Here is a 144,179-nt window from a genome sequence, read left to right as displayed (position 1 = left end):
GGGCCTATACTGCAAGTCCAGGGACAGAGGTGGACCCCTGGGTAGCTTGCTGGGGTTATGGCTCCTAGGTGGAGGGCAAGGGGGCACCCTTGGGCCCACACTGCAAGTCCAGGGAGAGAGGTGGACCGCTGGGTAGCTTGCTGGGGTCAGAGGCCACTAGGTGGAGGGCAAGGGGGCACCATGTGGCCTAAACTGCAACTCCAGGGACAGAGGTGGACCCCTGGGTAGCTTGCTGGGGTCAGAGGCCCCTAAGTGGAGGGCAAGGGGGCACCCTGGTTCCTATACTGCAAGTCCAGGGAGGGAGGTGTACCCCTGGGTAGCTTGCTGGGGTCAGAGGCCCCTAGGAGGAGGGCAAGGGGGCATCCTGGGGCCTATACTGCGAGTCCAGGGAGAGAAGTGGACCCCTGGGTAGCTTGATGGGGTCAAAGGCCCTTAGGTGGAGGGCACGGGGGCACCCTTGGGTCTACACTGCAAGTCCAGGGAGAGAGGTGGACCCCTGGTTAGATGGCTGGGGTCAGAGACCCCTATGTGAAGTGAAAGGGGGCACCCTGGGGCCTGTACTGCAAGTCCAGGGAGAGAGGAGGACCCCTGGTTAGCTTGCTGGTGTAAGAGGCCCCTAGGTGGAGGGCCATGGGGCACCCTGGGGCCTATACTGCAAGTCCAGGGAGAGAGGTAGACCCCTGGGTTGCTTGCCAGGGTCACAGGCCCCTAGGTGGAGGGCAAGGGGGCACACTGGGGCCTATACTGCAAGTCCAGGGAGGGAGGTGTACCCTTGGGTAGCTTGCTGGGGTCAGAGGCCCCTAGGAGGAGGGCAAGGGGGCACCCTGGGGCCTATACTGCGAGTCCAGGGAGAGAAGTGGACCCCTGGGTAGCTTGATGGGGTCAAAGGCCCTTAGGTGGAGGGCACGGGGGCACCCTTGGGTCTACACTGCAAGTCCAGGGAGAGAGGTGGACCCCTGGTTAGCTTGCTGGGGTCAGAGACCCCTATGTGAAGTGCAAGGGGGCACCCTGGGGCCTGTACTGCAAGTCCAGGGAGAGAGGTGGACCCCTGGTTAGCTTGCTGGTGTAAGAGGCCCCTAGGTGGAGGGCCAGGGGGCACCCTGGGGTCTATACTGCAAGTCCAGCGAGAGAGGTAGACCCCTGGGTTGCTTGCCAGGGTCACAGGCCCCTAGGTGGAGGGCAAGGGGGCACACTGGGGCCTATACTGCAAGTCCAGGGACAGAGGTGGAGCACTGGGTAGCTTGCTGGAAAGAGAGGCCCCTAGGTGGAGGGCAAGAGGGCACCCTGGGGCATATACTGCAAGTCCTTGGAGAGAGGTGGACCCCTGGGTAGCTTGTCGGGGTCAGAGACCTCTAGGTGGAGGGCAAAGGGGCACCTAGGGGCCTATACTGCAAGTCCAAGGAGAGAGGTGGACCAATGGGTAGCTTGCTGGTGTTAGAGGCCACTAGGTGGAGGGCGAAGGGGCACCCTGGGGCCTATACTGGAAGTCCAGCGACAGAGGGGGACCCATGGGTATCTTGCTGGGGTCAGAGAACCCTATGTGGAGTGCAAGGGGGCACCCTGGGGCCTATACTGCTAGTCCAGGGAGGAAGGTGGACTCTGGGCAGCTTGCTGGGGTCAGAGGCCCCTAGGTGGAGGGCAAGGGGGCACCCTGGGGCCTATACTGCAAGTCCAGGGAGAGAAGTGGACCCCGGGGTAGCTTGATGGGGACAAAGGCCCTTAGGTGGAGGGCACGGGGGCACCCTGGGGCCTATACTGCAAGTCCAGGGAGAGAAGTGGACCCCGGGGTAGCTTGATGGGGTCAAAGGCCCTTAGGTGGAGGGCACGGGGGCACCCTTGGGCCCACACTGCATGTCCAGGGAGAGAGGTGGACCCCTGGGTAGCTTGCTGGGGTCAGAGTCCCCTACGTGAAGGGCAAGGGGGCACCCTGGGACCTATACTGCAAGTCCAGGGACAGAGGTGGACCCCTGGGTATCTTGCTGGGGTCAGAGAACCCTATGTGGAGTGCAAGGGGGCACCCTGGGGCCTATACTGCTAGTCCAGGGAGGAAGGTGGACTCTGGGCAGCTTGCTGGGGTCAGAGGCCCCTAGGTGGAGGGCAAGGGGGCACCCTGGGGCCTATACTGCAAGTCCAGGGAGAGAAGTGGACCCCGGGGTAGCTTGATGGGGTCAAAGGCACTTAGGTGGAGGGCACGGGGGCACCCTGGGGCCTATACTGCAAGTCCAGGGAGACAAGTGGACCCCGGGGTAGCTTGATGGGGTCAAAGGCCCCTAGGTGGAGGGCACAGGGGCACCCTTGGGTCTACACTGCAAGTCCAGGGAGAGAGGTGGACCCCTGGGTAGCTTGCTTGGGTCAGAGACCCCTATGTGGAGTGCAAGGGGGCACCCTGGGGCCTATACTGCAAGTCCAAGGAGAGAGGTGGACCCCTGGGTAGCTTGCTGGGGTAAGAGGCCCCTAGGTGTAGGGCAATGAGGCACCCTGGGGCCTATACTGGAAGTCCAGGGACAGAGGTGGACCCCTGGGTAGCTTGCTGGGGTCAGAGGCCCCAAGGTTGAGGGCAAGGGGGCACCCTTGGGCCCACACTGCAAGTCCAGGGTGAGAGGAGGACCCCTGGGTAGCTTGCTGAGGTCAGAGACCTCTAGGTGGAGGGCAAGGAGGCACCCTGGGGCCTATACTGCAAGTCCAGGGAGAGAGGTAGACCCCTGGGTTGCTTGCCTGGGTCACAGGCCCCTAGGTGGAGGGCCAGGGGGCACCCTGGGGCCTATACAGCAAGTCCAGGGAGTGAGGTGGACCCCTGGGTAGGTTCCTGGGGACAGAGACCCCTATGTGGAGTGCAAGGGGGCTTCCTGGGGCCTACACTGCAAGTCCAGGGAGAGAGGTGGACCCCAGGGTGGCTTGCTGGGATCAGAGGCCCCTAGGTGGAGGGGAAGGGGGCACCCTGGGGCCTATACTTCAAGTCCAGGGACAGAGGTGAACCCCTGGGTAGCTTGCTTGGGTCAAAGGCCCCTAGGTGGAGGGAAAGGTGGCACCCTTGGGCCTACACTGCAAGTCCAGGGACAGAGGTGGACCCCTGGGTAGCTTGCTGGGGTCAGAAGCCCCTAGGTGGAGGGCAAGGGGGCACCCTGGGGCCTATACTGCAAGTCCAGGGACAGAGGTGGACCCCTGGGTATCTTGCTGGGGTCAGAGGCCCCTATGTGTAGTGCAAGGGGGCACCCTGGGGCCTATACTGCTAGTCCAGGGAGGAAGGTGGACTCTGGGCAGCTTGCTGGGGTCAGAGGCCCCTAGGTGGAGGGCAAGGGGGCACCCTGGGGCCTATACTGCAAGTCCAGGGAGAGAAGTGGACCCCGGGGTAGCTTGATGGGGACAAAGGCCCTTAGGTGGAGGGCACGGGGGCACCCTGGGGCCTATACTGCAAGTCCAGGGAGAGAAGTGGACCCCGGGGTAGCTTGATGGGGTCAAAGGCCCTTAGGTGGAGGGCACGGGGGCACCCTTGGGCCCACACTGCATGTCCAGGGAGAGAGGTGGACCCCTGGGTAGCTTGCTGGGGTCAGAGTCCCCTACGTGAAGGGCAAGGGGGCACCCTGGGACCTATACTGCAAGTCCAGGGACAGAGGTGGACCCCTGGGTATCTTGCTGGGGTCAGAGAACCCTATGTGGAGTGCAAGGGGGCACCCTGGGGCCTATACTGCTAGTCCAGGGAGGAAGGTGGACTCTGGGCAGCTTGCTGGGGTCAGAGGCCCCTAGGTGGAGGGCAAGGGGGCACCCTGGGGCCTATACTGCAAGTCCAGGGAGAGAAGTGGACCCCGGGGTAGCTTGATGGGGTCAAAGGCAATTAGGTGGAGGGCACGGGGGCACCCTGGGGCCTATACTGCAAGTCCAGGGAGACAAGTGGACCACGGGGTAGCTTGATGGGGTCAAAGGCCCCTAGGTGGAGGGCACAGGGGCACCCTTGGGTCTACACTGCAAGTCCAGGGAGAGAGGTGGATCCTTGGTTAGCTTGCTGGGGTCAGAGGCCCCTAGGTGGAGGGCAAGGGGGCACCCTGGGGCCTATACTTCAAGACTAGGGAGAGATGTGGACCCCTGGGTAGCTTGCTTGGGTCAGAGACCCCTATGTGGAGTGCAAGGGGGCACCCTGGGGCCTATACTGCAAGTCCAAGGAGAGAGGTGGACCCCTGGGTAGCTTGCTGGGGTAAGAGGCCCCTAGGTGTAGGGCAATGAGGCACCCTGGGGCCTATACTGGAAGTCCAGGGACAGAGGTGGACCCCTGGGTAGCTTGCTGGGGTCAGAGGCCCCAAGGTTGAGGGCAAGGGGGCACCCTTGGGCCCACACTGCAAGTCCAGGGTGAGAGGAGGACCCCTGGGTAGCTTGCTGAGGTCAGACACCTCTAGGTGGAGGGCAAGGAGGCACCCTGGGGCCTATACTGCAAGTCCAGGGAGAGAGGTAGACCCCTGGGTTGCTTGCCTGGGTCACAGGCCCCTAGGTGGAGGGCCAGGGGGCACCCTGGGGCCTATACAGCAAGTCCAGGGAGTGAGGTGGACCCCTGGGTAGGTTCCTGGGGACAGAGACCCCTATGTGGAGTGCAAGGGGGCTTCCTGGGGCCTACACTGCAAGTCCAGGGAGAGAGGTGGACCCCAGGGTGGCTTGCTGGGATCAGAGGCCCCTAGGTGGAGGGGAAGGGGGCACCCTGGGGCCTATACTTCAAGTCCAGGGACAGAGGTGAACCCCTGGGTAGCTTGCTTGGGTCAAAGGCCCCTAGGTGGAGGGCAAGGTGGCACCCTTGGGCCTACACTGCAAGTCCAGGGACAGAGGTGGACCCCTGGGTAGCTTGCTGGGGTCAGAAGCCCCTAGGTGGAGGGCAAGGGGGCACCCTGGGGCCTATACTGCAAGTCCAGGGACAGAGGTGGACCCCTGGGTAGCTTGCTGGGGTCAGAGGCCCCTATGTGTAGTGCAAGGGGGCACCCTGGGGCCTATACTGCAAGTCCAGGGAGAGAGGTTGACCACTGGGTAACTTGCCGGGGTCAGAGGCCCCTAGGTTAAAGGCACGGGGGCACCCTTGGGCCCACACTGCATGTCCACGGAGAGAGGTGGACCCCTGGGTAGCTTGCTGGGGTCAGAGGACCCTAGGTGGAGGGCAAGGGAGCACCCTGGGGCCTATACTGCAAGTCCAGGGATAGAGGTGGACCCCTGGGTAGGTTGCTGGGCTCAGAGACCCCTATGTGGAGTGCAAGAGGGCTTCCTGGGGCCTATACTGCAAGACCAGGGACAGAGGTGGACCCCTGGGTAGCTTGCTGGGGTAAGAGGGCCCTAGGTGGAGGGCAATGAGGGACCCTGGGGCCTATACTGGAAGTCCAGGGACAGAAGTGGACCCCTGGGTAGCTTGCTGGGGTCATGGCCCCTAAGTGGAGGGCAAGGGGGCACCCTTGGGCCCACACTGCACGTCCAGGGAGAGAGGTGGACCGCTGGGTAGTTTGCTAGGGTCAGAGGCCCCAATGTGGAGGGCAAGGGGGCACCCTGTGGCCTAAACTGCAACTCCAGGGACAGAGGTGGACCCCTGGGTAGTTTGCTGGGGTCAGAGGCCCCAAGGTTGAGGGCAAGGGGGTACCCTTGGGCCCACACTGCAAGTCCAGGGAGAGAGGAGGACCCCTGGGTAGCTTGCTGGGGTCAGAGGCCTTTATGTGGAGGGCAAGGGGGCAGCCTGTGGCCTAAACTGCAAGTCCAGGGACAGAGGTGGACCCCATGGGTAGCTTGCTGGGGTCAGAGGCCCCTAGGTGGAGGGCCAGGGGGCACCCTGGGGCCTATACTGCAAGTCCAGGGAGAGAGGTAGACCCCTGGGTTGCTTGCCTGGGTCACAGGCCCCTAGGTGGAGGGCAAGGGGGCACCCTGGGGCCTATACAGCAAGTCCAGGGAGTGAGGTGGACCCCTGGGTAGGTTCCTGGGGAGAGAGACCCCTATGTGGAGTGCAAGGGGGCTTCCTGGGGCCTATACTGCAAGTCCAGAGAGAGAGGTGGACCCCTGGGTAGCTTGCTGGGGTCAGAGACCTCTAGGTGGAGGGCAAGGAGGCACCCTGGGGCCTTTACTGCAAGTCCAGGGACAGAGGTGGAGCACTGGGTAGCTTGCTGGGAAGAGAGGCCCCTAGGTGGAGGGCAAGAGGGCACCCTGGGGCCTATACTGCAAGTCCTGGGAGAGAGGTGGACCCCTGGGTAGCTTGTCGGGGTCAGAGACCTCTAGGTGGAGGGCAAAGGGGCACCATGGGGCCTACACTGCAAGTCCAGGGAGTGAGGTGGACTCCTGGGTAGGTTATTGGGGTCAGAGACCCCTATGTGGAGTGCAAGGGGGCTTCCTGGGGCCTATACTGCAAGTCCAGGGAGATAGGTGGACCCCTGGGTAGCTTGCTGGGGTCAGAGGCCCCTAAGTGGAGGGCAAGGGGGTACCCTGGGGCCTATACTTCTAGTCCAGGGAGAGAGGTGGACCCCTGGGTAGCTTGCCCGGGTCAGAAGCCCCTAATTGGAGGGCAAAGGGGCACCGTGCGGCCTATACTGAAAGTCCAAGTAGAGAGGTGGACCCTTGGGTAGCGTGCTGGGGTCAAAGACCCTGTGTGGAGTGCAAGGTAGCACCCTGGGGCCTATAGTGCAATTCAAGGGAGATAGGTGGACCCCTGGGTAGCTTGCTGGGGTCAAAGGCCCCTAAATGGAGGGTAAGGGGGCACCCTGGGGCCTATACTGAAAGTCCAATTATAGAGGTGGACCCCTGGGTAGCTTGCTGGGGTCAGAGACCCCTACGTGAAGGGCAAGGGGGCACCTTGGAGCCTATACTGCAAGCCCAGGGAGAGAGGTGGACCCCAAGGTAGCTTGCTGGGGTCAGAGGCCCCTAGGTGGAGGGCAAGGGGGCACCCTTGGGCCTACACTGCAAGTCCATAGAGAGAGCTGGACACCTGGGTAGCTTGCTGAGTCAAGGGCCCCTAGGTGGAGGGCAAGGGGGCACCCTGGGGCCTATACTGCAAGTCCAGGGACAGAGGTGGACCCCAGGGTGGCTTGCTGGGATCAGAGGCCCCTAGGTGGAGGGCAAGGGGGCACCCTGGGGCCTATACTTCAAGTCCAGGGACAGAGGTGAACCCCTGGGTAGCTTACTGGGGTCACAGGCCCCTAGGTGGAGGGCAAGGGGGCACCCTTGGGCCTACACTGCAAGTCCAGGGAGAGAGGTGGACACCTGAGTAGCTTGCTGAGTCAAAGGCCCCTAGGTGGAGGGCAAGGGGGCACCCTGGGGCCTATACTGCAAGTCCAGGGAGAGAGGTTGACAACTGGGTAACTTGCCGGGGTCAGAGGCCCCTAGATGGAGGGCAAGGGGGCACCCTGGGGCCTGAACTGCAAGTCCGGGGAGAGAGGTGGACCCCTGAGTAGCTTGCTGGGGTCAGAGACCCCTAGGTGGAGGGCAAGAAGGCACCCTGGGGCCTATACTGCAAGTCCAGAGACAGAGGTGGACTCCAGGGTAGCTTACTGGGGTCAGAGGCCCCTAAGTGGAGGGCAAGGGGGCACCCTGGGGCCTATACTGCAGGTCCTTGGAGAGAGGTGGACCCCTGGGTAGCTTCTTGGGGTCAGAGACCCCTAGGTGGAGGACAAGTGGGCACCCTGGGGCCTATATTGCAAGTCCAGGGAGAGAGGTGGACCCCTGGGTATCTTGTTGGGGTCAGAGACCCTTAGGTGGATGGCAAGGGGGCACCCTGGGGCCTATACTGCAAGTCCGGGGAGTGAGGTGGACCCCTGGGTAGGTTGCTGGGGACAGAGACCCCTATGTGGAGTGCAAGGGGGCTTCCTGGGGCCTATACTGCAAGTCCAGGGAGAGAGGTGGACCCCTGGGTAGCTTGCTGGAGTCAGAGACCTCTAGGTGGAGGGCAAGGAGGCACCCTGGGGCCTTTACTGCAAGTCCAGGAGCAGAGGTGGAGCACTGGGTAGCTTGTTGGGAAGAGAGGCCCCTAGGTGGAGGGCAAGAGGGCACCCTGGGGCCTATACTGCAAGTCCTGGGAGAGAGATGGACCCCTGGGTAGCTTGTCGGGGTCAGAGACCTCTAGGTGGAGGGCAAAGGGGCACCATGGGGCCTACACTGCAAGTCCAAGGAGAGAGGTGGACCAATGGGTAACTTGCTGGGGTCAGAGGCCCTTAGCTTGAGGGCACGGGGGCACCCTTGGGACCACACTGCATGTCCAGGGAGAGAGGTGGACCCCTGGGTAGCTTGCTTGGGTCAGAGACCCCTACGTGAAGGGCAAGGGGGCACCCTGGGACCTATACTGCAAGTCCAAGTAGAGAGTTGGACCCCTGGGTATCTTGCTGGGGTCAAAGACCCCTATGTGGAGTGCAAGGGGGCAGCCTGGGGCCTTTACTGCTAGTCCAGGGAGGAAGGTGGACTCTGGGCAGCTTGCTGGGGTCAGAGGCCCCTAGGTGGAGGGCAAGGGGGCACCCTGGGGGCTATAGTGCAAGTCCAGGGAGAGAAGTGGACCCCTGGGTAGCTTGATGGGGTCAAAGGCCCTTAGGTAGAGGGCACGGGGGCACCCTTGGGTCTACACTGCAAGTCCAGGGAGAGAGGTGGACCCCTGGTTAGCTTGCTGGGGTCAGAGACCCCTATGTGAAGTGCAAGGGGGCACCCTGGGGCCTAAACTGCAAGTCCAGGGAGAGAGGTGGACCCCTGGTTAGCTTGCTGGTGTAAGAGGCCCCTAGGTGGAGGGCCAGGGGGCACCCTGGGGCCTATACTGCAAGTCCAGGGAGAGAGGTAGACCCCTGGGTTGCTTGCCTGGGTTCCAGGCCCCTAGGTGGAGGGCAAGGGGGCACCCTGGGGCCTATACTGCAAGTCCAGGGACAGAGGTGGAGCACTGGGTAGCTTGCTGGGAAGAGAGGCCCCTAGGTGGAGGGCAAGAGGGCAACCTGTGGCCTATACTGCAAGTCCAGGGACAGAGGTGGACCCCTGGGTCGCTTGCTGGGGTCAGAGGCCTCTAGGTGGAGAGCCAAGGGGCACCCTGGGGCCTATACTGCAAGTCCAGGGAGAGAGGTGGACCCCTGGGTAAATTGCTGGGGTCAAAGAACCCTAAGTGGAGGGCAAGGAGGCACCCTTTGGCCTACACTGCAATTCCAGGGAGAGAGGTGGACCCCTGGGTAGCTTGCTGGGGTCAGAGGCCCCTAGGTGGAGGGCAAGGCGGCACCCTGGGGCCTATACTGCAAGTCCAGGGACATAGGTGGAGGGCAAGGGGGCACCCTGGGGCCTATACTGCAAGTCCTGGGAGAGAGGTGGACCCCTGGGTAGCTTGCTGGGGTCAGAGCCCTGTAGCCGGAGGGCCAGGGGGCATACTGGGTCGTATACTGCAAGTCCAGAGAGAGAGGTGGACCCCTGGGTAGCTTGCTGGGGTCAGAGGCCCCTAGGTGGAGGGCAAGGGGGCACCCTGGGGCCTATACTACAAGTCCTGGGAGAGAGGTGGACCCCTGTGTAGCTTCATGGGGTTAGAGACCCCTAGGTGGAGGGCAAGGGGGCACCCTGGAGCCTATACTGCAAGTCCAGGAAGAGAGGTGGACCCCTGGGTAGCATGTTGGGGTCAGAGACCCATAGGTGGATGGCAAGGGGGCACCCTGGGGCCTATACTGCAAGTCCAAGGAGAGAGGTGGACCAATGGGTAGCTTGCTGGTGTTAAAGACCCCTACGTGACGGGCAAGGGGGCACCCTGGGGCCTATACTGCAAGTCCAGGGAGAGAGGTGGACCCCTGGGTAAATTGCTGGGGTCAGAGGCCCCTAAGTGGAGGGCAAGGAGGCACCCTGGGGCCTATACTGCAAGTCCAGGGACAGAGGTGGACCACTGGTTAGCTTGCTGGGGTCAGAGGCCCATAGGTGGAGGGCAAGGGGGCAAGCTGGGGCCTATACTGCAAGTACTGGGAGAGAGGTGGAACCCTGGGTAGCTTGCCGGGGTCAGAGGCCCCTAGGAGGAGGGCAAGGGTGCACCCTGGGGCCTATACTGTAAGTCCAGGGAGAGAGGTGGACCCCTGGTTAGCTTGCTGGGGTCAGAGACCCAAATGTGAAGTGCAAGGGGGAACCCAGGGGCCTATACTGCAAGTCCAGGGAGAGAGGTGGACTCCTGGGTAGCTTGCTGGGGTCAGAGACCCAAATGTGAAGTGCAAGGGGGAACCCTGGGGCCTATACTGCAAGTTCAGGGAGAGAGGTGGACTCCTGGGTAGCTTGCTGGGGTCAGAGACCCCAATATGGAGTGCAAGGGCGCACCATGGGGCCTATACTGCAAGTCCAGTGAGAGAGGTGGACCCCTGGGTTGCTTGCTGGGGTCAGAGACCCCAATGTGGAGTGCAAGGGGGCACCTTGGGGCCTATACTGCAAGTCCAGGGTGAGAGGTGGGCTCCTGGGTAGTTTGCTGGGTTCAGAGACCCCTATGTGGAGTGCAAGGGCGCACCATGGGGCCTATACTGCAAGTCCAGGAAAAGAGGTGGACCCCGGGATAGCTTGCTGGGGTCAGAGGCCCCTAGGTCGAGGGCAAGGAGGCACCCTGGGGCCTATACTGCAAGTCAGGGACAGAGGTGGACCACCGGGTAGCTTGCTGGGGTGAGAGGCCCCTAGGTGAAGAGCAAGGGGGCACCCTGGGGCCTATACTGCAAGTCCAGGGAGAGATGTGGACCCCTGGGTAGCTTGCTGGTGTCAGAGACCCCAATGTGGAGTGCAAGGGGGCACCCTGGAGCCTATACTGGAAGTCCAGGGACAGACATGGACCCCCAGGTAGCTTACTGGGGTCAGAGACCCCGAGGTGGAGGGCAAAGGGGCACCTTGGGGCCTAAACTGCAAGTCCAGGGACAGAGGTGGACCCATGGATAACTTGCTGTGATCAGAGGCCCCTAGGTGGAGGGCAAGGGGGCACCCTGGGGCCTAAACTGCAAGTCCAGGGACAGAGGTGGACCCCTGTGTAACTTGCTGTGGTCAGAGGCCCCTAGGTGGAGGGCCAGGGGCCACCCTGGGGCCTATACTGCAAGTCCAGGGAGAGAGGTGGATCCCTGGGTAGCTTGCTAGGGTCAGGAACCCCTATGTGGAGTCCAAGGGGCCACCCTGGGGCCTATACTGCAAGTCCAAGGAGAGAGGTGGTCCCCTGGGTAGCTTGATTGGGTCAGAGACCTCTAGGTGGAGGGTGAAGGGGAACCCTGGGTCCTATACTGCAAGTCCAAGGAGAGAGGTGGAACAATGGGTAGCTTGCTGGTGTTAGAGGCCCCTAGGTGGAGGGCAAAGGGGCACCCTGGGGCCTATACTGCAAGTCCAGGGAGAGAGGTGGACCCCTGGGTAGCTTGCTGGGGTCAGAGGCCCCTAGGTGGAGGGTAAAGGGGCACACTGGGGCCTATACTGCAAGTCCAGGGAGAGAGGTGGACCCCTGGGTAGCTTGCTGGGGTCAGAGGCCCTTAAATGGAAGACAAGGGGGCACCCTAGGGCCTATACTGCAAGTCCAAATAGAGAGGTGTACCCCTGGGAAGCTTGCTGGGGTCAGAGACCCCAATGTGGAGTGCAAGGGGGCACCCTGGGGCCTATACTGCAAGTCCAGGGAGAGAAGTGGACCCCTGGGTAGGTTGCTGGGGTCAGAGATCCCTAGGTGGAGGGCAAAGTGGCACCCTGGGGCCTATACTGCAAGTCCAGGGAGATAGGTGGACAATTGGGTAGCTAGCTAGTGTTAAAGGTCCCTAGGTGGAGTGAAAAGGGGCACCCAGGGCCTATACTGCAAGTCCAGGGAGAGAGGTGGACCCCTGGGTAGCTTGCCGGGGTAAGAGTTCCCTAGGTGGAGGGCAAGGAGGCAGCCTGGGGCCTATACTGTAAGTCCAGGGACAGAGGTGGACCCCTGGGTAGCTTGCTGGTGTCAGAGGCCCCTGGGTGGAGTGCCAGGGGGCACCCTGGGGCCCATACTGCAAGTCCAGGGACAGAGGTAAAACCCTGGGTAGCTTACTTGGGTCAGAGACCCCAATATGGAGTGCAATGGGGCACCCTGGGGCCTATACTGCAAGTCCAGGGAGAGAGGTGGACCCCTGGGTAGGTTGCTGAGGTCAGAGACCCCAATGTCTAGTGCAAGGGGGCTTCCTGTGGTCTATACTGCAAGTCCAGGGAGAGAGGTGGACCCCTGGGTAGCTTGCTGGGGTTAGAGGCCCCTTGGTGGAGGGCAAGGAGGCACCCTGGGGCCTATACTGCATGTCCAGGGACAGAGGTGGACCACTGGTTAGCTTGCTGGGGTGAGAGGCCCCTAGGTGGAGGGCAAGGGGGCACGCTATGGCCTATATTGCAAGTACTGGGAGAGAGGTGGAACCCTGGGTAGCTTGCCGGGGTCAGAGACCCAAATGTGAAGTGCAAGGGGGCACCCTGGGGCCTATACTGCAAGTCCAGGGAGAGACGTGGACCCCTGGGTAGCTTGCTGGGGTCAGAGGCCCCTAGGTGGAGGGCAAGGGGGCACCCTGGGGCCTATACTGCAAGTCCAGGGAGAGAGGTGGACTCCTGGGTAGCTTGCTGGGGTAAGAGACCCCAATATGGAGTGCAAGGGCGCACCTTGGGGCCTATACTGCAAGTCCAGGGAGAGAGGTGGACCCCTGGGTAGCTTGCTGGGGTCAGAGACCCCAATGTGGAGTGCAAGGGGGCACCCTGGGGCCTATACTGCAAGTCCAGGGAGAGAAGTGGACCCCTGGGTAGCTTGCTGGTTCAGAGGCCCATAGGTGGAGGGCAAAGGGGCACCCTGGGGCCTATACTGCAAGTCCAGGGAGAGAGGTGGAGTCCTGGGTAGGTTGCTTGATTCAGAGACCCCTATGTGGAGTGCAAGGGAGCTTCCTGGGGCCTATACTGCAAGTCCAGGGAGAGAGGTGGACTCCGGGGTAGCTTGCTGGGGTCAGAGGCCCCTAGGTCGAGGGCAAGGAGGCACCCTGGGGCCTATACTGCAAGTCCAGGGACAGAGGTGGACCACTGGGTAGCTTGCTGGGGTGAGAGGCCCCTAGGTGGAGGGCAAGGGGGCACCCTGGGGCCTATACTGCAAGTCCAGGGAGAGATGTGGACCCCTGGGTAGCTTGCTGGGGTCAGAGACCCCTAGGTGGAGGGCAAAGTGGCACCCTGGGGACTTAACTGCAAGTCCAGGGAGATAGGTGGACAATTAGGTAGCTAGCTAGTGTTAAAGGTCCCTAAGTGGAGTGAAAAGGGGCACCCAGGGCCTATACTGCAAGTACAGGGAGAGAGGTGGATCCCTGGGTAGCTTGCTAGGGTGTGGAACCCCTATGTGGAGTGTAAGGGGCCACCCTGGGGCCTATACTTCAAGTCCAAGGAGAGAGGTGGTCCTCTGGGTAGCTTGATTGGGTCAGAGACCTCTAAGTGAAGGGCAAAGGGGTACCCTGGGTCCTATACTGCAAGTCCAAGGAGAGAGGTGGACCCCTGGGTAGCTTGCTGGGGTCAGAGGCCCCTAGATGGAGGGATAGGGGGCACCCTGGGGCATATACTGCAAGTCCAGGGAGAGAGGTGGACCCCTGGGCAGCTTGCCGGGGTCACAGGCCCCTGGGTGGAGGGCAAGGGGGAACCCTGGGGCCTATACTGCAAGGGCAGGGAGAGAGGTGGACCCCTGGGAAGCTTGCTGGGGTAAGAGACCACAATGTGGAGTGCAAGGGGGCACCCTGCGGCCTATACTGCAAGTCCAGGGAGAGAGGTGGACCCCTGGGTAGCTTGCTGGGGTCAGAGACCCCAATTTGGAGTGAAAGGGGACACCCTGGGGCCTATACTGCAAGTCTAGGGAGGGAGGTGGACCCCTGGGTAAATTGCTGGGGTCAGAGGCCCCTAGGTGGAGGGCAAGGAGGCACCCTGAGGCCTATACATTAAGTCCAGGGAGAGAGGTAGACCCCTGGGTTGCTTGCCGGGGTCACAGGCCCCTAGGTGGAGAGCCAAGGTGCAACCTGGGGCCTATACTGCAAGTCCAGGGAGAGAGGTGGACCCCAGGGTAGCTTGCTGGGGTCAGAGGTCCCTTGGTGGAGGGCAAGGGGGCACCCTGGGGCCTACACTGCAAATCCAGGGAGAGAGGAGGACCCCTGGGTAGCTTGCCAGGGTCAGAGGCCCCTAGGTGGAGGACAAAGGGGCACCCTGGGGCCTATACTGCAAGTCCAGGGAGAGAGGTGGACGTCTGGGTAGCTTGCCGGGGTCAGAGACAAGTAGGTGGAGTACGAGGGGGCACCCTGGGGAATATACTGCATGTCCTGGGAGAGAGGTGGACCCCTGGGTAGCTTGCTGGGGTCAGAAGCCCCTAATTGGAGGGCAAGGGGGCACCCTGGGGCCTTTACTGCAAGTCCAAGTAGAGAGGTGGACCCCTGGGTAGCTTGCTGAGGTCAGAGACCTTATGTGGAGTGCAAGGGGGCACCCTGGGGCCTATACTGCAATTCAAGCGAGATAGGTGGACCCCTGGGTAGCTTGCTGGGGTCAAAGGCCCCTAGATGGAGGGCAAGGGGGCACCCTGGGGCCTATACTGCAAGTCCAAATAGAGAGGTGGACCCCTTTGTAGCTTGCTGGGGTCAGAGGCCCCTATGTGGAGGGTGAGGGGGCACCTTGAGGATTATATTGCAAGTCCAGGGAGAGAGGTGGACCCCTGAGTAGCTTGCTGGGGTCAGAGGCCCCTAGGTGGAGGGCAAGGGGGAAACCTGGGGCCTATACTGCAAGTCCAGGGAGGAAGGTGGACTCTGGGTAGCTTGCTGGGGTCAGAGGCCCAAAGTTGGAGGGCAAGGGGGCACCCTGGGGCCTATACTACATGACCAGGGAGAGAGCTGGACCTCTGGGTAGCTTGCTGGGGTCAAAGGCCCTTAGGTGGAGGGCATGGGGGCACCCTTGGGTCTACACTGCAAGTCCAGGGAGAGAGGTGAAAATCTGGTTAGCTTGCTGGGGTCAGAGGCCCCGAGGTGGAGGGCAAGGTGGCACCCTGGGGCCTATACTGCAAGTCCAGGGACAGAGGTAGACTCCTGGGTAGCTTGCTGGGGTCAGAGGCCCCTAGGTGGAGGGCCAGGGGGCACGCTGGGTCGTAAACTGCAAGTCCAGGGAGAAAGGTGGACCCCTGGGTAGCTTGCTGGGGTCAGAGGCCCCTAGGTGGAGGGCAAGGAGGCACCCTGGGGCCTATACTGGAAGTCCAGGGACAGAGGTGGACCCCTGGGCAGCTTGCTGGTGTCAGAGGCCCCTAGGTTGAGGGCACTGGGGCTCCCTGGGGCCTATACTGCAAGGCCAGGGAGGGAGGTAGACCCCTGGGTAGCTTGCTGGGGTCAGAGGCTCCTAGGTGGACAGCAAGGGTGCACCCTTGGGCCTACACTACAAGTCCAGGGAGAGAGGTGGACCCCCGGGTAGCTTAATGGGGTCAGAGGCCCATAGATGGAGGGCAAGGGGGCACCCTGGGGCCTATACTGCAAGTCCAGGGAGAGAGGTGGACCCCTGGGTAGCTTGCTGGGGTCAAAGGACCCAAGGTGGAGGGCAAGGGGGCACCCTGGGGCCTATACTGCAATTCAAGAGAGATAGGTGGACCCCTGGGTAGCTTGCTGGGGTCAAAGGCCCCTAGGTGGAGTAAAAGGAGGCACCCTGGGGCCTATACTGCAAGTCCATGGAGGAAGGTGGACTCTGGGCAGCTTGCTGGGGTCAAAGGCCCTTAGGTGGAGGGCATGGGGGCACCCTTGGGTCTACACTGCAAGTCCAGGGAGAGAGGTGGACCCCTGGTTAGCTTGCTGGGGTCAGAGGCTCCTAGGTGGAGTGCAAGGTGGCACCCTGGGGCCTATACTGCAAGTCCAGGGACAGAGGTAGACTCCTGGGTAGCTTGCTGGGGTCAGAGGCCCCTAGGTGGAGGGCCAGGGGGCACGCTGGGTCGTATACTGCAAGTCCAGGGAGAGAGATGGACCCCTTGGTAGCTTGCTGGCGTCAGAGGCCCCTAGGTGGATGGCAAGGAGGCACCCTGGGGCCTATACTGGAAGTCCAGGGACAGAGGTGGACCCCTGGGCAGCTTGCTGGGGTCAGAGGCCCCTAGGTTGAGGGCATGGGGGCACCCTTGGGCCCACACTGCATGTCCAGGGAGAGAGGTGGATCCCAGGGTAACTTGCTGGGGTCAGAAAACCCTAGGTGGAGGGCAAGGGGGCACCCTGGGGCCTATACTGCAAGTCCAGGGAGAGAGGTGGACCCCTGGATAGGTTGCTGGGGTCAGAGACCACTATAGGGAGTGCAAGGGGGCTTCCTGGGGCCTATACTGCAAGTCCAGGGAGAAAGGTGGACCCCTGGGTAGCTTGCTGGGGTCAGAGGACCCTATGTTGGGTGCAAGGAGGCACCCTGGGGTCTATACTGCAAGTCTAGGGCCAGAGGTCGACCACTGGGTAGCTTGCTGGGGTAAGAGGCCCCTAGGTGGAGGGCAAGGAGGCACCCTGGGGCCTATACTGGAAGTCCAGGGACAGAGGTGGACCCCTGGGTAGCATGCTGGGGTCAGAGGCCCCTAGATGGAGTGCCAGGGTGCACGCTTGGGTCGTATACTGCAAGTCCAGGGAGAGAGGTGGACCCCTGGGTAGCTTGCTGGGGTCAGAGGCCCCTAGGTGGAGGGCAAGGGGGCACCCTGGGGAATATACTGCAAGTCCAGGGACAGAGGTGGAGACCTGGGTAGCTTGCTGGGGTCAGAGGCCCCTAGGTGGAGGGCAAGGGGGCACCCTGGGGCCTATACTGCAAGTCCAGGGAGAGAGGTTGACCCCAGGGTAGCTTGCTGGGGTCAGAGACCCCTATATGGAGTGCAAGGGGGCACCCTGGGGCCTATACTGCAAGTCCACGGAGAGAGGTGGACGCCTGGGTAGCTTGCCGGGGTCAGAGACAAGTAGGTGGAGTACAAGGGGGCACCCTGGGGAATATACTGCAAGTCCTGGGAGAGAGGTGGACCCCTGGGTAGCTTGCTGGGGTCAGAAGCCCCTAATTGGAGGGCAAGGGGGCACCCTGGGGCCTTTACTGCAAGTCCAAGTAGAGAGGTGGACCCCTGGGTAGCTTGCTGGGGTCAGAGGCCCCTATGTGGAGGGTAAGGGGGCACCTTGAGGATTATACTGCAAGTCCAGGGAGAGAGGTGGACCCCTGAGTAGCTTGCTGGGGTCAGAGGCCCCTAGGTGGAGGGCAAGGGGGAAACCAGGGGCCTATACTGCAAGTCCAGGGAGGAAGGTGGACTCTGGGTAGCTTGCTGGGGTCAGAGGCCCAAAGTTGGAGGGCAAGGGGGCACCCTGGTGCCTATACTGCAAGACCAGGGAGAGAGCTGGACCTCTGGGTAGCTTGCTGGGGTCAAAGGCCCTTAGGTGGAGGGCATGGGGGCACCCTTGGGTCTACACTGCAAGTCCAGGGAGAGAGGTGGAAATCTGGTTAGCTTGCTGGGGTCAGAGGCCCCGAGGTGGAGGGCAAGATGGCACCATGGGGCCTATACTGCAAGTCCAGGGACAGAGGTAGACTCCTGGGTAGCTTGCTGGGGTCAGAGGCCCCTTGGTGGAGGGCCAGGGGGCACGCTGGGTCGTAAACTGCAAGTCCAGGGAGAGAGGTGGACCCCTGGGTAGCTTGCTGGGGTCAGAGGCCCCTAGGTGGAGGGCAAGGAGGCACCCTTGGGCCTATACGGGAAGTCCAGGGACAGAGGTGGACCCCTGGGCAGCTTGCTGGTGTCAGAGGCCCCTAGGTTGAGGGCACGGGGGCACCCTGGGGCCTATACTGCAAGGCCAGGGAGGGAGGTAGACCCCTGGGTAGCATGCTGGGGTCAGAGGCTCCTATGTGGACAGCAAGGGTGCACCCTTGGGCCTACACTACAAGTCCAGGGAGAGAGGTGGACCCCCGGGTAGCTTAATGGGGTCAGAGGCCCATGGATGGAGGGCAAGGGGGCACCCTGGGGCCTATACTGCAAGTCCAGGGAGAGAGGTGGACCCCTGGGTAGCTTGCTGGGGTCAAAGACCCCTAGGTTGAGGGCAAGGGGGCACCCTGGGGCCTATACTGCAATTCAAGAGAGATAGGTGGACCCCTGGGTAGCTTGCTGGTTTTAAAGGCCCCTAGGTGGAGTAAAAGGGGGCACCCTGGGGCCTATACTGCAAGTCCAGGGAGGAAGGTGGACTCTGGGCAGCTTGCTGGGGTCAAAGGCCCTTAGGTGGAGTGCATGGGGGCACCCTTGGGTCTACACTGCAAGTCCATGGAGAGAGGTGGACCCCTGGTTAGCTTGCTGGGGTCAGAGGCTCCTAGGTGGAGTGCAAGGTGGCACCCTGGGGCCTATACTGCAAGTCCAGGGACAGAGGTAGACTCCTGGGTAGATTGCTGGGGTCAGAGGCCCCTAGGTGGAGGGCCAGGGGGCACGCTGGGTCGTATACTGCAAGTCCAGGGAGAGAGATGGACCCCTTGGTAGCTTGCTGGCGTCAGAGGCCCCTAGGTGGATGGCAAGGAGGCACCCTGGGGCCTATACTGCAAGTCCAGGGAGAAAAGTGGACCCCTGGGTAGCTTGCTGGGGTCAGAGGACCCTATGTTGGGTGCAAGGAGGCACCCTGGGGTCTATACTGCAAGTCTAGGGACAGAGGTGGACCACTGGGTAGCTTGCTGGGGTAAGAGGCCCCTAGGTGGAGGGCAAGCAGGCACCCTGGGGCCTATACTGGAAGTCCAGGGACAGAGGTGGACTCCAGGGTAGCTTGCTGGGGTCAGAGGCCCCTAGGTGGAGGGCTAGGGGGCACCCTTGGGCCCACACTGCAAGTCCAGGGAGAGAGGTGGACCCCTGGGTAGCTTGCTGGGTCAGAGGCCCCTAGGTGGAGGGCAAGGCGGCACCCTGGGGCCTATACTGCAAGTCCAGGGAGAGAGGTGGACCCCTGGGTAGGTTGCTGGGGTCAGAGACCACTATGTGGAGTGCAAGGGGGCTTCCTGGGGCCTATACTGCAAGTCCAGGTAGAAAGGTGGACCCCTGAGTAGCTTGCTGGGGTCAGAGGACCCTATGTGGAGGGCAAGGAGGCACCCTGGGGCCTATACTGCAAGTCCAGGGACAGAGGTGGACCACTGGGTAGTTTACTGGGGTGAGAGGCCCCAAGGTGGAGGGCAAGGGGGCACCCTAGGGAATATACTGCAAGTCCAGGGACAGAGGTGGACACCTGGGTAGCTTGCTGGGGTCAGAGACCCCTAGGTGGAGGGCAACGGGGCACCCTGGGGCCTATACTGCAAGTCCAGGGAGAGAGTTGGACCCCTGGGTAGCTTGCTGGGGTAAGAGGCCCCTAGGTGGAGGGCAAAGAGGCAGCCTGGGGCCTATATTGGAAGTCCAGGGACAGAGGTGGACCCCTGGGTAGCTTGCTGGAGTCAGAGGCCCCTAGATGGAAGGCCGAGGGGCACCCTGGGGCCTATACTGCAAGTCCAGGTAGAAAGGTGGACCCCTGGGTAGCTTGCTGGGGTCAGAGGACCCTATGTGGAGGGCAAGGAGGCACCCTGGGGCCTATACTGCAAGTCCAGGGACAGAGGTGGACCACTGGGTAGTTTACTGGGGTGAGAGGCCCCAAGGTGGAGGGCAAGGGGGCACCCTGGGGTCTATACTGAAAGTCCAGGGAGAGATGTGGACCCCAGGGTAGCTTGCTGGGGAAAGAGGCCCCTAGGTGGAGGGCAAAGAGGCAGCCTGGGGCCTATATTGGAAGTCCAGGGACAGAGGTGGACCCCTGGGTAGCTTGCTGGGGTCAGAGGCCCCTAGGTGGAGGGCTAGGGGGCACCCTTGGGCCCACACTGCAAGTCCAGGGAGAGAGGTGGACCCCTGGGTAGCTTGCTGGGGTCAGAGGCCCCTAGGTGGAGGGCAAGGGGGCACCCTGGGGCCTAAACTGCAAGTCCAGGGACAGAGGTGGACCCCTGGGTAGCTTGCTGGAGTCAGAGGCCCCTAGGTGGAAGGCTGGGGGGCACCCTGGGGCCTATACTGCAAGTCCAGGGAGAGAGGTAGACCACTGGGTTGCTTGCTGGGGTCACAGGCCCCTAGGTGGAGGGCAAGGGGGCACCCTGGGGCCTATACTGCAAGTCCAGGGAGAGAGGTGGACCCCTGGGTTGCTTGCTGGGGTCAGAGACCTTATGTGGAGTACAAGGGGGCACCTTGGGGATTATACTGCAAGTCCAGGGAGAGAGGTGGACCCCTGGGTAGCTTGCTGGGGTCAGAGGCCCCTAGGTGGAGGGCAAGGGGGCACCCTGGGGCCTATACTGCAAGTCCAGGGAGGAAGGTGGACTGTGGGTAGCTTGCTGGGGTCAGAGGCCCCTAGGTGGAGGGCAAGGGGGCACCCTGGGGCCTATACTGCAAGTCCAGGGAGAGAGCTGGACCTCTGGGTAGCTTGCTGGGGTCAAAGGCCCTTAGGTGGAGGTCATGGGGGCACCCTTGGGTCTACACTGCAAGTCCAGGGAGAGAGGTGGACCCCTGGTTAGCTTGCTGGGGTCAGAGGCCCCTAGGTGGAGGGCAAGGCGGCACACTGGGGCCTATACTGCAAGTCCAGGGCGAGAGGTAGACCACTAGGTTGCTTGCTGGGGTCACAGGCCCCTAGGTGCAGGGCAAGGGGGCACCCTGGGGCCTATACTGCAAGTCCAGGGAGAGAGGTGGACCCCTGGGTAGGTTGCTGGGGACAGAGACCCCTATGTGGAGTGCAAGGGGGCTTCCAGGGGCCTATACTGCAAGTCCAGGGAGAGAGGTGGACCCCTGGGTAGCTTGCTGGGGTCAGAGACCTTATGTGGAGTGCAAGGGGGCACCTTGGGGATTATACTGCAAGTCCAGGGAGAGAGGTGGACCCCTGGGTAGCTTGCTGGGGTCAGAGGCCCCTAGGTGGAGGGCAAGGGGGCACCCTGGGGCCTATACTGCAAGTCCAGGGAGGAAGGTGGACTCTGGGTAGCTTGCTGGGGTCAGAGGCCCCTAGGTGGAGGGCAAGGGGGCACCCTGGGGCCTATACTGCAAGTCCAGGGAGAGAGCTGGACCTCTGGGTAGCTTGCTGGAGTCAAAGGCCCTTAGGTGGAGGGCATGGGGGCACCAATGGGTCTACACTGCAAGTACAGGGAGAGAGGTGGACCCCTGGTTAGCTTGCTGGGGTCAGAGGCCCCTAGGTGGAGAGCAAGGGGGCACCCTGGGGCCTATACTGCAAGTCCAGGGACAGAGGTGGACACCTGGTTAGCTTGCTGGGGTCAGAGGCCCCTAGGTGGAGGGCCAGGGGGCAACCTGGGGCCTATACTGCAAGTCCAGGTACAGAGGTGGACACCTGGGTAGCTTGCTGGGGTCAGAGGCCCCTAGGTGAAGGGCCAGGGGGCAACCTGGGGCCTATACTGCAAGTCCAGGGAGAGAGGTGGACCCTTGGGTAGCTTGCTGGGGTAAGAGACCCCTTATATGGAGTGCAAGGGGGCACCCTGGGGCCTATACTGCAAGTCCAAGGAGAGAGGTGGACCACTGGGTAGCTTGCTGGGGTCTGAAGCCCCTAAGTGGAGGGCCAGGGGGCAGCCTGGGGCCTATACTGCCAGTCCAGGGAGAGAGGTGGACCCCTGGGTAGCTTGCCGGGGTCAGAGGGCCCTAGGTTGAGGGCAAGGGGGCACCCTGGGGCCTTTACTGCAAGCCCAGGGAGAGAAGTGGGCCCCTGGGTAGCTTGCCGGGATCAGAGACCCCTAGGTGGAGGGCAAGAAGGCACCCTTGGGCCTACACTGCAAACCCAGGGAGAGAGGATGACCCCTGGGTAGCTTGCCGGGGTCAGAGGCCCCTAGGTGGAGGACAAGGGGGCACCCTGGGGCATATACTGCAAGTCCAGGGAGAGAGGTGGACTGTGGGTAGCTTGCTGGGGTCAGAGGCCCCTAGGTGGAGGGCAAGGGGGCACCCTGGAGCCTATACTGCAAGTCCAGGGAGAGAGCTGGACCTCTGGGTAGCTTGCTGGGGTCAAAGGCCCTTAGGTGGAGGGCATGGGGGCACCCTTGGGTCTACACTGCAAGTCCAGGGAGAGAGGTGGACCCCGGGTTAGCTTGCTGGGGTCAGAGGCCCCTAGGTGGAGGGCAAGGGGGCACCCTGGGGCCTATACTGCAAGTCCAGGGAGAGAGGTGGACCCCTGGGTAGGTTGCTGGGGACAGAGACCCATATGTGGAGTGCAAGGGGGCTTCCTGGGGCCTATACTGCAAGTCCAGGGAGAGAGGTGGACCCCTGGGTAGCTTGCTGGGGTCAGAGACCTTATGTGGAGTGCAAGGGGGCACCTTGGGGATTATACTGCAAGTCCAGGGAGAGAGGTGGACCCCTGGGTAGCTTGCTGGGGTCAGAGGCCCCTAGGTGGAGGGCAAGGGGGCACCCTGGGGCCTATACTGCAAGTCCAGGGAGAGAGCTGGACCTCTGGGTAGCTTGCTGGGGTCAAAGGCCCTTAGGTGGAGGGCATGGGGGCACCCTGGGGCCTAGACTGCAAGTCCAGGGACAGAGGTGGACACCTGGTTAGCTTGCTGGGGTCAGAGGCCCCTAGGTGGAGGGCCAGGGGGCAACCTGGGGCCTATACTGCAAGTCCAGGTACAGAGGTGGACACCTGGGTAGCTTGCTGGGGTCAGAGGCCACTAGGTGAAGGGCCAGGGGGCAACCTGGGGCCTATACTGCAAGTCCAGGGAGAGAGGTGGACCCCTGGGTAGCTTGCTGGGATTAGAGACCCCTATATGGAGTGCAAGGGGGCACCCTGGGGCCTACACTGCAAGTCCACAGAGAGAGGTGGACCCCTGGGTAGCTTGCTGGGGTCAGAGGTCACTTGGTGGAGGGCAAGGGGGCACCCTGGGGCCTATACTGCAAGTCCAAGGAGAGAGGTGGACCACTGGGTAGCTTGCTGGGGTCTGAAGCCCCTAAGTGGAGGGCCAGGGGGCACCCTGGGGCCTTTACTGCAAGCCCAGGGAGAGAAGTGGGCCCCTGGGTAGCTTGCCGGGATCAGAGACCCCTAGGTGGAGGGCAAGGAGGCACCCTTGGGCCTACACTGCAAACCCAGGGAGAGAGGTGGACCCCTGGGTAGCTTGCCGGGGTCAGAGGCCCCTAGGTGGAGGACAAGGGGGCACCCTGGGGCATATACTGCAAGTCCAGGGAGAGAGGTGGACGCCTGGGTAGCTTGCCGGGGTCAGAGACAAGTAGGTGGAGTACAAGGGGGCACCCTGGGGAATGCACTGCAAGTACAGGGAGAGAGGTGGACCCCCGGGTAGCTTAATGGTGTCAGAGGCCCCTAGATGGAGGGCAAGGGGGCACCCTCGGACCTATACTGAAAGTACAGGGAGAGAGGTGGACCCCTGGGTAGCTTGCCGGGGTCAGAGACAAGTAGGTGGAGTACAAGGGGGCACCCTGGGGAATGCACTGCAAGTACAGGGAGAGAGGTGGACCCCCGGGTAGCTTAATGGTGTCAGAGGCCCCTAGATGGAGGGCAAGGGGGCACCCTCGGACCTATACTGCAAGTACAGGGAGAGAGGTGGACCCCTGGGTAGCTTGCCGGGGTCAGAAGCCCCTAATTGGAGGGCAAGGGGGCACCCTGCGGCCTTTACTGCAAGTCCAAGTAGAGAGGTAGAACCTTGGGTAGCTTGCCGGGCTCAGAGACAAGTAGGTGGAGTAAAAGGGGGCACCCTGGGGCCTATACTGCAATTCAAGGGAGACAGGTGGACCCCTGCGTAGCTTGCTGAGGTCAAAGGCCCTTAGGTGGAGGGCATGGGGGCACCCTTGGGTCTACACTGCAAGTCCAGGGAAAGAGGTGGACCCCTGGTTAGCTTGCTGGGGTCAGAGGCCCCTAGGTGGAGGGCAACGCGGCACCCTGGGGCCTATACTACAAGTCCAGGGACAGAGGTAGACTCCTGGGTAGCTTGCTGGGGTCAGAGGCCCAAAGGTGGAGGGCCAGGGGGCACGGTGGGTCGTATACTGCAAGTCCAGGGAGAGAGGTGGACCACTGGGTAGCTTGCTGGGGTGAGATGCCCCAAGGTGGAGGGCAAGGGGGCACCCTGGGGCCTATACTGCAAGTCCAGGGACAGAGGTAGACCTCTGGGTAGCTTACTGGGTGAGAGGCCCAAAGGTGGAGGGCAAGGGGGCACCCTGGGGCCTATGCTGCAAGTCCAGGGAGAGATGTGGACCCCTGGGTAGCTTGCTGGGGTCAGAGACCCCTATGTGGAGTGCAAGGGGGCACCCTGGGGCCTATACTGCAAGTCCAGGGAGAGAAGTGGACCCCTGGGTAGCTTGCTGGGGTAAGAGGCCCCTAGGTGGAGGGCAAGGAGGCACCCTGGGGCCTATACTGCAAGTCCACGGAGAGAGGTGGACACCTGGGTAGCTCGCTGGGGTCAGAGGTCCCTTGGTGGAGGGCAAGGGGGCACCCTGGGGCCTATACTGCAAGTCCAAGGAGAGAGGTGGACCACTGGGTAGCTTCCTGGGGTCAGAGGGCCCTAGGTGGAGGGCAAGGGGGCACCCTGGGGCCTTTACTGCAAATCCAGGGAGAGAGGTGGGCCCCTGGGTAGCTTGCCGGAATCAGAGACCCCTAGGTGGAGGACAAGGGGGCACCCTGGGGCCTATACTGCAAGTCCAGGGAGAGAGGTGTACGCCTGGGTAGCTTGCCGATGTCAGAGACAAGTAGGTGGAGTACAAAAGGGCACCCTGGGGAATATACTGCAAGTCCTGGGAGAGAGGTGGACCCCTGGGTAGCTTGCTGGGGTCAGAAGCCCCTAATTGGAGGGCAAGGGGGCACCCTGGGGCCTTTACTGCAAGTCCAGGTAGAGAGGTGGACCCCTGGGTAGTTTGCTGGGGTCAGAGACCTTATGTGGAGTGCAAGGGGGCACCCTGGGGCCTATACTGCAATTCAAGGGAGATAGGTGGACCCCTGGGTAGCTTGCTGGGGTCAGAGGCCCCTAGGTGGAGGGCAAGGGGGCACCCTAGCGCCTATACTGCAAGTACAGGGAGGAAGGTGGACTCTGGGTAGCTTGCTGGGGTCAGAGGCCCAAAGGTGGAGGGCAAGGGGGCACCCTGGGGCCTATACTGCAAGACCAGGGAGAGAGCTGGACCTCTGGGTAGCTTGCTGGGGTCAAAGGCCCTTAGGTGGAGGGCATGGGGGCACCCTTGGGTCTACACTGCAAGTCCAGGGAGAGAGGTGGACATCTGGTTAGCTTGCTGGGGTCAGAGGCCCCGAGGTGGAGGGCAAGGTGGCACCCTGGGGCCTATACTGCAAGTCCAGGGACAGAGGTAGACTCCTGGGTAGCTTGCTGGGGTCAGAGGCCCTTAGGTGGAGGGCCAGGGGGCACACTGGGTCGTAAACTGCAAGTCCAGGGAGAGATGTGGACCCCTGGGTAGCTTGCTGGGGTCAGAGGCCCCTAGGTGGACGGTTAGGGTGCACCCTTGGGCATACACTGCAAGTCCAGTAAGAGAGGTGGACCCCTGGGTAGCCTAATGGGGTCAGAGACCCATAGAAGGAGGGCAAGGGGGCACCCTGGGGCCTATACTGCAAGTCCAGGGAGAGAGGTGGACCCCTGGGTAGCTTGCTGGGGTCAAAGGCCCCTAGGTGGAGGGCAAGGGGGCACCCTGGGGCCTATACTGCAATTCAAGAGAGATAGGTGGACCCCTGGGTAGCTTGCTGGGGTCAAAGGCCCCTAGGTGGAGGGCAAGGGGGCACCCTGGGGCCTATACTGCAAGTCCAGGGAGGAAGGTGGACTCTGGGCAGCTTGCTGGGGTCAAAGGCCCTTAGGTGGAGGGCATGGGGGCACCCTTGGGTCTACACTGCAAGTCCAGGGAGAGAGGTGGACCCCTGGTTAGCTTGCTGGGGTCATAGGCTCCTAGGTGGAGGGCAAGGCGGCACCCTGGGGCCTATACTGCAAGTCCAGGGACAGAGGTACACTCCTGGGTAGCTTGCTGGGGTCAGAGGCCCCTAGGTGGAGGGCCAGGGGGCACGCTGGGTCGTATACTGCAAGTCCAGGTAGAGAGATGGACCCCTTGGTAGCTTGCTGGGGTCAGAGGCCCCTGGGTGGAGGGCAAGGAGGCACCCTGGGGCCTATACTGGAAGTCCAGGGACAGAGGTGGACCTCTGGGCAGCTTGCTGGGGTCAGAGGCCCCTATGTTGAGGGCATGGGGGCACCCTTGGGCCCACACTGCATGTCCAGGGAGAGAGGTGGACCCCAGGGTAGCTTGCTGGGGTCAGAGGCCCCTAGGTGGAGGGCAATGGGGCACCCTGGGGCCCATACTGCAAGTCCAGGGAGAGAGGTGGACCCCTGGGTAGGTTGCTGGGGTCAGATACCACTATAGGGAGTGCAAGGGGGCTTCCTGGGGCCTATACTGCAAGTCCAGGGAGAAAGGTGGACCCCTGGGTAGCTTGCTGGGGTCAGAGGACCCTATGTGGGGTGCAAGGAGGCACCCTGGGGTCTATACTTCAAGTCCAAGGAGAGAGGTGGACCACTGGGTAGCTTCCTGGGGTCTGAGGCCCCTAGGTCGAGGGCCAGGGGGCAGCCTGGGGCCTATACTGCCAGTCCAGGGAGAGAGGTGGACCCCTGGATAGCTTGCCGGGGTCAGAGGGCCCTAGGTGGAGGGCAAGGGGGCACCCTGGGGCCTTTACTGCAAATCCAGGGAGAGAGGTACACTCCTGGGTAGCTTGCTGGGGTCAGAGGCCCCTAGGTGGAGGGCAAGGGGGCACCCTGGGGCCTATACTGCAAGTCCAGGGAGGAAGGTGTACTCTGGGCAGCTTGCTGGGGTCAAAGGTCCTTAGGTGGAGGGCATGGGGGCACCCTTGGGTCTACACTGCAAGTCCAGGGAGAGAGGTGGACCCCTGGTTAGCTTGCTGGGGTCATAGGCTCCTAGGTGGAGGGCAAGGCGGCACCCTGGGGCCTATACTGCAAGTCCAGGGACAGAGGTACACTCCTGGGTAGCTTGCTGGGGTCAGAGGCCCAAAGGTGGAGGGCAAGGGGGCACCCTGGGGCCTATACTGCAAGACCAGGGAGAGAGCTGGACCTCTGGGTAGCTTGCTGGGGTCAAAGGCCCTTAGGTGGAGGGCATGGGGGCACCCTTGGGTCTACACTGCAAGTCCAGGGAGAGAGGTGGACATCTGGTTAGCTTGCTGGGGTCAGAGGCCCCGAGGTGGAGGGCAAGGTGGCACCCTGGGGCCTATACTGCAAGTCCAGGGACAGAGGTAGACTCCTGGGTAGCTTGCTGGGGTCAGAGGCCCCTAGGTGGAGGGCCAGGGGGCACACTGGGTCGTAAACTGAAAGTCCAGGGAGAGATGTGGACCCCTGGGTAGCTTGCTGGGGTCAGAGGCCCCTAGGTGGACGGTTAGGGTGCACCCTTGGGCATACACTGCAAGTCCAGTAAGAGAGGTGGACCCCTGGGTAGCTTGCTGGGGTCAGAGACCCCTATGTGGAGTGCAAGGGGGCACCCTGGGGCCTATACTGCAAGTCCAGGGAGAGAGTTGGACCCCTGGGTAGCTTGCTGGGGTCAGAGGCCCCTAGGTGGAGGGCAAGGGGGCACCCTCTGGCCTAAACTGCAAGTCCAGGGACAGAGGTGGACCCCTGGGTAGCTTGCTGGGGTCAGAGGCCCCTAGGTGGAAGGCCAGGGGGCACCCCGGGGCCTATACTGCAAGTCCAGAGAGAGAGGTAGACCACTGGGTTGCTTGCTGGGATAACAGGCCCGTAGATGGAGGGCAAGTGGGCACCCTGGGGCCTATACTGCAAGTCCAGGGAGAGAGGTGGACCCCTGGGTAGGTTGCTGGGGACAGAGACCCCTATGTGGAGTGCAAGGGGGCTTCCTGGGGCCTATACTGCAAGTCCAGAAGAGAGGTGGACCCCTGGGTAGCTTGCTGGGGTCAGAGACCTTATGTGGAGTGCAAAGGGGCACCTTGGGGATTACACTGCAAGTCCAGGGAGAGAGGTGGACCCCTGGGTAGCTTGCTGGGGTCAGAGGCCCCTAGGTGGATGGCAAGGGGGCACCCTGGGGCCTATACTGCAAGTCCAGGGAGAGCTGGACCTCTGGGTAGCTTGCTGGGGTAAAAGGCCCTTAGGTGGAGGGCATGGGGGCACCCTTGGGTCTACACTTCAAGTCCAGGGAGAGAGGTGGACCCCTGGTTAGCTTGTTGGGTCAGAGGCCCCTAGGTGGAGGGCAAGGCGGCACCCTGGGGCCTATACTGCAAGTCCAGGGACAGAGGAGGACACCTGGTTAGCTTGCTGGGGTCTGAGGCCCCTAGGTGGAGGGCCAGGGGGCACCCTGGGGCCTATACTGCAAGTCCAAGGACAGAGGTGGACACCTGGGTAGCTTGCTGGGGTCAGAGGCCCCTCGGTGAAGGGCCAGGGGGCAACCTGGGGCCTATACTGCAAGTCCAGGGAGAGAGGTGGACCCACTGGGTAGCTAGCTGGGGTTAAACACCCCTATATGGAGTGCAAGGGGGCACCCTGGGGCCTGTACTGCAAGTCCAGGGAGAGAGGTGGACCCCTGGGTAGCATGCTGGGGTCAGAGGCCCCTAGGTGGAGCGCCAGGGGGCACGCTTGGGTCGTATACTGCAAGTCCAAGGAGAGAGGTGGGCCCCTGGGTAGCTTGCCGGGATCAGAGACCCCTAGGTAGAGGGCAAGGAGGCACCCTTGGGCCTACACTGCAAACCCAGGGAGAGAGGTGGACCCCTGAGTAGCTTGCCGGGGACAGAGGCCCCTAGGTGGAGGACAAGGGGGCACCCTGGGGCATATACTGCAAGTCCAGGGAGAGAGGTGGACGCCTGGGTAGCTTGCAGGGGTCAGAGACAAGTAGGTGGAGTACAAGGGGGTACCCTGGGGCCTATACTGCAAGTCCAGGGACAGAGGTAGACTCCTGGGTAGCTTGCTGGGGTCAGACGCCCCAAGGTGGAGGGCCAGGGGGCACACTGGGTCGTATACTGCAAGTCCAGGGAGAGAGGTGGACCTCTTGGTAGCTTGCTGGGGTCAGAGGCCCCTAGGTGGAGGGCAAGGAGGCACCCTGGGGCCTATACTGGAAGTCCAGGGACAGAGGTGGACCCCTGGGCAGCTTGCTGGGGTCAGACGCCCCTAGGTTTAGGGAACGGGGGCACCCTTGGGCTCACACTGCATGTCCAGGGAGAGAGGTGGACCCCAGGGTAGCTTGCTGGGGTCAGAGGCCCCTAGGTGGAGGGCAAGGGGGCACCCTGGGGCCTATGCTGCAAGTCCAGGGAGAGAGGTGGACTCCTGGGTAGCTTGCTGGGGTTAGAGACCACTATGTGGAGTGCAAGGGGGCTTCCTGGGGCCTATACTGCAAGTCCAGGGAGAAAGGTGGACCCCTGGGTAGCTTGCTGGGGTCAGAGGCCCCTAGGTGGAGGGCAAGGAGGCACCCTGGGGCCTACACTAGAAGTCCAGGGACAGAGGTGGACCCCTGGGCAGCTTGCTGGGGTCAGAGGGCCCTAGGTTGAGGGCACGGGGGCACCCTTGGGCTCACACTGCATGTCCAGGGAGAGAGGTGGACCCCTGGTTAGCTTGCTGGGGTCAGAGGCCCCTAGGTGGAGGGCAAGGCGGCACCCTGGGGCCTATACTGCAAGTCCAGGGACAGAGGTAGACTCCTGGGTAGCTTGCTGGGGTCAGAGGCCCCAAGGTGGAGGGCCAGGGGGCACGCTGGGTCGTATACTGCAAGTCCAGGGAGAGAGGTGGACCTCTTGGTAGCTTGCTGGGGTCAGAGGCCCCTAGGTGGAGGGCAAGGAGGCACCCTGGGGCCTATACTGGAAGTCCAGGGACAGAGGTGGACCCTTGGGCAGCTTGCTGGGGTCAGAGGCCCCTAGGTTGAGGGCACGGGGGCACCCTTGGGCTCACACTGCATGGCAAGGGAGAGAGGTGGACCACTGGGTAGCTTGCTGGGGTCAGAGGCCCCTAGGTGGAGGGCAAGGGGGCACCCTGGGGCCTATACTGCAAGTCCAGGGACAGAGGTAGACTCCTGGGTAGCTTGCTGGGGTCAGAGGCCCCAAGGTGGAGGGCAAAGGGGCACCCTGGGGCCTATACTGCAAGTCCATGGATAGAGGTGGACCAATGGGTAGCTTGCTGGTGTTAGAGGCCCCTAGGTGGAGGGCAAAAGGGCACCCTGGGGCCTGTACTGCAAGTCCAGGGAGAGAGGTGGACCCCTGGGTAGCATGCTGGGGTCAGAGGCCCCTAGGTGGAGCGCCAGGGGGCACGCTTGGGTCGTATACTGCAAATCCAGGGAGAGAGGTGGACCCCTGGGCAGCTTGCTGGGGTCAGAGCCCCTAGGTTGAGGGCACGGGGGCACCCTTGGGCTCACACTGCATGTCCAGGGAGAGAGGTGGACCCCAGGGTAGCTTGCTGGGGTCAGAGGCCCCTAGGTGGAGGGCAAGGGGGCACCCTGGGGCCTATACTGCAAGTCCAGGGAGAGAGGTGGACCCCTGGGTAGGTTGCTGGGGTTGGGACCACTATGTGGAGTGCAAGGGGGCTTCCTGGGGCCTATACTGTAAGTCCAGGGAGAAAGGTGGACCCCTGGGTAGCTTGCTGGGGTCAGAGAACCCTATGTGGAGGGCAAGGAGGCACCCTGGGGCCTATACTGCGAGACCAGGGAGAGAGGTGGACCCCTGGGTAGCTTGCTGGGGTCAGAGGCCCCTAGGTGGAGGGAAAAAAAGGCATCCTGGGTCCTAAACTGCAAGTTCAGGGAGAGAGGTAGACCCCTGGGTAGCTTGCTGGGGTCAGAGACAACTAGGTGGAGGGCAATGGGGCACCTTGGGGCCTATACTGCAAGTTCAGGGAGAGAGGTGGACGCATGGGTAGCTTGCTGGGGTCAGAGGCCCCTAGGTGGAGAGCAAGGGGGCACCCTGGGGCCTTTACTGCAAGTCCAGTGAGAGAGGTGGACACCTCGGTAACTTGCTGGGGTCAGAGGCCCCTAGGTAGAGGGCAAGGGGGCACCCTTGGGCCTACACTGCAAGTCCATGGAGAAAGGTGAAACCCTGGGTAGCTTGCACGGGTCAAAGAACCCTAGGTGGAGGGCAAGGGGGCACCCTGGGGCCTTTATTGCAAGTTCAGGGAGAGAGGTGGACCCAAGGGTAGCTTGCTGGGATCCGTAACCGAAAGGTGGATGGCAAGGGGGCACCCTGGTGCCTTTACTACAAGTCCAAGAAGAGAGGTGGACCCCTGGGTAGCTTGCTGGGGTCAGAGGCCCCTAGGTGGAGGGCAAAAAGGCACCCTGGGTCCTTTACTGCAAGTTCAGGGAGAGAGGTAGACCCATGGGTAGCTTGCTGGGGTCAGAGGCCCCTAGGTGGAGGGCAAGGGGGCATCTTGGGGCCTATACTGCAAGTCCAGGGAGAGATGTGGACCCCTTGGTAGCTTGCTGGGGTCAGAGAAACCTAGGTGGAGGGCAAGGGGGCACCCTGGCGCCTATACTGCAAGTTCAGGGAGAGAGGTGGACACCTCGGTAGCTTGCTGGGGTCAGAGGCCCCTAGGTGGAGGGCAAGGGGGCACCCTTGGGCCTACACTGCAAGTCCAGGGAGAGAGGTGGACCCCTGGGTAGCTTGCTGGGGTTAGAGGCCCCTAGGTGGAGGGCAAAAGGGCACCCTGGGGCCTATACTGCAAGTAGAGGGAGAGAGGTTGAACCCTGGGTAGCTTGCTGGGACAGATATCCCTAGGTGGAGGGCAAGGGGGCACCCTGAGGCCTTTGCTGCAAGTTCAGAGAGAGAGGTGAACCCATGGGTAGCTTGCTGGGGTCAGTAACCAAAAAGTGGAGGGCAAGGGGGCACCCTGGTGCCTTTACTACAAGTCCAGGAAGAGAAGTGGACCCCTGGGTAGCTTGTTGGGGTCAGAGGCCCCTAGGTGGAGGGCAAAAAGGCACCCTGGGGCCTTTACTGAAAGTTCAGGGAGAGAGGTAGACCCATGGGTAGCTTGCTGGGGTCAGAGGCCCCTAGGTGGAGGGCAAAAAGGCACCCTGGGGCCTATACTGCAAGTTCAGGGAGAGAGGTGGACACCTGGGTAGCTTGCTGGGGTCAGAGGCCATTAGGTTGAGGGCAAGGGGGCACCCTGAAGCCTACACTGCAAGTCCATGGAGAGAGGTGAAACCCTGGGTAGCTTGCACGGGTCAAAGAACCCTAGGTGGAGGGCAAGGGGGCACCCTGGGGCCTATACTGCAAGTCCAGGGAGAGACGTGGACCCCTTGGTAGCTTGCTTGGGTCAGTGGCCCCTAGGTGGAATGCAAAGGGGCACCCTGGGGCCTTTACTATAAGTCCAGGGAAAGAGGTGGACCTCTGGGTAGCTTGCCGGGGTCAGAGGCCCCTAGGTGGAGGGCAAGGGGGCATCCTGGGGCCTATACTGCAAGTCCAGGGAAAGAGGTCGACCCCTGAGTAGCTTGCTGGGGTCAGAGGCCCCTAGGTGGAGGGCAAGGGGGCACCCTGGGGCCTGTACTGCAAGACCAAGTAAAGAGGTGGACCCCTGGGTAGCTTGCTGGGGTCAGAGGCCCCTAGGTGGAGGGAAAAAGGGCACCCTGGGGCCTATACTGCAAAACCAAGTAAAGAGGTGGACCCCTGGATAGCTTGCTGGGGTCAGAGGCCCCTAGGTGGAGGGCAAAAGGGCACCCTGGCGCCTATACTGCAAGTTCAGGGAGAGAGGTGGACACCTCGGTAGCTTGCTGGGGTCAGAGGCCCCTAGTTGGAGGGCAAGGGGGCACCCTTGGGCCTAACCTGCAAGTCCAGGGAGAGAGGTGGACCCCTGAGTAGCTTGCTGGGGTCATAGGCCCCTAGGTGGAGGGCTAGGGGGCACCATGGGTTCTTTATTACAAGTCCAGGGACAGAGGTGGACCCCTGGGTAGCTTGCTGGGGTCAGAGGCCCCTTGGTGGAGGGCAAGGAGGCACCCTTGGGCCTACACTGCAAGTCCAGGGAGAGAGGTGGATCCCTGGGTAGCTTGCTGGGGTCAGAGGCCCCTAGGTGGAGGGCAGGGGGGCACCCTGGTGCCTATACTACAAGTCCAGGGAGAGATGAGGACCCCTGGGTAGCTTGCTGGGATCAGAGGCCCCTAGGTGGAGGGCAAGGGGGCACCCTGAGGCCTATACTGCAAGTTCAGGGAGAGAGGTGGACCCATGGGTAGCTTACTGGGGTCAGAGGCCCCTAGGTGGAGGGCAAAGGGGCACCCTGTGGCCTTTACTGCAAGTCCAGGGAGAGAGGTGGACACCTGGGTAACTTGCTGGGGTCAGAGGCCCCTAGTTAGAGGGCAAAGGGGCACCCTGAAGCCTACACTGCAAGTCCATGGAGAGAGGTGAAACCCTGGGTAGCTTGCACGGGTCAAAGAACCCTAGGTGGAGGGCAAGCGGGCACCCTGGGGCCTATACTGCAAGTCCAGGGAGAGAGGTGGACCCCTGGGTAGCTTGCTGGGGTCAGTGGCCCCCAGGTGGAATGCAAGGGTGCACCCTGGGGCCTTTACTGTAAGTCCAGGGAAAGAGGTGGACACTAGGGTAGGTTGCTGGGGTCAGAGACCCCTATGTGGAGTGCAAGGGGGCTTCCTGGGGCCTATACTGCAAGTACAGGGAGAGAGGTGGACCAATGTATAGCTTGCTGTTGTTAGAGGCCCCTAGGTGGAGGGCAAAAGGGCACCCTGGGGCCTATACTGCAAGTTCAGGGAGAGAGGTGGACGCATGGGTAGCTTGCTGGGGTCAGAGGCCCCTAGATGGAGAGCAAGGGGGCACCCTGGGGCCTTTACTGCAAGTCCAGTGAGAGAGGTGGTGTCACGGGTTATTCTTTATTTAGCCTTTCTTCATTATTATTATTATTATTATTATTATTCTCTTCGTGATTGTGTTGTGGTGAAGATTGTTTTATTAATTGCAATTTCTTTTCTTTGAGGCTGGCTCCGCCTTGCACCTGCCGCTAATTCAACTTGTCGCCTTTATAAGCGGAAGCTGAGTGTGTGTCGGGGTGGCTCTTGATTTCCAGCGCGTCTGACCGATCCTCGCGATCTTGTCTCTCTTTGGAGGGTATGACCCGTACTTGCTGAGAATCTCTCCGTATCTTGCCCTGATGAAGAAGGTCCGAACTTCTGTGCGCGTCTTGTGCAGCCGCTGCTGAGGAGCCATGCTGGTGTTGTGCCGTTTCTTTGATCTATGATTTTCTTGTTTTTTATCAATATTTTCTTAATAATATATGTTTTGTTTGTAAGTCAAAGCAATTGCTTTGATTTGGTTATTGTTTGATTAATGATTTATATTTCTGTTGCCACCTTAATTAAATAGGATACGTATTTTCTGGTCTCTAAATAAATAGAGAATTGTAATTCTGGTTTCTGTGTCCTTTTATGTTGCTAACCCCTTCCCTAGACGAGCCTTAAAAAACTGGGGTTCGTAACATAAATGGGAGCTTGTCCTGGATTAAGTAAAATTCTTAAAATTTGTGTTTTTCAGTGACTAGCTTATGTGGTGAATAAATCATTTACCGACTCCTGCCTGGGTGAGTTAGAGTAAGCCAATAGGCTGTGCTTTGCGCCAGTCTGGCTACGGCTGACTGTTTATTGTTTTGCTTTCTTATTTTAGTTTATTATTTTTGGAGGTATTCCGGGGGAGAGAAAAAACTCTTAATCGGTACCCTCTGAAGACTAGCTGAGTTTAGTTAGTTTTCTGGTTAGGTAGGTGTAGGACTGGGCTGTGTGTTTGGTATTTTTTATTTTTTTTTGCTCACAACATGTTTTGAAGGATGGCAACTTTAGATTTAAATAATTTCATAGATCAACCTAGTGTTGAGGAATTGGAAGTGTGCTGTAAAAACGATTTATTTTTGATCGCTCAACATTTTGAAATTCCTGTTGTTAAACTCAGCGTAAAGCAGAGATAAAGGCGTGTATAAGTGATTTTCTGATTGACAAATGTATCTTTCCTGTAACAGAGACAGTGGTTACCCAAGCTGCTGAATCATTAGTGGATGCAGAAGGTTCTTCACAAGTGCGGGTTGGTGATTTGACTACACCAGGGGATGTGGTTAATGGGGAGGTATGTCCACCTTTTTCCCTGCCTAAGTTTGAACCAGCTTCTCTTTCTGAGGCATCACCTGAATTTCGTTCAGATTGGCGTTTAAAACTTCGTTTAGCGCGATTACAACTTGAAACACAAGATCGAGCTCAAGCGAGACAAGATGATTTAAAACATCAGATTGAAATGTATCGAATTGATGCAGATATGAAAGTGCGTATGCGAGAGTTAGAATTACAGGCTGCTCAGACTTTATCTATAACACCCGTGAGATTTATTAACGTAAATGGTGGCGTAGACGTGGCTACTGCCCCAGCTGATGCCAGTATCGTTGTGAATTCTGTTCCATCTGATGAGAAACCTGAGGCGTTAATTCCGTCAAGGTATTTCGATGTAGCAAAGAATATTGCACTAGTTCCATGTTTCCGTGAAAAAGAAGTTGAAGCGTATTTTCAAGCTTTTGAACGAATTGCGACTGCTTTGAAGTGGCCAAACGAGGTATGGGCTTTGATGCTTCAATGCAAATTAACAGGTAAGGCGCAGGAGGTCTGTGCATCACTTTCTGTGGAGGATAGCATTCAGTATGAGGCTATGAAAGCTGCGATTTTGCGGGCATATGAGTTAGTTCCTGAGCATTATAGACAGCGTTTCCGTACTACGAAAAAATCTGCATCTCAAACTTATGTTGAGTTTTCGCGTGAGAAAGGAATACTGTTTGATCGCTGGGTAAAAGCATGTAAAGTTACAGACTTAAATTCTTTGCGAGAGCTTATGTTAATAGAGGAGTTTAAAAATTGCGTTCCTGAACGTACTGCTTTATACTTAAACGAACAGAAGGTCAGCACTGTACAACAAGCAGCTGTATTAGCGGATGAATATGCGTTAATGCACAAAACTGTGTTTAAGCGTACAGGTGAGAATGTGTTGTCCGGACACGAGAATGAGAAAATTCCTGAAAATAAAGTGTGGGCTTCTTCTAGCTTAAAATCTCGAAAAGAATGCAGGTATTGCCATAATTTGGGACACATAATGTCTGAATGCCGTACTTTACAACGAAAACAGGAGCGACAGGAATCAATGCAGCCCCGAGGTTCGGTTTTAGTCAAAACTCTGCCTTTTTCTTCCATTCCCGAACCAGATCCATGTTTCAAACCTTTTGTCTTCGACGGTTTTGTATCACTGAATGAGGGGGACGGTGGTAGGAAATCCGTACGAATTCTTCGTGATACTGGAGGATCTCAATCTTTCATTTTAGCAGACGCTTTAGATTTTTACGACTCCACTGCGTGTGAGACCAGCACGATTATTCAAGGCATTGAAATGGGGTATGTAACCGTACCATTGCATTGTGTGTGGGTAACATCGGAGTTGGCATCTGGATGTTTTGAAGTGGCAGTGCATGCATCGTTACCAGTAAAGGGAATTGACTTTATTATGGGCAATGATATTGCTGGTGGTAAAGTTATGCCGGTTGTGCAGGTGACTAATCTTCCTTCTTATGAAAAGCAACTTGATTTATGCGCTGAAACTTTTCCCGAAGTTTTTCCTAGTGTCGTTACTACTCGAGCACAATTAAAATGTGATCGTTCAGAAAATAAGTGCCTTAACGACTCTATTTTTCCCAGATTCTGGGAGATGATGTGCTTCCAGAATCTGTGGTTAAAGATCAAACGGCGACGTCGTCTGTTCGTTTTGATCTTGGTATGGATTTGCCTGTTTCTCGAGAAGCTTTGATTGATGCGCAGAAGGGTGATCCAACATTACAAAAATGTCGCACAAATGCTGAGGTTAGTTCGCCGTACCGGCGAAACTGTCATTATGTTTGGAAAGACTCCTTGCTGATGCGAAAGTGGGTTAGTACTTTGAGTGAGCCAGAGAATGAGTACGATTGGGTATATCAAATTGTGGTTCCATCTAAATTTAGACAGTCTGTGTTGAGTTTGGCTCATGACCATCTTTGGTCCGGTCATCTCGGAATTAATAAGACCTACCATCGAGTGCTTAGGCATTTCTTTTGGCCGGGATTAAAATCGGACGTTGCCAACTACTGTAAGTCCTGTCACGTCTGTCAAGTGAGTGGAAAGCCGAATCAGTCTGTGCCACTTGCTCCTCTCTGTCCTATACCTGCTGTAGGTGAGCCATTTGAACGAGTTTTGGTGGACTGTGTCGGTCCTCTTCCTCGTGCAAAATCTGGTTGCCAATATCTAGTAACTTTTATGTGCGCCGCTACTCGATTCCCAGAAGCGATTCCTTTAAGGAATATAACTGCTAAATCTGTCACTAAAGCGTTAACAAAATTCTTCACAACTTTTGGATTGCCAAAAATTGTTCAAACAGACCAGGGTTCAAACTTTCTTTCTCGCGTGTTTAAAAACTCACTAAAAGCATTAGGGTCACTAAAAGCATGTTGTGTCCAGTGCGTATCACCCAGAGTCGCAAGGAGCTTTAGAGCGTTGGCATCAAACGATAAAATCTGCTCTCCGTAAATTCTGCGTTGAAACTGGAAACGAATGGGACGAAGCTGTTCCTTTTGTTTTATTCGCAATGCGTGAAGCGCGACAAGATTCCCTAGGATTTAGCCCATCTGAGTTGGTGTTCGGTTTTGAAATTCGAGGGCCAATGAAGATGCTAAAGGAGGAATTCCTTGGTATCAGTTCTCGTAAGACTAACGTGATCGACTTTGTTTCTCGTACGCGGGAGCGCTTACGAAAAGCTTGTGATCTTGCTAGGGAAGCTCTTTCACTCTCTCAACAGAAAATGAAGCGTTTCTATGACCAAAAAACAGTGGTGCGTAATTTTTCGCCAGGTGAGAAAGTGTTGATTTTAATTCCTACCCCTGGGTCTGCTCTGACTGCGCGGTTTTCTGGTCCTTACCTTGTGAAAAGTAAGGTTGGCGAAACGGGCTATATAATCCATACTCCTGATCGGAGGAGAAAGACTCGTTTTTGCCATGTCAATATGATTAAGTCCTATGTCGACCGTGCTGATACTGAGACCGTTAGTGTTTCTGCAGGTGAGTGGAAACCAGCGACTGACATAAAGGAGGGTGTGTCTTTGCTGACTTGCACGTTACCCGAGGATGTGGATGATGGCTTTAGTATGCCGATTGAAGTGTTAAACGGTGGATTAATGAAAAACTCAGAATTGTTGCTAACTTTGCCTTCTCAGCTTACTTATCTGTCCCATGATCAGGTGCAGGATATACAAAAGCTTTTGGAGAGTTTTCCAGATTTGTTCAGTGATGTGCCCCGTGGTACCACTGTCCTGACGCATGACATCGATGTCGGAGATGCATTACCGATTAAGCAACATGCTTATCGCTGTCCAATAAATAAGAGAGAGGTAATGAAAGCCGAAGTTGATTATCTTTTGCGAAATGGTTTTGCTGTGCCAAGTAGTAGTTCGTGGAGCTCTCCATGCGTATTAGTGCCGAAAGCTGATGGATCTTTCCGTTTTTGTACGGATTTTCGAAAAATTAATGCTGTTACTGTGCCTGATGCGTTCCCACTTCCCCGTATTGATGACTGCATCGATAACCTTGGTGCTGCGAAATACATCACGAAATTAGATCTCTTAAAAGGTTATTGGCAGATATCACTATCGGAGCGCGCATCTAATATCTCTGCGTTTGTGACTCCGGACGCATTTCTACAGTATACGCGGATGGCATTCGGTTTGCGAAACGCACCGGCAACTTTTCAGCGTTTAATGTCTATCGTGTTGGGTGATGTTCCAAACTGTAACATCTACTTAGACGATGTAGTAATTCACTCTCTGACTTGGTCTGAACATCTTTCATCTCTCTCTGACGTTTTTCACCGTTTATCTGCTGCTTCCCTCACCTTGAATCTCAAAAAGTGTGAGTTTGCTAAAGCTTCTGTTACCTATCTAGGTAAGCAAGTGGGAAATGGGTTTGCGAAGCCTGTAGATGTAAAAATCTTTGCGGTCTTAGAGTATCCTGTACCTGCTACGAGACGAGAGTTGCGTCGATTTCTGGGTATGGTGGGATTTTACCGCTGTTTTTGTAAAAACTTTTCAAGCGTGGTAGCTCCGTTAACGCGATTGTGCAGTCCAAAGGTTGAGTTTTGTTGGACTGATGATTGCCAACAGGCATTTTTGTCTGCAAAATCCCTTCTTTGCAGTGCTCCTGTTCTCTCCGCTCCTGACGTGTCTCGTGCGTTCCAGCTGGAGGTGGATGCTAGTGCCGTGGGAGCGGGAGCTGTTCTTCTCCAGGAGGGTGCTGACGGAGTGGTGCATCCTGTATCCTATTTTTCTGCTAAGTTTAATCGACATCAGTTAAACTATTCCACCATAGAAAAAGAAACCCTGGCATTACTCTTAGCGTTGAGACATTTTGATGTCTATGTTTCAGGTAGTTCATATCCAGTTATTGTCCATACTGACCATAATCCTCTTGTTTTTCTGAGCAGAATGTACAACCATAATCAGCGCTTGATGCGTTGGGCATTAATGGTACAGCCATACAATCTTGAAATTCGTCATAAAAGAGGAACTGAAAATGTGGTGGCGGATGCACTGTCCCGATTGTATCCTTAATCACCTTGTTGAAACAGTTTATTTTTCCTTGTTTTTCCAATGGGAAAACAAGGACGGGAGGAGTAAAAACTGTTTCTTGCTTCAGGGGGGGAGGTGTCACGGATTATTCTTTATTTAGCCTTTCTTCATTATTATTATTATTATTATTATTATTATTATTCTCTTCGTGATTGTGTTGTGGTGAATATTGTTTTATTAATTGCAATTTCTTTTCTTTGAGGCTGGCTCCGCCTTGCACCTGCCGCTAATTCAACTTGTCGCCTTTATAAGCGGAAGCTGAGTGTGTGTCGGGGTGGCTCTTGATTTCCAGCGCGTCTGACCGATCCTCGCGATCTTGTCTCTCTTTGGAGGGTATGACCCGTACTTGCTGAGAATCTCTCCGTATCTTGCCCTGATGAAGAAGGTCCGAACTTCTGTGCGCGTCTTGTGCAGCCGCTGCTGAGGAGCCATGCTGGTGTTGTGCCGTTTCTTTGATCTATGATTTTCTTGTTTTTTATCAAAATTTTCTTTATAATATATGTTTTGTTTGTTAGTCAAAGCAATTGCTTTGACTTGGTTATTGTTTGATTAATGATTTATATTTCTGTTGCCACCTTAATTAAATAGGATACGTATTTTCTGGTCTCTAAATAAATAGAGAATTGTAATTCTGGTTTCTGTGTTCTTTTATGTTGCTAACCCCTTCCCTAGACGAGCCTTAAAAAACTGGGGTTCGTAACAGGTGGACACCTGGGTAACTTGCTGGGGTCAGAGGCCCCTAGGTAGAGGGCAAGGGGGCACCCTTGGGCCTACACTGCAAGTCCATGGAGAAAGGTGAAACCCTGGGTAGCTTGCACGGGTCAAAGAACCCTAGGTGGAGGGCAAGGGGGCACCCTGGGGCCTTTATTGCAAGTTCAGGGAGAGAGTTGGACCCAAGGGTAGCTTGCTGGGATCAGAGGCCCCTAGGTGGAGGGCAAAAAGGCACCCTGGGTCCTTTACTGCAAGTTCAGGGAGAGAGGTAGACCCATGGGTAGCTTGCTGGGGTCAGAGGCCCCTAGGTGGAGGGCAAGGGGGCATCTTGAGGCCTATACTGCAAGTCCAGGGAGAGATGTGGACCCCTTGGTAGCTTGCTGGGGTCAGAGAAACCTAGGTGGAGGGCAAGGGGGCACCCTGGCGCCTATACTGCAAGTTCAGGGAGAGAGGTGGACACCTCGGTAGCTTGCTGGGGTCAGAGGCCCCTAGGTGGAGGGCAAGGGGGCACCCTTGGGCCTACACTGCAAGTCCAGGGAGAGAGGTGGACCCCTGGGTAGCTTGCTGGGGTCAGAGGCCCCTAGGTGGAGGGCAAAAGGGCACCCTGGGGCCTATACTGCAAGTAGAGGGAGAGAGGTTGAACCCTGGGTAGCTTGCTGGGACAGATATCCCCAGGTGGAGGGCAAGGGGGCACCCTGGGGCCTTTGCTGCAAGTTCAGAGAGAGAGGTGAACCCATGGGTAGCTTGCTGGGGTCAGTAACAAAAAAGTGGAGGGCAAGGGGGCACCCTGGTGCCTTTACTACAAGTCCAGGAAGAGAAGTGGACCCCTGGGTAGCTTGCTGGGGTCAGAGGCCCCTAGGTGGAGGGCAAAAAGGCACCCTGGGGCCTTTACTGAAAGTTCAGGGAGAGAGGTAGACCCATGGGTAGCTTGCTGGGGTCAGAGGCCCCTAGGTGGAGGGCAAAAGGGCACCCTGGGGCCTATACTGCAAGTTCAGGGAGAGAGGTGGACACCTGGGTAGCTTGCTGGGGTCAGAGGCCATTAGGTAGAGGGCAAGGGGGCACCCTGAAGCCTACACTGCAAGTCTATGGAGAGAGGTGAAACCCTGGGTAGCTTGCACGGGTCAAAGAACCCTAGGTGGAGGGCAAGGGGGCACCCTGGGGCCTATACTGCAAGTCCAGGGAGAGACGTGGACCCCTTGGTAGCTTGCTGGGGTCAGTGGCCCCTAGGTGGAATGCAAAGGGGCACCCTGGGGCCTTTACTATAAGTCCAGGGAAAGAGGTGGACCTCTGGGTAGCTTGCCGGGGTCAGAGGCCCCTAGGTGGAGGGCAAGGGGGCATCCTGGGGCCTATACTGCAAGTCCAGGGAAAGAGGTCAACCCCTGAGAAGCTTGCTGGGGTCAGAGGCCATTAGGTAGAGGGCAAGGGGGCACCCTGAAGCCTACACTGCAAGTCCATGGAGAGAGGTGAAACCCTGGGTAGCTTGCACGGGTCAAAGAACCCTAGGTGGAGGGCAAGGGGGCATACTGGGGCCTATACTGCAAGTCCAGGGAAAGAGGTCGACCCCTGAGTAGCTTGCTGGGGTCAGAGGCCCCTAGGTGGAGGGCAAGGGGGCACCCTGGGGCCTGTACTGCAAGACCAAGTAAAGAGGTGGACCCCTGGGTAGCTTGCTGGGGTCAGAGGCCCCTAGGTGGAGGGAAAAAGGGCACCCTGGGGCCTATACTGCAAGTTCAGGGAGAGAGGTGGACACCTCGGTAGCTTGCTGGGGTCAGAGACCCCTAGTTGGAGGGCAAGGGGGCACCCTTGGGCCTAAACTGCAAGTCCAGGGAGAGAGGTGGACCCCTGAGTAGCTTGCTGGGGTCATAGGCCCCTAGGTGGAGGGCTAGGGGGCACCATGGGTTCTATATTACAAGTCCGAGGACAGAGGTGGACCCCTGGGTAGCTTGCTGGGGTCAGAGGCCCCGAGGTGGAGGGCAAGGGGGCACCCTGGCGCCTATACTGCAAGTTCAGGGAGAGAGGAGGACACCTCGGTAGCTTGCTGGGGTCAGAGGCCCCTAGGTGGAAGGCAAGGGGGCACCCTTGGGCCTACACTGTAAGTCCAGGGAGAGAGGTGGATCCCTGGGTAGCTTGCTGGGGTCAGAGGCCCCTAGGTGGAGGGCAGGGGGGCACCCTGGGTTCTATATTGCAAGTCCAGGGACAGAGGTGGACCCCTGGGTAGCTTGCTAGGTTCAGAGGCCCCTTGGTGGAGGGCAAAACGGCACCCTGGGGCCTTTACTGCCAGTTCAGGGAGAGAGGAGGACCCATGGGTAGCTTGCTGGGGTCAGTAACCGAAAGGTGGAGGGCAAGGGGGCACCCTGGTGCCTATACTACAAGTCCAGGGAGAGATGAGGACCCCTGGGTAGCTTGCTGGGATCAGAGGCCCCTAGGTGGAGGGCAAGGGGGCACCCTGAGGCCTATACTGCAAGTTCAGGGAGAGAGGTGGACCCATGGGTAGCTTGCTGGGGTCAGAGGCCCCTAGGTGGAGGGCAAAGGGGCACCCTGTGGCCTTTACTGCAAGTCCAGGGAGAGAGGTGGACACCTGGGTAACTTGCTGGGGTCAAAGGCCCCTAGGTAGAGGGCAAGGGGGCACCCTAAAGCCTACACTGCAAGTCCATGGAGAGAGGTGAAACCCTGGGTAGCTTGCACGGGTCAAAGAACCCTAGGTGGAGGGCAAGCGGGCACCCTGGGGCCTATACTGCAAGTCCAGGGAGAGAGGTGGACCCCTGGGTAGCTTGCTGGGGTCAGTGGCCCCCAGGTGGAATGCAAGGGTGCACCCTGGGGCCTTTACTGTAAGTCCAGGGAAAGAGGTGGACCCCTGGGTAGCTTGCTGGGGTCAGAGACCCCTAGGTGGAGGACAAGGGGGCATCCTGGGGCCTATACTGCAAGTCCAGGGAAAGAGGTGGACCCCTGGGTAGCTTGCTGGGGTCAGAGGCCCCTAGGTGGAAGGCAAGGGGGCACCCTGGGGCCTATACTTCAAGTACAGGGAGAGAGGTGGACCCCAGGGTAACTTGCTGGGGTCAGAGGCCCCTAGGTGGAGGGAAAAAGGGCACCCTGGGGCCTATACTGCAAGACTAAGTAAAGAGGTGGACCCCTGGGTGACTTGCTGGGGTCAGAGGCCCCTAGGTGGAGGGCAAGGGGGCACCCTGGCGCCTATACTGCAAGTCCAGGGAGAGAGGTGGACCCCTGGGTAGCTTGCTGGGGTCAGAGAAACCTAGGTGGAGGGCAAAAGGGCACCCTGGGGCCTATACTGCAAGTACAGGGAGAGAGGTTGAACCCATGGTAGCTTGCTGGGGACAGATATCCCTAGGTGGAGGGCAAGGGGGCACCCTGGGGCCTTTACTGCAAGTTCAGGGAGAGAGGTGGACCCATGGGTAGCTTGCTGGGGTCAGTAACCGAAAGGGGGAGGGCAAGGGGGCACCCTGGTGCCTTTACTACAAGTCCAGGAAGTGAAGTGGACCCCTGGGTAGCTTGCTGGGGTCAGAGGCCCCTAGGTGGAGGGCAAGGGGGCAACTTGGGGCCTATACTGCAAGTCCTGGGAGAGAGGTGGACCCCTGGGTAGCTTGCTAGGGTCAGAGAAACCTAGGTGGAGGGCAAGGGGGCACCCTGGGGCCTATACTGCAAAACCAAGTAAAGAGGTGGACCCCTGGGTACCTTGCTGGGATCAGAGGCCCCTAGGTGGAGGGAAAAAGGGCACCCTGGGGCCTATACTGCAAGACTCAGTAAAGAGGTGGACCCCTGGGTAGCTTGCTGGGGTCAGAGGCCCCTAGGTGGAGGGCAAAAAGGCACCCTGGGGCCTTTACTGCAAGTTCAGGGAGGGAGGTGGACACCTCGGTAGCTTGCTGGGGTCAGAGGCCCCAAGGTGGAGGGCAGGGGGGCACCATGGGGCCTATACTGCAAGTACATGGAGAGAGGTGGACCCCTGAGTAGCTCGCTGGGGTCAGAGGCCCCTAGGTGGAGAGCAAGGGGGCACCCTGGGGCCTATACTGCAAGTCCAGGGAGAGAGGTGGACCCCTGGGTAGCTTGCTGGGGTCACACTCCCCAATGTGGAGGAAATTGGGGGGTCAGAGGCCCCAGGTGGAGTGCAAAGGGGCACCCTGGGGCCAATACTGCAAGTCCAGGGAGAGAGGTTGACCCCTGGGTAGCTTGCTGCGGTAAGAGGCTCTATGTGGAGTGCAAGGGGGCACCCTGGGGGCTATACTGCAAGTCCAGGGAGACAGGTGAACCCCAGGGTATTTTGCTGGGGTCAGAGCCCCCTATGTGGAAGGCAAGGGGGCATCGTTGGGCCTATAGTGCAAGTCCAGGGAGAGAGGTCGACCCCTGGGTAGCTTGCTAGGGTCAGAGGCCCCTAAGTGGAGTGCAAAGGGGCACCCTGGGGGCTATACTGCAAGTCCAGGGAGAGAGGTGGACCCCTGGGTATTTTGCTGGGGTCAGAGCCCCATAAGTGAAAGGCAAGGGGGCATTGTGGGGCCTATACTGAAAGTCCAGGGAAAGAGGTGGACCCCTGGGTAGCTTGCTGGGGTCAGAGGCCCCTAGGTGGAGGGCAAGGGGGTGCCCTGGGGCCTATACTGCAAGTCCAGGGAGAGAGATGGACCCCTTGGTAGCTTGCTAGGGTCAGAGAAACCTAGGTGGAGGGCAAGGGGGCACCCTGGGACGTATACTGCAAGACCAAGTAAAGAGGTGGACCCCTGGGTACCTTGCTGGGATCAGAGGCCCCTAGGTGGAGGGAAAAAGGGCACCCTGGGGCCTATACTGCAAGACTAAGTAAAGAGGTGGACCCCTGGGTAGCTTGCTGGGGTCAGAGGCCCCTAGGTGGAGGGCAAAAAGGCACCCTGGGGCCTTTACTGCAAGTTCAGGGAGAGAGGTGGACACCTCGGTAGCTTGCTGGGGTCAGAGGCCCCTAGGTGGAGGGCAGGGGGGCACCATGGGGCCTATACTGCACGTACATGGAGAGAGGTGGACCCCTGAGTAGCTTGCTGGGGTCAGAGGCCCCTAGGTGGAGAGCAAGGGGGCACCCTGGGGCCTATACTGCAAGTCCAGGGAGAGAGGTGGACCCCTGGGTAGCTTGCTGGGGTCACACTCCGCAATGTGGAGGAAATTGGGGGGTCAGAGGCCCCAGGTGGAGTGCAAAGGGGCACCCTGGGGCCAATACTGCAAGTCCAGGGAGAGAGGTTGACCCCTGGGTAGCTTGCTGAGGTAAGAGGCTCTATGTGGAGTGCAAGGGGGCACCCTGGGGGCTATACTGCAAGTCCAGGGAGACAGGTGAACCCCAGGGTATTTTGCTGGGGTCAGAGCCCCCTATGTGGAAGGCAAGGGGGCATCGTTGGGCCTATACTGCAAGTCCAGGGAGAGAGGTGGACCCCTGGGTAGCTTGCTGGGGTCAGAGGCCCCTAAGTGGAGTGCAAAGGGGCACCCTGGGGGCTATACTGCAATTCCAGGGAGAGAGGTGGACCCCTGGGTATTTTGCTGGGGTCAGAGCCCCATAAGTGAAAGGCAAGGGGGCATTGTGGGGCCTATACTGAAAGTCCAGGGAAAGAGGTGGACCCCTGGGTAGCTTGCTGGGGTCAGAGGCCCCTAGGTGGAGGTCAAGGGGGTGCCCTGGGGCCTATACTGCAAGTCCAGGGAGAGAGATGGACCCCTGGGTAGCTTGCTGGGGTCAGAGGCCCCTAGGTGGAGGGAAGCGGTGCACCCTGGGGCCTATACTGCAATTACCGGGAGAGAGGTTGAACCCTGGGTTGCTTGCTGGGGTCAGAGACACCTAGGCGGAGGGCAAGACGGCACCCTGGGGCCTATACTGCGAGCCCAGGGAGAGAGGTGGACCCCTGGGTAGCTTGCTGGGGTCAGAGGCCCCTAGGTGGAGGGAAATAAGGCACCCTGGGGCCTAAACTGCAAGTTCAGGGAGAGAGGTGGACCCCTGGGTAGGTTGCTGGGGTTAGAGGCCCCTATGTGTGGGGTAAGTGGGGCACCCTGGGGCCTATACTGCAAGTCCAGGGAGAGAGGTGGACCCCTGGGTAGCTTGCTGGGGTCACACTCCCCAATGTGGAGGAAATTTGGGGGTCAGAGGCCCCAGGTGGAGTGCAAGGGGGCACGCTGGGGCCAATACTGCAAGTACAGGGAGAGAGGTGGACCCCTGGGTAGCTTGCTGGGGTCAGACTCCCCAAGGTGGAGGGCATTGGGGGGTCAGAGGCCCCAAGGTAGAGGGCAAGGGGGCACCCTGGGGCCTATACTGCAAGTCCAGAGAGAGAGGTGGACCCCTGGGTAGCTTGCTGGGGTCAGAGACAACTAGGTGGAGGGCAATGGGTCACCCTGGGGCCTATACTGTAAGTCCAGGGAAAGAGGTGGAACCCTCGGTAGCTTGCTGAGGTCAGAGGCCCCTAGGTGGAGGGCAAGGGGGCACCCTGGGGCCTAACTGCAAGTCCAGGAAGAGAAGTGGACCCCTGGGTAGCTTGCTGGGGTCAGAGGCCCCTAGGTGGAGGGCAAAAGGGCACCCTGGGGGCCTATTCTGCAAGTCCAGGGAGAGAGGTGGACCCCTGGGTAGCTTGCTGGGGTCAGAGGCCCCAAGGTGGAGGGCAAGGGGGCACCAACGGGCCTATACTGCAAGAACAGGGAAAGAGATGGACCCCTGGGTAGCTTGCTGGGGTCAGAGGCCACCAGGTGGAGAGCAAGGGGGCACCCTGGGGCTTATACTGCAAGTCCAGGGAGAGAAGTGGACCCCTGGGTAGCTTGCTGGGGTCAGAGGCCCCTAGACGGAGGGCAAGGGGGCACCCTGGGGCCTAGAGGTGAGAGGTGGACTCCAGGGTAGCTTGCTGGTGTCAGAGACCCCTTGCTGGAGGGCAAGGGGGCACCCTGAAGCCTACACTCTAAGTCCAGCGAGAGAGGTGGACCCCTGGGTAGCTTGCTGGGGTCAGAGGCCCCTAAGTGGAGGGCAAGGGGGCATACTGGGGCTTATACTGCAAGTCCAGGGAGAGAGGTGGACCACTGGTTAGCTTGCTGGGGTCAGAGAAACCTAGGTGGAGGATAGTGTGGCACCCTAGGGCCTATACTGCAAGTCAAGGGAGAGTGGTGGACCCCTGGGTAGCTTGCTGGGGTCAGACTCCCCAAGGTGGAGGGCATTGGGGGGTCAGAGGCCCCTATGTGGAGGGCAAGGGGGCACCCTGGGGCCAAGAGGTGAGAGGTGGACCCCTGGGTAGCTTGCTGGGGTCAGAGGCCCCTAGGTGGGGGGCAAAAGGGCACCCTGGGGCCTATTCTGAAAGTCCAGGGAGAGAGGTGGACCCCTGGGTAGCTTGCTGGGGTCAGAGGCACCTAGATGGAAGGCAAGGGGGCACCATGGGGCCTATACTGCAAGTACACGGAGAGAGGTGGACCCCAGGGTAGCTTGCTGTGGTCAGAGACAACTAGGTGGAGGGCAAGGGGGCACCATGGAGCCTATACTGCAAGAACAAGGAGAGAGGTGGACCCCTGGGTAGCTTGCTGGGGTCAGAGGCCCCTAGGTGGAGAGCAAGGGGGCACCCTGGGGCCTATACTGCAAGTCCAGGGAGAGAGGTGGACCCCTGGTTAGCTTGCTGTGGTCAGAGACAACTAGATGGAGGGCAAGGGGGCACCCTGGGGCCTACACTGCAAGTCCAGGGAGAGAAGTGGACCGCTGGGTAGCTTGCTGGGGTCAGAGAAACCTAGGTGGAGGGCAAGGGGGCACCCTAGGGCCTATACTGCAAGTCCAGGGAGAGAGGTGGACCCCTGGGTAGTTTGCTGGGGTCACAGACCCCTAGGTGGAGGGCAAGGGGGCACCAAGGGGCCTATACTGCAAGTCCAGGGAGAGATGTGGACCCCTTGGTAGCTTGCTGGGGTCAGAGAAACCTAGGTGGAGGGCAAGGGGGCACCCTAGGGCCTATACTGCAAGTCCAGGGAGAGAGGTGGACCCCTGGGTAGCTTGCTGGGGTCACAGACCCCTACGTGGAGGGCAAGGGGGCACCATAGGGCCTATACTGCAAGTCCAGGGAGAGAGGTGGACCCCTGGGTAGCTTGCTGGGGTCACAGACCCCTAGGTGGAGGGCAAGGGGGCACCCTAGGGCCTATACTGCAAGTTCAGGGAGAGAGGTGGACCCCTGGATAGCTTGCTGGGGTCAGAGGCCCCTAGGTGGAGAGCAAGGGGTTAATCTGGGGCCTATACTGCAAGTCCAGGGAAAGAGGTGGACCCCTGGGTAGCTTGCTGGAGTCAGAGGGCCCTAGGTGGAGGGCAAGGGGGCACCCAGGGGCTTGGACTGCAAGTCCAGGGGGAGAGGTGAACCCCTGGGTAGCTTGCTCGTGTCAGAGGCCCCTAGGTGGAAGGCACGCCAACACGGGAAGAACATGCAAACTCCACACAGAAATTCCAACTGACCCAGCTGAAACTCGAACCAGCGACCTTCTTGCTGTGAGACGATTGTGCTACCCTGCTTTCTCAATTTTTTTCACAAATAATTGTACTTTTGGATGAATTACTAATGTAGATGCTAAGAAAATAAGACACACAACATACAAATAAGTCATTCAGTGGCGATTCCTACAAAACTTCATTGGCTGTTTCAAATTCCAGTAGCTGATCTGCAGTTGGTCTTTATAATTAATGAAGAGGAAAGATGGTAAAGGTTCGGGTCGGTACGTGTCACCTTTTTCAGGCTTGCGTTTCCACTACCAAGGGTACCCTTTTGGTGGGCGTGGTGTATGACAAAGTTTCAGTTGATGTCATTTTCGCTCGAGAAAATGCCTACAATAAAGCTGCACAGGTCGCTCACATATCATATGAAAAGCACTTCTCACAAAACTGATGCTTCACACACATAAATACTTGTGTATAAATGTTTATTACTAACTTTTCTATAACTTTTCTATAAACAGGAGTTGATAATAACTGCAGATCAATGACGGTGCGAAATAGCCTACTGTAACGTCTATACTTATATTAAATAAATAAATAAATGAACATATATGAACACATACAGTCTCCGATAAGTTACCAACTACAGAAGAACTACACAAAGCAGGCATTTTGTCGTTAATTAGGTTCAAAACAACACAAAGTAGCCTACAGTCAGTGAAAACCTCTCATCTGTGTCTGTAATCTTCAGCAGCACATGAAGCCTCTGTTAGAGAGTCATTTCATCATTCCCAGTTCTTATTACTCCAAAAGGTGATAATAAAGATTAAAACAAGGCAGTTTGTTCACGTTTGCTGAAGAAATAACGTGCCTTTTGGCTTCGCCTTTTTTTCCGCGCTCGACTCTCGCGTTTGTCCTTTTCTTTCTGAATGAGTCACTCGCGTTTGTCAGCTTCTCACAGGATCTGGTTTCCAAAGCGTGTCAATAATCAAGTGAATGTTATTATTATCAGATCAAGAAGTTTGTTATTTCAGATAGAGACGCGCGGCGAGCGCAAGAAAGAAAGCGAAACCACTCGGGCTTCAGACTGGCTCGTTAAAAACTACGCGGCACAGGGTGAATCTGCTCTTCTCCATGGCTTTGTGGCTGTTTATCATGAAGACGACAGGGTTTGTTTGCAGGATCGACCATGGCTGCATATGTATTTATAATTCGGCTGTAATCTCTCACTGTGTATTTCAAACATGTCGGGTCCTTTGTTTACATTCTGGCTAGTTGATTCTACGAATGACATATCTCTGTAAACCAATAGCGTTCAGCTGCGCGTGTAGCTCCACCTTTTGGGACCCTTTCGAAAGGGTCCCGAAAAAGTGGTAAGGTACGGTTTGGTTCGGTACGCCTTTTGACAATGGAAACGGCCATAAAAGCGTACTAAACCAAACCGTACCGTACCACTCAGTGGAAACGGGCCATTAGTAGTTTTCAAAAATCATGTTTTTACATTAGGTATGAAAGATTTAAATTGCAAAAAAAAAATAATTATTTATTGAAAAAAACTAATTTGAACTAAAAAAAAAATTAAATGAGGGTGGTATGGTGGCTAAGTGGTTAGCACAGTCATCTCACAGCAAGATGGTCATTAGTTTAATTCCCGCTTGGGTCAGTTGGCATTTCTGTGTGTAGTTTGCATGTTCTTCCCGTGTTGGTGTGGGTTACCTCCGAGTGCTCTGGTTTCCCTGACAGTCCAAAGAAATGCGCTATAGATGATTTGATGAAACAAAATTGGCCATAGTGTATAAGCAAGTGTGTGAATAAATGTGTATGGGTGTTTCCCAGTACTGGGTTGTGACTAGAAGGACATCCGCTGTGTAAGAATTTATTTACATTTAAGCCGTACTCACACTAGGTACAGTTGCCTCGAACCGGGCCAGAGCACGCTTGTCCCCCCTCCCGTCTCCCCCGACGGCCCGCACTCACACCATATCGGGCCTCGGCACGCTTACGTCATCGCTGCTACTCTGTTCAGTGAGAAGCGCTCTCTATGGCAAGCCTTTTTAGCATTTAAATATTTGTTCTGACTCCATAAATATATTTAGAGATATCTCTAATTATATTTTGACTAGTCATAATTATAATTCCACTACTCAGAATGACAATTAGAGATATCTGCAATTACAATTGTACTAGTACGAAATTAGATTGGAGATATCTGCAAATATATTATGACTAGTCATATTCCTCCATTGAGTTCCATTGAAAAATATTTGCAGATATCTCTAAATGAGTTTTGATTAGTCACAATTGTAATTAGAGATATCTCCAAATGAATTTTGACTAGTACCAATTGTAATTAGAGATATCTCTAACTGAGTTTTTACTAGTCATAATACATTTGGAGATATCTTTAGTTCGTCATACTTAGAGATATTTACAAATATATTTGAAGATATCTCTAATTAATTTACTAATAGTCGAATTACAGTTGTAGATATATTGAATTGGATTTTTGACAAGTCAAAATTCATTTGGAGATATCTCTAATTACAATTGTGACTAGTCAAAACTCATTTAGAGATATCTGCAAATATTTTTCAATGGAAGTCGGTGGAGAAATATGACTAGTCAGTCATAATATATTTGCAGATATCTCCAATCTGACTAGTCGAATTATAATTATGACTAGTCAAAATATAATTAGAGATATCTCTAAATAAATTTATGGATAGTCAGAACAAGGTTTAAGTGCTAAAACGGCTTGCTATACGCTCTCACCCAGTAGCACAGTGGAGATTTCTCTAGTTTATCCTTTCAGTCGTTTGTTATGCATTGACATGCAGTCAAATATTTCGCCAAACAGTCCTTAGGGATGCAGCGACACGCAGTCAGATATTTCACCGGACAGATCCGCCACTTTTGGCGCTCATAAACAATCATAAAGCTCTCGTGCTGCAGGAATGAGGAGGTCTGCTGAAGGCGCGCAGCTGACGTGCAGTGAGGGGTTTGCGTCTTTAATAAACTACGGCAGTTTGCGATCACTGAACAGTAAGAATGATTAATAAATCCATATGAAACAACCCCTTAAAAGTCACGTATCGCTTTCAGTTTCGGGCTTTGGCGCGTTTTGCACTTACACACAAGCGTACCGCACCAAAGCCCAAGTGATCCGCGCTCAGGCACACCTCTTCCAATCGGGCCAGAGCCGGCCAAGTGAACCGTGCTTGAGCCCGATTCAGCGCACTCACACTTCTTAAACGATCCGGGAAACGGGCCTGGGCATGGTACGAATGGCATAGTGTGAGTAGGCCCTTACATTTAGTCATTCAGCTGACGCTTTTATCCAAAGCGACTTACAAATGAGGACAAGGAAGCAATTTACACAACTATAAGTGCAACAATGAATAAGTGCTATAGGCAAGTTTCAGGTCTGTAGAGTCTAAGAAGGAAAGTATTAGTAATATTTTAGCAATTTTTTTTTTAGGAATTTTATTAGGAATTGAAGTGGAGACTAAATAGTTGAGTTTTTAGACGTTTCTTGAAAACAGCGAGTGACTCTGCCGTTCTGATGCAGTTAGGGAGTTCATTCCACCAACTGGGCAGATTGAACGTGAGTGTTAGCGAAAGTGATTTCTTCCCTCTTTGGGATGGAACCACGAGGCGACGTTCATTCACAGAACACAAGTTTCTGGAGGGCACATAGATGTGCAGAATTGAGAGCAGATAGGGAGCAAAGCCAGAAGTCGCTTTGTAGGCAAACATCAGAGCTTTGAATTTGATGCGAGCAGCAACTGGCAGCCAGTGCAAACGGATGAGCAGCGGAGTGACATGTGCTCTTTTAGGTTCTGTAGTTATCCTGGAATAGGTAATTCTAAGCCAAAAAAATAAATGAAAATTAAAATTACCTCTTCATATATCCCCCTACTAAAATTTGTGGCAATTTTACTGGCCACGCAATGGATAAAAACCCAATGAAGAGATATAGAACAAAGTGCCAATTCATAATTTGCATTAGATGGTTTTTACATAGATTTTTTTTTTATTTATTAATTTTTTTACAGTTCATCCAGAAAACATCTATCATTTTGCGTGAGCAGAATCATGGGATTGATGTATTGAAGTAAAATGGAGGAACACTTTAACCTGTAAATTTCTTCCAAGTAAGTTCTGTTTTTAACTTTATTGCATTTTTTATAGATGTGGTAAATGTTTTTTTTACGGCCATGGATGTTACAAGTGCTATTATGTATGTAGTTGTTTATTTCCACGTCATGTAGAATGGCATGTCATGTTTTGTAATGTTATGCTAATAATAGGGATGATAACAATCATGATTTGCTTTACTGAATTGGCATATTGCAGCAATATACCATCAAAGCTATTTATGTAACACGATGTGTTCTACCTGTATTACTTACAAGCACACACTGTTGCATGCAATTTTTCAAGTGCGTTTTACAATCTCCACTGCTGCCATACTCTTCCTAATCAAATTTTTTGGTATGTGACCCTCTGATTTTTGAGCAAAATTAATTTCATAATAAGTTTAATCAATTATGTGCTGCATGCTTATGACCTTTTGATTTTTGCTTTGATCTTCCTGGTGAAAAAAACAGCATAGGCTGGTGATGCAGGTAGTTTGGTGGTCCTGACTCCTGAACATTGAGACCAGCATTTAAACATGCCTTACCAAGTGTGCTGCAAGCCTGCTTTTGAATGAAGGTCTCGGCCGTTAGATCGCCCCCTGGGGGCTGCCTGCAGCACAAGTCATAAAGCCCGCCTCCTCCGTGTTAATGAATGAGACTTGTAGTGGCAATTTCCTTTAAGGAGGCGCTCTCGGTGGTCAAGAAACAAAGTCTTACCCGGGATGTCTTTTCAAAGCTTTTATTCTTTGCAAAGAAGGTCACAGTCATACAGCAACAACAGTTTCTGCAGAGTGAGACAATGAAGCAAAGTGTGCTCATCCTTTTATCTGGGTTGTGCTGCTTACGAGGTCAATTCTTGTTCAACCTAAACCACACATACTACGACAGGTGTGAAAACCATCCTGCTGCTTTTCAGTCATATATCACACAGCCCATGCCCCTTACCCCTAACAGATGTTCATCGTAAAGCCTAATTGGGAAGATAAGGACCAGGTGGTCACATACGGGAATGTAAGGCTGTATAAACAAAAGTACACTGTGAACACAAGTGACTTTTCACACATCTAAAGATGTGGAGTAAGCAAGTTTTCACTACACATGTTCATCTAAAAATTAATTTCCATTACAGACTTAATAAAATAAATAAATAAACCAAATAAAAAAAATTATTACACTTGCAATAAAATGTCCCGAAAGATGGTTCTGCTCAATTAAGGCATTGGTTATCATGTTGAAATGGGTGCAGATCTTCATTTTTGTAAAACAGTTTGTTTTAGCAGTAATTTAATGCTGGGCGTGTCATCGTGATTGACAGCTGTGATTGACAGTTTCTCAAAGCAGACTGTCTGAGTTTCGGCAGGAGACTAAAGTGTTATTATTCGATTTCTGTGTTATTTTACCATGATATAATAAGTTTAGCAGCAAACTATATGTATTGACATACAGGATCTGGTGGAACACAGTTTATTCGGTAAGGTAAGGGCTTTTTTCAGGCTTTATTAGTTTGCTGATACACGCCACCCAGATAACCCAGATACACGACAAACGACAAGCGACCGACCGGAAGTCATTAATTTCCAATGGAGAGCAGTCCGGGAGCTGCGTTGAGTTCCGATCATCTCCGCATGTGGAAAATTTGGATCCGAATTGAGCTGCGGATCTGTTGAAATATTTGAACTCCTGCAACTAGACCGTATGCGACCTGCTGACCTGATATGATGTATTCCAGTGTTGTCCAAGCAGATCGTGCCCGCAAGATGAGAAACAGAAGTTTATTTGGTTATTTTTTTGAATTATAAAAAGTCTATATTAAAAAAACTTTTCTGTTCATAAATGTAAGTAAAAAAGTAATAAAAATATTTATTTTTAATGTTGCCTCCACATTCCCTCCAGTATTTTAGCGGTGTATGAGTTTCTAGTATTCATTCATTCATGTAAACGCACAGAGAATGAAGGCTCTTGCTTTTGCCCTTCTTTATTTCGGACACCGTGAGAATCAGCTTCTCCCCCGTGGTGCACGACAACACTGAAAATACTGTGCAGTGCCACAAGGGGGCATATTCCGACAGTCATGTCCAAATGTCGTGTGCAGTGGAAAGGCGGCTTTACCCCTCGGCCCAGCGCTGTCTGCTGGACCTACTTGGGCCGGATTCCTATGGACACAATGCCCGATTTTGCTCCGAGTCAATCGGGCCAAATGCGGCAGCCGTTAACCCAAGCTGCCGCCGTATCCGAGCTGGAGTCGGCCTGCGAGTGTGTGCTCTGCGGCCAGGGTGCTGGTGCGATTGAATCTTCATTATATAAAACCTCACCTTTGTTAACGTTATCTCAACCATTTGTGTTGATATAACAGCAAATGCAGACTACTATGTAAACGCAAAGTGGAAGCACTGAATTTACCCTTTGAATAAAACGCAAACATAAATAAAAAATAATAAACAATACAAGCGATGTTGCAGTAGCTGACATCAGTTATGCATTGGTAAATGAGACCCCACATGGTCTATGGTGTGTATATATTTTGGGTCCTGTTGATTACTAATTAAAAATAAAAACCTTTCTAAAAATGCATGTGTTGTTTATATGTTATTGTTCATATTTTACAAGTGTTATTTCATCCCCCATGAAGATAACAAATACCAACAACCCTGTTATAAGAGAATATATTATTTGTGCTCATATAAATCTAATTCAGGCTAAAGTGTATAAAAGGTTGTTTATTTCTGCAGTCCAGCATGTATTGCTTTTATTAAATTATAACAACTTACATCACACCGTTTTTAAACCGTATATTATTCTGTGTTTTTAAATGCAAGTGCTTATATTTAGTAATTGATGTTGATGTTTAATTGTTTTTCAGAAAATGTTTGTACTTTAATAACTATTGACCCTGATATTTAATTTATTTTTTTAGGTTCATGCTTATCTGCACATCCTGTCCTCAAGACTAAAGTGTTTGTCTTTCAGTGTTTCCTTGGGCAGTTTTGGAGGAAAAGAGACCATAAAACATGGATATATGGTACAAAAAATAATTAATATAAATATAATATAATTTAAATCATTTTGTATTTACAAATCTTTTTTAAATAACTAGATCTTTCTTCACAGGTGCAATTTAGGATTTACTACCAGTGTGCAGGTTCAGTCAATGGTTCTAAGTTGCTTTCAACATTCCAGAGCATAAAGTCTTTCTACCTAATTCCCCAAAAAGTACAGCAAAGCATTGTGGACTCCTGTTCTATTGGTGGTATGTATTATATGCTATATCTTCAAGATTTTGTAGTGTATGTTGGTTCTGCATCTTGGTTTTTAATCAGGCCTAAGACAGTTAGCAGCTTCATTCTTGCTTTATTTATTGTCAGATGTGAACATGACATGTATGCAGTACATTAGTTTTCTTTTTTTAATTATTGATGTAAAATAAATGTAGTTTTTATACTTTGCATAGTTGGCTAGTGTGTGTGCACATGATTCTTAATTGTTGTCCTTTTACTGTAGTACTGTACAATGACTCTTCCTTTCTAACAGCAATTTTACAAAGACATGAGCTTGTATGTTAAAAAAAATTCAGAGGGGCTGGACATAGTTTAATTTATGTCACGCTACAAAATACTGGGTCAAGGTGTGGTTTTTCTGCTAATGGTTAGTTCCCAAATATTTGATGATACCATACAGAATTAAACTTATTTTATTGTTTTACCTTAGAGCAGCACGGTGGCACAGTGGGTACCACAATCGCCTTACAGCAAGGTTTCCTCCAGGTGCTCCGGTTTCCCCCACAGTCCAAAGACACTGGCTCTAGAGGAATTGAATAAACTAAATTCAACCAAGTTTAACTAAATTGGCTGTAGTGTATGCGAGTGTGTGCAAGAGTTTGTATGGATGTTTCCCATTGTTGGGTTGCGGCTGGAAGGGCATCCGATACGTAAAACATGTGCTGGATAAGTTAAAGGTTCATTCCATTTTGGCGACCCCAGATTATTGAAGAGACCAAGCCGAAAAATAATGAATAAATGTTTTACTTTAAAACTTTATCCAAGGTGTGTAGCTGTTTTGGCTTATTTCAGATGAAATGGACAGTTCATCCAACAATGAAAATTTATTTATTCATCCTCAGGCCACAAGCTGTAGGTTACCTTGTACTCCAGTGGGACAGTAAAAATATTTTACCCATGGTTCTTGGGGATAAATATGATACAAATTGATGGTCAATATCTCTTGGGAAAGTCAAAGTCATAAAAAATAAAAATCACCTACACATTGGATGATCTGAGAGGGAGTATATTAACTAATTAACTGGGTAAACTGCATTTTTAAAAGTCGTTTTCGCATAAACAAAATCTCACTTGTCTCTATACTTCAGGTTTCCTATAGACATTTCTAGGGTTAGTCCAATTTTAATGGTACTCTACAATGCAAATCCAGACATCTTGTAACGAAGAGTCTGACACAGAGGTATCCATTTGCAGTATATTTATTAAACAGAGTTTAATAAAGATTATACAGATGTTACTGGTGTGCAAACTCACATCAAACACAGTTGTATTCAGTCGATGGGCTAGCAGCAGGCAAACACAAAGTGATAAAGCAGGCATGGGTCAGAGGCAGGCAGCTAGGATCAGAGTCGATATTCAGGCTGGGTTCAAGACAGGCGGCAGGCAAGACAAGGTCGATATACAGTCCAGGTTAGCAACAGGGAGAGCCGGCAAGGAGTGGAACTGCTCAGTATTGTTTGAAGGGGCAAAACAAGACTTCGCACTGAGTTGTGTGTTTGTGCTGTTTATATGTGTGTGTGGTGATCAGGGAGATGTGCTGCAGGTGTGTGTGTCAATCAGTCTTTGGGAATGAAGCAATGTCAAAAGTCCGGTGATGATGACCTCTGCTGGCCAGCGAGGGAACTGACTGGGACCGAGTCGGTGACACATCTCTTTAGAACATGTTATCAGATAATATACAGGTGCATCTCAATAAATTAGAATGACTTCGAAAAGATAATTACTTTCAGTAATTCAATTAAAAAAGTGAAACTCCTTTATTATATAGATTCATTGCACACAGACTGATTTATTTCAAGTGTTTTTCTTTTCATTTTGACCATTTTAGCTTACAGTTAATGAAAACTCAAATCAGTATCTCAGAAAATTGTAATATTACTTAGACTAATAAAAAGGATTTGTAACACAAATGTTGGACTACTGAAAGATATAAACATGTACAGCAATCAGTTCTTGTTGTTTTTGTGATTTAATTCAGTAATGTGACATGACATGGAGGAAGTCGGTTTATGGCACTGCTAAGGTGTTATGAATCCTAGGTTGATCTGACAGAAGCCTTCAGCTCTTCTGTGATGTTGGGTCTGGTGTCTCATATAATCTATAGTGAACAGAAAAATGAGTCTTAGGTCAGGTGAGTTTGCTGGCCAATCAAATACAGGGATAGCATGGTCCTAAACCAGATATTAGTACTTTTTGCAGTGTGGACAGGTGTCTAAGTCCTGCTGGAAAATGTAAAATTTATGGAGATGCTAATTAGATTTTTCAGCAGGACTTGGCAACTGTCCACAATGCAAAAAGGATGTTTTAAGGCCCATGGTATCCCTGTATGTGATTGGCCAGCAAGCTCTCCCGACCAAAAGCTCTTATAAAAGAAACTGTTGTGCATTGCGAAAAGGAAGATATGAGACACCAAATTCAACAACACGGAAGAGCTGAAGGCTGCTATTAGCGAAACCTGGGCTTCATCACGGAGGAGGCGGGCAGTGCCACCAACCGTCACATTGCTGGATCAATTCATGCAAAATAGCCCTGAACAAGTATTAAGTGCTGTGCATATTCATAATCTAATCTTACTATGGTAAATGCTTCTTTTTTTATTGGGCTAAAGTAATATTACCGTTTTCAGAGATTTCATTAGATGTAATCCACAATCATCAAAATAAAAAGAAGTAAACAGAAATATATCAGTGTATGTGTAACAAATCTATGATTTCACTTTAATTGAATTACTGAAATTACAACTACAATTATTACAACTTTTTTTGATAACATTGTAATTCATTGAGATGCTCCTGTAAATTGATGAGAACTTTATTATATACTTTATATTACACAACTTGATATTATATTTGTACTGTTTTCTTGTTAATGTTCCACTTATGTGGTTGTATAATCTAGCTGGCAGCTAGCTCTCTGCGACTCTCACATGGTTGCCCACTGAAGCTAAGAAGAGCTGAGCCCGGTCAGTACTTGGATGGGAGACCACATGGGAAAGCTAGGTTGCTGTCGGAAGTGGTGTTAGTGAGGCTAGAAGGGACCGCCCAACCTGTGGTCTGTGTGGGTCCTAATGCCCCTGTATAGTGACTCTATACTGCTCAGTGAGCGCTGTCTTTCGGATGAGACGTTAAACCGAGGTCCCTACTCTCTGTGGTTGTTAAAAATCCCAGGATGTCCTTCAATTCTGCCCACTGGCCTTTGTCCATCATTGCCTCCTAACCCTCCCCACATCATAATTGGCTTTATCACTCTGTCTCCTCTCCACCAATCAGCTGATGTGTGTTGTGCAAAATGGTTGCTGTCGTGTCATCCAGATGGATGCTGTGCACTGGTGGTGGATGAGGAGATGGCCATTTATGTCTAAACCGCTTTGAGTGCCCAGAAAAGCGCTAAATAAATGTAAGGAACTATTATTATTATCTATTGTAGTACTAGTGTACAAACATTTTTCAACTTGTCACATCATAAGGCAAGCCTTCATCTTGTCACCAAAGATCACTGTTGCTTGTGCTGGAAATTCCTAGCTCTCCACTGAAGCAGGAGCAGGAACATGTTACAATGTTGTTGGTAGATTGAATGCAACTTTATTATGTAGAGACAACTAATTAACAAATCCTCACCTTAGAACTAAATATTGAGCTTCAAAGATTTTGCATTCTATATAGCAAACAACAAGTGTGTAACAGATCTTTTTCAAACATTAACATGACAGAGACCCTAAGGGTTCTCTAAATGTAAATTATCAAAGTTCTCTTACATTTGCAAGTTGGAGTAAATAAACCACGGTAAACCTTCTCATTCTGAAAAGTCATTTTACGCTTGGAATTATAAGGTTCTATCTGGCAGATCATTCATTGAAGCATTACTTATCAAGAAATACAATTAAAAAAATTATATATATATATATATATATATATATATATATATATATATATATATATATATATATATATATATATAGTTTTGTAACAACTTGTTGATGCTTGAGAAAGTTACAATTTTGCTTTCTGTAACATTTATTTCATGTTTTAGGATGAATATTTTTTCTTTTAAAAAATAAGCATACAAGGCTGTACTATTTTTTTTCCAGTGCAGCTGTTAATTTTATTTAATTAATATGTTCATATTTATAAAATTTTATGCTTTAAATAAATTGTATTATATTTATTGAATTATATGCCGCATAAAATAAAGTATTTGCCCTTCAAGGCTTAATATTAAACTTATAGTCTTTAAAAGAAACAGACTATGAGCAAATGAGTTTAATAAACACTGAAAAGTGTTTCACTGACTATATATACGCAAATAAAACATATTTCACATTTAATATACAAATTTTTAAATATTCATTTCTTTTTCAACAATATACAATTTAGCATTTCATCTCAATGTTTGCTTCGCGGTGGCGCAGTGGGTAGCACAATTACCTCACATCAAGAAGGTTACTGGTTCGAGCCTTGGCTGGGTCAGTTGGCGTTTTTGCGTGGGTTTCCGCTGGGTGCTCTGGTTTCCCCCACAAGTCCAAAGACATGCGGTACAGGTGAATTGGGTAAGCTAAAATTGGCCATAGTGTATGTGTGTGATTGAGAGTGTATAGGTGTTTCCCAGTGTTGGGTTGCAGCTGGAAAGGCATTCGCTGTGTAAAACATATACTGGATAAGTTGGCAGTTCATTCCGCTGTGGCGACCCAAGATTAACGAAGGGACTAAGTCGAAAATAAAATGAATGAATGAATCTCAGTGTCAAGAAATGCTTCTAAATCATTACATTTACACACATTTCAATTTTGTGTGGTGCGGCATTATTTAGTCGACTCTGATATTGTGTGATTTTGTCTTTCTGGTGTTTCCCGCTGTCAATGGAGCAGTCCGGTGAAATGACAAAGAAAGCTAATACTGATTGGTCCTTGTGCATGCATTAAAAATGCTGATTGGCTCACAGATAGAACCTTATAGAGCCAAGCGAGAGTTTAACTTTGTAGATACACCTTTTTTGTTTTTTAAATAAAAAGCCTTAAAATGTACACACCGTATAAAAACACATCCCATAATGTAAATAAGTTGCCATTTAAAAAGAATATGTGAATAACTCAATTTTGACAAAAATGTCAGATAGAACCTTATAATTCTAAGATCCGTTGTTTTTTCCAGAATGCAGAGCGCTTGCTGCAGAAGAAAATAAATTAATTCACCCCGCAGAAAGACACAGATGTGTTAAAATACATTAAATACAAACTTACTGGAAGATTGGAAAGTGCATAAAGGTGTTTTTTTTTTTGATTGTTTTCCAGAATGCAGAGGCCTTGCAGCAGATAATGATGCTTTTCATGGCAAGAATGACAAAAAATAAATAAATTGTGTTTATTTTAAAATGTCATGTCTGTTTCTATATAGATTTAATTTATAATGTTTCTATACATTTAGAACAAATCATATAATCCTTACATTGTTATATTTATAGATGTCTTCTCTAGTATTAAAAATTATACTAACGTAATTGATACTGCACTTTTTTCACTGATTAGTAGATTTTGTGTTTGTTAAATAGCTGTAGTGCAACATTTGGGTGTACTTTCTTTCACTTCTTAGAGTAAATATATCCCTTTTATTAATACAGTAGAAATCTCTTATATGTACCTTCTGATAACATTTTGTTTAAATGGCATATACTGCTAATACTTAGTGTAAATAGCATCTACTATCTATTAACACTTAAGTGTACTGTAAACAACATTTACTGTTTATTAATTTGTAGTGTAAATAACATATTTTAGCTAAATAGCATAAAGCAAATAATACAATTTAGTTTATCAAGTCCTATAGTGCAAACAGTGTATGATTCATTTTTAGTGTAAAATAGCATCATACTTTTAGTAACATTGCAATAGCATCTACCTTCTATAAACACTGTAAAAAGTGAAAATGGCATATACTTTCTATAAGCACTGAGTGCAAATAGCATCTACCATACTTTTTTGTTGCTATAAGAGCACATGTCACTCCTCTTCTCATCCGTTTGCACTGGCTGCCAGTTGCTGCTCGCATCAAACTCTTATCAAGCTCTGATGTTTGCCTACAAAGCGATTTCTGGCTGCGCTCCTTCTTATCTGCTCCCACTTCTGCAGATTTATGTGCCCTCCAGAAACTTGCATTCTGTAAATGTCACGTCGTGGTTCCATCCATAATTTTTCCGAACTCTCGTGTTCAATCTGCCCAGTTAGTGGAATTAACTCCCTAACTGCATCAGAACGACAAAGTCACTTGCTGTCTTCAAGAAACGACTAAAAACTCAACTACAGTATTTACACTGTTAGACCTTACCGGGCTTTTTTACAGTAGAATACTAGCAACACTGTTGCCAGCTACTCACTGTAAAAGTTTGGTTACACTGTAAAAAATTTCCAGGTTTTCACAACAAGTTACTGTAATTTTTCACAGTAAATTACATTAGTATCCCTTCACAGTATTTAACTGAAAAATTCACAGTAATATGTTGTATTCATAATTTTATTGTGAAATTACGGCATGTAGCATGATTACAGCAAATTACTGTGAAAAGGGCTATATCTTTTGCACGCTAGTTATAGAAATTCAAACCTTTTTTAATTCAACTTAGAAATTAATACAAATGAACTTTTAACAGATAATAACAGAATGTTATAGCCCCCAAAACGATTTGGTTACCAACATCTTTTTGGTTGTACTGCACCTTTATTTAATTTTATACAGTTAACATAGAATAGGAAATAATATTTAATGAACATAACTGTGTGCTTAGCCAAAACATAATAAACTGGAATAAAAAGTAATTAATTAATGAAACCAAAGACTGTTAAACAGCCAACAATTATTTCAATGTCAGGGTAAATGTCTGCTTTAGACGGTTTCATGAGTATTGGGCACCTGTCATCGCCTGGAGGTCACTAATCTTTAATTTAGAATTATATATATATATATATATATATATATATATATATATATATATATATATATATATATATATATATATATATATAAAATTTATCTATATAAATAAACCACAGATTAGAGTTTTAACCAACTACATTATAGCATGAAAAACAGTTAAAACTTCATTTTCGGACGCATATAGAGCCATCGAAGACGGGGCAATTGTCCCAATGTCTAGCCTGAAGACAGGCGCCTCTCGGCGGATACATGAGTAATGAGCGCCGTTACCGCCTGGAGGTCATAGATCTCCGCTACCGGCAAAACACACTTAAAATTACACACAATCTTTACTAACAATCCACAGATTTGAGTTTTGAAGAACTACATTCTCGCATGAAAAAGTGTTAAAACTTTATTTCATTACATATTACAAGCAATATTTATAATATTATGTGCCTTCTCATCCACCATTACAGCTTGATGCAGCTTGGTGCAAAATGAATCCTGGGAGGAAAAAAATAATAATTCTCAATACACTCCAAACGAACTTTATTCTTATTGTTAAAATCAGAGATATGTAATATTTTGAATGGCGAAGAAAATAATTAACTTTATATTTCAATCAATATATTACTTTTGCACTGCTTCGGTTCAGGACTCGTGTGATATTGAATCAGATTCAGATATTTTATCAGACGTGTTCATGAGCTCATAGTCATCAACAAGCAATTCGTGTACAAGCAGTACACGAACCAAGCAATATGATGAAATATTAATGAATTATATGTTTGCGTCTTACAATATTATACAAAACGGAATCGTTTTCAGGCGAATTCGACTCTTTGCTGTTCACTTAAAGAAGCCGAATTCAACTCTTTACTGTTCACTTAAAGGAGCCGATTCATTTAACAGAACTGACTCGACTCGACCGCAAACAAGCGCCATCACCACAGACAACGCCTGCGTCGTCTCTTCACCCAACGGATTCATCCTCGGTAAGTGTTAAAATATGACTTTTGTCCGTTAAATGAGTGTTGTATGTGTATTTCTGTATAGTGCATGTCATTTAACAGGAATTTACCGAGTACTTCAGTTGTACTCGCACGTACAGGGTTTAAGCGCGCCTTTTTTTTAAAACAAGAAATTAACAACGCCAGATGGTGATTGTAGTGTTTTCTGAGGTATTAGCATAACGTTAACGTTAGTTCCTGAAAAAAGAAAGGGAATTTTCTTTAATTAACTTGTTAACTGCATTTTCTGTTTCAGTACAAGACTGAAGTAAGTTAAAGGTGAAATGACTAAAGTTAAGGTAAGCTCTGACCTTCACTTAAGTTAACGTTACGGTTAGTCACCCTCATGTACGTTAATTTTGTTCACTGTAACGTTAACGTTAAGTTAGTTAAATAAACTAAACTCATTATGAAACAAGTCTTAACTGTTTTATTAAATGAGGCTTATAATACAATTCAGTTGTATTCTTTTAAACTAACACTAACACAGTACATATTGTATATTTCTCACTGGTGTTAATGCAGTGCTAACATTTACTAATGAGAACTAATTGTATAGTGTCACTAACTGTAGATTTTATTTTTTGGTGTTCAGGTGTACCTGATAATAGCTGAAGTGTGAGGTGAGTGTAACTTCTGAGCACACAAATATAACCTAAATTCATTATCACAATCTAAACATATATATATATATATATATATATATATATATATATATATATATATATATATATATATATGTGTGTGTGCGTGTGTTAGGTTGAGTCTTATTCTACTCTTATTATATTCATATTTTTTTGCAGCCAAAGCCATTGATGTTGAAACACTGATGCTACCATTCAACCCTCGCTTGATTATTAAAGGTAATGTTGATGCCTTCCTCATTTTTATTAGATTTTTAAATGTCAGGTTTTTCACAGATTTGTTGTGAGCAGTTTCTTGTACAAACTCTTTTTCTTCTTCCAGAAGTTCCACCAGTACCTCCAGTAGTAGTAAATATTAGACAAAGATTTTTTTAAACTATAGTTTTTATTTTTATTAGCAATTTTACTGGGCATGTGTGTTTGTTTGCTTGGTTTTTAATAGGCAAAGCATGGAATGTCAACTTTGTTTCTAGAAAAAAAATTTATTATTCACAAACACCTCTAATTTAGTCCTTCTTTCCCCCTTTTAGTCTTATTCCTTGGACTCGGAGGGTCGAGTGGTCATGGGACCTCACCTGGATTTCACAACTGACTTTGGATCTGGTCTGAAACTGAAGTATGCTGAAGATGCCTTTTGCATTCTGGAATTTAAGGTAATGTCAACAATAAATATTGTAACTGAGGGCTTGTTTTGGGGGGGTTAAACAAGGAATGTATAGGAGCACAAGTCATGACTCCCCTTGTCCCCTTGTTATAAAGGGCCGTGTTGCAGACACAATTTGTTTGTCTGTGCTGGAGACCAGAGGGGAAGCTGTCTTTAAAAGGATGGGGCTCTTATACCATATGTGAAGTTACCTATTCAGGTGAGTGGATTACATGCAAGTCATTACAAATGCTTAAATAGTGGGAAATTTTTACTGGGCAGCACAAATTAAGTGAAACTCAAAAAACGTTGAAAAATATTTGGAATATTTGCAAAAAACTTGATTGAAATGAATACAACACAAGTGCTGTATCACTTCAATCAAGTTTTTTTTGCAAAATCTTCCTAATATTTAAATCATGAAAAATTAGCTTGATGCAAGAAACATACTGCTAGTATTCAAGAGCAAGTACTGTGATGCATGTGTTAACTTTGCAATAAGTGTGAACCCAGCATTAGATTATAGTCTGTAAACAGAAGGTGTAAATCAAATCAATTGTTTTACAATGCTCTGCCTAGGTCATTAAAACCACTATTTGTTGTTGGACTGTTCTTGATTGTGTGTTTGTGATGGAAATGTTTTTCAGATGTTTTTGTTTAAATAATTGCAGTTTGACTGAGCTACAGTATTGTCAGCATGTTCAAACAGAGCTAACAGTAATTTTGCTCTGTAGTGCAGCAGTAGTGTCCCAGTAGTGTTGTATGAAGCTAACTGTTTGTCTGCCCTTTGCTTATAGGTGCTTTTTGGGCACCAGTTTGGAGATGGAAGACAGACGAAGTCAAAGAAGCAGAGAAGACACATCAACCAGCAAGTGTGTAAAATTATCAGGAAAATGATTGACCTTGAATAGACGACTGCCTAATTTAGCAAGAAGTTTTGTCTCTCTCTCTCTCATGTGTGTGTGTGTATATATATATATATATATATATATATATATATATATATATATATATATATATATATATATATATATATATATATATATGGCTGATTCCAGCGTTATGGATGTGACATTTGCAGTAAAAATTCAAAACATAAATTCGCAGAGAAAGTATACGTTAACATTATATTGAATAATCTGTTTATGTTTTCCAAAACAACTAACCACAGAGTTATGGGATCAAAAAAATTCAATCTGTGAACATTTTTATACTTTAAATGAGGAAAATAAACAAGCGTTATGGATGTGACAAAAAAAGTCTGCAAGTTTACAGTATACAACATTTTTCTTAGAAATTCTGTGAATTAAACTGCACAACCCAAAATAAATAATGCTCAACAAAAGGATAAGAGTTGGCTCTTTATAGAACAAAACTGATTGATTTAATTTTATTTTGACATTTTTGCATTTTTGAGGGAAAAGCTTTGTTATGGATGTGACACTTTTTCGTTATGGATGTGACGGATGTGAAATTGCCATTTGTTTGACTTTGGTAAATCAAATATAATAGTTTGAAAACATTGACAGAGACATTTTTAAGTATTTTTAAAGTACTGTAAAACACTTGCCTGCGCAAAAAATGTAGAAACGGTTTCGCTATTTTGGTGAAAACATTTTTCTTTTCATGGCAAGGTTGACATTTTCATGGAATTGCTCAAATAATGAGAGAGAGAGAGCGCACTCTGAAGCACCGCTTTTTATATGTATGCTACATATGATGTCAGATTTTTTTATTAATATGTTCTTATAGTATTTTTTGAGGCTTCACCTTCACCTTTTGAAAGTTTTCTGAAATGTTTACACAGATGTCATTAAGCTGTTAAATAAATCTGTAAAATGTATGTGTGTTTGTTTTTATTTTGATTTTAGAGTCTTCAGATCACCCAAAAATGAAGATTCTGTCGTCATTTACGCATCCTCAGGTTGTTTGGACACAAAGGGGAATATTTGATATTTTTATCCCTGTGTTTAACAAAAAAAATCATTTTTAACAGAGCTGGAACAACCTGAAGGTGAGTAAATCAAGATAGAATTTTCATTTTTGTGTGACCTAAAATTGCTTTGAAATTTTACAGCACCAAACTGTTAAATTACAGTAATCCGGGATATAACTTTAACTTTACAGTTAAATCAGGTATTTAAACTGCAACCTACTGCTAAATCACAGTAATTGTTTTGCAAATTCACAGTAAAATATAGTTAATTCTACAAGATAATACTGTGAAATTACAGTAATGGACTTTATTATCTACTGTAAAGTTACAATATATGGTTGTAATTTCAAAATAATTTAATGTGACAAAACCACAGTAAATTACTGTGAACTACCTCACAATAATTTACTGTGAATTTACATACAGTAATTTACTGTGAAAGTAATGCAATTATTAGCCAGTAATTTACTGTGAATTTAAGGTCAATTTTTTTACAGTGTACAGTAAGTAGCTGGCAACAGTATTGCCAGTTAGTTAATGTAACTGAACCATTACAGTGAGTAGCTGGCAACAGTGTTGCCAGTTAATTACTGTAACTGAACCATTGCAGCAAGTAGCTGGCAACAGTGTTGCCAGTTAATTACTGTAACTAAACCATTACAGTGAGTAGCTGGCAAAAGTGTTGCCAGTTAATTACTGTAATAGAGCAGTAGTGGTAACAAACTGGAAACTGCTTACAGTTAATTACTGTACTGTAGTGTTACAACTCACAGTATTATATTGCATGTCATATATAGTTATTGTATTGTTACTAAAATTAATCTGTATTCTTAACTATTATTAAAAATAGAAAGCAAATTTTTTTTGGACAAATGTATTTTATTGTTTTGGCAGCAAACAAATATACAACAGAAAAGGTATTCAGAAAAAGAACAAAATAAAATTAAGAAATCAGCAGATATTAATACATTTTCTATTTACAATGAAACACAAAGGCAAGGCAAGGCAAGTTTATTTATATAGCACATTTCATATACAGTGGCGATTCAAATTGCTTTACATAAACAGGAATAAAAAAGACAAGTATAGGAACATAAAATGCAGACAATAAAAATGATTAAAAACAGATAAAACAAATTAAAATGAGTTAAAATAGGTTATAAAAGAATGAAAAAGAAAACGAAAAACATAATAGTGCGATCTGTCAGACGTAGCACAGTGCTCATACAGTAAAGGCACAGCTAAACAGATGTGTTTTCAGTCTTGATTTGAATAAGCCTAATGTCGGAGCACATCTGATCATTTCTGGAAGCTGATTCCAGCAGCGAGGAGCATAGTGGCTGAAGGCAGATTCACCCTGCTTTGACTGAACCCTTGAAATTTCTAGTTTATATGATCCTAAAGATCTGAGTAATCTGTTAGGTTTGTAAGCCTAATGTCGGAGCACATCTGATCATTTCTGGAAGCTGATTCCAGCAGCGAGGAGCATAGTGGCTGAAGGCAGATTCACCCTGCTTTGACTGAACCCTTGAAATTTCTAGTTTATATGATCCTAAAGATCTGAGTAATCTGTTAGGTTTGTATTCAGTAAGCATATCTGTAATGTATTGAGGTCCTAGGCCATTTAGTGATTTATAGACCAGTAATAATACTTTAAAATCTATTCTGAATGTAACTGGGAGCCAGTGTAGAGACCTGGGGACAGGTGTGATGTGCTCTGATTTCCTGCTTCTGGTCAGAATTCTGGCCGCAGCGTTCTGGATGAGCTGTAACTGTCTGACTGTCTTTTTGGGAAGTCCAGTGAGGAGGCCGTTACAGTAATCCACCCTGCTGCTGATAAAAGCATGAACAAGTTTCTCTAAGTCTTCACTGGAAACAAAGCATCTGACTCTTGCAATATTTTTGAGATGATAGTATGCTGATTTACTGACTGCTTTAACATGACTGCTGAAACTCAGATCTGACTCCAGAGTCACACCAAGATTTTTGACCTTATTTTTTTGTCGTTTGACCTTTAGAGCCAAGGTACGCATTTAACTTGAGAACCTCATCTCTGTTCCCATACGCAATGACTTTTCAATGAGTTTTCTTTTTTTCAATGAGTTTTCTTTTTGTTTAACTGAAGAAAATTTTGACACATACAATTGTTAATTTTATCAATGCACTGGTAGAGGGTGTCAATAGGGCTGTAGTCATTAGGCAGTAAGGCTAGGTAGATCTGAGTGTCATCAGCATAGCTGTGGTAGGAGATTTGGTTCTTTCTCATTATTTGGCTCAGAGGGAGCATGTAAAGGTTGAACAGGAGAGGTGCCAGAATCGAGCCTTGTGGGACTCCACAGGTCATGGGTGTCCACCTCGACCTATGATCACCTATACTGACATAGTAACCTCTCCCTTCAAGGTAAGATTAATCAAAGGTTAAATTAATAAACAGTACCTGCAGTGGATATAGCACAGATGTCAAACATTTAAATATTGTCTTATATATTACTGAGAGCCACAGGTCTGCACAGTAAGGCTGCGGTCACACTAACATTTGAGCATGAAAAATTCTGTCGTACGGAACTGCGAAAAGGAGTGGGATTAAACAAAATGATTATAGCTTGAAAAAGCGAGCGACTGGTCCATAGTTTAAATTTCTGTCCAGAGAGGTCATGTTTTGATCTTTGATTGGTCTCAAGCAATCACATGATGTGATTTTGCAGGTCAGAGTTCCTCAAGCTTGAACTCTCCAATGCTGCGAACTGTAAAACTTGTCGCATGAGCTTGCATTCCAGGTCTGCAGCATTCACATGCATATGAATGGAAGTCTATAGGGAAAATAGTGCAGTGTCACCGGGACTTTAAGCTAGAGGTCTGCATTAAATTTCTGAATAAATCACGGGAGCGGTCGGTAACGGGTTTAATTTGGGACAGGAGCGGGCTGTCTAGCAATATCGCGGATATTGCTATGCGAATGAGAGAGAGAGACAGAGAGAGAGAGAGCGAGCTTTGCCTGTGTGTGTGCTTGTGTGTGTGTATTCACGCGCGAATGAGAGAGAGAGAGAGAGCTTTCCCAGATAGCAAAATACACTGGGGCCAGTTCCGGCTAGATTCCGGCTAGACTTACCAATCAGCCCGGCTCCGGCTGCCGGACTCCGGATGCTTGTAGACTCACTGCCCGATTCCCGAGAGTAATGTGCGCTGCGACCCGGAGCTGGCGCGACTCAGTATTTATATACCTTTATATAAAAACTTTTGGTATTACATTGGTACTTGATACATGGTATTACAAGCCTTTGAGTTGATATAACAGCAAACGCCTGTGTGTCTGCTTGGTGCTTGTGTGTGTGTGTTTATACAGACAGCTTGGCTGCCTGGACTGTATAACTGGGGGATTTTCGGTTTTGTTCTCCCCCGCTCTTTAGCGGGATCGGGCGCGGCGGCAAGAAAACGGGGTGGGTCGGGCAGCGGGACAATAAATTCTTAATATAAGCGGGAGCGGTCGGGTTCGGGCTAAAACCTGGCGGGTGTGGGCGGGAGCGGGATTCAAAATGACGCCCCGCGCAGATCTCTACTTTAAGCTGTAACTCTAATTAAACACACCTGATTAAACTAAGTAAGGCTTGTAAGAAATCTACAGGTAATGTTGAAGCAGGGTGGGTACTAAACTCTGCTGCGCTGCAGTCCTCCAGGAACTAAGTTTGAACCCCATGGTATATAGTATACTTTTAAAGCAACTGTCAAAATTTATCAAAATTACTTATCCAATAGATAAAAATAAATGAATTAATTAATTAACAAACTCAATCTGAAGTAAAAAATATTTTTAAAAAATTGGTCAACACTGATCCACATGTTGCTCCAAACCTGTAGGAGTAATAAAAAACAAAACAAATAATTTATGCATAAATATAAGAAAGTCTTTATGCTATATTCCACTTCTACATACTTCATTTGAAGTTTTCCAGTCATTAAAAGTTTTCCAGTGAACTTCATTCAGCCACTGCAAAAATATATGTAAGTGCTGTTTAAGGGGGATATATATATATATATATATATATATATATATATATATATATATATATATATATATATATATATATATATATATATATATATATTTAATTTTTTTTTAAAGATTTATTTTTTGGCCTTTTTGCTTTTATTAGATAGGACATTATTAAGACAGGAAGTGAAGAGAGAGAAAGGGGTAGGGAAATGTCCTCTAGCCGGGATTCGAACATGGGACACCCTGATGCTATAGCACCATATGTCAAGTACACCCGTCTGCAGCCCGCAGATCGGGGCGGGGTTGAATATGGGGCGGGGCTGAATATGTCGCTCCGCCTACAAGTCTTTAATTGGTTCACGGAAACATATTGACGTTGATGTAATGTATGCTTTCGATTCCGGTTTTCATCTCTGCATGGTAAGTACATGTCTTCTGTCATGTAAAGGGTTAAATTATAGTGCAGTACACCTCACGAGCTACGTATTATATGTAATTTATTTAATTAAAGGCCTTTAAGGAGATATGAAGTTTTAAAGCCTTTAAAAAAATGTTTTCTGTGTTAGGGTTGGCGTTATCCAGGTTGATCGTACAGTTGGTGGTCTTATTCCCTTAAAAGAATAATGTAAACTTTAAAGAGTTTTCAGCAACATAGTCCACCACATGAAGTTTATTGATATCAAAGATAACAAAATATATTTTTCTTCGTGGCATGTTTTCTAATTTATATACTCTGGTAATGTTAATGCTAAATATGTACAATATAAAACTTAATTGAACTTACTGATCTATACTACATTTTGTTTGTAGATCATTGGCATTGATATATATTCATCACTATGATTCTTGTGGAGCAAATTCTCTGTTTTATTTTATTTTACCTCAGTTCTTTCTCTTTCTGTTTTAATAGATTTTTGCTTTTAATTTTTTTAAATATATTCATTTACACTTCATGTTCTCTTTTTTTTGTTTACTTTATAACCCATGCATGAAACTTATGCAAAGGGGAATGTGAGGATGGGCATGCCTAGTACAAACATATTTAATTCTTTGAGTTTAACTTTAATATACTGTATGTTAAGCCACATGTTGATGATTGTTGGTTATTTTGTACAGATGCCGCCTGAGATCCTGCAGTGTATCCTACTGAGAGTTGTCACACAGGATGGTGATGGGACATTTCTGCAACTCTCACTGACATCCACGACCTGCTGAGCCATGTCATTCATTCATTTTCTTGTCGGCTTTGTCCCTTTATTAATCCGGGGTCGCCACAGCGGAATGAACCGCCAACTTATCCAGCAAGTCTTTACGCAGCGGATGCCCTTCCAGCCACAACCCATCTCTGGGAAACATCCACACACACATTTACACACACTACGTACAATTTAGCCTACCAAAATCACCTGTACCGCATGTCTTTGGACTGTGGGGGAAACTGGAGCACCCGGAGGAAACCCACGCGAAGGCAGGGAGAACATGCAAACTCTACACAGAAACGGCAACTGAGCCGAGGTTCGAATCAGCGACCCAGCAACGTTCTTGCTGTGAGGTGACAGCACTACCTACTGCACCACTGCCTCGCCGAGCCATTGTCAGTAATCCAAAATTCAAGAAGCTGGCTGTGTGTGTGTGTGTGTGTGTGTGTACACATGATAAAGAATACAGAATATGCCAAGCACTTTTTTACAGTACTCCATTAGTTGTAAAACTTTGAATTATGGTTGTGTCTTGCTTAAATATGTTCTTGATTTTTTTTTTAAGTTTCATCAATCAGAGTGCCATATACTTTGACAAAGTGCTTTGTCTGTTATGTATGGCGAGAGTGGGGTCCTGCAAGCATTCTGTTCAACAAATGACTTCCCAATATATTGCTCAGCAGATTGTTACTTCTGTAGTGGAATTTCCCAGTAAAAATAGATATAATAGTTTTTATGTTTATTAAAGGTAATAATAATTACAAACTGCTGTATCTTAAATTATTATTATTATTTTCTTTAAATTGTCAGTCTTCCTTTTGTACATGTGTGCATGTGCATACACAGATGTTCTGTAGATGAGACATCTGACATCTAAAAAAACACAGATCTGCCAGATATTTAATTGTACCGAGAAAGAGGGACTTTTAACAGAATGTATTGCTTTGTGTTGGTGTTTTTACTGAAAATGAAGTTGGTATGTATTTATCAGCATTTGTCAAATAAAAAATTCAGAAGCTTACACGAGTGCTGTACTTATTATTGTCAAATTTATTTTCATTAATTTGTGTCCTGATAAATAAGTAATAAATAAAACTGGCCGTTTGTGCCACCCTACTAATATAATATTAAGTGTATTAAATATTTTAATTAAATGAAATAGATTAACAATGTTGTATGTGACTCTTAATAACCAAACAAAATCATTATAAAAAATATTTTTAAAGATCTACAGTGCAGAAATGGATCCAGAAGGGTTGTTAGAAAGTGGTATTAAAGTATTTACCCTGTATTTACAAATATTACAAAAATAAAACCAAGAAGACTGCATTTTAATTTAGTAATATTAGATTATAAAATTATTTGTAACTTATTAATTAAAATGTAGATCAGATATTAAAACCACCCAGTAGGTGGCAGCAGAGCACTGTCTTCATTCAAATGGAGAAACTGAACAAAACTAATGGATTGGTAAATAATAAATAATGAAATTGATTGCATCCATAGATAACACACCATGTAATATGAAAAAAATTAATAAAAAAATTTACTCATGCTGTAACATTTACATATAACAGATAATATACATTTATATTCATAGCAGCATCAAAGTAAAAATAAATCCATCATATGATAAAATAATCTGATTTAATAAGTAAAAAGGTTACAAACTTCCCTTGATAAATAATAGCTTATCCCTGCTCTTAATAAAACTCAAAGCAGTGCAGTATTGAAAGAGAAACAATTGGACACATGCCCAATATTTTGAATAGCCTTAAATCAAAGTATAATTTTAATATTTTCAATTGTAAATTTTCCAGAGAACTCTCCCATTCAAAGGTAAAGAATTAAACTGAACTAAAAACACTGCATTTTTATTTTATTTTTTTTCTCTCTCCATCTTTATTTGTTGTAAATATGCAATATGCAATTGCATTTTGAAGCAAAATAATAAACCATTAAAATATCAAAATTAAAATCACTGCATTTCTTAAGGTACACCATTGTGAAAAGAGTCTTTTGAATCTTATGTAATATTTTTTAGCAGGAGAAATACCATTATGAAATTCACATAACTGTTAACATAATTAACATATAAAACACTCAGCAAGAATGTCCACTTTTGCGTATTTTTGTGTTTATTAACAATAAAAACAATATTTAAGAAGTTGGAAATGCATTTCCTGTTTACTTACACCACGTAGTGGGCATTCACGCTATTACGTTTCCACTAACCAATGAAATTACAGGTGGGCGTGGCTGAATGTGCAGCCCCGCCCCACATTCATCCCCTCCCAGATCTGCAGGCTGCAGACAGGGGCTTCTCCCATATGTTGACGTGCTAACCACTAGGCTATTGCGCCGACTAAGTGGGGGGGGGGGTATTTTTTTGAACACATTCTTAGCTATTTAGCAAGACAATGTTATTCAACTTCCATTGCAATTGAAAGGCTTTACTAGGTTCATTAGGAAAAGTAAACAAATTTGTAAGAAATACTGTGACATTTTATTTATTTTTTTGCACTGTTAAACAACACTTGGGATATATTTGAAAAAGGATTAAAATTTCAAAGAAGACTGAATAATTTTGCTTTTAAATGTACGTAATTCATATATAATACTTACCTTTGAATAAGCTCTTCTGTGGCATTCAGGGCCGGCCCAAGCCTTTAGGGGACCCTAAGCAGAATTTTATTTAGGGCCCCCTTGGTGCAGACAATATGATAAATTATTGTTAATCCTTGATTATTTGCACACTTTAAATTTAAAACACGTGTTATCAATTTTATTTGCTGTAGCTGTGTTGCTTACATTATAAAATATGCTTTTTTCTTACATATCCGTTTTGTATTTTCTAGTTCAAATATCTAAAGAAATCACTTTAAATCAAAATCAAATTAAATCAAGAAGCATTTTCCACACAAAATCTGTCTAGAAAATGTTTATTCTTTAAGATTTTTTAAATATATTTGGACTAGAAACAAGACAAAAACAATAAAAAGAAAATAATTTTTGCAGTATTTACCAACTGTCAATGATTCATAGTACATGGCTGTGAAATTTAATCACAAGAAAACCAACCATGATATATAAAAATGTTTGCAAATGAAGAGTAAAAAATGCATCAAAAAGTTATAAGATGCATGTTGCATGTTCAAGATGCATGTTCAACAAGCTAAAAAATGCAAAGATAGAGGGCTCATATCTAAATTAATCAGAGCAGCAGCATCACAATTAACCTAGTTAAGCCTTTAAATGTCATTTTAAGCTGTATAGAAGTGTCTTGAAGAATATCTAGTCAAATATTATTTACTGTCATCATGACAAAAATAAAATAAATCAGTTATTAGAAATGAGTTATTTAAACGATTATGTTTAGAAATGTGTTAAAAAAAACTTCTCTCCGTTAAACAGAAATTATGGAAAAAATAAACACAGGGGCTAATAATTCAGGGGGGCTAACAATTCTGACTTCAACTGTGCATGTTAGAAAACAGTTAAAATAGCAATTTATTGCTTTCAAGTTTTCTGTAACCTAAAGACATTTATTACAACTTGGCCAACCTATTTGATGTATTTTATGCATTGCCCTGGTTTATTTTTAATCATGCAAAATTTTGCATTGCCACTAGATTAATATATTTTATTCAAGAACAGTAACTGATTGGAATACTCAGAAAGGTGAGCACAGACTCCTCTGAGCACTTATAATGCCTCCAGCAGTGGAGAACATTAGTTATTTACTCATCAATTTAAAAAGAACATTATTTTTAAGTTTTTCTTTTTAATTTATCTAATATTTTCAGCAAAAATACCATCTACAAGACTTTGCAAAGGTCCGCAAGGGTTAAATAAATGAAAAACCCTTCAAATTATGTGTTCTTGTCCTATTGATATCTATATATATTTTGGCGGAAATAAATAGTGTGAGCCCATATTCCTGTATAAAGTTTCACAATTGCAATCGCTCATCTGTCAGTGGTTAAAAAGGCTGGTGCGTCTCTGATGTATTGTTGATCCACCATTACGGGAAGAGCCACTTGGTGGCAGCTGGGTGTACTGCAGCCACAGCGGTAAATGGCTGCAGTCAGAGTAGATTAATTAATTCAGATCTTTTGTACATTTAGATAAATATTGATTCTTGGCGCCAGAGCATATTGATATATTTGCCCCACCCATAATCTATAACCAAACTCTCCGACAAACTAAAACAAAAATGAAAGTTAGTAATTTCATTCACTCTTGGGGGCCCCCTGGTGGCCATGGGGCCCTAAGCAGCCGCTTAGCTCGCTTATGCCTTGGGCCGGCTCTGGTGGCATTACTTGACTCCTGATATAGAAGGTTAAAAACAAAAGAAACATTTTTTCGGCGTCCATGTTAACAGTTTAAAGCTTTCATACCGCACGCAGCAGCAGCGCAGCAGCAGCGCTTCAGCGCGAGGCGTGAGTGTCGCTGAAGCAGCGGTGCATCGATAGTTTCGGCGCTGGGTCTATTTTTGACGCACTGCTCACGCTCAATTAAAGTGACAGTGCATTGATAATGACCAAAACACAATGAATGACAGTAAAAAGTAGCAATTGTACCCAATAAATGCCTTAATAATGTCAATTGATTTATATATAGTCAATCAAATGAACTTAAACGATTAAAAATGGCAACAAACATTTATTTAGGCCCGAACTACAAAACCAAATGTAAAACAATTTTAGTATCAGTATTGCTCAAGTTGCACGCTAGTGTTTCAGAAGGGGGAAATAGAATATTTAGGGGAATTGTAGTCCATAGCAAAGTGTATTTTGGGTAGTGTAGTTCGACACGCATGCAAGATGATGTGAGCTCGCTGTGTGCTGTGCAGCTCAAGCAGAAGAAGAAAGTTTTATTCGGCATTGTTTTATGTTCACTCAAGTTATTCCCACCGGGAGCTGTTTGCACTGTGAACCTGACAACATGAAAATAAGTAAAAGAAGTGCATACATTAATTACTTTTCTCCGTCTCATCCTCTGCACGAGCGTGAATTAACGAGCTGTTTCTCTGCCGCTGGACATCACTGAAGCGGTGATCAAATCAAACACCTGGCTCCCTTAAAGGGCCAGTATTTTCTTGAAACTTTTTCCAACACCTTTGTTTTTAGAATAAAATAGACAGCCTGTCGAGGGAGTGGTGATGCCTAAACCATTGTTTTCTGCCTTTAAAATATAAGTCTCTGTAAAAAGCAACATAAAGCATCAGAGTAGATGGGGCAGTAATGGTTGAACAGTAATTTGCCATTTATTGTCACAGTTAATAACTGTAATGTGCACATAAAGTAAATTACTGTAGTTTATTATTTGCACTACACAATTTCATACAAATCCTGCTCTTTTTACACTAAAATACTGTTTACCTTTCATTACAGCAAAACACTGACTATTTTACAGTTATTTACTGCATAATCTACAGGGTAAAGGCTGGTTTATACTTCTGCGTCAAACAGCCGCGTATGCTACGGCGCTGACGCATAGCCCTTCGACATGGCCGTCAGCATCGCTGACATGCATCTCTCAAAAAATGTAACTACACGTTGCAACGACACGTAGGGTACATGGGGCCTCATGTACGAAGACTTTTGTGGAAATCATACAAAAACATTGCGTACGCACAAAGCTGTAAATGTACATACGAAGAAAAAAATTCAGATGTATGAAAAACTGCGTACGCCGAATCCCATGCATATTCTATCTACATCTGAATGAACGTGAAACTAAGCGCAACATGCACGACCGCAAAACCCCTCCCTGCTTCCTCCCCCGTATGAATATGCTAATGACTCTACTTTGGCAAAACCCAACGAAAAAGCAATGGCAAAAGCAAGCAAGAAGAGAAAGGTAGACCGGAGAAAAACTGTGTTATTTGCAAGTTTGTCCTCCGGAATTAACAACAAAAGAAAAAAATAGAGTGAGAAGAGTATAGCTGATGTGGTTAACACAGTTGGGTCTGAACATCGCACTGTGGATTTAAAAAAGAGATTTGTATAGGTGCAAAATGTTGTAGTACCCTTAACAGTCTGAGTGGTGCAGCTAGTAAAACGCATGTCATCATGTTTTGACATTAACTCGGTTCGAATCCAGCGTCTGCTGAATTCAATCTTTTTTTCCCCCTGCTACATATCAGATTTTGCCTACTATTAATCATGAGGAAGACAAGTAGGAATCATTAATACGTCTGTGCATCATATTTTATTTGCACATTTATTGAATGGAAATGTTTCTGATTCACGTATGCAAATTCATCTTCAGATGGTGCCTTTATAGCAGTGGTCACCAAACTTGTTCCTGAAGGGCCGGCGATCTGCAGATTTTAGCTCCAACCCTAATCAAACACACCTGAACAAGCTAATCAAGTTCTTACTAGGTATACTTGAAACATCCAGGCAGGTGTGTAGAGGCAAGTTGGAGCTAAACCCTGCATGGGCACTGGCCCCCCAGGACCGAGATTGGTGACCCCTGCTTTATAGAAATGTGCGTGCAGTAGATGCAGTAGATGTAAGCTCCGATTACATAGGGAAAACAGGTGACTGCTGCAAATTGCTCTTTAATGTTTGGCTGGTCAACTGTATGGTATGGAAACTTTATATACCTGCTAGAGATGAACCAGTCTCATACAGCTGCCATTACACGGCTCAGACACTTTGTAGAGTGCAATTTAACACAACTGCCTCTAGGAGTCGCCAATGGAAATAAAAAAAGGCACGCACAAAAAATGTGTGTACGCCAGCCATGAAGCTGGCGTGGAGCTGTGCACATTCCCATGTTCATTTCATCATTAGTAAATCCAAACGTGAGCCATTCTGAGCATGAAACCTGGCGTACGCAAAGTTTTTGTGCGTACGCAGCGTTGATACATGAGGCCCCTAGTGCGTAGCATATTTTCAAAGCAACTGCCAACATTTATCACAATCATGCACATATCAATAAATTAAAACAATAAAAATATACAAACTTCGACTAATCGCGATTAATCATATTTAAAATACTGAAACTTGTAATTTTGGCTATTCAAATGTAAAATTTATGTAAACACAAGACAAAAACTATTTAAATTCAAAATATAATTGTTTATTAGAATTTTTGTTTAACTTGTAACACAGATTTCTTCATGTAAACAACATACCCACAATAAACCATCAAGATCCTGGCTTAACAGCCATATTTATTACAGAAATTAAAACACAGGAATGTTAGTGCCATTTCAATTTAAAAAACAATAAATGGCAATAAAAAACATTGATTTGCATGTTGGATTCTAAGTGGACTGCAAAAAAATACAGGCATTACAGAAATGGAAAATTATAATAATAAACTATTGAATACAAACAGTTGCACTCATTGTAAAGTTTTATTGCTATGAGATGGGAACATTAATTTAAAAGTAGCAACAATTTAGCTTAATCCTCCTTTACATTCATCCAGTTGCTAAGACTAGGAGTATCCCGCAAATGCACAGAGACTCCCGGATGCCCGCACACCCCTCTCCTCTGCATCCCTCCTAGCTCTTCAGGTATGTCGCACGCAACTCACCCCCACCGTCCTTCAAGTACGTCTTTCCTCTACTCAGATACGTCGCTCACTCCACCCCTGACACCGCTCAACGGGCCTGACACAGACACACACACACACAACGCGCTGGAGCGACTTCCTTCAGATTCAACACGCATGATCGCGTTCATCAATTTTGCTTAAACTAAGCGTTCTAAAGTATTACTGTATTTCACAAGGATTCTGACACAACAACGCGAAGCATACGCTTTCATTGCGTTTAATGAGGAAACACGCTAAACTTGGAGGGCTCATGCTAAAAGGCAAAGTAATGCCCAGTCTTTGACAGCCCGCGACTTCACCCTAGACTTTCTGAGTACATTTATATAAGACACCAATACTCCGATTTTAATATGATTAAGATAATACTCTTATTAAAATTCTACCGTGTAAGCAGCGATTTTATTACCTTAAAGGAACACCGAGTCACGAAATGCAGAGGATTTTCTTTCTGTTCGCCATTCGGTATCAACTTACAACAGAAGTCGAAAGATAAAAATGAAACACCCGAAATTGCATGAAACTCTGGATAACCTGTGATGCAACTAATTGTTTTATACCGAAACTTGCCTTCAAAAAGTGCTTCCTTGGTCTTATCCACATTTCTTGCATGTTGAACACACGTCCACCACAACTGGAAGTAAAAAAAAACCTGCAACTTAATTATTTAAAATTAATCGCATGCGTTAACGCACTAATTTTGACAGCGCTAGTAGTAATAATAAAAAACACAACAAATTACCTAATTTATACATTTATTTAGGAAAGTCTTTAAACTATACTGTTAATGCCACTTTTACCTACTTCGTTTGATGTTTTCTAGACAAATTCATTGAGTCTCTGCAAAAATGTATGTACGTGCTGTTTAAGATTTTTTTTAAAATAACACATTTTTACTAGTTATTTTGCAAAATACTAATATTCAGCTTAAAGTGCAATTTAAAAGCTTAACTACAGGTTAAACTAGGCAAATTATATTAATTATAGGAAAAGTAAACTGAGTTATAACAATTGACAATTTCTTTGCTCTGTGTGAATATTTTTGCCCTTTAAATGCATCTCGTCTATATCTTATACTTATCTTTTAATAATCTCTGTGGCATTGGTTGACTCCTGATGGCTGCAGTGAAATTCAGCTTATCATCAATACAATGTCTCACTCTCCCATATATATATATATATATATATATATATATATATTAAATAATATATAAAATATAAAAAGCAACATAAAGCATTAGAGTAGATGGGGCAGTAATGGTTAAACAGTAATTTACCATTTATTATCACAGTAAACATCTGTAATGGGTACATAAAGTAAATTACTGTAATTTATTCTTTGCACTGCACATTTTCATACAAATCCTATCCCTTTTACAGAAAAATACTGTTTCTTTTCATTACAGCAAAACACTGGCTATTTTACAGTTATTTACTGCATAATCTATGGTAAGGGTTAACAGTGCACGTTACCAAATATATTTTACTGTATTTTTTCCCACAAAGACAGGGTACACAGTGTTCGTCCAAACCAACACAAAGATGCACATAATGTGCTCTACATTTACCACCAACAGAAATATTTACAGAATAAATTTTACAACAGTTTTATTTATTGAATGTTTTCATCTCAAACACAACGAAAGGGTAATACATTTACCCAGCGAGTTTTTTTATGTTCAAAGAATTTTCTCAAAATGTGTGTCAAAATAAGATTTATCACCAAAAATTATTCCGCTAGCTGAAACACAGAGAAAGTCAAACTAAGACTCAAAATCCCCCCGAGGTGGATGAAAACGACCCAACTGTACAACAGGGTTAAACTCTAAAACCGTCTTCAGAATCTAGAAGTATACACCAGATTATTCGCTGTCTTTCTCTAAGCAGAAATCACCAAAAAAAAAAAACATGTATATGCTCCACATACTTGAGTTTGTTCTGTGTGTAGTTTGGATCCTCCAGTTTTTCTGAAGACAGAAAACCACAGCCTTCCTCTGTCACCATACAGCCAATCTACAATCACAGACTCTCTCTTTCTCTCTCTCTCTCTCACACACACACACACACACACTCTCTCTCTCTCTTTCTCTCTCTCTCACACACACACACACACACACACACACACACTGACTGCTCCTGCAGAGGATTCTGAGTAAATCTCTCTGTCAGTCTTCAGCACAGTTTCACTGATGATCCAAGATAAACACCAAACCCAGGATAGAGCGGCTCAGTGAATGTGGTCTGGACTAAGTGGATGAGACTCATTGTGTCTCCATTGATGTTGTAGAAGATCAGAGTTCCTGCACTGTGATCCACAAAAACTCCTATTTTCCTGCTGAGCGGCTCTACTGAGAGACGAGTGCATGTGCGATTGTGTCTGAATTTGAAACTGGAGGCATCACAGATCAAACTCCAGGACTGAGCATTATATCCAAACCTACTCTCATCACCTTTTCCCTTACTGTTGATGCTCTTATATGACACTGATATACTCACAACATCATCTCCACTCCAGTCAATCTCCCAGTAACAGCGTCCACACACACTCTCTCGGCACACCACCTGAGGTTGATGATCAAATCTGTCTGGATGATCAGGATACGACTGTTCCTCTAACACACCCTTCACCTCTCTGTTCTCCTCAGACAGAACGAGATGAGTGTGTGCTGCATTTGGATCCAGTGTGACGAAACAGACATCTGAACACAAGAACACACGTTTTTAACAACAGCTGTGTGTGTGTGTGTGTGTGTGTGTGGGTGGGTGGTCGTACATTTGCGTAGTCCTGCTGTAATCCTTGTCTCTCCTCCATGATCCAGACTGTAAACACACAGATTGACATTCAGTCAGTAAACAAACATCAGTTTAACACACGCAACTGATGCACACGCACGCACACCCACACTCACACACACACACATAATATTTCTTTTTCACACACATAAAATGTCTTTTTCTCTCTCACACACATACACACACAGACACACACACAGAAACTATCTTTCTTTCTCTCTCTCTCTCTCTCTCTCTCTCTCACACACACACACACACACACACACACACACACACACACACACACACAATACACACAGATCTCTTTGTCAGTGGGGTGAGATGGGCTTCCTTGTGTCTTAACATGTTCAGTGTAATTATATTTTCCAACTTCACTATCACTCAGCAGAACACACCAACAAGTTTGCGGATTTACCACAGGGCTGTTGGCCTTCATGTAACGCCGCCAACAAGGTAAAGATCCTGCGTATTATTATTGATCACATGTGCACTGTTCTTGCTTTATTTAGTCATTTTCTACTATGGCGTTACAAGGCAGACAAAACAATCGAATCGATCAATACGCTGCATGTAGATTATCCCCATAGCTGACAGCACTTACTGACAGCACTTACTGAACACATAGCTGACAGCACTTACTGAAAACAATCATATATGGACAAACGTAAGCCATTATTAACGATTATACAGACCTAAACAATTACTCAGTACATGATGCCAAAGCCTTCCTTGTCCCACACACTCAGATTTTTTATTTTAGACATCCTACAGCCCTTCCGGTTAACCCATTCTATTAGAAACCCCCACATTCAATTTAAATTCTTTATAAACCAATTCACTGCCTGATGTTTCATTTTAAGTATACAATATGCATCAGACTTTTCAACTTACACAAGTGATTATGTCTGTTTGACAATACAGGATTTTTCCAGCGATCAGTTCAACGTGGCAAGCCAGGTTTAGATTAACCCAAATCCATTCCGTATGGCAAGCCCTATTTATATGTATGCATTTAACTAAAATAAATTATCATTAGATATTATACGCTGTGTTATATTTTACAGCAATTATATATCCCAATAGCTAAAAGCTATTCCATTAGTCATTAGTGCTACTTATATTACTGATACATAATCGTTGTGGCACGAAAAACCAACATTTTGTCATGCTATTTTAAGTTAATTGACAGAAAGCTGTCCTTGTTGTGATTTGTCGCTTTATCTTTGAATACCGATCACAGTTTTGGTCGTCAAATAAATAATCTAAGCATTGTATTAATCATGATAATATGGCAAGTCCAAGTCCAGTTATTCATTCATTTATTTTTTTTTTATAGAGACATTTCTCTATAAAAGAGACTGTCATAAAGACATTTGGTTGTGTCACCAGCTCGGTCCCAGTCATTCCCCTCACTGGCCAGCAGAGGTCTCTCTCGCCGGACTTTTAGCACTACATCCCCAAGAAGCTACGTATCTGTCACTAATTGCACTGCACCTGACTCTTATCACACGCACACACATATAAGCAGCATTCACGCTCAGTTTATTGCGAAGTCTTGTTTGCCCAGTCAAGATTACCGAGCGTTTATCCTTGTATCCTGATTGTTCTCCTGTTATTTTGGTCTCATCCTTGTACAAATTGCTGCCTGCCCCGACCTTCTGCTTTCCTCTCTGTTACCGAGTTACACTGCCAGCCCTGATCTATGCCTTTTCCAGTGACCAACGAGTGTATACTGCCTGCCTTTTGACTCCTGCCTGATCTTCATGTGAGTGTCTCTAACAACACTTAGTGTGGGTTTCTGATTCAACCGAGTTTAATAAACATACTGCAGATGCATCCCTCTGTGTCATCCTCTTCGTTACAGGTTGATTTATATCATTCACACAAAAAGCTGTCAATCAGCTCCATAGCAACAAACAGACTAACATAGCAACCATTTATGTACTGTTCCACTTCAGCATTAGAACAGCTGGGCATTGGTTTGTTTGACCCATGCTAGCAATGGGATTTCTCGTATGCTACATTTGGCAACAGTAATTAGCTACATGATGATCAGCTTAATGCTATCACATGCTAGAAACACTTGCTAAGCATTAGATTTGATCAGCATGTAAATAAGGCTTGCCAGTTAACAACCCAGTGAACCCCAGCAACTGCCAAGGAACCACTCAGAACACCCTAGCAACACCTTAGGAATCGATGATTTCATTTTTTCAGAAGTGGAGTGGCACCCTGCCCCTTCCTATTCAGGACTGACATGGCTGCAAACCACCAAACCACTAACTCTGTGAAACCACTATCACCCCCAAATACCCTCTGATCATATTCCACAGTATGGAACGCTTCCTAAGACCTTCACATGTTTTTAAAGCACCTTCATATTGTTTTCCCTACCCTCAATCACCCCATTCATTTCAAATCTCCACGCTACAAGAATATCCAAGTCAGTTCTACTAATAACTATCCTCTGGTGCTCTGCGATGACTTAAACTCCCCACCCCCCCTCAGCCTCTTTACCCTTTATTATGCTTTACACAGAGGATGCTAATCATTTCATAACATCATACCGATTCCAAAAACATCTAAAGGTAATCCTCCACCTTTCAAGTTTCCCCTAGACCCCTTTTTCAGCCATGCATCTAGAATCAGAGCAGCTATCGTTGCAGCCCATAAGGCTCTCCCAGCAATCCAGACCCATGGCCATTAGAAATCATACTCAGTCTCAGCCATCATCCTCAGCCCTTACTACCTCAAAACTGTCCAACAAACCCTCACCAGGTGCCACTCACCTATTGATAGCCAAAGGAATCTGCATGCCCCGGCCACCTCTTCTTCTCTCCTTTCTCCTAACGCTGAGCATTACCCACCCTCCTCCCTCCCTGTCCCCCCAACACAGACTCGACTCTTCAGACTGCTTCTACCTGTAGCAAAGCACTACTCTGCCCTGCTCCTTGCTCCAAAGCGAACAAACTCTGCATACTCTCCCTTTTTCCTTCCAGCTTTTCTTTACATGCACTACTTTGCTTTTCTAACTCCCACAGGAGCCATGCCCACTCCAGCCACCCCTTCACCATTCACTCCCACTGCAAGAGTCACCACTGCCCCCTCCTTTTTTCCCTACTCTCACAGGATCCTGGGCCCTGCAGCTCTGACTCCCGCAGGAGTTATCCCTAGGTTCGACTCCCGCAAAGTCAACCACTGCCCCCTGGTTTCTGGTGTCGGGTGCTCCACTCGAGATGTTCTTTTGGCCCCCCTTTCTATCCCAGCGTCGAGTGCTCCGCTCCCTCTTAGCGTCGAGTCTCTCCTCCCCACTTTTATTTCTACCTCTCAGCGTTGAGTGCTCTGCTTTCTTCAAGCGCCAAGTCTCTCTGTCTTCCCTTGTTTTTATTTTTTTTAGCATCAAATTTCTCTGCTACCCTGCTCTTCTGCAGGAGTCATTTCCAAGCACGACTCCTGCATGACTCCCCCATCCCCCCTCCCTTTCCACAGGAGTCCCTACCAACTACTCTCTTTTCCGATTCTTGCAGGAATCTGGCCCCGCAGCTCTGACTCCAGCTGAAGCGATACCCCAAGCTTTGACTTCTGCAGGAGTCAATCACCGTCCAACACCCCCCCCCCCCACCAGTTATTTCCTTTTATTCCTTCCAGTGTCAAGTGCTCTGTTCTCTTCAGTGCTGAGCCTCACCACCCCTCCCCTTCCTTCTGGTGTCGAGTGCTCCACTCCTTCCATGCGTCCGAGCCTCTCCGCCCACCTTCCCTATTTCAGCATCGAGTGCTCCACTCCCTCTTAGCTTCAAGTCTCTTTCCCCACTGATTCTGGTTTCCTCTAACAGTCCAAAACATGAGACATAAATAAATTAACTAAACCAAATAGTCAAATTCCACCAGCAACACAGAGATCTACCTAAGCTCAAACTTCCCTCTCGTCCTGTAAATGTTTGGGAGCCCCAGGCTCAAGGATCTCAGTTCAGGGTAGAGGTCTGCATTCCCTCAGCTGTCCCGCGGGCGCCGCGGGCGCCGCGGGACCCGACCAGATTTTTGCGGCGCGGGTATAAATTTCCGAATAAATCACGAGAGCTCTCGGCAACGGGTTTAATTTGGGACGGGAGCGGGCTGTCTAGCAATGTCGCTCCCGACTCCCGAGTGAGCACGCGTATGTATGTGTGTAAATGAAATAGCGCGATGCTGTGTTTAGCTTGTTTGTTTCAGTGTGTGTGTGTGTATGCGCACGCGCAAATGAGAGGTGTGTGTGTGTGTGTGTGTGTGTGTGTGCGCGAATGAGAGAGAGAGCTTTGCCTGTATGTGTGCTTGGTGCTTATGAGTGTGTGTTAGTGGGCGGGCGCGCGCACGAATGAGAGAGAGAGAGCTTTGTCTGTGTGTGTGCTTAGTGCTGTGCGTGTGTGTGTTTATACAGACAGCTTGTTATAGGCTGTCTGGACTGTATAACTGGGTGATTTTCGGTTTTGTTCTCCCCCCGCTCTTTAGCGGGATCGGGCGCAGCGGATAGAAAACGGGCCGGGTCGGGCAGCGGGACAACAAGTGCTTAATATAAGCAGGAGCGGTCGGGTTCGGGCTAAAACCTGGCGGGTGCGGGCGGGAGCGGGATTCAAAATTTAGTCCTGCGCAGATTTCTAGTTCAGGGCTCTTTCCTGGGAAAGCATGCCAAACTAGCTCATTACCAATCATCAGCTAAGTGTGAACTTTTTATGACAACTTTTTACTTTTACTTCTTACATTTTTGCACAAATATTTGTACTTTCTACTCCTTACATTTCATCACCTTAGGAATATTAGGTTCTTCCTGCGTTCTGAATGATTTTGAGATATTGAGCTTCAAAGTTTTTGCAATTGTAAGAGGCTAAATTATCATATGCATTTGTTTATATGACAAAACATGTCTTTTTGACTCAAGAATGTCCATACTGACTGTAAAGGCAGATACTTATAAGATCAGGGCCTGATTTGTAGAATTTGGGGGTTTTATGATGTGGTCATATGTTAATTGGTCAGTTTGAATTTCTCAGCATTTGGGCTTTAGTCACATGGTCAAGAAAAATACAAAATAGATGTAAAACTCTGCTCTGTCTTTTGGCTGCCCTCTCTTTTCCTGGCCTGTCTTTTCCTGCTCTGCTCCTCTCCTCCTCTGGAGTCTATCTTCTCTGACTCTACTGCAATCAGGCTAACTTCTTGGCCTGCTCTCTTTGTCTTTCTCTCCCTCCCTCTGTGTCTCTCCTTCTACCTCTGGTAACTTTAGTTTTACATTTAAGCTGGGTACAATTAATATAATATGTTTTATCATTTCATATTTTAGCATTTTATACAGTTATTTTGTACTTAATTCAGTTGTAACCATAGAGAATTATTGTCATTAAATCATTTCATTTTCAAGTACTTGTGAATTGCTGATTTAACATTCACATTTAATTGTTCCATATTGCAATACAATACAATCACATAATATCAATGCTCTCCCACATTTATAGCTACTAGTACTGCCCTTAATTCCATTTTTGGTATGAGATTGCAGAAGAATGGTTTTACTAGAAATGTACAGTTTTTTTTACCATCATGCTGATAACTTTTTATTCACTCGGCAGAACTACAGTTCGAACCGCTGTGGTTAAAACCCATTCTTACAAAATCCATATAGCAAACAGTATGTGTTTAACAGTTCTCTTTCATGCATTAACATGACAGAGCCCCTAAGGGTTCTCTAAATGTAAATTATCAAAGTGCAAATTGGAGTAAAAAAAAACATGGTAAATACAGATAGAGCCTTCTAATTCTGAAAAGTAATTTTCTGCTTGTAATTATAAGGTTCTATCTGCCAGATAATTCATTGAAGCATTACTTTTCAAGAAATACATTAAAAAATATATAAATTGGTGTTGTTATATGTTGATGGTTGAGAAAGTAAAATTTTTGCTTTCTATAAAATTTGTTTCATGTTTTAGGATCATGTTTTGAGGATGTTAAAATTAAATATGCAAGGCTGGGCTAAATATTTTTTTTTTCGAGTGCAGATGTTAATTTTATCTAATTAATATGTTAATATTTATTCAATTTTATGCTTTATATTAACTATTGCATTATATGTATTCAATTATATGCCCCATGAATTAAATTAAGTATTTTCCCTTCAAGGCTTAATATTAAATGTAAAGACGTTAAAAGAAACACACGATGACCAAATGAGTTTAATAAACACCGAAAAGTGTTTCACTGACAATATGTAAACAAATAAATATATTTCACTTTTAATATATACAGTTTTTAATATTCATTTCTTTTCAACAATGTAAAATTCAACATTTCATCTCATTGTCAGTGTCGGTGACATATATGATCGTCTCACAATAAGAAGGTCCTTGGTTCGAGCCTCAGCTGGGTCAGTTGGCATTTCTGTGTGGAGTTTGCATGTTCTCCCCGTGTTCGGTCCAAATATATGTCCAAATACGTGCGGTACAGGTGAATTGGTTAAGCTAAAATTGACCATAGTGTATGTGTGTGATTGAGTGTGTATGGGTGTTTTCCAGAGATGGGTTGCAGCTGGAAGCACATCCGCTGCATAAAACATATGCTGGATAAGTTGGCGAATCATTCCGCTATGGTGACCCCAGATTAATAAAGGGACTAAGCCAAAAAAAATGAATAATTGAATGAATCTCAATGTCAATAAATGCTTCTAAATCATCACATTTACACACATCTCAGTTCTGTATGGTGCGACATTATTTAGCCGACTTTTGTGTGATTTTGTCTTTCTGGTGTTTCCCGCTGTCAATGGAGCAGTCTGGCGAAATAACAAAGAAAGCTGATCCTTATTGTTCCTCGTGCGTGCATTAAAAATGATGATTGGCTAACAGAAAGAACCTTATAGAGCCAAGCTAGAGTTCGACTTTGTAGATAAACCTTTTTTGTTTTTTAAATAAAAAGTCTTAAAATGTAAACAACTTATAAAAAACATCACATAATGTAAATAAGTTGTCATTTAATAGGAATATGTCAATAACTCAATTTTGACAAAAAGGTCAGATAAAACCTTATAATTCTAAGGTGACGATTTATAAATCGGGCTTATTACTTTCGTTTCATATGTAGCGTGGCTTTTTCAACAAAGATTATCACACGTCGTATGTAGGCTAGTTTATGAAGATTGCTATGAGAAAGGCAAGGATGACTTCGCAGATGAGTCAGAGGGAGACAGCAAATTTAACACAACTGAGGCTGTCCTGTTTAAATAGTAATAAGACCTATTTTGCTTTACATCTGTGTGCAGATCCAAGATGAAGAGTGTCTAATGTTATGCTGCATCTTCTTATGTTTAAAGTTAACTGTGTAGTTACTAATGCAGTGAAAAATTGTTTGCTAATTGTAAACACACATTAATGCATTTAATGAATTTACATTTTTGGTGTAAAAAGCTATGTTTTTGTGAACTGAACATTGTATCAGTTGATGAAATATGGTTATTTTCCGTAAATTTAAACTTTTCTATAAAACTTCCATATTTTTTACAGAAAAATCCTGGCAACCACAGCTGCTAGTATTTTTCCGCAAATTTAAGATTTTTTTTTTTTTTGCATTTTTAACAATGTGCCAGGTCTTTTTTTTAAATCAGGAAACAAGGCATCATGTATAATCATTCATCATAATGGGAATAAATGGCTACTTATTTTTCTTTTAAACATGTTTTTCCTAGTATATAATTACACACACAGACACACACACTGAACTGAACAATTTAAGTATAATCTACCAAACTGGCAAGTTAAGTAAACTTAAATATGTAAGTTTTGGGAGACTCGGTTACTCAATGAAATTGAGGCAACGATTTTACCTAATTCATTTGGTTCAGTCAACTTATTTGGGTTTTCAGTGTACAGTAAGAATGAAGCACAGGGGAGATCATGTATTTGCTGAAGCTGCAACTATACTCTGAATTCATTTCCATTTTGGATGACAAGAGAGGGAGTAGATTACCAGGAAAATAACAAAGTGATTATAATAGAAGTGAATGAGGCAAAAACAGCCACCAACAGTAAATTAGAGAGAAAAAAATCTGATGCTGCACAAAAACTAACAATGCATTAAAGCCAGTGTTGTTGCTAATCTTTCACATGTCCAAGACTGTGATAAAAGGTTAAATAAATCCAGTCCATAATTGGTATTTATATTGAACATATGTCATTTTGCGTGTCTTTTTCACCAAAGCAGTGACATCATTTATGAATTCGGCAGTTAAAGAGTTAAAATCCTGTAATTTTCAAAAAACTTCAGTAGTTCAGGGCTGAGGTTGATTAACAGATTTACACAAAAAACAGTTTACAGTAGTTTCATTTAGTTAATGTTTTCATCTCCAACACAAATAAAAGGGTAGTAAATTTGCCCAGAGTGTATTGTTGAGTTTTTGTTTACTTTTAAAGCATTTTCTCAAAATGTGTGTCAAAATAAGATTTATCACCAAAAATCATTCCGCTAGATAAAACACAGAGAAGGTTATGGCCAAAGTAAAACTCAAAATCACCCCAGTGTGGATGAAAATTAATCAAAAGTACAACAGGGTTAAACTCTAAGACTGTCGCCAGAATCTAGAAATATACACCAGATTATTCGCTATTTGTCTCTAAGCAGAAATTATCAAAACAAAAACATGTATATGCTCCACATACTTGAGTTTGTCCAATGTGTAGTTTGGATCCTCCAGTTTTTCAGAGAGCAGCTTGACTCCTGAATCTCCTGGATGATTGTAGCTCAGATCCAGCTCTCTCAGGTGTGAGGGGTTTGAACTCAGAGCTGAAGACAGAAAACCGCAGCCTTCCTCTGTCACCATACAGCCAGACAATCTACCGACACACACAAACAGTCCACGTCACATTAGCCTGACAGATGTCACTAACACACAGTCACATGTGCTGAATATGATATTTGATCAAGTTTCAGTTACAAAAGCAAAAGGGGAAACATTTTACAATAAGGGGTGTTTATAAGACTGTCATGACACCTTTATAATTATGTTGTGATATGTCATGAATATGGATGAGATGTTATGAATGCTTAAGACAATTGTCATTAAGTCTCATTAGCTCAGTTATGCTATTATAAATGCAGAGATGACATTGTTTGAGATGTCTGTTTTGTGTAACTTGAAATTGTCAAGATAACTTCATAAATTTGTCATAAACACGATTGTCAGGAAACCATTAGAATTGTGTCATGAACTTTTTTATAATTTCTGTTAGTGGAACAAACTGAATTTGTCAATAAAATTTTTACTTTAAAATTGTCAGTATGCTGTCAAATAAATGCACAATAGCATCATGAATGTTTAATGATATTCAATTACATTATAATGATGCTGTTATAAAATTCATGACACAATTATATGTCCACTAGACAATCATGCTTATGGCGGATTCCTGAAGTTATGCTTGCTTGGTAATGTCAAGTTGTCATTAAAATTACACACACATATCATGATGTATTTGTTGTTGGCAAACTGTCATAAAGCAAAGCTTTGCATTTGAAATGACATAACTGAGCCAATGACACTTAATGACAGTTACCATAACCCTTCATACATCTCATTCCTTTATTATTTTATAATACATGTGTGAGTGTGTGGGTGTTTCCCAGCACTGAAGGTTGTACTGTCAGTGCTGGGTTGCAGCTGGAAGGGAATCAGCCATTAAAAACATCTGCCATGGTAATTGGTGGTTCATTCTGCTGTGGTGACCCCTGATAAATGCGGGAATAAGCTAACGGATATTGAGTGTATAAATGAAGGCCTCGGTATACTTCAAACAAAGTTAAATTTCATTCTTTGAGGGCAAAAAGAGGCAGTGAATGTGTCATGCTGCACAACACTATGATGATGACGGCTGAGAGAGAGGAACATTGCACTTTAAATATTAGTTTCGTATTTATTCTTTAACTTGCTGGTTGTGAACTTCATCAAATCATGGTAAACACGGCACAGCAGTTCATCAAATAAAATAAAAGTAAAGGCATTAAGTGTCACAATTTTGACTGCTTCATACATTTTTGTTGGAAGATTGTTGTTTTTGCAAAAGATTACATTTTATATCATTTGTCTCTTCATTTTGATGCATATTTTGTTGATTAATTATTTATAAGATAAACAAGAAGATCGAATAAATGTGTGTGGAATGGAGTGCCTTTGCCAATTCCCTGCTTCCACAGCCAGATTAAAATGGCCACAATAAACAGTTTCATCCACTAACGAACAGCTTCCTCCATGAGAAGCACTACCACATATTTTCAGCGTGTTATATTTGGTGAATAGCTCCACCAGTGTATGTAAGTACCAGTGTGTGACCCCCTCCAGCAGTGATCATACAGGTGTGGAAGCTTCTATACTGGCTCTGCTACCTCACCCTCTTGTGTATCAGGTGACTAGTGTTGTTGTGTTGATGTTGTTCTCCTGTCTTCCAACCATGCATTAAGATGTAAATTAAGGGGTGGAATTGCAATTCAAATAAGGCAGAGCATCAGAACAAACCCACCTATTGTGTAATCACCACAGACCAATGGAAGCTCAAAGGAGCCAAAGGAAACTTTTGGGGGAGCTGTTTCAATCTGACCAAAGAAACTCAAAAAGATGTTCATTTTGGCAGGATTTTGTTCAAAATTACGACATTTCAGTTCATTATTGATTTGGTTTGAAGAACAAACAGCTCATTTTTCTGTAAATATTAGATCCTTTACTTCACCACCTAAACCTATTCACCGTGGTGTTCCACAAGGATCTATTCTTGGCCCTCTTTTATTTTCTCTTTATATGCTTCCTTTAAGCTCTATACTCCTAAAACATAACATAAGCTGTCACTGCTATGCTGATGATCCCCAACTATACTTTTCAATCAAACTAGGAAAAGATTTATCATTAGAAAATCTTTTCCTATGCCTTACCGACATTAAGACCTGGGTGAAAAATAACTCTCTGCAACTAAATGAGAATAAAACAGAAGTGTTCATTTTAGGTCCTGCTGCTACCAACAATTCAATTAAAACTCAGCTAGGAGCCCTAAATGACAATCTGCACAATCATGCCAAAAATCTCAGAGTTATCTTCGATCCACTCTTGCAGTTTGATAAACATGTAAATGCGGTTGTAAAGAGCAGCTTTTTCCAGCTTATATTGGTGGCAAAAGTTAAACCCTTTCTTTCTGAAAAAGATTTAAAAATCGTAACCCAGGCTTTAATCTCCTCTCGGTTAGACTACTGCAACTCTTTGTACATTGGCCTACCTCAGTCAACACTCTCTCGGCTACAGTTGGTCCAAAATGCAGCCGCCAGATAATAACAGGAACTAAGACAAGAGATCATATCTACCCTTTCCTCGCTTCATTGCACTGGCTACCTATAAAATACAAGGTTGATTTTAAAATTCTTCTTTTCACTTTTAAAGCTTTGCACAATTCTGCCCCGGCCTATGTCAGCGAGCTTATTAGGCCATATACAGCTTGTAGACTCTTAAGATCCCATGACCAGTTTATTTTGTCTGTCCCTCGGTCTCGCTGCAAGTCAAAGGGTGATCGAGCTTTCAGTGTTGCGGCCCCAAGGCTCTGGAACAGTCTCCCACTGAACATCAGAATCTCTCCTTCTTTGGATGCTTTTAAATCTAACTTAAAGACTTATTTTTACTCTCTTGCCTTTGACTGATGCATGCATGTTATTTTTTATTATTTATATTTTAGTATTACTTTTAAATATATTTCATTGTATTTATAATACCAGTTATTTTTTTAGTTTTATTGTCTAGTTTATTTTATTGTAAAGCACTTTGGATCAACTACGGTTGTGTAAAATTGTGCTCTATAAATAAAGGTTGCCTTGCCTTGCTTTGCCTTGCCTTTTAGACATGCCCCAAAATCCCAAATAACATGAATTAATGATGTTTTGAGCAGAAATTTCACAGACACTTATTGTCACATTTTGTGGTAGGAAAAAGGAGCAAGAACTCAATTGCAGACAAAATGGGGTGTATTTATAATAAAATAAAATAAAATAAAAGGGAGATTTCCGGGTAGACGATGGAGTAAGACTTTGGTTGTGTAGCTCCGCTAACTTTCACTCAAATTTCATAAAAACAAGATAAAAAAACAAAAAGCTTGTCAGTGCTCTCTAATCCTTTATAGTGTTGCACGCGTTGAATATATGTTGCAATTTGCGTGTTTACAAATGCCATCGAAGAAAACAGGAAAGAAAGATGTCGCTGAGGGAGAAAGCTTGGCCGTATTGGAAGAGACTAGCTTAACAGCAAGTAACAAATCTCTCCGAGTGGAGATGTTCAAGGTTAAAACTGACATTAAAGAAAGTTTAAAAGGAGAGACTTCGACGCTGGATAAGAAAATTAATACAAAGTTTTATGCAATGCAGCTAACCATAAATGAGCATCGTGCAACTCTCGAACATCTGGAACAGAATGCTACATCCTCGGCAGATGCTGTTATGAAATTACAAGCTGTAGCCAAGTCTGTCCAAGTAGGTGACAGAATTAACTGAGAAATGCATTGAACCGGAGAAGTTCGGCATTCTGTATCCAGCAAAGCTGGGAACGAAGCATGGAAATTTGCAATTGAAAATTTTGGCACAAATAAGTAGAGCTGAATGCTGAGCAATAATCCCGGGACGTTATGCTTGTTGTTTTGTTTAAGTTTCTAAAAGCGGGCGGACTCGCTGTAAAACTTTTTTTTTGTGAAGTCTCAGCAAAGTAAAATGTGGAGGTCAGATTTTCTTTTCTCTTTGTTCTTTATTTTACCCTTTTAATGCCTTCTACTTTGTGGTAAGTTGTGCTGTACACTGGTTCCTGTAACAGCTAAACATGTTCTGTTATCTCACGTTTTTTTTGGGAGGGTCAGTGCTAAAGATTTTCAAGTTAAAATTTTCTGGTGTGTAGGTAACTTGTCGAAACAGATTGTAATTTTCTATGGTAAACACAGTTTATGTGTAATAATGTAAATGTAAAAGGGACATCTTTAAATTTTGCCACTTGGAATGTAAAAGGTCTGAATGAGCCGGTGAAAAGAGGAAAAACATTGTTTCATTTAAAATCGCTGTTGTCAGATATCATGTTTCTTCAAGAGACTCATTTGAAACGTACTGCCCATGTTAGACTCAGATGCAAATGGATCGGTCAAATGTCTCTTTTTTTATTTTTCTGCAAAATCGAGAGGAACAGCTATCCTTATCCTTATAGGAGTCCCAATTAAACATAATCTCACTATTTCAGATAAAGAAGGGAGATACGTTATTGTTGTTGGAGAAATATTTTGTGTGTCATTAACTCTAGTCAATATTTATGGGCCAAACTGTGACAAGTTTTTTGTTTAAAAAGTGTTTAATCTAATACCAAATATTTCAGATACAAATCTCATAATTGGGGCGATTTTAACTGTGTTCTGTTCTAGACCTGTATTTAGAGAAATCCTACTCTTCAAAAATAGTTATGTCCAACTCCAGTAAATTTTTGAATTCATATATAACTAATACTAATATGTTTGATGTGTGGAGAATAGTCTATCCGACAGCGAGGGAATACACTTTTCACTCTCAAGTGCATAACCTATATACACGAATAGATTATTTCATTCTGGATGGTAAAATTACGTCCCAGGTTTGTACAGCGAAATATCATGAAATTATTATCTCAGATAACAGCCCTGTGATTTTTTCTATGAAAATAGATAATATGGAGAAACCACAAAGAAATTAGAGACTTAATTCTCATTTACTTACAAACAAAGTCTTTGTTATCACTTAAAACAGGATATAAAAACTTTTTTTGAATTCAATGTCAAACCGGACATTTCTACAGGGGTCTTATAGGACACATTTAAAGCATACATAAGAGGGTGTATTATTTCTTTTCAAGCATCTCAGCGAAAGAAAAATAGGGCTGAATCAGAGATCATAAAAACTCAAATTGGCGAATTACATATGGAAAATGCTAAACATCTGTGTATTGAAAAATGTAAAAAAAAAAAAATGTGCACTCAAATATAAATTAAATCAAATCCTTTGTTTTAAAATTTCCAAATCTTTTCAGTATGTTAAACAAAAATACTTTGAATTTGGTGATAAACCACAAAAACTTTTAGCTAGGCAACTACGTAAAACAGCATCTGAACGAACAATATACAAAATCAAATCAAACACAGGAGAATTTCTTACTTCTTCTAGGGAAATAGTAAATTTCAGATGTTTTATGAGCCATATAATTTGTCTGAAGGAAATATAGATTCTACAGTTATAGCTCAGCTTCTAGTTCAACAAAATCTTCCCTCATTAAGTCAAGAGCAAGTTAAGGAGTTAGGAGATGAAATTACAACTGAAGAAATATCAGTTACTATAAAATCTGTAAAAGGATATAAAACTCCTGGTCCAGATTTTGTAATGAGTTCTATAAAGCCTGCATTGATTTACTATCACCTTATTTATATTGGGTTTATAAACAGGCATTTATAGAGCAGTCTCTGCCATCCACCTTAAATGAAGCAATTATTACTGTAATCCCTAAAAAAGGGCGAAACCCAGAATAAGTGAGTTCTTATAGACCAATTTCTCTCCTAAACTCGGATCAAAAATTCAAAAACTTTGGCATGCAGGCTAATTAAAGTTATTAGAAACTTAGTACATCCAGATCAAAATGAATTCATACCAAAACGTAAGTCTTCTTCTAATCTTAGCCATCTTTTCAACATAATTTACTTTTCCAATGCCTCGCAGCAAGATCTAGCCATTCTATGATTGGATGCAGAGAAGGCATTCGATCACATTGATTGGCCTTACCTTTTTGCCTTATTGAAGAAGTTTAATCTCAGAGATAATTTCCTTTCATAGATTAAATTGTTGTACTCCAAAGCATTTGCAAGAATTCTCATGAATTACACAGAGGTACAAGACAGGGGTGTCCACTCTCACCACTTTTGTTTACATTACCGATTGAGCCTTAAGCGGAGACAATTAGAACAAATACTGGAATTAAAGGCTATAAAACCAGAAGTACTGATAATAAACTAGCATTATACGCAAATGAAGTAATTTTATTTATTTCTGAGCCCAACAATAACATTCTAAATATTCTTAATTTGATTAATCACTATGGTACATTTTCAGGGTATAAAATTAACTGGGACAAGAGTGTGCTGAGGCCAGTCACGATTAAAGATTCTTCTTGGCTTCAGCATTTGCCCTTTAAAACTGCTTCAGAACAATTCACATATCTAGGAATTGAGGTGATAAAAAAAAATGTTTTGTGACTTAATTAAGGCCTTTTTCAACCCCTGTTGTCTAAACTTAAATCTATGATCAATTTCTGGAGAACACTTCCTATTTCTTTTGTGGGTAGGGTAAATGCAATAAAGATGATATTTCTCCTGCAATTTTTGCATCTAGTGCAGAATATTCCTGCCCAAATCTTTTTTTTTTTTTTTTTAAATCTGGACTCTATCCTGATTCTCTTTGTTTGAAATTGTAAAGCCCAAAGGATTTTTAAACACCACCTATGTAGGCCCAAACTGCAAGGAGGGCTTGCCCTACCTAATTTTCTTTATTATAATTGGGCGGCAAACCTTAGGGCTCTGACTTCATGGATAGACTTTATTCCAATGGGAAAGAATTGGTTTCTGTTGGAGTAGGAAGAATGTCTCCCATATTCAATTAATGCAATACTTTTATCACCTAAAGGTATAACTAGTTCATTTTAGAATCATAACCCTGTCATTCATAATTCTGTTCGTATTTAGAAAGAGTTAAAGAGACTCATTTCAAATTCACCCAAATGTCGTTTTTGCTCTCCATCTTAGCTAACCCCGCTTTTCGCCCTGCGATGTTAGATAATGCATTCGAGTTTTGAAAAAGTGTAGGACTACAAAACGTAGGGGATTTATGTGGATGAAAAATTAGCTTCATTACAGCAGCTGTGTGAGAAATACAGTATTCCTTCTAATCACTTCTTAAGATACCTTCAATTAAGAGACTTTGTGAAGTCTAACATTTATAATTATGCCACAGCGTCACCCATACGTCTGGTCACATTTCTGGAAAGATGTTTAAGAAATGGTAGTACCATTTCCTTGCTTTACAAGGGTTTAGGACAGATGAAAAGTCCATCTATGGAGAACATTAAATCTGCTTGGGAAGAAGAACTTGCAGTAGAAATTCCAAGAGAAATTTGGGAACAAAGTCTTGAACTGGTTCACAGATGTTCTATTAATATATGACATTGTCTATTACATTGTCATATATTGTCACTGACATTGTCTAATACAGTTTAGTATTAAGTGCTTCATAGGCTTTATTATTCCAAGTGTAAATTGAATAAAATATTTCCAGAAGTGTCCCCAGTGTGTGACAAATGTCAGTTCTTAGATTCTAATCTGTCTCATTCCTATATTATGTGTACCAAATTACAGAGTTTCAGGAACAAAATATTTCAAGTGTTTTTAGTTACATTAGACATTCTGAAGAATTTTTGAGACTTACACATGTACAACAACAGTTTGTTTCATATGGGTTAATCTCTAATAAAAAAAAAACAAAAAAAAAAACTCATCCTTTTGTTTTGGAAGAAAAAAGAAGATCCAACTCTTAAATTATGGCTGACAAAGTTAACAGGTACACTACATCTGGAATAAAATCAGATAGACCCTAATAGACAAGGTTTTGTCATTTGAAAAAATGTGGTCCCTTTTTATTTCCTTTTTACAAACTTGTAATTAATATGTTTACTATGCCTGTAGTACCTAAATTTATTGTTGGATAGCACTGGTGGGTAGTTGGTTGGGGGAATGCATGTTTATATTATTATTATTTTTTATTATTATTATTTTTATGACTGTTGTTTGTTGTTGTTTTTTATTATTATTTTATTTTTAAATGTCTAATTGTTTGAATGCAAGTTTTATGTTTATGTTAAAAAAAGGTGTGTTTTCAAGTAAATGTCTGTGAAAATTTCTAATAATAAAAATATTGAAACCAAAAAAATAAATAAAATAAAAGGTAAAACAAACTACGCTGAGGGGGAAAACATACAAAACATAAAAATTATCAAAACAAACTAGACTGGGCAGGCTGGCAAAGATCAGGGCTAGAAGACAGGACAAGGCAGGATACGAAGATAAACTGACACTGGACCGCAGACATGAGATTATAAGCAGAAAATAATTACCACACAAACATGTGAACATAATAAACTAATAATGGGTTAACAAGGAGGGTGAGACTAGACTATAGATGGGAGAGCACATGCGAAAAGAAAACACCACAAGCCATGTGCTCACATAAAACGGGACAAGAACTCGCAGCCAATGACAGAACTCATTAACCGCGTGTTCACAAGGCAACACTGAAACACACGGCCACAATGTAAACACTGAGCCATGTGCTTAGACAACACCACAATAAACAGACACAAGACACAAGCATGGCGACGTAGTGGCGCAGTAGGTAGTGCTGTCACCTCACAGCAAGAAGGTTGCTGGTTCCTCGGCTGGGCCAGTTGCCGTTTCTGTGTGGAGTTTGCATGTTCGCCCTGAGTTTGCGTGGGTTTCCTCCGGGTGCTCCGGTTTCCCCCACAGTCCAAAGACATGCGGTACAGGTGAATTGGTATAGGCTAAATTGTCCATAGTGTAAGTGTGTAAATAAGTGTGTGTGTATGTTTCCAAGAGATGGGCTGCGGCTGGAAGCTTATCCGCTGCGTAAAACGTGCTGGATTAGTTGGCGGTTCATTTCGCTGTGGAAACCCCGGATTAATAAAGGGACTAAGGCGAAAAGAAAATGAAGGAATGAATGAAGACATAAGCACACAATAAATGAAAACACTTTACCGTGCACTCACACATATGCAGCGCGCATGTTTCATTTCAGCGCCAACCAAAACCTAAACCAACCAGACTGAGACACTGAGAATGAAACAGCGTGATGCCGACAAAACAAAACATGAGTACAAGAGTGCGCGTCCCAGCAAGACACCCCATCATACTTTGTGGCATTTCACAATGTAAAAGTGTGGCAGCATTTATTTCATAGAAACATAATTTTATTTTACCTCAGTATCTCCAGATTACAGTTTGGACTATTCAGTCCATCAGAGAGAAGCTTCACTCCTGAATCCTGCAGGTCATTGTCACTCAGGTCCAGCTCTCTCAGGACACAGTTTGGGGATTGTAGAGCCAAAGACAAACTCTCACAAGAATCCACAGTGAGTTTACACATGACAAATCTGAGAAATAACAAACATAAATCAAATGTACAGTGTATTTTTTTAGCCATTCATCTAATGTAAATAATTATTATAATCAATCAGTCAATCACAATGTTTCCCCTGCCCTTATATTAGGGGGGCGCCCGCCCTCCCAACGGCTGTCCCTGCCCCCATTTATTATTGTATTAATTAGATTAGGCAAATATGGGCATTGCCCCCTTAAAAGTTAAACCATTCATGGTCTAATCCTTCTAACTTACTGCCTTTATCAGATAGCCTCGAGTCCAACCCAGGCAGCAGTGGCGCTTCTATGGTTTTCTGACTGGTTACCTGACCTCTATCTCAGGCCACTGCTGTGGGCTCTTCCAGAATCTGACCATCCAGGAGGTTGAAGAGACCTCCAGAAGCCCGGACGAGTCTATGTCATTAACATGAGTGTGGCTCTATGGTAGTGATAGGTCGTTCTTGAATGATTCGTTAATTTTGAACGAATCTTTTATATGACTCAGGAACTACGAGTCCTCTGAGGGAGTGATTGGTTCATCCGTGCGTGCGCACATCTGTGCAGGAAGTATTGTTAATTTCAAGTCTTTTAAGTCGTTTATCGCAGAAAGGCAAAAGCCAATCGTTTGCGTTTAGAGCTGGAAAAAGAATTGATCCATTCATCTCTCGAGTCCTCTATCAGGTTTAAGTCATTCATTTTTCTTACTTGACTTGACACTACAGCGGAATTGGATGTAGAAATTAGTAAATGGTTCTAAATCCTCTTTAAAGACGGGTGCATGATAATCATTAATTGTTATAATATTATTATTACTAAAAATATTATAAATTAAATATATTGTATATATATTATTATTATTATGTGCATTTCTGATCTTAAACTGTAGCTTCACTGTACTTTGCAACAAGAACCTCAGTCATATTATGTAAAACTGAATTTTTGTTGCATCATGGATCATATTTTAGACTTTTCATAAAATCATCAAACAATGTATACCAAAAAAAGCATTTTCTTAGAAATAAAAAAGGTCTGTCCTACTGTCACTAAGTTATTGTTACTGTTTTTCTGCTGAATATGTGGTTTTTATATTTTGTTATTTTACAAACAACTGGAACTATGCTTTAATATATATATATATATATATATATATATATATATATATATATATATATATATATATATATATATATATATATATTGTTTTGTCTATTTGCTGCCTTGCTTGCAGACAACAAACACTAAGCTAGGCTATATGATAAGTTAATCAAATTCTACACTTACAGGTGATTTGTAATTTGTTCATTTATACCGCATTTTTTGTTTAATAATGGTTTTCTATGCAGACTTTATGTATTGGTCTAATATTTATATAAAGAAAGATTGCATTTGCATTTACTCATTTAGCAGAAGCTTTTAAGTAAGTAATAAGTAATGGCAAAAGAAGTGCTTTATGAGCTCATAGATCAAGGTGCACCTCTGAAAGAATCTAGTGGACTCAGAAACTGCTCCAAACAAATTAATGCTTAATTCATTCGCTGTGGAGACCCCTGCTAAATTAGGGACTAAGCTGAAGTCAAATGATTGGATGAATTGTTTTCTGTAAAGCTGCTTCTGGCCATGACACATTCACATCTAAATGGTTATAAGAGAGGTGTTTAAAAAATTATATGTAGCAGTGGTGGTTCTAGGGGGGGGGGGGCCGGTGCCCCCGTGTCAACAAGCTTGGCCCCCCTAAATTTGGACACGTATTTTTGTGTCAAAACGCCACAGAGAAGAGAGATCAGCCATCGGTGGCACGCAGTCGTATGGCGCACACTCGCTCTCTCTGCTTTCACACACTTTCTCGCTCTCTCTCTCTCTGTCAGTGATTGTGCTGCACACTTCAGTTTCCCACATTTGTCAGAAGTTAACCCCCAAATTGACACAGGTTATAAAACGATTCATCTTCAGTCATGTTTATTTTGTGAAACACTATCGAAATGTCCACTGATGATATTAGGCTTCTGTTTTCAATAGTGATTTCAAAACTTTTATTATAGGAAGTGCTTGGCTATGCAGAGGCTATTATTATTCAGAAATTGACTGTACATAGTTTTACGTTAGGAAATGCAGTCTTTAACTTACAAACGGCAAGTACAGGAGAACAGATGAAACAGTGATCCAGTTTAGTTTTCAGTCACGCTCATGTATAATTCATATTCAACTCATTTAGTTTTGCCTTTATTCGTTTTTGATTGACATAAGCAAGAGTCTTCAAGACATGATTTATTTCATGTTTTTAAACAAAATAGTTTAACTAACCAATTTTTTAATAACTACTTTCTGCCTTTCCCATGGTGACAGTGCATGATATTTTACTAGTTATTTAGCAAGATAGTTGTATATAAAGTCCCTTTAAGTAATTTAGTCTTTGATTCAGATTAAAGTGTAATTTAAAGACTTAATTAGGTTAACTATGAAAGTTGCAATGATTAGTCAAGTTATTGTATAACTGGTTTGTTGTGTAGATGATAAATAAAATATACAGTAATTCTTTCTTAAAGAAGCTATTCAAGCTAATACCACTAACTTAAAATAGTTTTTTTTTTATTTAAAACTGCTTTTATTCAAAAAATTAACTATAAGAAATAACACTTAATATGACGCCATATTAATTATTTGTGTTTTATAGGAAATACTGTGAAAATCTCCTTGGTTTGATTTGGATCACTTGGGAAACATCATTTTAAATTATTGGGAGGGCAAAAAAATTGACTTCAACTGCATCTGTTAAAGTTTACAGGTGTAAAAATGTGCCTTGCTGTACTTGAATGTTATTCTATGATACAAAGTTACTTGTCACATAAATGAACACTAAAGATTATTTTCGAGTTTATGTTATTTAATTAGCTTATTTATGAGTGTATGGGTGTTTCCCAGTGATGGGTTGCAGCTGGAAGGTCATCCGCTGTGTAAAACATATGCTGGATAAGTTGGTAGTTGATTCTGCTGTGGGGACCCCAGATTAATAAAGGGACTAAGCGGAAAAGAAAATTAATAAATGAATGTTTATGAAGACTGCAGAGTGATGCATAAAAAAATGACTGAATAATTGTTTAAATAGTTTGTGATGGATGTTGTGCCCCCTAAAAGTAGAAGTGGCGCTACACACCCAATCCCCTCGGCCACCACACCTACCCCAACACCCTCCACCCCACCCCTACCATCACTCGCCCACCCCCCACCCCCACCATTACTCGCCTACCCCCCACCCTTCCCACAAAACTGTAAACTGTTTGAGCTCAGACCTTAGTGTCTCCAGTTTACAGTTTGGACTCTTCAGTTCATCAAAAAGAAGTTTCACTCCTGAATCCTGCAGGTCATTGTCACTCAGGTCCAGTTCTCTCAGGACACAGTTTGAGGACTGTAGAGCTGAAGACAAACTCTCACAAGAATCCACAGTGAGTTTACACATGACAAATCTGAGAAATAAGAAAATATATCAGAAATAAAAATTTAATTTTTAGTAATTTATCTGATGTAAGTAATAGTTATAATCAATCAATCAATCAATCAGGTTTTTGAACTCAAACCTCAGTATCTCCAGTTTACAGTTTGGGCTCTTCAGTCCATCAGAGAGAAGCTTCACTCCTGAATCCTGCAGGTCATTATCACCCAGGTCCAGCTCTCTCAGGACACAGTTTGAGGATTGTAGAGCTGAAGACAAACTCTTACAAGAATTCACAGTGAGTTTACACATGAAAAATCTGAGAAATAAGAAAACAAATCAAAAATAAAATTGTAATTTTTAGTCATTCATCTGATTTAAGGAATAATTACAATCAATCAATCAATCAATCAATCAATCAATCAGGTGTTTGTAACTCAAACCTTAGTGTCTCCAGTTTACAGTTTGGGTCCTTTAGTCCATCAGAGAGAAGCTTCACTCCTGAATCCTGCAGGTCATTGTTACTCAGGTCCAGCTCTCTCAGGACACAGTTTGACGATTGTAGAGCTGAAGACAAACTCTTACAGGACTGAGCAGTGAGATTACAGCACTGTAGGCTGTGAGGAAAAACAGAAATGATGATTTTGCATTTATCTAGCAGGGGTAATCCAGAGTAGAGACAAAAACAATTGAACAGTGTGTTTTTGTTTGAGCTAAGGTAAAATCACCATTTGGACTAAAATAAACATAAAATTATTCTTTAGCTAACAATTCACAAGCCAATATTTTCCTTTCCTTTTCCAAGCTCATGTTAACAGATTAGAGATTTCATCACATCATCTATATTTAAACAATTAAATGTGTTAACAGAAAAAGAAGAGATTATATTATTGTAATGTGTAAAAAGAGAATCAAAGCATTGAAAAGAATTTCTGAAAATGGAGAACAGATATTGTATACAAGGAGAACAGATATTGTATACAGCAGGAGATCAGTAATACATGTTTGATGTGAAAGCACAAATAGTCTGTGCTGTTTCTGTACTGCATGCATATGACTCATGGGTTGCCGATGTGTTGCAAATCAATGAGTGAACTGGGCATAAGTGTATACAGAAAACTCTTACAGTGCTCTTCTGGTGTTTTTGACCACTGGCATCAGTCTCATCAGTGCTTCTTCAGATCTTCTGTATTTCTGCAGTTCAAACTTCTCTTGAGTCTCTTCTGACATCAGGAGCACAAACATCAGACCCGACCACTGAGCAGAGGACAGATCCTGTGTTGTAAGATATCCAGAGCTCAGACTCTTCTGGAGTTCCTCCACAAAGTCATCTTTCAGTTCATTCAGACAGTGGAAGAGGTTGATGGCTCTCTCTGCTGATCTCTCCTTCTCTATTTTCTTTTTGATATAGTTAGTCGTGTCTTTGATGTTTTCAGTTTTGAGCTCCATGCCTGGCAGGAGCTCCTTCAGGTCACTCTGATTAGACTCCAGAGAGAGACCCAGCAGGAACCGGAGGAAAAGGTCTAGGTGTCCGTTCTTGCTTTGTAAAGTCTTCTCGACTGCATCCTTATGAAGTTTAAACAGTGTCTTTGTAGAGAGTTTCCATGTCAGTTCCTTTTTCCAGGAATCAAGAAACAGATTTTCTTTCTTGTCATTGTAAGTGAAAAACACATAGAGAGCAGCGATGAACTCCTGAACGCTGAGATGTACAAAACTGTAAACCTGTTCCCCTGAAACTGGGTTTTCTTCCTGAAACATTCGAGTGCATAATCCAGAGAACAAAGACCCTTCCTTGACATCGAGTCCACACTTCTGCAGATCTGTTTTGTAGAAAATGAGTTTTCCTTCCAGCAGCTGTTTAAAAGCCAGTTTCCCAAGCTTCAGAACAATGTCAATAAAAGACCAGGCATTGGCTTCAGGTTCAGAATCGTTGCTGTATTTTTCTTTCATCTGTTGCTTTTGAGACAGTAAGAAGTTGGTGTACATCTCTGTAAGAGTTGTGGGTGTTTTTTCATTGCTCTCTTGACCCAGCAAACGCTGAAGAACAGTGAGAGAGATCCAGCAGAAGACCGGGATGTGGCACATGATATACAGACTCCGGGATTTCTTGATGTGGCTGATGATGTTTCCGGCAACCTCAGGACTGCTGTTTTTGATGAAGTACTGCTCCTTCTGCTCATCATTGAATCCTCGCACCTCTGTCACCTGATCAATGTAGTTTTGGGGTATCAGACTGGCTGCAGCTGGTCTGGATGTGATCCAGATGAGGGAAGAGCGTAGCAGTTGTCTCTTTAAGAGATGTGTTACTATCTTGCTCACTGTCATTTCCTTATGAACATCTGTAAAGCCATCATTCTCTTTAAAGTTCATTTCAAAGCGATATTCATCCAGTCCATCAAAGATGAACATGACCTTGCCTTGTTCTTCAGGAAGAGACCAAAGTCCCCCACTGCTAAAGAAGTATTTGTTAAGCAGACCTATGAGACTGTACTTTTCCTCTTTAATCAGATTCAGGCTCCGGAATGGCAGTGGAAATATGAAGACTATTTCCTGATTGTCTTTTCCTTCAGCCCAGTCTAGGATGAATTTGCTGACAGAGATAGTCTTCCCCACTCCTGCGATCCCCAGTGTCAGGACTCTTTTGTTTTGTTCGGTGTTAGGCTGAACTTTAAACATGTCATTACACTTGAGTGGTTTATCCTTGGCTGTCTGTTGGTTGTGTTTTGACTCTATCTGTATCACCTCATGGTCATTTTCTCTTCCTCCAGTTTCGTTCTCCACCACATATAGATCAGTGTAAATGTCATCCAGGTACTTCTTACGATCTATCTGTGAATTACCAATCAATATCTGCTTGTATTCCTCCTTTAAGTTCTTCTTTAGTTCATGGCTGGTGTTTGTGTAATCAACAGGAGGGGATTTACAGTTCTCTAAAGCTGCACCTTTACAAGAGAGAGGAAAAGTAGTTTTTTATTAAAGTGAAACATAATTATGTCCTGTGCTTCCCAATACAAAAAAATAACAATTGCACTCATGAAGTCATTTGTTTCAACATTTAAATTAAGTGACAACCTGTATGGTAACTTGAATGAGCAGAGGTAGGTGATTTGACTTAAATCTTATATGATTACTCAGAAAAATGCAGGATGTTTCAAAAATAATTCTCCATAATTAAAATGTGCCTATAACAGTTTTCTTTTTTTTTTATTACTTCATACTCTGCTGATTATCTGCTGTCTCAATGTTTCCTAACCTTACTTTTTTTTTTTTAGAAGAACGACTGTCTGCAAACAAAACATACAAACAAATATAGAGATATTTTATTTTTTAAAAGAAAAAAAATGGAATAAAAATAATTAGAAAATGGCACTTTCATTTGAAGAAGAAAAGGTACAGGGGCTTAAGCTCTCCAAAGCAAGATCCAAGGACAACTCCAACCCACTAGGCAGAAATGTCAGAACAGCTTTTTTTTAGATTTGTAATGTTTGCTGTGTGTTATCCTTTCAAAATGCAAGTTAGTGAATGTGTCATGGATGGATGACGTCCAACTTCAGACTAGCTTTCTTGTGGTCCATGTTTGGGGTTTCTTTATTGTTGTACAGTTTAAAATTATGAACACTGAGATCCTAAAGTCTGACATGAGAATCATGTTCATGAAGAAACTACAAACATATAGGATTATTTTTTTTAAATGCATGGTGTGAGATGGCTTTACAATGTGTTCTTGTTCCAGTAACGTTTATTTTACAAGTTATCTTTGTTCTTGTTTTCCTTTGCTCAACTCTATATTCCATATTTGTTCATTCTCTCTGTGCAAATGAGTAATAAATTATTGTTTTTATAGTCTTTTATTTATTGTTATTTTTTTGTGTGTGTGTGCTCCTGGGATGGAGGTCTTCTCTCTTTGTAAAGCATAAATTGTGTAAAAGGCTTGATAGAGATTTAGCAGTTGGACTATGATTCTGCTAATGCTCAATTATTTCAACAGCCATGCAGACTCCTGATGACAGAAAATGAGGGGCTACTTTACAGAAATCCAATTCTTAAACAAAGTTTGATGAGAGTAGTATTCATTCATTTTCTTTTCGGCTTAGTGCCTTTATTAATCTGGGGTCGCCACAGCAGAATGAACCACTAACTTATCCAGCACATGTTTTACGCACGGATGTCCTTCCAGCTGAAATCCATCTTTGGGAAACATCCATACACACTCATTCACACTCATACACTACGGACAATTTACGGACAGTATGAGCTGGCTTCCTGTTTTACAACTTTTTCTAAACTTCTTCGTTCTTGTTTTCTTTTTATTATTAACATAGTTATGTCTTGCGCTTCCCATTTCAAAAAAGAACAACTGCACATATAATTAAATTAACAAATTCAGATGAACAAAGACAAACAATATATTCACCTACATTAGTTACATACATAATATTAAATATATTTAAAAATCATTGCTAAGACAGGGTTTTAACATGAAAGATTTAAACTGAAAATGATCACATTTGTAAATTTTGACAAGGAATTAAACAATACCTTGCTTCTGTATGTTCTCCAGCTCTTCAGCCAATTCATTCTGTTTTATTTTCCTCAGGGTGTCCACTGTGATCTTCACAGCTCTTTCTGGTCCAAAACATGACACCAACTTATCCACTGTCTTCAACCTGTCTGCATTCTCCATTTCAGCTTTTGAAATATCTCTATGGTGATTTACTAAGCACCACTGAAACTTCTTTAGTTCAGCTTCTAACAGTCCATTCAATGAGTTGTCGAGCAGCTGTTTAACATTCGCCATGGTGCTTCACCCATTCACAGCTAAAGGACAAGAGTAACAACATCTGAATTAGTTTCACAATTAACATCCAAACCTAAGCAATTATTTATTATTTTAAAAATGAAATTACCATGTGAGTAGAAACTTGTCTTTTCAAAAAGCTGCCTTTTGAAAATTGATTGTCATTATTTTAAGTGGCTCTAACTAACCAGGAATAGTGTAGTTGTTTGTTTGTCTACCTAACTTGTGTCTTGCGCAAAAGCTCTGTAACTCTTCTTCCTGTTTCAGCATGCAGGAGTGTTTATTTAGATGTTCAACTGGTTAAACCACAACGATTTTAGAAAACTAATAAAACCAGTTTTAGAAAAGCCTTTAGATGACAGATGAGACCAGTGGAGAACCCTTTCTAAATGAATAGATCATTACAGAGTCCGCTTGGCCGAGCAAGCGAGGTCTGGTTATATTTATTTGGTCAAATTAACAGTAAGTTAATTCATAATATTACTAATTAATAATAACTCATTATTATTGATAATTAATATTCATAAACTGAGCTAATTTTGCTACATTTACTAATCTATTATTATTTCTTATATGTTGCAAAATAACTGAATTTAACCTACATTACATATATTTTATTAACTAAATTACTATTTTACAAATTTTATTATTATTTACCATGTCTAACCATTACCATTAATACTCTGCCTAAAGCGCAATGCCTCATGGGTTTATTAATTTCACTGCAATCATGACACACCAAATCTGGCTTTCAGACAATGGCCAAACATTGCACCATAGCTGGCCCAGTTCAGGGCAAGTTATAGGTAATTAACTTGACTGAGACTAGGCCTTGATATAGTCCATGTTTGGCCCTTATATGGAAGCTAGACTTGGTTCAGTTATCTACTGTAATTCACTGCGGCATGTGGGCCAAGCAAAACCTGAATTAAACCGGAAACGCTGGGCAAGAGAAATTTCGCTTTGTGGGTACATATCATCCACCAAGTGCAGGCAGTCATTACAAAACCTTGATAATTTAGCAGTTGGTTAGAAAACATGAATATGTTTGAGTTTCCTGAAGTCAGTGGGTACACAGGCAATCTGAGACTGCATGCATGCTTTTTAATGTGTACAGCTAACATCGCTCCTAACCCTACCCCTCAAAGTGACGTCATGAGTGTATGATTATTGCTTATTAATGAACTTGTACAACCCATTCAAGTGCTGAAAATGATTCAGACTTGCAAGACAGATATGATCCAGCGTTCATAAAAAGTATCATAAACTTTATTTTTTTGTAGGTTTTATTGGAAATACAAAAGTTGGACCGACCGATGCAATTACATGATCTGCACACTGGTAATATTCATTTATGCATATGTAACGAAGTTATATTTTTCATTGTGAATCCTCCTGAATTATCCAGCAGTTATATGTTTTATAGAGTAAGGGTGCCCTCATGTGGTTTATTTGGGTACCGCAGACATACAAGTTAGGCAGGAAGTGACCTAGCGCAGCAAATGCTGTGAGACAGCCATGCTGTGGGTAAGTGTTTTACATGCTCCGTCTTAGTTTATAAATATTAGCTTAAGAAAGTAGCGATTTCAAACATTTAGTTTATAATTCGGTTATATTATCATTAAACATTATGTTTGACTTGTGACATGTAATTTTTGTAAGTTAAATGGCTTTTTATAAATGTCTACTTGATTGTGCTCTTTAGCAAGGCCATGCGGTTGATTTGATTTTCTATTTTATTTAGATGTTGTATGTCTGCAGCAAGCAATCCACTTAAAAGGGCTGTACTGTTTATTATTTCAGGTATGTCAATGTTTATTTGTTAATTGTGATTATGTTTAATGCAAAATGTTCATATAATTATCAGTTCATATATGGATATTAATGATGTAACGGCAGATGCTTTGAAACAGGCATGCTGTGGATGTTGTATGTCTGCAGCAAGCAATCCACTAAAAAGGGCTATACTGTTTATTATTTCAGTATATCAGTAAAAAGGATTAGTCAAATAATGTGTCCGGGCCTTCATTTAAGAGCATTGCAGAGTTGAAGGTCCGGAGACGTTACACATACCTGTGGGCCAATTTATTTTAAGTAAGCTATACAAAATTCACCTTAAGTGAAAACATGTCAACCTTTGATTATGTTGCAGACATTCTCAGAGCACAAGCAATAGACTGCAGTTATTAACCAGAGGTGCAGTCATTTCAAATGAATGTCCTGTAATAGTAGGTCTAATAGTAATCATTCTTGTTTTGCATGGGTGCTTGTTTTGAAATCCATATTAAATTGTTTCAATACCCTGATGTTTAAGAAACATTATGTAATGAATGAGGCAGTCTCATTCATTACACCACCAGAGAAAGCTCTCTCTAGTATATTGACTCTGCACTTCCTCTGTGGTACTTCCTGTTACCATCATATATAAACACACCATGTGGACCTTCTCTTTGCGAAGTATTGCCAGTTCCACTGCCTTACCAGCGCGTTTTTTGTTTTTTTACTATTTTGTTTGCCTTGTTGATTTGATCATTTGCCTGCTTTTTGACCATTGCTTCTTTGGATTTTGGACTCTGCTTGTTTGCCTGTTTTGGACTGCCTTATCGTTTGTACTCTTCGAACATCTTTGCCTACTGCACAGTGCTCAAACGACACAGCTTGAAGACCAACATCGAATCTACAAACCTTCTGGAATACAACTTTACCAACAAGAGGGGAATTATCAACTAAACAATCCTCCCACCACCAGCTGTTTACATTCCTGAGACGGGAAATGACTGAAAATGGCACTGGAACAGCCATTTATCAGTGGACCGCTCCCTGCAAAAAGGGACAAATATGTTTTCAAGGCTCCTTGGTCTAAATGCATGGCTGCAGAAAAGATGTAACAGGAAAGGATTGAATTTCATCGACAACTTTAATCTCTTCTGGAACCAAAGACAACTGTTTACATCAGGTGACCTGTGTGTGGTCTGTCAGAAAGAGATGCATAAATGAGAACACTGGTGAGCAGTTTATAATGGACATATCGCTAGCACCAAGTATATCTGCTGTTGATTCTCTCCTTGATTTGTTAAACTCTATAGTTAAGAATGTCATAGATGAAATTGCTCCAGTTAAAATCAGAAAGATGATTGGCAGACAGAAAGCACAATCAGCAATTCAAAATGATGAAAAGAAAAGCTGAGCGTATGTGGAGGAAGACAAAACTAGTAGTCCATTTTAATATTTATAAAGACAATCCTTCGTGTTTTTAATGTGGAACTAAACACTGCTAGGCAGACTTTCTTTTCAAGACTTATAAACAGCAATGTAAATAATGCTTATACTCTCTTTGTAATGATAGACTCACAAACCACCCCAGTAGGACTCCCAGTGAGCTACTCTCTGAAAGCAAATGTAATGAGTTTGCTCATTTTTTTACTGATCAGATCAGTATCAGAAAGGCATTCAGCTTATCCAATCAGCCAAGTTGTGTTTACGTCAGACAACCTAAACCACAACTTAAGAAATCAGACATCATGTCTGATTTCATGGCAATTAGTGGTAACATCTTAGAAGAGACCATGCAAGGTATGAAAACATCAACCTGCAGTCTTGAAGGGAGAGGTTACTATGTCAGAATAGGTGACCACAAGTCGAGGTGGACACCCATGACATGTGGAGTACCACAAGGGTCGATTCTGGCACCTTTCCTGTTCAACCTTTATATGCTCCTTCTTAGCCAAATAATGAGAAAGAACCAAATCTCCTACCACATCTATGCTGATGACGCTCAGATCTACTTAGCCTTACTGCCTAATGACTACAGCCCCATTGACACCCTCTGCCAATGCATTGATAAAATTATTTGGATGTGCTAAAACTTTCTTCATTTAAACAAAGAGAAAACTGAAGTCATTGCGTTTGGGAACATAGATGAGGTTCTCAAGTTAAATGCGTACCTTGGCTTTAAAGGTCAAATATAAAAAAATAACGTCAAGAATCTTGGTGAGATCTAAGTTAGATCTAAGTTTCAATAGTTATGTCAAAGCAGTTAGTAGATCAGCATACTATCATTTTAAAAACATTGCAAAAATTAGATGCTTTGTATCCATTGAGAACTTGAAACTTGTTGAAACAAAAAGACAGTCAGACAGTTGCAGCTCATCCAGAACACTGCAGTCAGATGTAACGAATAAGGCCTACTAGGCGCATAATTATTTTGCTGTTATTCGACAAATGATCCAGCAAAGCACCAACTTCTGAAAGAAAAGATTAGATGGTCAGTTGTAATCTGATTCCAAGGTATTTATGACCCAAAGGAATGTGCCACAGCACTGAACAGACTTGGTCAGGACTACTATAATATAATATTAATAATATAATATAATATTGCTGAGACTGATGTTTTAATGTAAACTTTATTCTCTCTTTGTGTGCAATAATGTGTTTTGCAACGTTTCCCTTACTCCTGTATTAATATTATGGTTTTAATACTTCTGCACATAATGTTCAACTCTACCGAAGCTAAACAAGCTCGTAAACAGTTCATGTTTGGAGGCGTTTCAAAACTAATTTGGTGTACTGAACGATTGTTTACATTTTATGTTAATACAAGTGCAACATATTAACATTTTAAGAGACTTTAACATTTTTGCCTTAATTTGCATCAAATTGCCTATGAAAATTCCTCTACTTCGGACAAAGGGTCATAGAACCATGTCTCAGGGAAGTTAGTTTCTGATTGGTCAACTTGGCCTAAAGGGTGGATATGAACCCTCCCTATAAAACTTGTGTCCAAAGCAATGCCTTCAAGTCAACTCTTCTCAAGTTATGTTAAGTCAAGACAAAGACCTAAGCAGAGAAACCTCCAAGAAAGCAGTGACCCAGTAACATCAGGCCAGAGAAAGGCTTGAACCCAGAGGACACTAGGGAGTGGGCAGGGACCCAGACGAAATGGGTTAAACGCACAGCTCAGACATTCACATCTCCGATACCTTCTTTTCTTTATTTTTCATCGAGAGTCTAGGTAAGTTTAGTGCGCCACAAACCAGTAGCCATCACGTCTGTCCCGTTGCCGCTTCAACTTGAAATGACCGACTACACCCCACTTCAAGCCTCGCGAGGACAAAGAAAAACCAGCCAGCCACGTGCTCAACAAAGGGAGCTTCTGCACATCACAGAGTAATGCAAGTAACAACTTTGAGACCACATCTGAACTGGTGTAAAATAAATGCAACCCTAAAGAGACAACAGAAGGGTTCATTTGAATATTTTTGGTTCGCTTGGTTTGCTCTTACAAAATATGAGTTTTTTCCATCATTACATCTTCTCAACCTCTTACTTTACTCTTCTCTACACTTGTATGAATGTGTGTTTGTGGTAGGTGTTAGTTTCTGTTAGAATAGTCTATAAAGTTTAATTTTGTATAAAGAAAGGTGCCTGTGTATATTTATGAATCTAATGTCTTAAACTTCAATCTTGTTACCCTGCTTAAACGTTAATGGGTTTTTATTTTGATAGCTACAGCCATAATAAACTCAACTGTCCGCTCAAACCATTGCTAGACGATTCGTTTATTTGGATTCAAAGAGTCGATTCGCTTGAAGCCCCGTTCAAATGAATCTTCCTCCCGTTAAGCTAATCCGCTACATATAATGGTCCAGAAGATAAGCGAGCACTGAAATCTAGTTTATAACTCGCTATATTATAATGGTCGGAAATGCGAAGATTAACCTTGAGCTAATTTGCTACACAGGATTCTGACCAGAACCAGAAAATCACAGCACATCACACCTGTCCTCAGGTCTTTACACTGACTCCCTGTTACATTCAGAATAGATTTTAAAGTATTATTACTTGTCTATAAATCACTAAATGGCCTAGGACCTCATTAAATTATAGATTTGCTAACTGAATACAAACCTATTAGATCACTCAGATCTTTAGGATCAAATAAACTAGAAATTCCAAGAGTTCAGTCAAAGCAGGGCGAATCTGCTTTAAGCTACTACGCCCCTCGCTGCTGGAATCGGCTCCCAGAAAAGATCAGATGTGCTCCAACATTAAGCACACTCAAATTGAGACTGAAAACACATCTGTTTTGCTGTGCCTTTACTGAATGAGCACTGTGCTACATCTGACAGATCGCACTATTATGTCTTTCTTTTCTTTACATTCTTTTATAACCTGTTTTAACACATTTTTATTATTTGTTGTTTTTTCTTATGCTTGTTTTTTATTGTTAATATAAAGCACTTTGAATTTGCCTCTGCGTATGGAATGTGCTATATAAATAAACTTGTCTTGCCTTGTGCTGAAATTTGACTGTTTATGATTACAACTCTGCCTGTGCATTGCTGTTTGTTTAATAAAACTTCAGCATTTGGATTCATACTGTTTCCATGTCGTCTTCAACGGCTCCCTCACAGAATACTTTTCCGAACATGAATCCAACGGAGGTCTCTCGACTATAATCAGCTTTCAACTACCAAAGCGAAATATCCCGATTCTAGAAACGGTTGGTTCAGCTAAAGAGCAAAAATAACAACCTCATGCAATACCTCCACTCTCTCCCCACAACTCCCAGGTAAGACTTGCATTACCTGATAAGTTTGATGGATCTCCTGAATTATGCAAAGGCTTCATTCGTCAGTTTAAGATATTTTTACAAGTCAACCAGAGACCTACGGACATGATACCATGAAATGTGCCTTAATTGTGTCATTTCTAACTGGTCGAGCATTAGATAGGGCATTAGCTGTGCGGGAGAGTGATTTGAACATGCAATCCTCATTCAACCATTTTTCCCAATTAAACAAAGTTTTTGGTTATCCTGAAGGAGGATAGGATGTCTCTAAACAGTTATTAGACCTCAAACAGGGGAATCGCACCGCAGCAGATTATGCCATTGACTTCAGAATGTCAGCTGCACAAAGGGGTTGGAATGATGTTGCTCTCTAAGCTGTGTTTAGATGGGGACTAAATACACAAATGCAAGCAGAATAAACCTGCAAAGCCGTCAATGTTTAACAACTAAACTGGAACCAGTTTCACCCACAGAATCCATGCAGATCGCTTCCACATGCCTTTCCACTGAAGAAAGGAGAACTTATGCCATTACTGTGGGAATGAGAACCACCGTAATGCAATCTGCTCTCTCAAGGCCAAGAAGAACCCTACACATCCATACCCTGTGAGTACAATTGAAACTCCTAATCGACCAGGTTTCCTTTTGGAATGCAAAGTTGAATTTAATATGGCTATTCAATGTGTTTTTGCATTAGTGTATTCAGGATCTGCAGTAAATAACATCAGCCAGGAACTCACTGAAAAACTGAACTTTCTTCTAACCCATGTGTTCCAACAATTAACATAACCACCATAGATAACGGCCCCATTGGGTCTTGGATTACTGCCACCACTCAACCTGTGCTACTCCACATTGGTCTATTCCACCAATAAACCATAACCTTCTATCAGGTCCCCTCCCGTAAATATCAACTTATGCTGAGACATCCATGGCTCTGAGCTCACCCAGTGGTCTAACTATTGTAGTAATTATTGTTGAACTAAGAAACTTTCATTTCTATGCATTTTTTTAGCTGCGTAGAAAGCCCAGAAACCAGAGTTCAATCTAAACTTCCAGCTATCTATCATGAATTTGCAGACGTCTTTAGCAGAGCTAAAGCCACACAATTGCCTTCCCATAGACCTGTGTAACTGAATTGCTACCAAACATGTCTCCTCCCAAGAGTAAGGTGTATCCTCTTTCACGTCCTGGAACCCAAGCCATGGTGAATTAAATAGAGGAAGCCCTTGCATCTGTATACATTCGACCCTCTACCTCACAAGCAGCCGCAGGATTTTTCTAGGTGGATAAGATATATGGCGGTCTTCGTCCTTGCATTGATTATCGGGGGGTAAAAAATGTCACAGTTAAATACAGATACCCATTGCCACTTGTCCCATCTGCATTGGAACAGCTACGAGAGGCTCACATCTACTCCAAACTTGACCTCAGGAGTGCGCCTATAACCTAATTCAAATCTGAGAAGAAGATGAGTGGAAAACAGCCTTTCTGACCACTCGTGGGCACTTTGAGTATCTTATTATGCCATAGGGGCTAGCAAACTCACCAGCAGTCTTTCAAACAATCATTAATGAAATCTTTCATGATTTATTGAACAAATGCATCATTGCATATATTGATGACATCCTAATCTTTTCTTTCAATCTAGAGCAACACATCAAGGATGTAAGAACTGTATTTACTCGTTGACAACAACACCAACTGTTTGCCAAGCCTGAAAAATGTGAATTTCATGTCTATAAAACGTAATTTTTAGGATACATTGTCAGTCATCAGGGAGTGGAAATGGACGAATCAATGACTCAGACAGTCACCGAATTGCCTTACCCGAAGACAATAAAAGGACTCCAATGATTTCTAGGGTTTGCCAACTTTTATAGACGATTTATCCGTGAATACAGTTCTATCGCAGCACCTCTCACATCACTCCTAAAAAGTAAACCTGGAAAATTAATGTGAAATTCATCCGCTATCAAGACTTTCGAGCATCTAAAAACAGTGCCTATTTTGAAACACCCAGAATTACCCTTTGTGGTGGAGGTGGATGCTTCAGACTGTGGTATTGGAGCAGTGCTTTCGCAACGCCATGGTAACCCTGGTAAACTCCACCACTGTGCCTTTTTTAAACATAAATTAACGACTGCCAAAAGAAATTATAATGTGGAAAATAAGGAACTCCTCTCTATGAAAGCAGCTTTAGAAGAATGACTTCACTGGTTTGAGTAAGCCGTCCACCCATTTTAAGTTATCACAAGCCATAGAAATCTAGAATACATCAAGAGAGCCACATGTTTAAACCCCAGGCAAGTTTAGTGGTCATTGTTCTTTACATGCTTTTACTTTTCAGTCACCTACCGACCAGGCAGTAAAAACCTCAAAGCTGATGCACTCTCTCACCGACATGATCATAATTCAACCTCTCAAGCTAATGCTCCTATCCTTCCATCTACAGTGGTCATTGCCTAGATAAGTTGGGACATAATAAAGGAAATACAATGAGCACAACAGGATGATCCTACCCCACCCAGAATGCCCACCTGATCAACAATACATTCCTGAAGCCCTCAGAAATCGCACCCTTCAATGGATACACACCTCACCAGGTTCAGGAGATCCAAGGATTTAATGAACCCTAACTCTGGTATGAAATGCATTTTGGTGGTCTGATTTTGTCAAAGCCTGTCATATTTGTCCCCAAACCAAGACCCATCAAACACTTCCCATCGGTTTGCTGCAGCCTCTATCCATACCACACCGCCCCTGGTCCCATCTATCTACTGATTTTATTACAGACCTGCCTCCATCCAATGGTTTCTCAACCATATTAGTAATAGTGGACCATTACTCTAAAGCATGCCAACTGATCACACTAACGTCCAGCTGTTGAACTCTTCCAACACGTTTTCAGAACCTACGGGATCCCAGAGGACATTATCTTGAACCAGGGTCTTCAGTTCACATCTAAGGTGTGGAAAGCCTTCTGTAAACAACTGGACATTTACCTCAGATTATTGTTGGGATACCATCCAGAAATAGTCAAGCAAAGAGGGTTAATCAGGAAATCGGACGTCATCTGAGATCTTACTGCAGCAGAGAACAGAATGAATGTAGTGGCTTTCTCCCATGGACGGAATATGCTCAGAATTCCCTCACTCACTCATCTACATGTCTCACCCCTTTCAAATGTGTGTTGGGCTACCAACCTCCCATATTCCCATGGTCAAGTGAACTTTCTATGGTGCCATCAGTGGACAATTGGATTAAACGGAGTGAACAAGTGTAGGATAGAACTCATGTGAGACTTTAAAGAGCATTAAGAGCTAAACAGATACAAGCATATCGCAGGAGGTGTCCCCACCCAAACTTTCAACCTGGCCAGAGAGTCTGGCTTGCCACCCGAGATCTTTGACTTTGTCTACCATGCAGAAAGCTCAACCCCAGGTATGTAGGTCCTTTTTGAATTCTGAGAAGAATTTATGAAGTTACTTGCCATAACATTACAGTTTTTTTCAATTGTTTTGCCACAAATTTCAGAACCCTGGTGTCAATTTTCAAAACTCTAGACACAAAACTTTAAACAGTCACTATTTTTAACACAGGCTCTCCAGTGTTCAAAACTCTGCATGCTGCGTTCATTTCCTTCAGGAACTCTTGCATTTGCAGGATCATTGGTTCACATAATCTTTTTATAATACAGATACTTCAGGAACACAACTTTAGATCACCAGCACACAAGAAGCACATTGTTTTAATAAACTATCTTTAACAATCATTAAATATTGTTGTTTAAAATATATGATACAGGTTTCATTATGGTTTTTACATAAGTCAAGAGGGAACAGAACATACAGTGGATCGACCAAACTAGTTTTATTCATTCCATCATAATGTAGGTTTACTGTAACTATGGAATAAATGTGGAATAAGGATAAATAAAGATGAAATCTATAATTTATCCCAATTGGGTCCTCATTCATTCATTCATTCATTTCCTTTTGACTTAGTCCCCTTATTAATCCGGGGTCGCCACAGCGGAATGAACTGCCAACTTATCCAGCAGGTTTTTACGCAGCGGATGCCCTTCCAGCAGCAATACACTATGGACAATTTAGCCTACCCAATTCATCTGTACCCCATGTCTTTGGACTGTGGGGGAAACCGGAGCACCTGGAGGAAACCCACGCGAACGCAGGGAGAACATGCAAACTCCTCACAGAAATACTTGAAATCGGCTTGAATAGGACAAATCTAAATTTAAATTATTATAAATAGGAGTCCGATTAAATTCTGAGTTGAAAACAAATAAAAATTTATTTTAACAACTAAAACTAGATTCTTAAAGTTTAAGGACAAACTTTGAGGCTGGCTTGTAAACGCCTGATGGTAATAGTTTATTAAGTTTAAACAGTTTTAAAAAATATGAAAAGATAGATAGATAGATAGATAGATAGATAGATAGATAGATAGATAGATAGATAGATAGATAGATAGATAGATTAGCATGTTATTAGCATGATTCTAGCATGAATTAGCATGTTACTAGCATGATTCTTGCATGAAATAGCATGTTATTAGCATGATTCTAACATGAATTAGCATGATATTAGCATGATTCTAGCATGAATTAGCATGTTACTAGCATGATTCTATCATAAATTAGCATGTTACTAGCATGATTCTAGTACGAATTAGCATGTTACTAGCATGATTCTAGCATGAATTAGCATGCTATTAGCATGTTTCTAGTATGAATTAGCATGTCACTAGCATGATTCTAGCATGAATTAGCATGCTATTAGCATGATTCTATCATGAATTAGCATGTTACTAGCATGATTCTAGCATGTCACTAGCATGTTATTAGCATGATTCTAGCATGAATCAGCATGTTGTTAGCATGATTCTAGCATGACTTTGCATGTTACTAGCATGATAGATAGATAGATAGATAGATAGATAGATAGATAGATAGATAGATAGATAGATAGATAGATAGATAGATGGTGTGCTAGCATGAGTCAAACAAGCCAACCCCTGCTTCTCTACGATGTTCTGATGCTGAGATATAGCTGCTGTTATAGCGTTGCTTGGTTAGTCTGTTTTGTTGCTGTGGAGCTGATTGACAGCTTAGACTGATGATGTATCAAAGATTCTTGCCAGTATGAACAGTTAAAAACAACCCCCATGTCTTTATCACACTGCAGCATGACGATATCAGTCTGGGCCTTTATAATGGAAGTCTATGGGACCGTTGCTAGGGTGCAGTATCTGGTTGTTAGGGGTGTGGCTAGAAAATTAAAATCATCATTTATTGGTAGTTTGGTAGTCTGAGTTAAATCAGCCCAGTTAGAAGTCTGTACAACAGTCTGATGTAGAGTTATGAGCTCACAAAGTTTGACCCAATGTAAAGTCAATGAGAGTCTTTTGCAGTGGAAGTCTACGGGACAGTTTCTAGGGTCATAAAAGTGGTTGCTAGGGTTCGGACAGAAAGTTAAAAGCTCATCGGTTATTGGCAGTTAGGTAGTCTGAGTTAAATGAGCCCACTTAGAAGTCTGTAGGACAGTCTGATGCAGAGTTATGAGGTTACAAAGTTTGTTCCAATGTTAAGTCAATGGGATTTTTCCGACGGTCCCGGGACGTTTTTCGGAAAACCGAAAGTCGGATCACTTGGAAAAGATATAGCAACCCGAGTCAGACCAGTTTGGAGGTCTGGTGTGAGTTTGGTGGTCGTAGCTCGAAAGCTCTAGGAGGAGATAGAGTTTAATTTTTAGTCTCAAAAGAAAAATAGGATAACAATAGTCTGGCTTGCTACACAAGCCAGCCTAAATATTTATTTTCACATGTGCTGAAAGTACTTACACGCATTTAACCTTCACCCATGCTGTTAGTTCTGTCATTGGACTAATAGATGGACCCTTACAATGCATTCACTGTTCTCGCGGTCTCCGTTTTCTGTGCAAGTCCGTTCTCTGCGTTCTTGGAATTAAGAAACAGACCATGTTCTGATCTCCGATTGGTCTCTTAGAGTCACATCATGCAATTTTACAGCTCTGAATTCACCAAGCTTGAGTTTTGCAATGCAGCCAACTGCAAAACTTTCGCACGAGTTTGTGTTTAGCCTGTCACATTTGAGTGCATATCAATGGAGAGCAGTGCAGTATGACCGCAGCTCAACTCTGTTGCGGAGTTACTTTAACTCAATTTAGAGTGGGACCAAATAGACTCTTAGCTGAGGAAATTTCACTCAGAGGAGTTTTCTGTTCATGAGAGTCAGATGATCATTTGCACCTGTTGCCCATTACTCTACCAGCTCAAAAGCTGTGCAGAATGTTTGCCACCCTGAAGCCTGATGTCAGAGTAATGAAGCTCTGTCCTGCCTTACTGTAGTGTTGCTGAAAGTACCAGAGGTCACTAAAGTGTGAAACTTCATGACTAAATTCAATAGCAAGTGAACAGGGAGTTTATTAATTCTCAAGAGCCTGAAACAGTAGCAAGCATAAATAGTTTGTGAAACTGAAATGCAAGGAAAGTCCAATAAAGAGAAGAAACTCAGCTTAAGGAAGCGAACTCGCCACCAACAGAACTCAGCGAAGACAGTCACAGACACAAACGTGAACAACAGTGAACTGACAATGTGCAACAGAAGCGGCGACTAGATATAGGCATAGTAATGCACAGCAGCTGTAGCGTGCTGATGAACCAGCTGAGTGGTGCTAAGCAACGAGGAATCAACAGTGACAACAATACCATGTGACCGCACATATGCTGAAGGTTAACACAGATTATCAGCCACACATACTGTGGTATAATCTATGTAGTGAAGCTACATATTAATGATTCACAGTTTGAATCACCCATATACTGTTTCTGTCCAATAGAGGGCACTTTGTGACAGAATAAAGGCTAGAGCTAAAGTTGAGAGTTGACCGGAGTTTGTGTGCTGATTACTCACGCTACAAAATAAAAAAATACGACATGGTGTCAGAGAAGGATACTCTAAGAGGTTTGAGGAATGTTTTGTTAAAGGGGAGATGAAGTTCATGAAACAAGCGGTGAGAGATCAATAAGCTCCAAGTCATGCAGTTGCCAAGAGGAGAGAACCGTCTGCGCCGGGCCTGTGTGCTACATTTAGCATCCAGCCACCTGAGCCTTTCAACTTCTCCGAACTCAACGAATGGGAAAGATGGATAAGACGTTTTGAATAATCTTCACTCTTTCTCACAAGATAATCAGATAAATACTCTCATGTATTGTATGGGCGATGAAGTGGATGACATTTTAAAAGAATTAAATCTGACAAATAAAAACTGCAGAATTGTAGTCTAGGAAAGAGCAAGCTTCAACATGAGAAAACAAGGGGAAAATAAGCCGGTCGACTCATTTGTGACTGCATTGTTTTCATTGGCTGAGCACTGCAAATATGAACCACTGCACAACGAACTCATCAGAGACAGATTAGTTGTTGGATTGAATGATTAACGTCTGTCAGATCGTATGCCGCTAGATAAAGATCTAACGCTGGAAAAAGCCGTCGACATGGCAAGACAGACTGAAGCAGTGAAACAGCAACAGAGTAACCTACATTATGAAAGTGATGTCAAAAATTCGGGCTCTGTGGACAGAGTCATAAGCAGAAACAAACTCAAACATCTCAAAGCAGGCAGAGAGTTAAAAGAGGCCATGAAGCAAAACAAAAAATTAAACAGTCACATTCCAGATGTCATAAATATGGAAAAAGCCCATCTCACCCAAAAGCACACTGCCCTGCAAATACAATACTGTCACGCATGCGAAAAAAATGGTCACTTCCAAAGAGTGTGTGTTTCATGTATAAAAGTGAATGAGATCCAAGAATAGGACCCTGGCATATTTTAGGCACAGTAATTGTTGACGGAGACCCCTGGATGATTCATGTTAAAATAAAAAAAATTGTGATATGTAATTCAAAATTAATACAGGTGCAGATGTCACTGTTATGCCAGAGCATGTATTCCAGGAGATTTCCAAGGACGGCAACAGACCTGCACTCCTGAAGGCAACTAAGCCCTTATTTGGACCGAGATGCTCACCACTCAATGTACTTGAAGTGTCAAACTTGCTACTTCAGAAAGAGGACAAGCATACATTGGAGGAAATGTATGTTGTCAAAAGTCTGCATTCGGCTATGTTAGGCAGACCTGCCATCACCAAACACCACACTTTGCAGGAACGCTATCCAAAGTTGTGAAGTAGGCTAGGACTGATAAAGAAACCATACACTATTAAACTGAGCCTGGAAGCTGTTCCATTTTCCCTTAAAACCCCACGGCGCATCCTTCTTCCACTAATGGCCAAAGTTAAAAGTGAATTGCAACGCATGGAATGTATAGGGGTCAAAAGCAGGGTGGAGGAACCCACGGACTTGTCATGCATTGTCGTGGTGCCTAAAAAGTCCGTTGACCCACGAATCTGCCTTGATTTGACGAAGCTCAATGAATCAGTGCGACGGGAAAAATATGTTCTCCCTTCTGTGGACAGGCCCTCAGACTGTTAGGGGGAGCTTGTGTTTTTAGTAAGCTTGACGCAAACATGGGGTTTTGGCAAATGCCCTTTGCTGAGCAGTCCACCATGCTGACAACTTTTATCACTCTATTTGGGCGATACTACTTCAATTGGTTGCCCTTTGGCACTGCATCGATACCAGAACACTTTCAAAATCGCATGGTAACTGAGGTCACTGAAGGTCTGGAAAGAGTGGTATGTCACATGGATGATTTACTCGTGTGGGGGTTATTTCAGGAAGAGTTGTTGCACGCCTTCACGATGTGCTCCAAAAAATAGAAAATGCGGGCATAACTCTCAATTTAGACAAATGTGCCCTGTCGCAGCGTGAAGTCAAGTTTCTCAAACACATTATATCAGACTCAGGTGTGCAACCTGACCCAGCTAAGACTGCAGCTGTCCAAGAGATACCTGAGCCATCAAACATCAGTGAGCTCAGGAGCTTTCTTGGAATGGTCAACCAGGGAAATTTATCCACCATCTGGCGGAAAAGGATAAACCTCTCAGGGACCTTCTGTCTAAGAAAAACCAGGGCTTTCAAAGGGTTAAAAAAAGACGTGTCATCTGCACCAGTGTTGGCCCTGTATGACGCGAAGAAGCCAATCAGTATCGGCAGATGAGTCATCATATGGACTGGGTGCGGTCCTTCTGCAACAAGAAGGTCATGACTGGAGGCCTGTTGCCTATGCATCACGGTTTCTAACTCCTGTCAAGTAAAGATACGCACAGGTAGAAAAGGAGGTGCTTGGGCTAACATTGGCATGTGAGAGACTTTTTGAATGCCCAAAAATTTGTTATGGAAACTGACCATAAACCCTTATTGAGTCTCCTTGGTGGCTGTGAACAGGATGCTCTACCTCCTCACATTCAATGCTCACGAATGAGACTCATGCGTTATATATAGGCCCCATTGCCTGCTGGCAAAGAGAAAATGAATGAGGAGCTAATGGAAGGCACTAACCTTAATGTTGACAACATCATGGATCATCTTCCAGCAAGCAAATTTTTTCTGGATAATCTTAGACAACTTCGCAAATCAGACAGTGTAAGATTTTAAGTGTAAGATGTTTCAAGATGAGTGGCCCGAGTCCGGTCGGTGCAGGGGGGTCAAGAAACTATACTGGCCTGAAAGAGCTTACCTGTCCGTCCATGATGGCCTTCTTCTAAAAGGTACAAGACTTGTGATTCCTTCTGTATTACTAAATGAAGTCCTTGCCAGGCTGCATAAAGGACACCAGAGAGTGACTAAATGCAGGGAACGTGACTACAGAGCGTGTGGTGGCCAGGACTTAGTGAACAGCTGAACAAGCTGAGATTCCCTGGCAAAAGCTAGGGGCAGATGTGTTTTTCTTAAAAGGGAAAACATACCTTTTAGTTGTGAATTGCTACTTGCGGTATGTGGAGGTAGCAAACCTTTCGCTCACTAGCTCTGCAGATGTCACTATGCATTTAAAATCTATCTTTGGACGTCATGGCATTCCAGAGACTTTAGTGAGCGATAACGGGCCACAATTCTCATTCAGTGCTTTCTCAGAATTCGCAGCTACTTATGGATTTAAGTTGCTGGACCCTTTGGTACCTGATTGCACTGCTGTTAGCGCTAGGGAGAGAGAGAAAAGAAATGCTGACATGAGATGTTTCAATAAACGTCATCGTGTGCAGGACTTACACAGGCTCTCACCTATTGAGCAGGTATGGGTCACGAATCAAAATGTCTCAGGGACGGTGGTGGAAAAACATTCCACACCACAATCTTACCATGGGGATGTGCCTCATGGTGTTGTTCGGAGGAACCGTCACTTCTTCATTCCTATCGTGACAAAGGAGAGTGGGGTTGATCCCATGGCTGATTCTCAGATGACTGAAAACTATCACAGTGACACAAACCCCACTGACACCGAAAACATTTCCTGCTAATCCCAAAGGTTCAGTAACCAGAACCAGATCTGGAAGGCCAGTCGTGAAACCTAATAGACTGGATTTATAGTTTTTTTTCTCAGTTTCATATTAGTCTGTCACCCGCTGAAGAAAAAAAAAAAATAAGAGAGATAGCGGGTGATGGAAATTGTTGCTGTAATGTTATAGATGTTAAAGAAGCATGTTTTGTGGTTATGTTTTCTATAATTTGCAGTAACTCTAAGTGAACAAATTTCAAGGAGTATTCATCCTTTTAAATGATGTTGATCATTGCCATTGTTGAGTTGTGGTCCAAGAGATGTCTGATAAGAACAGTAATTCCAACTATATGTTTTTTGGCTGTTCTCTCTTTGTTCAAAAGGGAGATGTGGTATAATCTATGTAGTGAAGCTACATATTAATGATTCACAGTTTGTATCACTCGTCTACTCTTTCTATCCAATAGGGGCACTGTGTGACAGAATAAAAGCTAGAGCTAAAGTTAAGAGTTGACCAGAGTTTGTGTGCTGATTACTCACGCTACAAAATAGGAAATATGAACCATACAACACCCACACACACACAGAAAGAACACACCGATAGATAGATAGATAGATAGATAGATAGATAGATAGACAGACAGACAGACAGACAGACAGACAGACAGACAGACAGACAGACAGACAGACAGACAGACAGATAGAAATTTTTAAACCTTTCTCAGGGCAATGACCTGCTCCACAGACCCTATAAATCAGCTCAATCCAGCAAAACTTCTTGTCCTGCCCGAAAATCTGACTACAAATCATATCTTCATGATCAAACTGGATTTCGTGGGTTTCCTCTGGGTGCTCCGGTTTTCACCACAGTCCAAACACATGTGCTGAAGAGGAATTGAGTAAGCTAAATTGACTTTAGTGTATGAGTGTGAATGTATGGGTGTTTCCCAGTACTGGGTTGCAGCTAGAAGGGCATCCACTGCGTAAAACTTATACTGGATAAGTTGGCTGTTCATGCCATGGTAGCAACCCTTGATTATTAAAATAACTAAGCCAAAAATAAATTGAATAAATGTACTTTTGAAAATGATTTCCTTCTTTTAGAAGAGAATTTCTTAGTATGTTTCTGCTTTTGTTTTGAGAAATTTCATGATCTCTGAAATGTACAGGTTTAATAGGATTTAGACAAATAAAACTGTATTAATAATTTAAAACAGGTGACAAGTTGTAGCCACAGCAGTTGTTTATCATCAGAATCAGTTAAACCAGAAACACTCCAGGAAAATACATGAAACCGGTCTGACTGCTAAAACTCTTCAGGGATTTCAGCTCATGTATCTACAAATAAGATTGTGTGAATCCACTGTGCTGTAAATCACTATTGTCATATGAAGATACTCAGCTCTTTTTTTCACAAATTTACAGTTATTGCAATAACATTATTAAATTATTAAATAACACCACTTAACCTCGGGTTATTACTAAACTTGGAAAAGTGATCTGTTATATTTCTGCATTAAAGCAAAAACTAATATATTACAGTAATTACTGTGTTGCTCTCAACATGATATTATAGACAGACAGATAGACATAGATAGATAGATAGATAGATAGATAGATAGATAGATAGATAGATAGATAGATAGATAGATAGATAGATAGATAGATAGATAGATAGATAGATAGTTAAGTTTTCAAACCTTTCTTGGGGCAATGACCTGCTCCATAGACCCTATAAACCAGCTCAATATAGCAAAAATTTTTGTCCTGCCCGAAACTCTGACTACAAATCATATCTTTATGATCAAACTGGATTTTGTGGGTTTTCTGTGGGTGCTCCGGATTCCACCACAGACCAAACACATGTGCTATAAGGGAATTGAGTAAGCTAAATTGACCTTAGTGTATGAGTGTGAATGTAAGGGTGGTTGAGTGTTTCTCAGTACTAGGTTGCAGCTAGAAGGACATCTGCTGTGTAAAACATATACTGGATAAGTTGGCTTTTCATTGCGCTGTAGTGACCCCTGATTAATAAAGAGACTGAGCCAAAAATAAAATAAATGAACGAATGTACTTTTGAAACTGATTTTCCTTATTTTAGAGGAGAATTTCTTAGTTTGTTTTCTGCTTTTGTTTTTGAGAAATTGTATAATCTTTGCAATGTACAGGTTTAAAAGTATTTAGACAAATAAAACTGTATAAATAAGGTAAAACTGTTGATGTTGTAGCCACAGCAGAAGGTTGTTTATCATCAGAATCAGTTAAACCAGAAACACTTCAGGCAAACACATGAAACCGGTCTGACTGCTGAAACTCTTCAGGGATTTCAGCTCGTATCTACAAATAAGATTGTGTGAATCCACTGTACTGTAAATCATTATTGTCATATAAAGATACTAATCTCTCCACAAATTTACATTCATAAAACAAACTAAATGCATTCATGAATACAGTTATTGCAATAACATTATTAAATAATTAAATAATACCACTTAACCTTGGGTTATTAAGCTTTGGAAAAGTGATCTGTTATAGTTCTGCATTACAGCAAAAAACGAATATATTAGAGTAATTGCTTAACTTTACTGTGTTGCTCTCAACACTGATATTACAGACAGACAGACAGACAGACAGACAGACAGACAGACAGACAGACAGACAGATAGATAGATAGATAGATAGATAGATAGATAGATAGATAGATAGATAGATAGATAGATAGATAGATAGATAGATAGATAGATGCACACATAATGAGTGTACCAATGCTCCAAAATAGAGTAGATGTGTGAAAGTAGCACTACTTGATGTTAGGCAGGACCGGATTAACCAATGGGCATCATGGGCACAGGCCCAAGGGCCCGTGCGCACTTGGGACCCCTGCGAGGGAAAAAAAAAAAGGCAATTTTGGAGTGTCTTTTTAGGCTAATTGCAAATAGCGCACCTAGTTGGAATAAGCTGTTCATGGTTTACGCCCACCGATGCCTGATTGACAGATACAAGAGGAGTAAAGAGCAAAGTATTATTACAGCGTGAGTGGCGTACCTCGTAACGCGCACAGCAACATCTTTTGTTGCGATTGATCATCAACCCAGTTCGAATCCACCAGCTGCTGAACTCGTGCTACTTTTTCTTTTCCTTTTACATATCAGATTGGAAATATATGTATTTTTAATAGGAAGGAAACATTTTGTAAAAAGTAATGCAAACGTGATATAAAGTCACAAGTGCCTTGTGGGTATTTAATAATGTTTAGCCTATTTCATAAGTGTAACGGAATCTAAATAGTGATTATATTCTATAAACAGTTATTTTCCACCTGGTGATAAATGTTAGCAACATCTTAATAGAATTGATTTGTATCTACAATGTTATCTACAATCTTCCGAACTCTGTTCGTCATCATCATTTGCTGCAACTAGCCCTACTTCACCCGTATTCTCCGACCTCATGGCTCTGTGTGAAGAACAGTTAATAGATGGATGTTCCATACACAGCTTCTTTAAACAGACCCATGATCAGGAGAATGAGGGTATAGAAGAAGACGTTATGGTAACGTTAGATGAGTAAGCTAGCATTGACCAGGCGGAGGCTAATGGCAGCGTAGCATGGACTGGATACATCATGTCAGAGAGACAGACAGAAAAAGGAGAGAGAGAGGGAGAAAGATAGAAAGAAAGGCCCTGAAAAAGAGAGGGACCGGAGAAAAGAAAAGGTATAGTGTGTGTGATTTCGGATACTTTTAGGTTTATAATCAAGTTGATCTATGCTGTTTGCCTACTCTTCATCACGAGAAGAGTGTAGAAAATACAGGGAGAGGAGAGAGACAATAATTCATTAATAAGTGTGTATTATGAAAGACTCAGATTCATAGAACTGGATTGGAGAGGCATAGTGTGTTATATGCCAAGCCAATAATATGCTTTATACGTTTGTAAAAGTTATATATGGAAAATACCCTTTAAAAAAATAAAATTATATATATATATAATTCTTCCTGAATTTGGGGCCTGGTGTTAGCTTTGAAGCATTTTTAAGTTTACCTAAGCAGTAGTGTGGGTTATGTGGTAGTATGTAGTGTGTAATTCAAATGCAGCATGAGTACTGGTTTAGTCATGAAATGCCTATGTGATCTATTATATTTTCCAGAATGTGCTGGTCATCCAGGTACAGAAGATTTGCTATATGCAGGGCAGCAGAGAGAAAATGGTGTAAATCCAAGAATGCAGCTGACTTGAGCAGGTATCAGTCTGTTCTGTCTACAACCAGTACTGCTAAATATACTCTACTAGAAGCTCAACGGCATTTTAGACGTGTGCAACTCTTCAGGACATTTAAAGCCCCTATTATGCAATAAAAAGGTTATATTTTGGTTTTGGGGGACTCCAAAAACAGTCTAATATGCAAAAACACTTTCATTGTCTTATAATATGCATTTATTTTTACATAAGTATCCCAATAACGGGCATCACAGGGGCGCAGTGGGCGGCACAATCACCTCACAGCAAGGTCACTGGTTTGAACCTCTGCTGGGTCAGTTGTATGTTCTCCCCATGTTGCCGTGGCTTTCCTCCGGGTGCTCGGGTTTCCACCACAGTCCAAACACATGCGCTATTGGGGAATTGGGTAGCCTAAATTGTCCTTGTGTATGTTTATGAATGAGAGTGTATGGATTTTTCCCAGTGATGGGTTGCAGATGGAAGGGCATCCGCTATGTAAAACATGTTGGATAAGTTGGCAATAATTCCGCTGTGGCGACCCTAGATAAATAAACGGACCAAGCCAAAAAGAAAATGAATGAATGAATATCCCAAATAATATTATTTGATTTGATCAGTGATTTATTTGTTTGGTCGACTGCGTTCAGCACGAGACAGAGAATTGCCCACCATGCCTAATCAACAATTTAGAAGTAGTCAGAGTGCAGAGTGTATGTCTGAGCGCAATGCAGGAGTGCGTTGAATCAATGCAGTTAAACACCAGCATATTTCTCTTTTCTTAACAATCACATACATTCAGTATTAATCCACACAGTGGCAAAAGCTGAACTATTATGGAATTTAAAAGCTGCACAGGTGTAGGAAAAGCTGTGGATTGCAAGCTCACAGATGTGTTTAAATGCGGTATGTGTCACGTTTTTAACCTGGCATTAGACGCAATATGAAAATATAAAGAGTTAACCAGATACAGTACAAGCCATTTGGAACGGTTACAAGTAACAAAACACAAATAAATACATATTTCTTAGTTTATTTTCTGATTATTTTTTGAGAAATTTCATGATCTCTGAAATGTACAGGTTTATTAGTATTTAGACAAATAAAACTGTATAAATAATGTAAAACAGTTGATGTTGTAGCCACAGCAGTTGTTTATCATCAGAATCAGTTAAACCAGAAACACTCCAGGAAAATACATGAAACCGGTCTGACTGCTGAAACTCTTCAGGGATTTCAGCTCATGTATCAACAAATAAGACTGTGTGAATCCACTGTACTGTAGATCACTATTGTCAAATAATGATACTCAGCCCTTCTTTTCCACAAATTTACACACATAAAACAAACTAAATGGAAGAAGTGTGCCAGAGAGTGGTTCACTAGGACTTGTAGTTTGAGAGCAAAGCGCACCTGAGCCCTTAACTGAAGGAGAGACATGACTTTTAAGGCACTGTTTCATCTGTGTTTATTAATCATTCTTACTGTTTAATGAATATGAACTGTCGTAGTTTATTAAAGACGCAAACCCCTCACTGCACGACAGCTTCAAACTTTAGAAAACCTCCTGATACCTGCAGCACAAGTACTTTATGTCTATGAGCATCAAAAGTGGCTGATCTGTTCGGCGAATTATTTGACTGTGTGTCACTGCATATCAAATGACTAAAACAATATAACTAAAGAAATGTCCACTGTGCAGAGTGAGAGCACAGTGGACACAGATTTCAGTATCAGAATGAGAAGTTTTTTTCTTTCTGTGATTCTCTTCCAGAAACACACTTGACATTAAAATGTGTAAATGAAATTCTCAGAATGTCTTTAGCTCAGTAGTAAAGTCTCAGAAAGAGATGATCGATGGGTATTTAGATGACATTTAAAAATGATATAAAGCACAGAAAGAGCAAATTCTTACCTCAAATAATGCATGCAGATCTTTCTGTTCCTCCACTGAACTGTTGAATTGAACAATAGATCTAAAAATTCTTTCACCTTTGGAAAACACGTCCCAACCTGTTTGAGACATGACGAAATAACCAGTTAGATGAAAAACACAGACACACAAGTACATAAGAATATAAGATAGCAATGGAGGCTTTGCTCAGCTGGTAATAGCAGTGTTGCGAGTACAAAATTAAAGCAGTCACTGTAATATAGCAGGTCTCTTTTCCAAATGTGGTATATATTAGTGTTTGTGTTTTTCTTCAGTGATTCTGCCTATTAACAACAGATCTTCAACATCAATACTCGATCATCATTTAATTGTCTGATTAACTTTAACTACATACGTGAGTGATTTGCGAAACAAAGCACAGAGTTGCAGAATTGAAGATTTTCAGGAAGAATCGATAAGGGATCTACTCATGTGCGGAATACTTAATGATGGAATGAGAAAACTGCTGTTGCGTGACAACGAGTTGACATTAGCAAAGGTTATTGAAACATGTCAGATACATGAACTGACAGATCAGCACACCAAAACATTAGCTGGACCAAAACACAACCTGTCAAATGTGGATAGTGTTCAACAAATGATAAAAAGAAAGTCATTTCGTTCTCCCAAGCCCAGATTAGACAAGTTTGCTCCACAGCAAATTCATAATTGCAGCAATTGTGGAACAAACCACGAAGCTAAACGGGAGAGATGTACTGCGTATGGCCAGCAATGCCACTGGTGCAATAAATTGAATCACTTTTAGAAATGTTGCAAATCAACTAAAGTTCACAGTGCAAGAAATCTAAGAAAAACTGAATCAAATTGAAGCTTCTAAAACTTCCAATAGCAGTGAAGACTCCTTCTTGATATATGGAGTTGCTCTGAACCATCAAAATATGGCTAATATAGATTTAAAACAGCTAAAAAAAACTGCAATATCTTGCACAGTCCAAATCAATGGAAAAACAACTGAATTGAAAATTGACACAGGAGCCTCATGCAACATCATGTCCTCACAAACATTTGCACATGTAAAGCAACATGAAAATCTGCATGTGTCGAGCCATGTAAAGGTTGTTGCTCATGGTGGAGAGGAGATTCAAACGGCTGGATCCACTGCGTTACCTTGTCATCTGAATGGTCAGATCTATACTTTACAGTTCTACATGGTCCAAAGGGATGTACAGCCACTACTTGGGCTCTCTGATTGTCTTAGGATGGACCTCATTTCTCTCAATAAAGCAGTACACCAAGTCAGTCTAAAAGAAACAGGTTAAGCTCAACAGATCAACACAGAATATGCAGATCTTTTCCAAGAACATACTGCATAAACTTGACAAGGAAGCTCAACCTGTTGTTCATCCAGCACGCAGAATTCCTGCAGCGATGCAAAACAAGGCGAAAGCAGAGTTAGAAAAGATGGTTGCTATGGGTGTTCTCAGACCTGTATCGGAACCTACTGACAGGGTATCATCTATGGTGGCCACTCACAAGAAAAACTCAGATGAAAATAAGACTGTGCATTGATCCTAGAGACCTAAATAAGTTTCTGAAACGTCCACGTCACCCTATGCGCACAGTGGAAGTGGCGGCACAAATGCTGAATTCTACTGTATTTTCAGTGCTAGATGCTAAGAGCTCCTTTTGGCAGATTTCACTAGACCAAAAGTCGTCTCTACTTACAACGTACAGTACGCCGTTTGGTAGATTCAGATTTCTTCGAATGCCCTTTGGTATTAATCCTGCCAGCGAAGTTTTTCAGCATGCCATGGAACAAATGGAACAAAACTAAAAAGGCACTTTTCTGTTCACGGGAGTCCACACAAGGTCCTTTCGGACAACGGCACCCAATTCACAAGTCAACAATTTAAAGAATTCGCAGCAGCTTGGGATTTTGCACACATCACCAGTAGCCCAGAATATCCACAAGTTAATGGGCTAGCTGAGAGGGCAGTGCAAAGTGCAAAACATATAATGGAGAAATCCAAAAAAGTTGGATCTGATGTGTTTCAAAACTTGCTCAACATCAGAAACATTCTACGTGATCAGATTCTGGGTTCTCCTGCAGAGAGATTAATGTCTAGCCAGACTCGAACAGCTCTACCAGTTAGCAAATCTGCCCTTGTGCCAGCCTCGAAAAACAATGTTTCTGTCAAGGAACAACTCTCGAGGAAGAGGCAATATCAAAAGCAATACCATGACAAATCTTGTAAAACACTGTGACCACTTTCGCAAGGTGAAGTAGTGAGACTGGCAACTTCCAAAGGTCATGATCGAATTGGACTTGTTAAAAAACTCTTGGATGAACCAAGGTCATATCTTGTGGAATCAGAAGGAAGAGAATACAGATGAAACCGAAAATACATTCTTCCAGTCACAGAACCATCACCACAACTGTTGACCCCCTCTGTCGAGTCTAAACACGAACATCCCACTCCAGAGGATTTAGAGAACATTGCACCTTACAAGAAACCAAGAAGAAACCATTTATTGAACATTCAACAAAAGTTGTTCCCAAAACTCCTTACGTGACCAGAGTTGGTTGTCTTTGCAAACCAAACCCAAAATACATAGACTGAGATGAAAAAAGAAAACACTCAATCGCTAAGTAACAATACAGAATGTATAAAGATTGTTTAATTAATGCTTAAAATCTGAGCTGTTAAAAGTTTCATAGCCTCTCTTTAAGCTCAGTTTACCTCTTAGAAACGTTTCTCAAACAACTGAAATTTCGATTTAGTTTGCTATGCAATAATCTTTTGTTAAGAAGAAACTGTCACAGTTAAAGAAGGAGGATGTAGAATTTGTGTTCTGTCGCTTTAAATGCTCTGTTCCTAAACCTGCTACTGCGCATGTACAACAGTGATACGGCAGAAAGAAAAAGCCATCATGTAAAGTTATGTGAACTGTTTACTGTGCACAAGTAAAAGCTGTTAAACGTTATTATGGTCTGCTGGCTCGTCATCTAACACTATCCACGAGAGCGAAAGTGAAAGTTAATCATTTATTTCATTCTCACGCTGCAGATGCTCTGTTTAACTGTTCTTTTGCTAGTAAAAATGCTCAGTTTTTACACTTACATTTACTTTACGTCATGTAAATAGCAAATGCATCATGGCGCAACGCAACTGACTCTTAAAGGGAATGGGAGATGAGACTCTGACTGTTTTTTTTCTCAAAACATACCTCTACCTCATTAAGAAAATAAGCTCAACAATTTTAGACCATGCACCACGGCGCAAAAGCGTTTTTTTCCGTCCTTATATTAGAAAAAGTGAATTCTGACATGCTCTGTATGCGTTTGCACCCTGCGCTTTGCACTTTGCCCATGGACCATCAAAATAGAGCCCCTAGTGTAAAAGGAATTTATTTTACTTTAAAAGGAAGTAGTTTAATTTCAACGTAAAAGCCCTTTGATCTTAAATGAACAAGATCATTATTTGTCATGAATCAGGTTATTGCAAAGCTTAAGAAACAGAAATAATGTGATTAATAGAGGAACTACAGATGTTGAATTATGAAAATAGATTATGCTAATTTTAGAAATATATAAAAAGATAATGCTAAGGAATGTTCCAGCACAATTAAAGTTTTACTATGCAATTAAAATATTAGAAAGCTATGGGTTTAATAAATATAATGTTGCTAGACCACAGTGATCACAGGCACAATAGCATGCCAGTGGTGGTAAAATGCAACTTAAAATATGTTTTTAGCAAAGTATGAACACCTGGACAAAATAAACTTTAATTTAGCTTTTTATTAAAATCTGTGTAAACAGATGCAGTCAGTCTTTCTCTTTTACAACTCTGCCGCACTGATATAGCTGATGTTATGTTTAATAGTGTGGTTAACTCAGCTGCTGTAAGGAGAGGAGAACACTAATGAACCTAATTTTAAATGTTGGTATTGATAACAAATTTTGGCTAAAATATTTGTCATTATTTGCAGTAACAGCTATCCAAACATGGAAACAGCACATACATAAACTAGACACAAACATTAGCTACTCTGTAAAAAACTAGTCCTGACAGTATGTTTTTAGCTCATTTTATCTAACTGAACTAAGTTAATCATGTTCTATCTTAAATTCTATAAGTTATGCAAGCTGTTTTAGGTCAGTTTAACATAATATAAGATCAATGTACTCATGATTAATTTGATTCAATTAAAAAAATTAGGCAACCAGCATTTTTTTTACAATCTAGTAAAGTTTTTATGTAGCCTATTTCTAAGTTTAAAATATGTAAAGTTGCAATTTACTAGTTTATTTTCTTTAGATGGGCATTATGTTGTTTATTAATGTATTAAATAAAATATTTCAAGTATTAAATTAATGCTTATGTGCCTGACAAACTTAACAAACAAATTAGAATATTACATTGGAATATAATACACTGAACATTGTATTTACAGAATTTTTACAAATTACAATGTGTGACCCAGTGTGTGAAAACCAGGCCAGATCTAATTCTAAGATAAAGTTTGATTGAAGCCATTCATTTCAGTTGTTGACATTGTTTTACTCACTTAATATTAAATACATATATTATAATTATTTTCACAGACTGTTCTTTATTTCATGTTGAAAACAGTAAATTCCAAAAAAAAAAAAATAAATAAAATAAGACTCCAGCTAGATTTTCACAGACTAGGTCACATTTTTAACATATTAAGCAATTAACCTAAATATTGTTGATAATGATTACACTGTCATTACCATGTCTGCTTCGGGAGATACTTGGGGTATGAAGAACTGTCTGCTTTGATTTTTGCAAGTTCTGTCATTTCGGGAATGCTGCTCTCCAGAGGTGACACATCGTGCAGTTAGCTTAATAACAATTTCTAACACTCTGCAGCCAGGTATTTGTTTCCTCTCACTCTGCAGTATTTATTCAGTCGCTTGCGTTTAAACTCTGAAACTTTTAAGATGCGGAGGGTTACCTGGAGAAGCATCTGTCATTACTCTCTGTCAAGACTTGACAGTCTCTGCTTAAAAGACCCGCCCTCCTCACTGGACAAAGACCAATCAAACTAACGATGACATCAAGTATTACCCTATGAAAAGTAGAACATGAGGCATCTACATAAAATGTGTGTGGGATAATTTGCATGAAAAGCTACTTTAAAAAAAAAGATAAAAATACGAGACAAAACATGTCCCATATTGAATCAAAACGGGATGCACAATTTCATTCTTAAATACGGGACAATTCCGTATTTTAAGGGACGGGTGGCAACCCTACCGAGCGTGTATAGGTGTGTTTGCATGCAGCAAGTTTATATGTATGTGCATGTGTTAATTTGGGTGTTTATATGAGGATCAAGTTTATATGTATGTGCCTGTGCATGTGGGTGTATGCATGCGTCAAGTTTATATCTATATACACAAGTTTTATCTGTGTTGTTTTGAACATCCAGTAGTAAAGGTGTATATGCGAGTTATTTATCGGTGTATATGCATGTGTTTTATGTATGTGTTGATAAGCTACGTTTGATTTAAATCCTACACGGCACCTTATAGATTCACTGAATGTATACTGTGATGTTTGTATCTTCATAAGTGTGCATTTTCAGCTGCTTCAGGATCAATTATTCTGTGGAAGGAGGCAGTCCTCCAAATAAACCGGTTTTGTGAGTGTTGTGCATTCTTTAAGATATAAACAGGTTTTTTGATGTTTCTCAGCACTTCTTTTTGCAGAAAAAAACATGAAAACTCAACTTTAATGACACACGACAGCAGCTCAATGTCCCACTCTTTATTAGTGATAAAACACTGAAAACTGCAGCAGAACATCAGTCATAATTAAACTCAGTATTGAACTAAAATATTCTCCATTACAGCTCCTTCTCGATTCATTTAACACTTTAGTTTAGGTAACAATTCACACTATTAAATACTGGATTATTACCTGCTAATTCTAAAGATAACAGTTAATTAGCACGTTGATAACAGCAGGTACGAATGGCACTCGCAAGAGACATTTAATATCTCATCGGCCTCTCTTGAATTCACGAAAACAAAAACTGCAAAAATACATACCTGCTGCGATGTATTTCGCGGCCTCCAGAAACATGTATAGAGGTTCGTTTTCAGAATGAGCCTGGGTTGAATGTAGTCCCTGAGATGAATGTCCCCCTTACTTTAATTGTAATCCCCATTAAAACGCCCCGATTGCTCTTCTAATCACATAATTCTCAGGAATTATGGAGAGAAATGATCTACAAGGAGCAGAGTTAGTCTCACGCTTTTATCTTCTTTTATTTTCTGGATTTCAGAGTAGTTTTCTACTGCAGTAAAGCATAACACATCTACCCTGCTATGCATATTTAAAAAGGATACAATATTTTTGTTGTAGATTTGAGAAATACAATAAATAAACCTGTTTCAATTCTTCCTTAGGTCATCACCTGTTGTTCACCATAGCATACCTTACATAAAGATGGCCAAGGCTATGAGAAGATAGCCAACGCTTTGAAACTGTGCTGCAGCACAGTGGCCAAGAACTTCAACTGCTTTAAGAGGACAGAGGTTCTTTTCAGAACAGGCCTCACCATGGTCAGCCAAAGAAGCTGAGTGCACGTTCTGAGCTTCACATCCAAAGATTGTCTTTGGAAAAACAGACGGATGAGTGCTTCCAGCATTGATGCAGAGATTGAAAATATGAGAGGTGAACCTGTCAGTGCTCACATCGTATGCCGCACACTGCATCAAATTAGTTTGCATGGTTGTAGTCCAAGAAGGAAGCCTCTTCTAAAGACGATGCAAGAAGCTTGCAAACAATTTGCTGCAGATATGCAAACTAAGGACCAGTATTACTGGAACCATGTCCTGTGGTCTAAGACCAAGATAAACCCATTTGGTTCATATGGTGTCAAGTGTGTGGCAGCAACCAGGTGGGGAGAACAAAGACAAGTGTGTCTTGCCTACCAATAAACATGGTGGTGGGAGTGTCATGTTCTGGGGCTGCATGAGTGCTGCTGGCATTGGGGAGCAACATTTCATTGAGGGAAACGTGAATTCTAACATGTACTTTGACATACTGAAGCAGTTCTCAGGAACTGGACTGCAGAGCAGTGTTCCAATATGATAATGACCCCAAACACACCTCCAGGATGACCACTGGCTTGCTAAAGAGGCTGAGGGTAAAGATGATGGACTGGCCAAGCATGTCTCCAAACATAAACCCCATAGAACACCTCTGGGGCATCCTGAAAAGGAAGGTGGAGGAGCACAAGGTGTCAAACGTCCACCACTTCCATGATGTTGTGATGGAGGAGTGGAAGAGGATTTCAGTGGCAACCTGTGAAGCTCTGGTCAACTCCATGCCCAAGAGAATTAAAACCATGCTGGAAAATGATGATGGCCACACAAAATATTGACATTTCACATTTTCCCTTAAGGGTGTACTCTCTTTTGTTGCCAGGGGTTCAGCTATTATTGGCTGTATTTGTAGTTATTTTGAGCGGACAATAAATTTACTCTGCTATACACACTTTACACTGACTACTTTTCATTGTGTCAAAGTGTCATTTCTGCAGTGTTGTCCTATGAAAAGTTATAAATAAATATTTGCAGAAGTAGGAGGGGTGTACTCACTTTTGTGACATACTGTATTACTGTATTTTCTTCATTTCACGCAGGATAAATTAAAGTGGAGGCTGTTTGATGATTTACCCCAAGCTGGTGTTTCACTCTCCTAACCAGCGCAACATCAATGAATTGTTGTTTTTTTTGAGACCCCTTCTGCAGATTGGTAAAACCAATACCTCATCTGGTAGAAAGAATGCCTCATCCATCAGGTATAGAAACAATAACTGTTGGACGTAACTAGGCAAAGTGATGGTGAAAGCACAGCAAGTAGAATAGCTGGTACTACAGAGAACACAAGGTGAGGAAGGATCATATAGTGTTAGCCTTTAACCAAGCTATATATGCCAAATCTTGTAGTGATTAGATTAGGTGAGTTTCACACATGCATGTCCTACCTAAGCATTCTGGGGAAAAGGTTTGGAGATGCAGGACTGCAGGATATACTCATTGATTCAGAAGTTCATGCTCTAGGAGCTATCAATGGAGTGATGAGTGGTCATCACTATAACCGCAGCATGAGGGCACACAGACATCTGAGAGTCGGCTGTGCATCAGATTTCTCAGATTCTTAGACTCTTTGCAACCAGAAGACCGAGATGAGTGAATGACTGTCATAAGTGAGATCAGATGTGCATTCCAGAACAGGACAATGGATAATTTGTCTGAAAATGAAGAATTTGTCAAAATGTGTTTTAACATGTAGCTTTCAGGTTCTGATGATAGCGATAAGGATAGTAGGGATGAGTAAAAATGATCTGTGTGACATGTTAGTTCGATTTGAGCTGTAATAAAGCTTCTGTAAAATTTTACAATTTTTAGCATTATTGAAAAAAATTTATGCAGCAGACCAGCATTTCAGGTTATTTTAGCCAACTTAGACCAAAAACTGTTTTTATTTATAATTTTGTGTGATACCCAAGAGCTCACTGAACATTCTTGTTAAATAAAACATAACAAACATGTTTAAGTTCAAATATTTTCTTCAGTTTTATTTAGTGCTTATCTGTAAAGTTATAGTGGGTTGTAAAAAAAAAACAAAGCCTAATTTCATTGTCTTAATTTTAAATTGAGTAGATTAATGCACCAGCACTGGTCTTATATATGTAGCTACATGAAAAAAGTGGATTTGACACATATTATGTGTTGCTAAAATGCATATTAATAAAGTTACAGGAAAAACTAGCAGCATAAGATTTTTGTTTTTTGTAAAAAATTCCTAATTATACACATTTATGCATCTTTACAAAAAACTGCAGTATTTTTTTGTGAAAAACTTTTTACATAAAATTCAAAAGGGTGTTGTCTATCCAGAAATGTATTTAAAAAGAAGAGCCCAGATGTGTGAACGAAAATCATTCTCTAGCCACTTTTTCTAGGTTCACCTTATGGCCTATGGACACGGAGAAGACAAAACAGGACATATACCTGAATAACCTCTTTTTCTTCCGGTTGTGTTTTGAGTTAGAGAACACAGTAAAACTGCACAGTGTACACCACCAATGCAGGGCTTTATAGAGCTCAATGTGGATTTCTTTGAAAATCACATATTTATTCAAAATTAAATGACTGCTTTCATTAACTCTGCCTAAAACACTCCTAAAATCGACTCCTAAAACACCAGAGATATTCCAGTTCCTGCATAATTTAGGGATACATAGAGTTAATTTTCCCTTGCATTTTTTAACAGTTTATTAGATCATGCTGTACATTTTATTGCATATATAATGTGTAACACTTGTCTATATGTACTTTACCCATACTGAATAATGTATTGTTGAGTCTTGTGTGCCATGAAGTTATAATATTATAAATCTTATCTTCCTATTTTTACTCGTCATTGTTTTAATTTTAATTTAATATTGAATATTTATAAGAGTCAAAAATAGTGCTCTCCCTTCATTTTTCCAAGAGAAATCTCTATTCAATCATACGATTTAGATCTTCTTTCAGTAATTTATTACCAGTTGACTGTCCTGAACTGCACACAACAATTCACACATACTTTACATTCCCTGAACAAGTCACCAAAGAATCAGTCCTTGTTAGAACAAATTCACATGCACTTAACTTATAGTGCATGTACTCCAAACACTTGCGACCTTAGTTGGCTAATGATGGTTTTGGAAAATGCACCTCCAGACCTACTCCGGCGACGTGTAACCCACTTCTAACCCAAATAACCTTAAATTTGGTTCCATGTTTTTTTTTTTTTTTTTTTTTTTTGGAAAAAACAGTCTTTGTTTCACCAGCAGGTTCTATTGTGCTGAAACCCGCTCTCCCTCGGAAAGCCAATACAGAGGTAACTAAAACTGCAATTCATCGACTCGCCTTGAGAAGCTGGCTCCAGGAAGTCCAGGGGCCTCATGTACACAGACTTGCGTTAAAATCATAGTAAAACATTGCATACGCAGTAAAAAATTCAGATCTATGAAACACTGCATACGCCGAATCCCATGCATATTCTCTTTGTACATCCGAATTAATGTGAAACTGACCGCACGTGCACTAGTGCAAAACCCCTCCTCCCTCGTATAAATATAATAATGACTCTTGTGGCAAAACCAAATGAAAAAGCAATGGCAAAAAGCAAGCAAAAATAGAAACTAAACAGAATGTGAATTGAAGGTGCTGCTGTCAATGGTAGACCAGAGAAAAACTGTTATTTTCAAATTTGTTCTCCAGAATTAATGACCAAAAGAAAGAGGGACTGTGGGAGAGTTAAGCTGACTCAGCTAACACAGTTGGGTCTGAACATTGCACTGTGAGTGTATTAAAAAAAGAAATGGTCCGATTTAAAGGTGTAAAATTTGTGGTATCTATAGCAGCGTGAGTGGCGTAGCTCATAAAGCGCATGGCAGCATGTTTTGACACATTCGATCATGAACTTGGTATAAATTAACTCATTCTTTTTTTCCCCAAACTGCATAACAGATTTTGCCTACTCTTCATCACGAGGAATACAAGTAGGAATCATTAATAAGTGTGTGTATTATGTTAAGCGCATTTGAGCATTATATTTTATTTGCACATTTTTTGAATGGAAATGTTTCTGATTCACATATGCAAATTTGACTTCAGATGGCGCCTTTATAGCGATGTGTGTGCAGTTGATCACTCCGATTACATTGGGAAAATTGGCGATTGCTGCAAATTACACTTTAATGTTTGGCTGGTCAACTGCATGGTATGGAAACCTTATATACCTGCTAGACATGCAGATGATTCCATCCCAAACAGTTGATACATGAGGCCCCTGGTAATTTCTGACTGCAATGGAAAATTGGTCATTTTTACAGCTGATAAAAACATGTTTACAGCCTGGTACAAAAGACGGCTTTGGTGCATATAGCTATGATTACCCTTCATGACAACTGTGAGGAGGGTGAATTTTTTTATAACCCATCCGTTTCGTTTTTCATTACAGTCAATTGCCTTTTGGGATTATTTCCTACAATTATCAGATGATATGGCATGCTGTGTGCACTTAATTGTGCTCCCAAACCGTTCCAAGTTGCCTCCATTTCCCAGGTAAGTGAAGTTAGAAACCATCTCTTTAAATCATAAGAACAATGTTTAGCGTCTCTATGTGTTACAGCAATGGTTTTAAACATCTAAACACTTTATTGATATAGAATACAACCAAGCAAGTGAGGTCAGAACACAAACGAGTCACAGGTAATTAAGTATTAAGCATTCACCTAAAGTAAAGTCTGTCTAAGGCCCCGTTTACACTAGTGCGTTTTAGTTTTAAAACGGCGTTTTGGAATGAAAACGGTCCGCGTCCACACTCACGTTTTACCCAGCGTTTCTGAACTGCTCTCCGTCCACACCAAAACGCTGAAAACGCACATCACGTGACCACACACACTCTCAGGCAAGCGCTGCAGCCAATCTACCCAGATGAGAGCTGTGCTAGTCGGACTTCTCATCAAGCATCTCCCGCTGGATCTAATCTCACTATATCTATTAAACGTTATATTTCATTCATCTTGTTGTCTGTATCTAACGACATATTTCCTGACTTTGGTCACTGGAATCTATTACTTGTATGTACATGGAATCTCAGGTAACGTGTTTTGGCTAAGCGCAAAGATAAGTTAATGATTAATGTAAGCACGTACATTCTGTATATTGACTGATCGCTTGCCTTTATTTCCTATAATGTATAAACTTATTGTATGTTATACTTTTATAATGGCCATTATCGATTATTAAAACCGATATTCACCAAAAGAGAGGGTTTTGCATTTTCACTGAAATTGAAAGGAGGCAGTTGTTATCGGCTCTGTTTTGTTATAAATATCCACACAGTGA

General features: G+C 44.8%; 1 protein-coding gene and 2 long non-coding RNA genes across 4 annotated transcripts; 2 read left to right on the top strand and 1 right to left on the bottom strand.

The window, feature by feature from the left end:
- Nucleotides 1-63,775: 63,775 nt before the first annotated feature.
- Nucleotides 63,776-66,091, top strand: LOC148679962 (uncharacterized). The gene is made up of 7 exons (XR_015942449.1): nt 63,776-63,854; nt 64,126-64,168; nt 64,465-64,492; nt 64,673-64,732; nt 65,044-65,166; nt 65,273-65,376; nt 65,954-66,091. It is a non-coding gene; the product is annotated as an uncharacterized LOC148679962 (long non-coding RNA).
- Nucleotides 66,092-81,112: 15,021 nt separating this feature from the next.
- Nucleotides 81,113-132,307, bottom strand: LOC110439426 (NACHT, LRR and PYD domains-containing protein 3). 2 transcript variants are annotated; one of them, XM_087248316.2, is made up of 10 exons: nt 132,251-132,307; nt 108,850-109,128; nt 105,437-107,252; nt 104,754-104,927; nt 104,456-104,629; nt 104,171-104,344; nt 100,724-100,897; nt 91,323-91,496; nt 82,631-82,677; nt 81,113-82,556 (listed from the first exon to the last, which is right to left on the bottom strand). In XM_087248316.2, the coding sequence occupies exons 2-10, from the start codon at nt 109,106-109,108 to the stop codon at nt 82,030-82,032; spliced, it is 3,519 nt and encodes a 1,172-aa protein (XP_087104442.2). In that variant the 5' UTR covers nt 109,109-109,128; nt 132,251-132,307; the 3' UTR covers nt 81,113-82,029. The 2 variants fall into 2 exon arrangements, with proteins under 2 accessions (XP_087104442.2, XP_087104443.2); XM_087248317.2 differs by lacking the exon at nt 132,251-132,307 and adding an exon at nt 109,218-109,355.
- LOC110439450 (uncharacterized) lies at nt 130,111-139,772 on the top strand. The gene is made up of 2 exons (XR_015942450.1): nt 130,111-130,360; nt 138,675-139,772. It is a non-coding gene; the product is annotated as an uncharacterized LOC110439450 (long non-coding RNA).
- The last annotated feature ends 4,407 nt before the right edge of the window (nt 139,773-144,179 follow it).

Source organism: Danio rerio, chromosome 4 (genome assembly GCF_052040795.2).
Source record: "Danio rerio strain M-AB ecotype USA chromosome 4, GRCz13ab, whole genome shotgun sequence".
Classification (NCBI taxonomy): Eukaryota; Metazoa; Chordata; class Actinopteri; order Cypriniformes; family Danionidae; genus Danio; species Danio rerio.
This window is presented reverse-complemented; position numbering and strand designations above follow the sequence as displayed.

What these genes read in the sequence shown, in the direction of transcription:
- LOC110439426 (XM_087248316.2), bottom strand. Translation starts at nt 109,108, where the DNA reads ATGGCGAATGTTAAACAGCTGCTCGACAACTCATTGAATGGACTGTTA. An exon ending in GGAGAACATACAGAAGCAAG is followed by an intron (nt 107,253 to 108,849) that starts GTATTGTTTAAT and finishes TCTCTTGTAAAG; the next exon opens with GTGCAGCTTTAGAGAACTGT. An exon ending in AAAAACACCAGAAGAGCACT is followed by an intron (nt 104,928 to 105,436) that starts GTAAGAGTTTTC and finishes TTTTCCTCACAG; the next exon opens with CCTACAGTGCTGTAATCTCA.